General features: G+C 41.4%; 2 protein-coding genes and 1 pseudogene across 2 annotated transcripts in view; all 3 read right to left on the bottom strand.

Annotated features, from left to right (window-relative positions):
- Positions 1 to 27873: 27873 nt before the first annotated feature.
- CDH17 (cadherin 17) lies at positions 27874 to 87913 on the bottom strand. Its single transcript, XM_039216510.1, has 17 exons — positions 87848 to 87913; positions 82601 to 82699; positions 70000 to 70134; positions 68930 to 69068; positions 66583 to 66741; positions 66276 to 66475; positions 63431 to 63562; positions 62998 to 63148; positions 58585 to 58800; positions 54527 to 54603; positions 52383 to 52574; positions 42876 to 43120; positions 39534 to 39664; positions 36488 to 36727; positions 30997 to 31113; positions 30746 to 30859; positions 27874 to 28091 (listed from the first exon to the last, which is right to left on the bottom strand). The coding sequence occupies exons 1-17, from the start codon at positions 87890 to 87892 to the stop codon at positions 27991 to 27993; spliced, it is 2493 nt and encodes an 830-aa protein (XP_039072441.1). The 5' UTR covers positions 87893 to 87913; the 3' UTR covers positions 27874 to 27990.
- LOC120219672 lies at positions 77919 to 78019 on the bottom strand (annotated as a pseudogene).
- A 54394-nt stretch (positions 87914 to 142307) lies between the features above and the next one.
- The window catches only part of GEM (GTP binding protein overexpressed in skeletal muscle), a 12409-nt gene continuing 10537 nt past the window's right edge, over positions 142308 to 144179 (bottom strand). The window contains exon 5 of the mRNA XM_039216498.1: positions 142308 to 143663. Within this exon, the coding sequence (XP_039072429.1) occupies positions 143386 to 143663 (278 nt within the window). The 3' untranslated portion in view covers positions 142308 to 143385. The remainder of the gene's footprint in view (positions 143664 to 144179) is intronic.

A 144179-nucleotide genomic window follows, 5' to 3' on the forward strand; every position in this document is an offset into this window, starting at 1 on the left:
TTTCACAAGATAAAGAATTAGGAACAAGAAAGAGAAAAATAGAACATAAAGCAACAAGGAAATGAGAATAGAGCCAGCCCAGAACTGGCTTGGCGCTTAGGGATTGGCTGACCAGATATATATGCTGAGTTTCTGGTCAAGCAGAGCATTTACAGGGACATGGAAATTATCTGAGTTTTGGTTTGCTGATGTGTCCCCCGGGGGCAGCAGAAGTGGCTCCACCTCGAGCCTAGAAATTTATCTCAACACTGCTAATAATGTCTAACTCAATTGTTTCTTTTTTAAAAACATACAACACAAATTTGCTTATATTCTAAATCCTGCTTATATTGAAGAGTTAAAATGGTAGTCTGATTACTTCTTGTCCCATGGAAACAGAGAGAAAGAAAATGCTCAATCATCAAAGAGATGATGATTAAGCATCTCAGTCATGGCTTAATTTGATTCGCCAGGCATGGATTCCTTTGTGTTTCAAACTGATGGCTCTAGCTGATTTCATCCAGGGCTCAGAAGTTTGGAGAGTCCTTGCAAGGCTATGTTGGCTCTGCCAATCTTAAAATGGGTCTTTGAGTGCTAGGAATGAATGAGGTTCAATCTTAATGCTTTATTTCTTTTAACTTCCATTGATGTCTTTCTACCTTTTGAGATCCTGCTTTTGTATCCTACTTGGATTTTGGATGGGATGGCCCGGGGAAGTTTGCTCCAGAAAAAGGCTGTCTTTGATGGCCTGCTTTCTCCTGCCTGCTGAGTGATATAGGAATGAAACTTCTAGAGACACCAGGGAAGTCTATAAATAAGGCTGAGCAATTATCAGCAATGGCATTCCATTCCAAAGATGACTCCAAATGACAGCTTAGGCAAGGTGATGGATATGTTTTTTGTTTGCAGAGGTCTCTTGGGAGAAACAACCCTCCCCATTCTTGATCCTTGTGGTTCGGCCACCCGTGACCTGGACCTTTCCAGAGTTCTCCACTCCCCTGGTCATAGTCAGTTACCCAAGCAGGATAAGTCAGAGCACCCTGGACTTTTTCTGGAACTGGTAACAAAGGAAGCTCCTTTCTTTTTTCATTAAGATCATTAACTGTGAGAATCATGTAAGCCTAGAACTGTTGGTGGCTCTCTTTGCCTTAACAAAGAGAGATGAGGGTAAGTCAACCAAGAATGACACTAACATAAAACTGAGAAATGGAAAGAGGACCTTATAAGCCCCCAGATCTAGCCCTACAGAAACAAATGTCCCAGTCTTCATAGTTATATGAGCCTATAAAAGTAAGTCTGAGTTAGTTTCTGTCACTTCACAACTGCAAGAAACCTAATTACTACAGTCTACTGAGTAATGTTTATTGATACCCATCTTTGCCAGGCATTGTGCTGTGCTCTGTTTTGAGAAAATTTCATTCTACTTTGAGGCAAATGAAATGGAAAGTCTTCAACAGCAATGAGTCAACCTCTAAGAGCCCATGGAATGCAGAAATATTGCTTGACTGAATTCGTGGATAGTCAGTGAATCTTGACATATCAAGCACATACTTCCCATGATGCACCATCATATTGTTTGATTTTACCAAAAAAGAAAATCGCATATGAAGCATTGCTGCTTCTATATCAGTGCACCACACTGAGGTACTTTTAAGAATTCTCAGCTGAACTGCTCCATCATCGTGAATAAGTAATTCTCCATAAAGCCATCTGTATTAGCTTCCTAGGGCTGCCATAACAAATTACCACAAACCAGGCAATTTAGGAGAACAGAAATTGAATCTCTCACAGTTCTGAAGGCTGTAAGTCTGAAATCAAGATGTCTGCAGGGCCATGTTCCCTCTGAAAGCTCTAGGAAATATCCCTCCTAGCCACTTCCTAGCTTCTGGTGGCTCTGGAATCCTTGGTGTTTCTTGGCCTGCTGACACATCACTCCATTCTTTGCTCTATGGTCTTCTTTCCCCTCTGTGTGTTTCTGTGTCTTCACATGGCATTCTTATGTACACAACATCATTGGATTTAGGGCCCATCCTTAAATCAGTGTAAACTCATCTGAACTAATTATATCTTCAAAGGCTCCATTTCCAAATAAAATTACATTCTAAGGTTCCAGGTGGGCATGAACTTTAAGAGGAAACTATTCAACCCAGTACACCATCCTACAAAACCTCTCTGTGGAACCAAACTTTCAGATACAATGGCACAAGGAAAATCCCATCTGGTAAGATTATTTCTCTGCATGTCACAGAAATTAAAGGTAAAGCTTCTAATAGAAACTCTATGCTATCAGAGTAGACAAAAAACTCTTATGAACCAGGCCAGCAGAACCTAAGAAGTATAAACTCCATTATAGCTACATTTATATTTAGTCAGAGTAGTTTCTGCTCAACCAACAGATAGTTCTGTTTACAGATTGTGGGAGAGAAAGTATAATCCTGAGAGAGATGTTCATTCAACATAATTACTCATCAGGGAAGTGCAAACTGGAACCCTGATGAGGTACCACTGTACACCAGACAGAATAGCTAAAACCAAAAAGAATGACAACACCAATGCTGACAAGGATGTGAAGCAATTAGAACTCTCAGCTGCGATTGGGGAAGTGTGTAATGGTACCGCTATGTTGGAAAACTCCTTAGCAGTGTATACAAAGTTAAACATACTCTTACCCAGCATGTCTACCCTTGGCATATACCTCAGAGAAATGAATGTGTACATCACAAAAGACTTCTCCAAGTGCTGATGCATAGAGGCGCATGTACCCCAGTGTTTCTAGCAGCACTTTCAACAGTAACCAAATTATGGAAAGAGCCTAAGTGTCTATCAACTGATGAATGGATCAAGAAGATGTAGTTTCTGTATCTGACGGAATACTACTTGGCAATGAGAAAGAATGAAATCTGGCCATTTGCAGCAACATGGAGGGAACTGGAGGGTGTTATGCTAAGTAAAATAAGTCAGTCAGAAAAAGACAGATACCATATGTTTCACTCATGTGTGGATCTTGAGAAACTTAACAGAAGAACATGGGGGAGTGGGAGGGGAGAAGTTACAGAGAAGGAGGGAGGCAAATCATAAGAGACTCTTAAATACTGAGAACAAACTGAGGACTGATGGAGGGGTGAGGGAGAAGGGAAAGTGGGTGATGGGCACTTGGAATGAGCACTGGGTGTTGCATGGAAACCAAGATGACAATAAATTATATTTTTTTAAAAAAGACTTCTCCAAGAATTTTCATAGCAGCTTCATTCATTGTGGCTAAAACGAGAAATGACCCCCAAGTTTATCAACAGGAGAATGGTATGTAAATTGTGATATATAGTGGAATGGAATATTATATACTAGAAGGGAGAAAAAGCTAAAGACACAGAAAAATATGGATGAACCTTAAAACATATTAAATTTTAAAATGCCAGATGTAAGAGAATAAAATACTATATAGTTCCATTTACATGAAATTCAAGAACAGACAAAATCAACCTACAGTGATACAAAATAGAAATATTGACTGGGAGGTGACATAAAAGAACTTTGTGGAGTGGTGAAAATGGTCTATATATTAACATGGGTAGTAGATGTATGAGTGTATATGCACATGCAAATTTCCATCGACCTATGTACTTAAGATTTGTGTATGTTTATAGAGATAAGTAATACCTTAATAATAATAATAATAATAATAGTGAAGGATACAGTTCCTATCCTCTTGGAGCTTCGTGATGGGTAGGGGAGATGACCATTAACAAATTAAAGACTCAAACATGTAATTAAAATTATTATAAATGCTATATATGATAGAAAAGATAGTGTACTTTGAGACAGAATAACAGAATACAACTTGGATTGGGGAATTATTTTCCAAATAATCTCAAATCTCTCTCTTGCAATCTCAGATAGCGTCAGTTATTTGCAGACATACTAGGTAGTTGTTGAAATTCACCTGACCCCTACCTGTTTATTGGACCCTGGATCAAAACACATGGTCATTTCTTTTCTTTTCTTTTTTTAAATATTTTATTTATTTTTGAGAGAGAGACAGAGACAGCATGAGCAGGGGAGGGTCAGAGAGAGAGGGAGACACAGAATCTGAAGCAGGCTCCAGGCTCTGAGCTGTCAGCACAGAGCCCGACGCGGGGCTCGAACCCACGAACCATGAGATCATGACCTGAGCTGAAGTCGGATGTCCAACCGACTGAGCCACACAAGCGCCCCCACATGGTCATTTCTAATGGTGAGTCAGCATTTCATTCCAGAAAGTTTAGGAAACTTGCAAATCAGAATCTTATATCATTTGTCACTGGCACATCTCCTTTCCTTGAGCGAAGGTGAGACTAGAGAGAAAGGCCACGTGACTGAGAGCTGCTATGTGGACCTTTGGAGAGAACTGGATGAAACGATGTGCGTTATTCTCTTATTAAACATGCTCATCTACCTACATTCAACAAAAGGGTACATTTTCACTGAATTATTCATGGAGCAATATCTTAAGACTTAACTACTTACAAGAGCATTTGGAGGGGATGCAATAGTCACTGACTTACCTAATAAGCAGTTGCTGGTTATTAATTACATTAAATGCTTAGATAAAGAAATGAAAAGCATTACAGTATTGAAATTAAAAAAAAAAATACCTCCTTATAAAAGGTATACAAAACAAGAAACTCAAATGCTGAACCTTGAGAAGGCCATATTCCTGTAAAGCATTTGGTTAAAAGAAAAGGAAACTTAAAATATTAGATAGAAAGTCCCAGCAGATGGGAGAGAGTTTGGAAAATCCTGTAGGCAGGATAGACGAAGTCTGTCTAGAAGAAAGGACCCAGTCCAAAAATGCTAGTCTGATTACTAATGTCTGGGGTGGAAGCCGTATTGAACCTTAATCAAAAGCCTATTTGTCCAGATAACTTCAGTTATCTCATAATCTCAGCTGTTCTAACGTGCCCCTCTGCCTCTTTGGATTTGATGAGTAAATCCTGTGAATTAGTCAGTTCAGCACAGTATATATTTAGTGTTTGCTTTAGACATGGGTGGTGTCTTGTTTTAATTTTGTGGAATCTCTGTATAATTTTGAGCATGTTGAAAAGATTGGAGGAGCTCCTGGGTGGGTCAGTCAAGTGTCTGACTTTGGCTCCAGTCATGATCTTCCCAGTTTGTGAATTTGAATCCTGCATTGGGGTCTGTGCTGACCCCTCAAAGCCTGGAGCCTGTTTCAAATTCTGTGTCTCCCTCTCTGTCTGGCCCTCCCCTGCTCATGCTCTCTCTCTCTCTGTCTTGTTCTCAAAAACAAATAAACATTAAAATTTTTTAAAAGGATTGGATAATTGGAATGTACATACTTATGTACATATATATACATATATGTATAGTTATATTTATTGGTTTAAAAATGTTCATTAGCTACATCTAAGCAGACATCCCAAAGGGAAGCTAATGAATCTGTGACAAGGACGTTCGGAGTCAAGTAAGATGAGTTCTGGGTGCTACCTTGCCTATAATATACTGTTTCTCTGTTTGTTTTCCTACCCATGCAAGGGCTTGTTCTTAATAATAGAGTTAGATAAGAAAGAATCTGGATTCTCGCCTCTACAACCCATACTCCTGGCTAGTGTTGTACAAGGTCAGAACACTGATGACAATGGTGATCACCATTGTCATCGACTTCAAAGGCCACAAGAAACCCTATGGAAGCAACTGCTGGAATTTCTCTTGCTTGGCCGGTTGGTAGGTTTTACTACATTTCAAAAGGAAGCACCAAATTTCTGACCACCTCTGTCTCTGTCACCTGACATTTCTGTCCTCACTAGAATACCATCTATGTGATTAGAATGAAACGTCCAATTAACAAGGTTGGTTGCACCCCCATTTTTTTCTACTCACCACATGTACTATTACTATAGCATTGTCTTGGGAGTAGATACATATGGCAGAAGGAAACAACGGCACATCAAACATCTTTCAGACCTCCCTTGAGCTCACCGGCTCTCACATCTCGAGGGTGTACTTCCATTTCAGTAAACTTCCCTCCTTGCTCCATTCACCCGTGGTGTCTGGTCTGTCCTCCAATTCTTTCTTAAGATGGGAGCAGGAGCCTCTAGAGACATCATCCGTGGGCTGGGCAGAGGTCTCAGCGTCCGGGGTCTCTGCAGTCTATCCGACAGCAAAATGACCTGTATAATCCAAGGCTGTTCAAGAAAGATTTCCTTAAGATGAGTTTTGAGCTGTGTCTTGAAGGAAGGGCGAAAAAAATGGTAGGCAAGGAGAAAGCAAAGACAGGTGGAGGGATAGTACAATGAAAGCAATGAGACCAGAAAAAAAAAAGAGTGAAGGAATCTGCTTTGGGTGTGTAAGAGGACCCTCATCAGGGAGTTATTATGGGATGTTGTTTTCCTTTACCCCCAACTGGGAAACGCCAGGAATGTGTCTTAAGAGTAGGCATTTGAGCCAGATGGCCTTGTAAAAAATAATCCATTCTATGCTTTGGAATGTTCTAAACTGGAAACCCATACCCAAGAATGGACTATGAGAAACAGAATTTTGCTATTTTTAGAAGAAAACGCCCTGTTTCTCTGAGTAATAAGCTTAATGCTCAGACTTATGACTCAAGAACTACAGGCAAATGAAAACTATATCAGATTAATATTTTCAAAATATTGTTCCTATTGCAGTCACAGTTTTGCTCAGGATAACTCTGCCAAAAGGGATGTTGTGAATCATAAGCACACGGTTTCATTTGCTGGATTTAGTAAAGAAAGAGGAGTGAGGGCCTTGAGGCTGGTGATAAAGGCAGAGAGCTCATCATCTGCTGGGCCAAGCTCTTGCTGCCATAGAACAATCTTGCCAGGTGCTCTGCTCCCCGAACGCAGCAAGCACAGCGAGAGGCTTGCAGGGCTGCTTCAAGGACACCTGTGACTAATGAAGGTCATAAGGAGAATTCTGTATGGTTATGAGTGAGGGGGTTTTGTCCCCTCTGTTTAAAGGTCCCCACAGTTCTGGAGCACCTGGGTCGCTCAGTCGGTTGAGTATCTAACTCTTGATTTCGGCTCAGGTCATGATCTCACAGTTCATGGGATCAAGTCCCATGATGAGCTCTGCACTGACAGTGTGTGGATCCTGCTTGGGATTCTCTCTCTCTCTCTCTCTCTCTTTCTCTCTCTGCCCCTCCCCTGCTTGCGTGCATAGGTGCACTCTGTCTTTCTCTGTCTCAAAATAAATAAACTTTTTAAAAAAACAGTCCCCACAGATCTGTTTGATACCAGAAATTGCCACATTTTAAGAATGTCCGTATGACCACACATCTGGATCTTGAGGTAGCTAGATCCAGGATAAAGAGTCTGATGAGAGAAGGAAAAAAGAGAGCAAGAATACTAATGAGTACCATTTATTAAGCACTCACTAGCTGTGATATAAAAGAAAATACATATTTGGCCTTTCTTCTGTTCCTGGCAAAGAGCTCTTAAAACCCTTATAATTTGCTAGGTGATAAGAGCTATAAAGGCTAGAGGGGAATCTTTTGTTATACACAAGCCCCTTTCAACCACCTCTGAGTTTGTGTTAATGAAGTGATTTTTGGAAAGCCCAGAGGATGGGGGCTGGTTGCTAAGGAAACCAACCATATGATTAGAGGGTTAGAACTTTTAGCCCCACACTACCCACACTACCCACACTACCCCCATTTCCCAGGAGGGGAGAGGGACTGGAGATGGAGTTTAATCACCAATGGCCAATGACTTCATTAATCATGCCTATGTAACGAAGTCTCTGTTAAAATCCCTAAAGTGCAGGGTTCAGACAGCTTCCAGCTTGCTGAACATGGAGGCGCTGGGAGGGTGGTACGCCCTGAGAGGACCTGGAACCACACTCCTTTCCCCATATCTTACCTGTCCATCTCTCCCATTCAGCTGTTCCTGAGTTGTATTCTTTTACAATAAGCTAATAATCCAGTCAGGAAACTTTTTCTGAGCTCACTGAGCCACTCTAGCAAATTATCAAACTCGAGGAGGGGGTCATGAGCACCTCAGATTTACAGCCAGAGGCACAGGTGGTAATCTGCTCTGGTGATTGGCATTCAAAATGGGAACTGGGGACAGTCTGGGGGGACTGCACCCCTAACCCGTGAGATCTGACACTGTCTCCAGGTAGAGAGTGCCAACAGAATGAAATTGAGTTACATTTGTAGGACACCTAGTTGGTGTCCACTAAGAATTAGAGACTTGCTTGGGATGAAGAAAACAAATCACCCCACACACCTGGAGTACAGAAGTATTCAGTGGGTAGTGAATAAAGGGAACAAGTGTTTTCCTTACCATTACCATATTTCTTATAACCCTGATGGGCTGATGGAATCCTGGCAGAGGAAACTCTTGGTCGACCACTCAACATCTGTTTTCCTCTTTATTTTATCAGTGTCAGTTTTGTTTTTCCCAAATGCAGTCTCAGGAGAACCAAATGCATTCCTGCTCCAATGATGGGCCCGATCTCAGGGTAAGCCGATCCCCTTTCCGGTGGTTGGTTCAGGAATGGCCACTGTAGAGGCCACTTTTAGGTAACAGGCTTGAACAATGGAAACCTGGGTAAGGTAGAAGAATCCACAGTGACCCCCTCGCTGAATACAGTCAGGCCCATTGGGCAGCCCACCTCAAAATATCCATAAGCCGTAGCTGACCAATGGCCTACTTACAAACAGGCACAGTTAACAAAAATGGGAGAATTCCATATGTCCCCATACCCCTCACCTTCCTCCTCTAAAAACGGCCCCCACCCACCGCCTCATTGCAGATGCTCTCACCTTTGCTGTCTTACCGGCCGCTCCCTTTGGTGTATTCGATACACATCTATCGCCTTTGTTCTGCCTCAGGTGAATTATTTCACCACCTACCACACACCACTGGATTCCACCCGATCATCATCGCCCCACCTTTTGGGGCCCCTATCCAGTCAAGAAAGACCCCACAGCCATGTGTACCACTCATCTAGAAAATGAGTTGAGAGGAGAATGCTCCTGGGAAACTTCTTAGAAAAGTTCCCTTCATCTTTGATGCTGAGATCAGCTGCAACCATATAGCTAACAGAGCAGAGCCGGCATGAGGGTGGAAGGGCCAGGAGAGGGAAAGAAGCTAGCACAGGTGAGCCGTTGAGTCACGGAGCCCTGAAACCTGCATTGTTTGGACATCCTGTTATGTAAGGCAATCAATGTCCTTACTGCTTAAGCCAATATGAGTTGCATTGTTTTGCTACTTGCAGCCAAAACCATCCTAACTGATACACTGCTGTGTTTTCCCACTTGGAAATCTTGACACAGACTGCTAAATAACTCTCTCAAGAACTGCAAAGCAGACTTCTAAGTGAGGTCTCTCTGATGCTAATGCCAAGCTCTAATCTTCTGACTAACCCGAGGATGGGCTATTTGTGGCTGTGGAGGAGAGCCACAGAAGCAGTGAGCCAGACGTGGGGGCTGCAATATCAGAAGGGAGTGGGTGAATACAATTCTTCTTCAAAGGTTCCTTCCCACACAGTGTGAGGGATCCAAGGCACAGCCTCCTCATCAGTCAAAGCAACGTAACATACTAGACTTAAAAATAACATTATCACAGTTTTTCTATGTACAAGGTGCTCTTTGGATACACGATTTTAGCTGATCTCATTCATTTAAGGATCCTGTTGAGGTATGCACCCAACTTTAGAGATGAGGAAACTGAGGCTCTGTAAAACTATAGGACTTGCCCTAATCTCCTATCTATGTGGTAGAGCGGCAGCCTGATACAAAGTCTGAATCTGGGGTGCCTGGGTGGCTCAGTCAGTTAAGTATCTGAGTCTTCACTTTGTCTCAGGTCATGATCTCACGGTTCCTGGTTCTGAACCCTGTGTTGGGCTCTGCACTGACAATATGGAGCCTGCTTGGGACTCTCTCTCCCAGTCTCTCTGCCCCTCCTCCACTCTCTCTCTTCCTCAAAATAAATAAATAAACTTAGAAAAAAAGTCTTATTCTAAATCCATGCTCTTTCCATGTTACTGTGTTTGTCAATATGACTCTTGTTCTTACAGAAGACATGCTTGAAACCATGTACTTTAAAAAAAAAAATTCTTGGCAACACTTTGGGGAATGGTGGCCTGAACAGTTAATGCAAGGACTGAATGCGAGAGATCTGTACACTCACCCTTTGAAAGGCCCCACGCCTCAGCCCTGGGGCCAGGAATCCTTATTGTCTAGAAACAAGCCCTTCAAGGAAGCCTGGAAAACTTTGAGCAATGAGCCTTTTAGCCAAACCTCCTGTAGGATTAGAATCCTGCAGTGCATGGACCTTTAATTGAAAAGCTTTGGGGCACCTGAGTGGCTCAGTTGGTTAAGCGGCCGACTTCGGCTCAGGTCATGATCTCACGGTTCGTGGGTTTGAGCCCCGCTTCAGGCTCTGTGCTGACAGCTAGCTCAGAGCCTGGAGCCTGTTTCAGATTCTGTATCTCCCTCTCTCTCTGACCCTCCCCTGCTCACGCTGTGTGTGTCTCTCTCTCTCAGAAATAAATAAAAACCATAAAAAGAAAGAAAAGCTTTATGCTCTCCACTAGTAGCCTGAGGCCATGGAAGACAACACTCGTGGGGTCTATCTCTTGGTAACTGGCAAAGAAGCCATGCTGAGGAAACCCGTGTCATAAATCAGTGGAGAAATGCTAGCTGTTGGTTTCCTAGTATTACTGGCTGAGGTTTCTCTTTGGTTGTTTATAAAGATGATTATAAATTGGGTTTCCTCAAAGTCACCTGGGTGGCTCGGCCAGTCAAGTGTCTAACTTTAGCTCAGGTCACGATCTCATGGTTCCTGATTTTGAGCCCCACATAGTGCTGTGTGCTGAAAGCTTGGAGTCTGGAGCCTGCTTCGGATTCTGTGTCTCCCTCTTTCTGTCTCTCCTCTGCTCTGTCTCTCTCTCAAAAATAAACATTTAAAATAAATAAATAAATAAATAAATAAATAGGGTTTCTTCAAGCAAACACCCACCCACCCAGAACGTTTCTGTTGCCTTCGTTAGCAGCTGTGTGCACTGGGGGGCTCCGTGTCGAGTCCCTCCCTGACATTGCCATGTCTAGCCTATATGACAAAGTTTGCAAGAGCTCTTTGCAAAGGCCAGAAGGGGTTCTTTTACAATTCTGGCCACTCTGTGTCTCCTGGCACATCTGGGCAGCTCTACCCAGAGCCCCTCCGGACACTTGTGTTAGCTTTGGATTCTCCCTCTTCACCAAAGGGCACCCTCCATCCATAAGGCCAGCCTAGGGGAAGAGATCTCACATCATCCCTTTCAAACTCCCCCTCCTCTTTTTTCCTGTCACCAGCAAGGCTCTTCCTTCTCCATTGCTCACCAACCAAAAGCTCACAAGCATATGCATAAAGGGAAATAGACCTCAAGATGCAATGGAAGTGTGTGGAGAGGAAACACTGACAACAGACAGCTGAAGTTAAGCCATATATATATACAGCTAAAGACTGGTGTGTGTGTGTGGGTGTGTGTGTGTGTGTGTTGGGGTTGAGGATTCTGTATCAGCAGGAGTAGCCATGGAAGACTTCATGAACGAAGCATTATCTCCAGATCCAGGCCAGTTATATGGAGCCGAGAGACCCTTCTGACTTCCCACCCACTCCAAATTCTTAATAGATAACCAAATAACAGAGTGAATAGGAAAGCTGACAGACAAACTGAGGAGTCTGTTTTTCCTTAATCCAGTCGTTTTGGTTCATTTATCAAGAGTTCATAATACAAAAGTGCCTAGAGAGACCATAAAGAAAATGTCAATGAGTGAAAAACTGGGACACAGGTGTCCCGCCCAAGGCAACAGTGGATGCTCAGATCCTGCTAACTGTTGCCATGCAGGAACAGGGACCCAGACCAGATTAAATATGACTTGCCAAAGAAAATGAGCAAGATATCCTAGTTTTTTATGTGAAATATCCCAATTCTTATTTTTTAAACATTTTTTTGGAAATATCCCAATTTTTAAATGCTGATCACTAACGCAGATCTTTTTAAATCACTTAAGTGGGCCAAATTAAATTAATGTTTGGACCACATTCAGCCTGTATCCTAAATTTTAAGACCATGTTTTTATCTGTACTTAATATTTGCTGAATACTTGCTATGAGCAGGCCATTGTATTAGCTCCAGCTTGAATGTGTGTATATGTGTATGGAGACAGTTATAAAACAAGGTCACTGCTCTCCAGGAATTTATAATCTATAAGGACAGATATGAAGATGTGACACAGACACATACAATTGCAGAGAGGAGGAAGCCACATCTTATTTTGGGAAATCAGAGATAGCTGCCTGGAGGAAGCACCACTTCCAGAAAGAGAAGCCAGAAGAAAGAGATGAAACTTAGGAAGAGTGGGGTGGGTCAATAACACCAAGTGGTACCCAGAGATTAAGGAAGATGAAATCAGGGATGGTTATTGACATTGACAATCAGGAGGCCATTGATCATGGAGGAGAGGGTATTTTTGAGGGTAACAGGACCAAGGAAGTAAAACGACAAGTGATACCACTTGTTGGAGAGACTTGACCACTGCAGGAAGGAAAGAGGAAGAGAGCGAAGGGACTCAGAAGACTAGAAGAGACAGGAAGCCAGTGAGATTGTGGGGCGGGGAGGGGGACACATAGGAGAGGGAGACATGGGTGATGGTGGGGCAGAAGACAAAGTGTAGATTCAAGGGGGGAAGAAGGAGAAGATGGAGCCAACGGTATGGGTAGAGGGTTCACCTTGGTCAGAGAAGGAAAGCCTCTGTGAAAGGAAGGGGTCATCACTCTGAGGATATCACAAATAACAAGACAGTCTCTAGAGGTCCCATTTCTGAAAAACATCAGAACAGAAATCTGTGCTGAAGAGTTGTAAAGAAGGGGTGGGGGGAACACTTAAAATTATTCCATGGAAGTCCAATTAAATAATGAATATTTGTGATTGCAGGAAACGTCTTTGAGAAAATAGGAATTCAGTGACAAGTTTTAAACAGGGTTGGAGGCAACACAAGTGAAGATGCATAAAAGTCAGTTTGGCTGAAGATGAAATCAAGAGCAGGGTTAGTGTAAGTGCATCTTGCGGAATGGAAAAAATGTTTTAAGAATCCATATTAATAGAGTGGGGTTATTTGTGGGGAAGAAAGAAAGCCAATGACTCTCCAGTTATGAAGCAGAAAAACAGAAGGATTAGACCACTGTAGATTATCTTAGAAAGGAGTGGGGTCTGTTGCAGTCTCCCCTTTTTCACTCTCTTAGACCTCTTCCAGCCATTGTGAGAACTCAGCACTCGTTCTTCCCCGGAGCTTGCCTTCAGTTGTCCGTCCACACTGGCTCCATGCCTGGCTTCCGCTGGCTGCTTCTCCTCAATGGCTTCCTAGAAAACCCATAACTCCCTCCTCTGGCATGTCACTATCCCACTAACTTGGTTTTAATAACAAGATTCAGTGCTTTAACTTGTGCTACTTACCTCGCTCATGACGTCCAACAGATTTCTGTAATTGTTCCTGAGGCAATATCGTGGGCAGAAGGTGACCTGGAAATAACACCTAGCACTTGTCATGGCACATACTTACTGTGTGTCAAGCTAGGCTTCACGTACAACCATTACGATGTCTGTCATGACAGTAAGTCTCTATCCCATCTCTGCCTCTTACCACCTCAGGAAAGCTTCTTACCCTTTCTTCAATTTCTTTATCATAAAATGCAATAATAATAACAAAGTCTATGTGAAGAGTTGTGAAGATTAAATGAATTTAACATACTTAGTGTGCTTAAGTAGTGTTTGGTATGCAGTAAGCTCCCAATAAATGTTCACTGTTATTATTAAGGAGGGGTCATTATTATCTTTATTTTGCTTGTGAGGAAACTGAGGCAAAGCTTGTTTAACTTATTTCCCCAATGTTAACACAGCCAGCTGGTAAGAAGTGGAACTGAATGATGCCGGAGTCTGTCTTTTTATGCAGGAAACCAGTTAGAATAGTGAGCAGACTGACTCCATGCTTCGAGAAAGAACGCTAAGTCAGTCAGTGATTTAGGGAGGATGTCTTCTGTGTCCCATCCTCAAGTCCCTAGGGCCACCACTCTTTCCTGTTAGGAGAAAGAATGGCTGCAAAGTGATCTTCACCAATAATGTCATGGTACTCTCAAGGTAAATGAAACAAATCTATGTCCAGTAATACATATTCCTAACATAGTAAATGATTGCAGGAATGCGCTTGGGTACACATGGCTGCTGGCCAGCCTCAGGTCCACACTGGCTGTTGGCCAGAAACATCAGGCTGTTTTTTTGGGGGGGGGGGGGTATTTTGGTCAGGTGACTCTCCCTTCAGGGCGGCTCACAAGGCAGCTTCCTCCAGAAGAAGCAAATGAGAGAAAGAAAGTCAGAGGACAGCCTGAGAGAAGAGCCACAGTCTCTCTGTTGCCCAATATCAGAAGTGACATTCATCCCCTCTGCCAGGATTGTGGCACTAACTCCAGCCCATCCTCCTGGTTGGGGCACACAGGCGCATGGATGCCAGGAGATGGGGGCAACTGTAGAGGTTGCCTCCTGAATGAGTCTTGGATGCAAACTGTAACTATTATCATCCAGATCGCCACCCTATTGTTAAATACACTTGACACTTACCAGTCTGGGTTCCAAGGCGTATGACTACATTTGACCTTATCAACCACTCACTCCTTTTTACAATGTTCTTCTCCAATTTTTGTCAACACCTCAGTTTGCAAGTTTTTGTCTTACCTTTATTTGGCTGTTGTTTTTATCTTCTGTCACAGGCCCTTGTTACTCTGCCAAACTTCAAGTTTTCACCTTATTCTCTTCATCAAATGTCGCTTATCCCTGGATTTATGTATCACTGAAATGAACATTTTCTGAGCATCTACTATGTGTTAGATGTCCTGACATTAACCATTCTAATTGGCAGAATCATTTACAGATTAAATGCCTTTGAATCAGTGACCCAGGGTTTCTATAGTCATATTATTGGCTCTGAGGACAAACACACCAGAGATTTCTTTTGACACCACTTTTGTATTACATCTGAAATTACCTGCATAAGCAGGTGGGGTAAGAACAGACCATTCTGCTTTATTGTTTTCCATTTTGCTTTTGGAACATATGATGTAGTTTAAAAAGTTGGTAATGTTTGTCCTGAATTTGCTCATCTGAAAATGATTTCAGTTGAGTAATTTAATGATTGGAACATTTAAGAGCTTTTTCCAGGGCACCAAAACTCTTAACATGGTTTATGAATTCTGCAGCACTCTCTGGCTGACTGTTCCCAGCTGCTACAGAGCCTTTCCTGAGTCTCTCTGTAACTCCACATATCTGGCCTCACAAAGGGCTTTTCATACCTTTTCTTTTCTTAAAATGTTTTCCACTTGGTCTTAGGATCAGGCTCTGATTATGGTAAAAAAATTGGAGACAGAAACGATCCTAGGTGGGTAAATATTACTGTAAACATTACTTACTAATCATTTGGTGGAAGAGCGAGCCCATGAACCTGGAGTCTGGAAGCATCCAAAATTCCTCCTGAAGATCCGACAGGATTCTGTTGAGCAAGATGATTAATGGAAAGGAAGCTGCATGAATAATGGCTGTAGTGGATGTTACCACCGCTTTCTGCCTGCTTATTAGGAATAATAAAATAATAAATAGTAATTTGTGGATTACGTGAATAAATTTGAAGATGATTCTTGGCTAAATTCAGAGTGTCCTGATTCTGGGAGTAAATATCATGTCAGTCGCCATGATGAGTTTTTCGGTGAGGCTCTCATTAACAGAACAGCCTTCACCACACACTATCAGGGTAAATGCTCCCTCACCCTCAAGAAATGCTTCCTTCCTTGTTTTTCTCTCCCTCACTTTGAGCATTCTCCCTACTTCTTTTGTATTCTAGACAGGATTTTATTTCAAAAGCTATGAGCCTTACTAACATTAAGCTGTTTTAGAGAGCTGGACATATGTCAAGAATAAAACTATTCAGGGCAGGGTTCCAGAAAATACATACCCAAATGATTTCATTCCTAGCTCCATCACATGGTGTTGTCCTTGGCTGAAATGTGGCGATTAATATTCCCTTCAAATTCTGAAATAGCTAGAAGCTTCTTAAAGGGTAAAGGCTTGTCACAAAGAGTTTTGCTTAGATTTTTAAATTGTTGTTCCATTATAGCAGAAGGTTATTTTTAGCTCATTCTTCTGTATTCTTGTTCCATAGTGTCTAATCTTGATCAAGGAGAGGCTCCCCAAATTAAGTCACAGATCAGTTAACGCTAAAATGAGATTTCTGCTCTTCAATAGTCTTTGACAAGGAAGACATTAATTTTGGTTTATATCATTAAAAGGAGACATCTTTGGGCTCAGATAAATTAAGGCAACGTGGTCTGCTAAAAAGAGCAGAGAACCAAAATTCTAGAAGGTCTTGGAACGCTTCAATTTAATTCAACATTTACCAAGAAGTTGTTTTACTGAGGATTCTTTGCTGTCCGCAGAATTACGATGATAATAAGACCTGTCTCTTGCCCTAAAGGAGCTCTGAAGGTGTGTTTGATGGGGATGGGGTTAGGAGGCAAACACATGAATAAATAATAAAAACAAGACGCAATACTGTATAGAGAGACATCCTTCTAGAAAGTAAGATAAATAAATGTCTGTTGAACATCAGGCAGAACATGTATAACATGGTGGTGAGTCTTTTTTAACTATACTTTTTATGTTTCCCTTTATTTTCACACATGATATCATAATAATTCTTATTTCCATCTTATTTTTTCTATTGTTCCTTCCAACTTCCATTAATTCTACCTATACACTTTTTTTCTTAAGTTTTTATTTTAACTCCAGTTATATAACATACAGTGTTATGTTAATTTCAGGTGTACAATGTAGTAACATAACTTCCATACATCATCCTGTGCTTATCACAAGTGCACTCCGTAACCCCAATCACCTATTTCACCCACCTCCCCTCTGGTAACCATCAGTGTGTTCTCTCTAGTTAAGAATCGGTTTCTTGGTTTCCCTTTCTCTCTCTTTTTTGCCCTTTTGCTCATTTGTTTTGTTTCTTAAATTCCACAGATGAGTGAAAGCATATGGTCTTTGTCTTTCTCAGACTGATTTATTTCACTTAGGATAAAACACTCTAGCTCCATCCACATCATTGTTAATGGCAAAATTTCATTCTTTTTTTATGCCTGAGTAATATTAAATTATATATATGTACATATATATATATGCCACATTTTCTTTATCCATTTATCAGTCGATGGACACTTGAGCTATTTCCATAGTTTGGCTATTGAAGATAATGCTGCTATAAGCATCAGGGCACATGTAGGGTAGTTCTATTTTTAATGTTTTGAGGACTCTCCATATAGTTTTCCAGAGTGGCTGCACCAGTTTGCATTCCCACCAACATTACAAGAGGGTTCCCTTTTCTCTGCATCTTCCCCAACACCTGTTGTTTCTTGTGTTGATTTTCGGCATTTTGACAGGTGTGAGGTGATATCTCATTGTAGTTTTGATACATGTTTCCCTGATGATCAGTGCTGTTGAATATCATTTCATGTATCTGTTGGCCATCTGTGTGTCTTCTTTGGAAAAAAATGTTTATACATGTCTTCTCTCTTTTTTTAAGTTGGATTATTTGGTTTTGGGGTATTGAGTTTTATACATTCTTTATATATCTTGGATACTAATCCTTCATCAGATACGTCATTTGCAAATATATTCTTGCATTCTATAGGTTGTCTTTTAGCTTTGTTGTTTTCCTCACTGTGCAAAAGCTTTTTATTTTGATAAAGTCCCAATAGTTTATTTTTGCTTTTGTTTCCCTTGCCTCAGGAGACATATCTAGAAAGACGTTGCTATGGCCGATGTCAAAGAGGTTACTTACTGCCTGTGTTCTCCTCTAGTATTTTCATGGTTTCAAGGCTCACACTGAGGTCTTTATTTATTTTTGAAAGTGGGGGGGGGGGAGAAAGAGCACACAAGCAGAGGAGGGACAGAGGGAGAGAGGGAGAGAGAGAATCCCAAGCAGGCTTTATGCTGTCAGCACAGAGCCCCACATGGGGCTGGAAACCACAAACTGTGAGATCATGATCTGAGCTGAAATCAAGAGTTAGACACTCAACTGATTGAACACCCTGTGTCCCTCACATTTAGGTCTTGGATCCATAAAATGATAACATGTCTTGACCTTCAAAGTATGTGGTATGGAAATCAATGAAATTTAAACTCTTCAAGTACATAATTCAGTGAGTGAATCAAATTTTGTACTCTATTTTATCTTTGCACAGTGAAAAAAACAACCAGGAATAACTGACTAAAGATATGGCAATTGGTTGAGACCTATCTCTACTACTAAAATCTTCAAAGGAATTCTAAAATATGGGCATTTGAGGTCCTTTCTGGATATTGAGAGTCATTTGGTCCATGATGCACAGTAAAAATGAGGATACATCCGTGATGGTTTTCTCCAAAATGACCCCATTCCTAGGCTGAGAAGCCATGAGAGTTCAGTCCCAACATTGTGTTCAGTCTCCCAAGGGAGCTCACAAAGCACTCCAGGGACAGAAGCCTGGACAGCTAGCCACTGGGGCCTTAGCCCATGTTCCAACAAGTAGAAGGAGAGCCCAGGGGTTAAGGAAAGCTAGGATGATTCCAGATATTGAAAATGAAGGTGCTTCAAACCTGTGGGGGGAGAGAAAACTATTTTTTGTCCTCCCACAGACTGGATTTGGCTCCGACCCACCTCCACTGGTTTTTCCTCCTTAGCCATCCCTAAGTCTCTGAATTCTGCCCTTCCTGTTCAATGCACACACCAATCTCTCCATTCTTTGAGCAGTCGAGCAGCTAACTCTTTTCTGTGTCCTAGACATAGATCTTGGTTCCTCACTCAGTTCTAAGCTAAGACACTCATCCATCCAAAACTGGAGCACCTACTATATGCCAGGCATCATGCCTGGTGCTGGGACACAACGGTGAACAAGGTCTCTGCCCCTAAAGATGCAGACTCATAAAGGACACAATTATACACTATGAAAAGTGTGAGGGAGGAAATTAAAAGGTGTTATGATAGAAAATAATAGGCAGGACATCTCAGAGGAGGCAACTTTGACAATAAGACCTAAAGCAAGAGCAAAGGCCAGCCCAAGGGGCAGAAGTTAGAGAGCATTCCAGGCAGAAGCACTGTAAAGGAACAGAAGTGGAAGGACTTTGGCCTCCTCAAGGAAGTGCACATGGCCAGTGTGACTAAAGCGAGCAAGCAGAAGAAAGCAGGAGATGAGGCTAGAGGCAGGCAGGGCTGGAGCTGGACCCCAATGTTACATTTCTATTCATTCAACATTTGGTGCCCAGTCCATGCCTCTCTTCAGTGATCCCCTTAACGCCCAGCACAGACCTTTGCCCGGGGTAAACTTTCAGCAAATACTAGACAGTTCAAATGATTGAGAGACGCCGGTGCTCTTCCAGCAGCCCCCACCCATCAGTCACTCTCTGACCAACTTCAGAGTCACGACTCAGAACAGCCTCTCCTCAATCCTTGTGTTTGATCATGTCCAGCCTTCATCCACATTTCTCCCAGGAAATGGGGAGCTCAGTGGGTGAGATTGACTTTGGTGAGCACATCTGATCACTGATTGGCTTTCTATTTCTTCAGCTTCACTGAGGTGTAATTGACAAATAAAATGGCAAGAAAGTCAAAGTGTACAACATGATGATTTGACATAAGTATGCATTGTGAAGGGATTCCCCCATCACATTAATTAGCACATCCATCACCTCATAGATTTACCTATTTATTTATTTACTTACTTATTAAGTGAGAACATTTCAGTTCTTCTCTCTTAGCAAATTTCAGTTATACCGTACAGTGTTATCAAACTAGTTTGCTTTTCAGAGGTCATCCAGCAGTGCGGTGAAAGTTTGAGACTTGGGAGCCAGGCTTCTGGAAATTCTTACCCTGGTTCATTCTCCTCCAAGCTGTGCACTGTGGGATAAATCAGTTTACCTCCTGAGCCTCAGATTCCTTTCTGATAAAATGAGCCTACTAAGAGAGCTTTCCCCTAGGGTTTCTGTGAGGATTAAATGGTATGATGCATGAAGGGCCCTTCACACAGAGCCTGGCACATCATGAGCCCTTAATAAATGATTAGCTATTGTTTTATTATTAGCATTATCAACTATGGCCCTTAAAATACCCCAAATTTCCCAATTCCACCCTTCCCTCTTCTATTTGGAGAAACCCTGGGAGGCAACTGGATGCCTCTTCCCCTGTGATGGCTTCTCAGACACCACGGGGGACAAAGCACTGACTCACTCCTCTCTCGGCCACTGAAGTGATCTGTGTGCTCCGCTTTGGTGACATTTGATACTCACCGCGGTGCGTGGCATGGCCTGTCTCCCCTGTGTGACCGTGGAGTCCATGAGAACAAAGGCAGTGACTCTGTGTAATAACTGTCACATTTTTTCACATTTTAACATCTCTGAACTTGAGGACGCATCTTACTAACAATGGCATGGTGCAGTTAACTGACAGTTCTCTTCTCTTTCTTAGCATCACATAAAATAATAATGTGTCTTACAATAGATGGCATCTTACATTAGATAAATACACTAGCTTTGGGGACAGGCTTCAGAGAAAGACTGCTGGGGTCTTCTGTTTGGTATGTGACCTTGTGTGAGTTACCTACTTAACCTGTCTCTACCACGGCTTCTGATCTGTACAGTAGACATAACGATTTTATCTCCCTCAGCCAGTAGTTGTAAGGAGTCACTGACTTAATATATTGTAAGGCATTTGGAATAGTGTCTGGCACACTAGAACGTTGTAGAATTATTACCTACTGTTCTTTGTGTTCTCGGTGGCTAGCTTGGTAATTGGCCAGACTGGGGGCTCAGTAAATATGTGACAAATAAGTAAAAGAGCAAAAGAACTAACTAACCTTGACAGTCACGGGAGCAGAGGCTCCACTCTTCTTTTGAGAGGCTCCTGAGACCCAGCTGCTTACTTCCACCTCCACCTTCTGAATCACACCCCTAGTCAGCCACCCGGGCAACAGGTGTTCCAAAAACAGGTGGTTTCAGTCCAATATGGGCTCCAACAGACAATCTTTGCTTTGGGGCTTGACATCTACCCCAACCAGACTCGCAGAGCCGGACCACGCAGAGGCCCGAGCTTTTTCCTATCCATCTTCCTTCCTTCCTTCTCTTCTTCGAAAACTATCACACTTCCATGTGGTCTGGGGCTCCCCCGCCTTCTCCTGTTCCTCCCTAAATCACTCACAGACCTTTCCTTCCATCGGCCTCTTCTTTGTCTAATTCCACCTTGGCCTCTGCTTCTCAGCGGGCCCCTCCTGAAGGACGCGCTAGTGCCTACCTAGATCCAAGCAATGCTTCTGCATTTCCTGCCTCATCAAGCATGGTGCTGCAGGAGCAAGAGCAGCAGAGCTAAGAAGATGTGGAACAGCCCAGGAAGAACTCAAACCCACTGGAAGCCTCACCCCAGTGCCACTGGGCACAACTATGTCGGGATTTCAGCAAGCGTGCACAGAGCCACATGGCTTACTGTGGAAAAATCCCTTCTTCTGTGGAGGCCCCAGAAAGGCTGTCTGAGACCCCTCTGTAAAAGGCAAACCTTAGTGGGGGAACCTGATCCACAGTCTCTCCCCTCCTGCCCTATGGTGGACCTGGAAACCTCCAGAACACTTCCCTGGTTCTTTGTGTCCTCCGCCAACCAGACCATGCCTCACTTCGGTCGTGTAGGAGCAGAGCCACCAGAAATTCTGTCATTGGCATCTTTTCTTGGCCAGGAGCCAAAGAGGCCCAGTTTTATACTCTGTTACCAAGAATAGATTCTGTTTCCTCCCAATCCTGTGCTTAATTCAAGAGTAGCTAAAAATGCTAGGTCAACCCACATGCTATTTTTATTCCCACCTCCCATGTGCACACCCTTCTCCACTTCTAAACGGTAGCCTTTCAAATCCTGGACTTACACATCAGCCCAGTTGTTGCCAAGGAAAAAATGAAAACAATGCTTCCTCTCGATCAGATGAGCACTTGTTTCTAGGGCGTGCCCCTTCCCCACCTGCCCTTCCTGTCTCACAGCCTCTCTCAGGACAAGGACCACATGAAAAAGGAGGCTTTGGTGTCTACAGAGAAACCAGTGACTGCTGGAGACGACTCAAGAGACCTCAAGGATGGCGTATGCTTTTGCCACCACCGTCACTAGACTTGAACTGCATGACAGCCCCTTACCCATTAGAAGTATCTACCATCTCAGGAGGCCTCGCTGCCGTAAAGGCCCAGATAGTTTACAAATGACTAACACATAGCACGTACTAGGGAAAACATTTTGAAATGCCAAATGGATCCTGTATCATGTTAGCATGTAAAACTGGAAAACCAATAAAATGGAAGGTAACTATTTGTATTATATTTTTTTTAAAAAAAAGTTCTTGGGGCCCCTGGGTGGCTCAGTCGGTTGAGCATCTGGCTTTGGCTCAGGTCATGATCTCGCGGTTCATGGGTTTGAGCCCCGCATCAGGCTCTGTGCTGACAGCTAGCTAAGAGCCTAGAGCCTGTCTTTGGATTCTGTGTCTCCCTCTTTCTCTGACCCTCCCCTGCTCATGCTGTCTCTCTGTCTCAAAAAATAAATAAAACGTTTTTTAAAAATGTTCTTTGTTTTTTACACCATCGAAAATATATTTCTTTAAATAGCCAACTCTGGGTGGCTCAGTCAGTTAAGCATCCGACTTCAGCTCAGGTCATGATCTCACAGTTTGAGTCTGAGCTGTCAGCACAGAGCCGGGAGCCTGCTTCAGATTCTGTGTCTCCCTCTCTCTCTCTGCCCCTCCCTTGCTTGTGCTCTCTCTCTCTCTTTCTCTTTCTCTCAAAAATAAACAAAGACATTTAATAAATAAATAGCCAACTCTCCAAGCACAGACACAGTAGGGTCACTTTACAGAGATGCACATTTTTAGAGTAATTTTTGTGAGGCTTATGTATGGTGAAAAGTTAGGCACTGACGCTCATCACCCAGCTCTGGCCCTCCGAGAGGGCCGCTCCCCTGCAGCAGCAAAGGCTTCTTTCTTCTCAGCTTCTGGGTTGGAGTTCACAGACTCCCGTGTGGTGCCAGAGTGATGGGAGCCTGGACACACCAGGCTGCTGTTAGTTGAAGGATCTCTGTGGGTCAAGGCATGGCTCTCCTGCCAGCCCCCACCCCACCCCAACCCCCCTTCCCTGAGCATTGGGTCAGGGTCTGTGTTTGCACTTGGAAGGGCTCTGGGCAGGTGCCTAGAAATTCGAGAGGACTGGGGAACCAAGATTCCAAAGAGGCATGCTGATTCAGACCCTAAAAGGGATCACATTCCACACCACCTGGGTGCTAACTATGTCCTCCAGGGTTGTCTGGAGTAAGTTCTCAGTTGGGGATACACACTAGATTCACACTGGAGAGATGTTTTTTTAATGCTAAAGCTACGACTTTCTGCCCAGAGATTCATCTGGAGATGAGGCCCTGGAATGAGTATTTTTGAAAAACTCCCCCAAGTGATTTTAACATGCAGCCACTGAGAACCCCTGTGGTCACCCACCACCTGACCACACTTCCTGGGACCCAGTCAGAATGAGACAGGCTTTGGTGACGAGAAGTTTAGGAGCAACGCCAGCATCTGTGGTGTCTGGGGAACAAACATATCCATTGTATGGATATCTTCATGTGTGTGTAAAATGTATACTTAAGTGTATAGAATGTGTGTGACATGGATACAGGCAAAACCCAAAATAGCATTTGTTTCGAGACAATCTCCTCATGAGACAAATTCTAGGTTTGAATTCTATTTTTTTTCCTGCTACTATTTTAAATCATTGATATTATGGACAAACATGGTAGGATTCCATTTATATGAGGTACAAAGAATAATCAAATTCGGAGACAGAAAGTTAGAATAGTGGTTCCCAGAGGCTTGGGGGAGGAAGGGAATGGTGAGTTAATGTTTAATGGGTAGAATTTCATCTGGGAAGATGAAAGATGAAAGTGTTCTAGGGATGCCTGAGTGGCTCAGTCAGTTGAGCATCTGACTTCAGCCCAGCTCATGATCTTGCTGTTTACAAGATCGAGCCCCACATTGGGCTCTGGGCTGATGGCTCAGAGCCTGGAGCCTGCTTCGGATTCTGTGTCTTCCTCTCTCTCTGCCCTTCCCCCGCTGCTGCACTGTCTCTCTATCTCTCAAAAATAAATAAAAAATTTTTAAAAAGTGTTCTAAGATGGATGTTGAATGGTTGCACAACCATACGGACTTACCTAATGCAAAATAAGTGTATTCTTAAAAGTAGTTAAACTGAGGGTGCCTGGGTGGCTCAGTCAGTTAAGCGTCTGACTTCTGATTTTGGCTCAGGTCATGACCTCATGGTTCTTGAGTTTGAGCCCAACATTGGACTCCGTGCTGATGGTGCAGGACCCTGTTTGGGATTGCCTCTCTCTCTCTCTCTCAAAATAAATTTTTAAAAATAGATAAACTGATTTTTTAAGTTGAATTATAAGATATCATATCTCTTTGGATGACTTTTAAGGGTCCAAGTTTAACAAACTCCCATGATGCATATAGCATTGTACCGAATTTGGAAATGAATTGATTCCTTCATGCCTTAGATACTTCAAATGTAATCTCTGCTTCCTGCCTGTGGGTTGTTTAGACTATGGACCGATACTCAGAGATCTCCACTCTAAATGTATTGTTCCCCAGATGCCTTGGAGACTTTCTACAGAGCTGCTCACAGAAGTTGCCACCTATTCCTCCCGCCTCCACCACTAGACTCTCATCTCACAGCTATTCTTAACCATCCAGAAATTCTCAGGGGCTTTTTAATTCATAGACCTCATGCACCACCACAGCCAGACCTGAGGATGTTTGAATGGAGCATCAGGGTTTGTATGGAGGGAAAGGGGCAGTAAAGTGGAAGATCAGATGTCTTTGAGGATAGGGTAAGTGAACACAAAGAGCGAGTTAGTTCCAATTTTGTTGAATGGCACTTAAATGACGGTAACATAAGTGGCCAAAATGACTCTCTCATTTACGCGTTCTTTAAAAAACTATGGAGGAGCCACGATGAGCCAAGACCTGTCATAGTGGCATTGCAAGGATTATGAAAAGTCCCCAACCAGTTGCAGAGATCAAATGGGATGTAACTGTAGAACATGAGAAGGGCCAGAAGCAAGATTTAAATACCACTCTTTTTCCTGCAAGGGCCAGAAATACATCGAGGCTTAAGTTAAAAAGGAATGTACCAGCTCACAGGATAAAAATGTGCAGGGGAAGCTTGCCTTCAAACAAGGCTGGATCCTGGTACTCAATATCTTTTGAATTCCCTCCCATCTCTTGACTCTCTATTGTCCTTGTTCAGGAACAAGCTCACCTTATTGGTGATCAGAATGCTCTAAGCTAACTTCCTACTCATTTAGCAAATTCCACTTGAAGAGAGCTATTTTCTAAGAGTCTCAACCAGTATTCTAGAAGTCTTGGTGAGATGGAGTACCTATCTCTAAAACTGGAAGGATAAGGAAACACAGGGGCTTGGCTCTACCCAAACTATATAGGTTATGTGAGGGGTGGAGGAAATGTTTCCTAGTGGAAATAGAGCTACCCTAACCAGAAGAGGGAATGGACCCTGGCCAAACAATTTTTCTCACTACAGTGTGGAAGTTTACGTGAGGTAATGGCCTGGTCTCCTGTAGGAAATCAGAGAAGGCCTCCCAAAGGAACCAGTGTTTAAATCTATCTTTAAGACCTCAAGAATGGGTAGGATCTGGTCATGGAAGGAAGAGAAGGTTGAGAGAAAGGGCCCACCCTGGGAGGGGGCGGGGAAACAGCAAGAAAAGTATGAACACTGATCAATGATTTTAGATGGGAAGATTCTATGTGATCAGTCCATTGTTAGGTGGCACAAGTTGGTCCATAGAGAACAACACTGAATTGAGGCAGGTTAGACCCTGAACCCAATTTAGCAAACCTGTGTTGGGACTATTTTGGCCTTTCAATAATGATAACAGGATTTCTTGAAAATAAGCAGGACAAGAAATGATGCAATTTTATGTGGCCTACATGTCACATCATAGTCACTCTTTTTTTCTTTTTTTATGTCTTTATTTTGAGAGACAGAGAGCGAGCAGGGGAGGAGCAGAATTCGAGGCAGGCTCCAGGCTCTGAGCTGTCAGCACAGAGCCTGACGTGGGGCTCGAACCCACAGACTGTGAGATCATGACCTGAGCCAAAGTCGGACACTAAACTGACTGAGCCACCTAGGTGCCTCACATCATAGTCACTCTTGATCAAAACACACAATATACCTACAGAAGCTGCTGAGGAAGACTATTCTTTGGGGTATAACTTGTGAAGCAAATTTTCTTTTGGTATTCTTGGATTTTGGTTTTGTTTTTTAATGTACAATGAAACAACGGAGAACTTTACCCATTACAAGACTTTCAATGAGCCTCATGTACAAAAACAGGTAAGAGTTTGAAGCACAAGATATTATACAAAAAAGCAAAATGAGGTCTTAGAGTTTGGATATTTTTTGTTTTACTTTTTTTAATGTTTTTTTATTTATTTCTGAGAGAGAGGGGAGGGTCAGAGGGAGAGGGAGGTACAGAATCTGAGACAGGCTCCAGGCTCTGAGCTGTCAGCACAGAGCCTGATGTGGGGCTCAAACCCACAAACCGTGAGATCATGACCTGAGCCGAAGTCAGACGCTTAACTGACCGAGCCACCCAGGTGCCCCTTGTTTTACTTTTTTGCCTATAAAAAATACAATAGAAGGCCACAAAAAGGATTGTGTAGGAAAAACAGAACTCCATGGCCTGCTTCACTGCCATTATAAGAGCACCTTTTCAGATACAAGATCTTTTCCAAAAAATTCTTGGAAATTCTGAGATTTTATAATGTTGTTTTGTAATTTCAAGGCTCAAAGCATGAGCAAGACAATCGCTCCAGACCTAAAGATGCTTCCAAATGTCTAAGATTCTCTTATTTAAAGATATTAAATTCCAGCAATATCTGCTTGAACCCAATCCATGGTCCTGAAAGCAGTGAACTTTTATTTCACTGTAGATTCCTCCTTACAGACCCACTCTACATGGGAGGCAGTTCTGATCAACAGTAAGTGACCATGGCTATCCAGGTCTTCCCTCAACAAATGCAAAGAACCAGGAAGCAGAGCCAAAGAGGTCAAGAAACAAAACCAGAGCCAACATTTATCCTTGGTTTTTGTCACTACTTCTTTCACATGTTCTTATTTTCTTTTACCATTAAATATACAGTAACCAAAACTTTATTAATATACACATAAAGGAAAATATGTGCATCATGTAAGCCTGGTAGGTAGTAAGTCTAATCAGTGGTTGGTTTCTGCATGAAAATTTATGAGAGGGGCCTGTGTGGATTGTGTCATTCCCAAGTGGAAGAACCTCAAATGAGAAGCAGTATGAGCCCCAGTGAGGCTAAGAAGGCTACTAACACAAGAGAGTGTCTCTTCACACTAAGGGATGGGTCTCCTATTTTATTTTTATCCTGAGACCTCACTTTGTTCTTTTCTCCAACAAATGTCTTAAAATTAGTATAATACCAAATGAGACATGAGGAAGGAGACATAGGATAGAACTGGAGAAAGTATGAATGGAATCCAGGAAGTTCTGTGGTAGATGACTGATAAATCTTGATAAGGAGAAAATGAGCAGAATAGTTCATCAGTCCATCTTTCCCTAAAGGGAAAAAACCACATACATTTTTGGTTTTGGATAAATAGAGAAGGCTTTTGCAGAGGGGAAAGTGTCATGGGAAAATGGAAAATGTCTCTAATGCCTATAACACATGAAATATCAAAGAGTAATAAAATATTAAAGGGCAAGAGTGTATATCTGTAAAAAATTACAGAGCACATGTTGGATAAAAAGTAAAACTATGGGATTAAATGGTTGTGTGACTGAAATAGTACTTGGTGCATAAACTCAAACATTCCTGTTCAAATTCAGTTTCTCAGAGGTTGGGCTTCGGATGCCTGAGCACTTTGGACATTATCTTTGCCTTCATTCTTCTTTATTCGGATAAACACAACTGCTAAAATTACACCTAAAAGAGAAAACTCAAGGTCAAAGAGATGGAATCTGAAAATGTACTATCACATTTGTTTATAAAGTAGTACCCTGGTAGGAAAAAGTGACTCATGTAACTTCATTTCTTTTTGTGGTTCAACAACGTTTCATTGTCCTGGTGAATAAGGGATTCTAGGCATTGGTTTTCTTGGACTCATAAGCTTATCATTTATCTTGTTCAGTAAGTATGTATCAACTCCCAAATCATATCTATGCTGGGGGCTATTGCTGGGTTTTTACCAAGGAATATAGGAACTAATGTATGTAACACTTACAACTAAGTGTATAAGCATCTGACAGAGTTACTGAACTTTGGATGTACTCAGTGAATGTTGATTCCAGTCCTTCATCCTCTTCTCTAAAGGAAATAGTCCAGTCAGAACAACCAGAAAGCTGTTCTCTGACCTGTTTACCTACCCAAAGCTTAGGTGTGTCCACACCAGTTATCACGCTTTCTTTGGTGCCTTCTCATAGCTCCAGCTTGAGTAGACTCCCTAACCTTCCTAGCTTCTCCTATCTCTGAATGCCTACAAAATTACATTGTGCATTTTAGCACTAAGTGTATACTATAAACCAGAAACAAAAATGGAAAAGGGGACTTGTTTTAAGGAAATAAGCCTGCAGTAAATTTACAGAAGGAACCATGGCAGAAAACAGAGGATGCCCAGAGACCCGTTAAGAATTCTGCACTAATTCCAGGGTGCCTGGGTGGCTCACTCAGTTAAGTGTCTGGTCATAATCAGGTCATGATCTCATGATTTGTGGTTTCAAGCCTTGCATTAAGCTGTCAGTGCAGAGCCTGTTTTGGATTCTCTATCTCCCTCTCTCTCTGCCCCTTCCCTATTTGTGTTCTATTAAAGATTAAAAAATAAACATTAAAAAAATTCTTGCACTAATTCAAACCCTACTTTTAAAAATGTAAGGATATGAAACTGTAAGATCTTATTACTTCTACTTTTAGATATTCCCAAACTCACCCAGTCTAACCTGTGGCAAAATTATTAAATGGTCATCTGAGAAAACTGCTATTTGGTGTATAAACTCAAAAATCCTTTCAAGATGGGAGGGAGGATAGAATAAGAAAATGCATGAAGGTAGAAGGAAGCTTAAGTTAGTGAAAACTCAAAAGTCTAGATCAATTAGGGTGGAAGGGTATGCACCAGACTGTGAACAGGGTGAAAAGATGATCCCCATGCACATGTTAGGATAAGTAGTGGCTATGTCACAAAGGCCCTTCCATGTCATGATCATGAGGAATCTGGATGGAATGGTATAAGGAAATGAGGCCTCTTTTAGAGCTGTGATTCAGAGTCTAATGTGATAGATTGGATAGTAGCAGAAAAGACCAAATGCCAAGAGAACAATTAAGAATTCTTAGAATAGGGGTGCCTGGGTGGCTTAGTCGGTTAAGCGTCCGACTTTCGCTTAGGTCATGATCTCGCGGTTCGTGGGTTCGAGCCCTGCGTCGGGCTCTGTGCTGACTGCCGGCTCAGAGCCTGGAGCCTGTTTCAGTCTGTGACTCCCTCTCTCTCTGACCCTCCCCTGCTCACGCTGTCTCTCTCTCTCTCTCTCCTAGAAATAAATAAAAATATTAAAAAAAAAAAAGAATTCTTAGAATAATCTCAGCCTTCCTTTTCAAAGAGAAAGGATGTGAAATGGCATAAACCCTTTCAGTCAAATGGACATGACTTGGTAAGGTATCTATTTCTAATACTTAACTTATGATGAGGACAACAATTGAAAGAGGACCTCTTTGAGCATTGAGCTTTTCACAAAAAAAGAAGATGGCTATAAATGGGGACTCTACTGTCTAGTATGGCCATGGGCCAAAGCAGAATAAGGCCCATGATAAACTAGACTTGTTCTTGGGGTAATAAAGAATTAGTCTACCATCATGAAAATCCTCAAAGAGAAGTTCTGCAACATTTTAAGTATGTAAGCATCTGCACTGGAAAGCTAGTTCTCCTGGTTCCAACAATGGTAGACTAGACTGTAAGCTCTGTGGGTGTAGATTCTGTGTAGATTTTGCCCATCACCTATTCCCCAAAGCAAACATAGTGCCTGGAACAAAGCAAGGCCACAGCAACTGCATTTCTTTCTCCTTCATCTCAAAAGCTTGGAAACTAGGCACAAAATATAACAATTTATGCTTTAAAGCCTCTTGTGTTATATTTTCCAACTAACCAATGATAGGTAACAGGTGGTATTAAGGCTCTCAACTAGTCTCTCAAATAGGCTCTCAACTAGAAAAGTCTGATGGTTTGCTGGTAATGTATATTCCTGGTTATTCCCTAGAATGCCAGTGAGCAGCCACCAGACCAGCCCCAAAGATAGACCCTGAGGTAAGTGGTTTTTTTTTTTTAATTTTTTTAATGTTTTATTTATTTCTAGGAGAGAGAGAGAGAGCGTGAGCAGGGGAGGGTCAGAGAGAGAGGGAGTCACAGACTCTGAAACAGGCTCCAGGCTCTGAGCTGGCAGTCAGCACAGAGCCCGACGCGGGGCTCGAACCCACGAACCGCGAGATCAGGACCTAAGTGAAAGTTGGATGCTTAACCGACTGAGCCACCCAGGTGCCCCAGGTGTTTCTAAGGCCCAGAACAGGAATCCTTGAATCTGAGAAATTATACTCACCAATAACCAAAAATGTGGTCAGGAGTATACCAACTGCCATGCCCACAGTGGGCATCCCAGACTGGTGACCTGCTGGCCGAAAACAACTTCCTTCCACACACCTGCAGAAAGTAACTGAAAAGCAAAACGGTATTTGGTAAAATACATTTCAAGCAAACAGTTGCGAAATCCTATATCAAAGCCAAGAATTCTCTCAAACTATACCCGTAGTGACAGACATTATCCCAAGCTGCCTGTGGCAAAATACCTACCTGGTAAATAGACCAGCCCTTCCAAGGGTGGCCTACCACCGTCACGGACGCGGATTGGGACATTGTAAACTCGCTCTTCAAAGTTCGTGCCCTTGGTCGAAAGTTTGCCATGAGTGTCTGTCAGAATAGGGGGGAAAAATGAATGACATGAAAACACAACTTCATACCCATATATCAACAGGAATAAAGCTCACCTTTGCAGTATACACTAAGGTTGGCCAGGAAATTATTCGATGTAAGTATGAGTTAAATTACCCAAAGTATCACCACTCAACATGTGCCTTCCATAACGTCAAATAGGATGCCAAAGTACCCTTTAATTTCTCAATTCATGATTTCTCTGTAGAATAAATAGTTGGCTATCATAGCACTGTAGCTTTGTTCTATAACATTAGACTGAATGAAACACTGAATTAGAAAGAGAAAAGATTTTTGAAGAAATAATTGCTAAATAATTTTTCAAATTAGGTGAAAACTCTAGGTCCTCAGATCCAAGAAGATTCATAAATCCCAGGAAAAAGGAAAACAAACAAAGTGACGCTAAAGCACATAGTAATCAAACTGCTTAAAACTAGTGAGAAAGGTCATCTTGTGTGTGTGTGTGCGTGCGTGCTTGTGTGTGTGTGTGTGCGCGCGCGAGTGCACATGTATGGGTGTGTGAAAAGGAAAATCTTAAAAGTATCCAGAGTAAAAAGGATATGTTACATTTAAGGGAACAAAGAAGAAATGGTGAAATCCAAAACACCGTGGAAAAAACATCTTTAAAGTACTGAAGACAAAATTCTCAATAAATTTGAAAGTATTCTAGTCAATTGTTCCCTGGTTGCTAAAGTTAAGTTAGAAATCCATAATCAAAGATATGGGAAATCCCCATATATTTGGAAACTATAGAACACACTTCTAAACAAGCCATGGGTCACATTAGAAATCTAAAGGGAAATTGGAAAGTATTTTGAACTGAATGAAAATGGAAACACAACACATCAAACTTTGTGGAATACAGCTAACATGACATTAAGAGATAAATTTATTGCACCAAATGCCCACATTAACAAAGAAAAACTTTCCAAATTAATTGCCTCAGCTTCCACCTTAATAAAAATAAAACAAGAACAAATTAAACACAACATAAGAAGAATAAAGGAAATAATAAAAATCTGAGCACTGAAATACAAAACAAAAAAAGTCAGAAAAAAAATCTATGAAATCAAAAGCTGGTTCTTTGAGAATATCAGTAAAATTAATAACCTCTGGCCAGATTGATTAGGAAAAAAGAGACAATTTCCCAATCTCAGAATGAGGTGATGATATCACTATATATTCTGCGATTTTGAGAATAAAACAATATGACAAGTAACTTTGTGCCAATAAATTAGACAAACTGAATGAAATAGACAAATTACTTAAAAGATACAAACTAGTAAGTTCAACCAAGAAAAAAATCTATAACTTAAATAGCCCTGTATCTATTTATGAAATTGAATTTTTTAAGCTTATTTATTTTGGAGGAGAGAGAGCATGAGCAGGGAAGCAGCAGAGAGAGAGGAAGAGAGAGAGAATCCCAAGCAGGCTAGATACTATCAGCGCTGAACCCAACATAGGGCTCAATCTCAGGAAACATGAGATCATGACCTGAGCCAAAATCAACAGTTGGTTGCTCAACTGACTGAGCCACTCAGGTGCCCCCAAGAAATTGAATTTTTACTTAAAACTTTTTATAAAGACAACTCTGAGTCCACAATGGCTTCATGGTAGATTCTACCAAACATTAAGAGAGAAATAAAAAAAAAATTTTTTACACAAACTTTTCCAGATAATTGAAGAAGTAGAATACTTCTTAACTCATTCTATGAAGCAGAATTACTCTGACATCAAAATCTGATGAAGACATTACAAGGAAAGAAAAATACAGACCAATATCCCTCATGAATACAGATGGAGAAATCCTTAAAATTTTTGCAAATCAAATCCAGCAATACATAAAAATGCTGTATTTCACCACCAAGTAGCATTATACCAAGAAGAGATTGGTTTAAGATCTAGAAGGTGATTCCAAAAGTTGATTGATTTAATTCACCAATCAATAGACCAAAAAAAATCAATCATTTCAATAGATGCAAAACAGGCAGATGAAAATTTTAGCATCCATTCCTAGTTAAAACAAGCAAACAAACAATTAAACAACTCTGTGCAAGTTAGGAACACATGATAAACTCCTCAATCTGATACAAAAAAACTACAGCAAACTTTATACTCAATGGTCAAAGACTAAAAGCTTTCTCCCAAGATTGGTTTACTTCTACTCTCACTACTTTCATTCAACATTCTACTGATGGTTTTAGCCAGTAATAAAACAAAATAAAAAGGGGCGCCTGGGTGGCTTAGTCGGTTGAGCGTCCGACTTTCGCTTAGGTCATGATCTCGTGGTTCGTGGGTTCGAGCCCCGCGTCGGGCTCTGTGCTGACTGCCAGCTCAGAGCCTGGAGCCTGTTTCGGAGTCTGTGACTCCCTCTCTCTCTGACCCTCCCCTGCTCACACTGTCTCTCTCTCCCTCCTAGAAATAGATAAAAATATTAAAAATAAATAAACAAATAAAACAAAATAAAAAAATAAAAGTCATCTGGTTTGGAAAGGAAATTAAAATGTTATTATTTTCAGACAACATGATTGTCCATGTAGAAAATCTTGGGAGGGGCGCCTGTGTGGCTCAGTCAGTTAAGCATCTGACATCAGCTCAGGTCATGATCTCATGGTTAATGATTTTGAGCCCCATGTCAGGCTCTGCACTGACAGCTCAGAGACTGGAGCCTGCTTCAGATTCTGTGTCTTCCTCTCTCTTTCTGCCACTCCTCTGCCTGTGAGCTAGCTCTCTTGCTCTCTCTCTCAAAAATAAATAAATAAACTTAAAAAAAGAAAACCCATGGAGTTGTAAAGGAAAAAAGAGAGCTAAGAGTGAGGTCAGCAGTGTTATAGGATATAAGATTAATATACAAAAATCATCTATTATTTTCTCATATCTTGCTATTACTTAAAAATAAAATTTTTAAATACCATTTAAAATAATATAAAAAATAAGAAATGCTGGGGGCACCAGTTAAGCATCCAACTTGATTCTGACTCAGGTCATGATCTCATGGTTCATGAGATCGAGCCCTGCATCAGGCTCTGCACTGACAGCAAGAGGCCTGCTTGGGATTCATTCTCTCTGTCTCTCTTTCTCTCTTTCAAAATAAATAAATAAAAACATTTTAAAATAATTTTTAAAAATATGAGATGCTTAGGTGAAATTTTGCCAAAAATGTACACTGAAAATTGAAACACTTAGCTCTGAGAAATTAAAGAGGAACTAAGTAAACGAAGATATATATCATGTCCATGGCTTGCAAGATTCAGTTTTGTTAAAATGTCAATTATCTCCCAAATTCAGCTATAGATTCACACGATCCCAAATCACAATTTCCATACGCTTTTTTGGTAGAAATGGACAAGCTAAATTCTAAAACGCATATGGAATGCAAAAGACCTAGAATAGATGAAAAAATATCTTGAAAAAGAACACAGTTGGAAAAATTACACTACTTGATTTCAAGTTTTACTATAGAGTAATAGTAATCAAAACAGGGTAGTATTAGTACAAATGTTGGCAAAAAGATCAGTGAAACAGAAAAGTCCAGAGAAGGATCCATATATATGTGGTCACTTGATTTTTGGCAAAGCTGTCAAAGCAATTCAATGTGAAAAGGAGATTTTCAATAAATAGTGTCAGAACAATTAGATGGCCTTATTAAATACAATGAAACTTGACCTTCACCACACACCACATGCAAAAATTAACTTGAAATAAATCATGTAAAAGTTGAAACTATAAAGCCTTTGGGGAAAAACTGGGGGCACCTGTTTGGTTCAGTTGGCTAAGCATCTGACTTCAGCTCACAATTCGTGAGTTTGAGCCCCACATCAGGCTCTGTGCTGATAGCTCAGAGCCTGGAGCCGGCTTTGGATTCTGTGTCTCCCTCTCTCTCGGCCTCTCCCCTGCATTCTCTCTCTCACTCTCTCTCTCTTTCTCTCTCTCTCTCTCTCAAAATAAATAAACATTTTTTTTAAACTTTAGGGGAAAAATTAGAAAATTTTAGTAACCTTAGGTTTGGCAAAAATTTCTTAAATATCACACAAAAAGTTACAAATTATATAAAATCTAAAAATCAATAAATCAGGTGACATCAAACATTGTAAATGTGCTCTTCAAAAGATATGCAAGTCATAGCCCGGGAGAAAATATTTGTAAACACATATCTGACAAAAAACTTGTACCTAAACTATAAAAAGAATGATAGGTGTCAACAATAGAAGGCAAACAGCCAAATTTTTCAAATGGGCACAAAATTTGACCAGACCTTCCACCTGTGAAAATAAATGGGTGGCAAATAAGCACAAGAAAAGATGCTCAACACTGTTAGTCTTTAGGGAAACATAAAACCACAATGAAATGCTACTACACTCCCAATGGCTACAATTAAAAATACTAAGCAGAGCAAGGATTGGGAAGAATACTGAGCAACTAGAACTCTCATACACTGCTAGGGATGTAAAACATTACAAACTGGAAAGCAATTTGTCACTTTCTTGAAACTTTAAACCATACAGCTACCATATGCCCCCGCCATTCCACTTCTAGATATTTAACCAAGAAACATGAGAGCATATACTCCTACAAAATTCCTGTTCACAATGCTCATAGCAGCTTTATTCGAAATAGCAGCAATTAGAAGCAAACCAAATGACAATCAAGAAGTGAATAGCTAACAAAATGAGAGTGCCATACAATGGAATACTCCTCCGCAATCTGAAAGTATGAGTATTGATACACAGAACAACACAAATAAAATCCAGAATAAGTACGCTAAGGGAAACTAGCCAGCCAAAAAGAGTACATACTGTATTACCTTCTTTCGATAAAATTCTTGAAAATCCAAACTCATCTAGAGTGACAGAAAGCAGATCTGTGGCTCCCCAGGGATGAGAGGAAAATGGGGAATTGCAGCTAGAGCTAGAGCATGAAAAATCTTGGGGGGGAGAGTGAAAATGTTCTTATCCTTTTGGTGCTGAGGGCTTCAATGGGGTCTACATGTATCAATTTCTATAAAACTGTACACTTTAAATATGTGCCACTTATTGTGTGACAATTATTTTTCTATTAAGCTATTTTTGAAAACCATTATGAAATCTGTTCTGCAGCCACCACTGGAAATTTTGCAAATGCCCTCAGATTGTCCGACTGCCCATAGACACTAAGGGGGGGTGCCATGTGTTAATCTCTCCTCCCCCCAAAGCCCAGGCCTTTCCTTCCCCCTGGAGAGCACCCCTCTCCAAGTTCCCAAAGCTTGAGCTTCCTACCTGCATCGTGGGAGGAAACTCAGCGCTGAGTGCACCACTAACACACCAAGGCAAATAAAAACTAATTTTATCATCGATCAGTGTTTGGTTCAACTCACCATTGATTCTCAAAACATTCCAGTCATGTTGGAAGCTTTCACTGCCAATGGAAAATGAAACGTGTTGATGCAGCAATGACTGCCGATCATCATCAGTGACCTCAAAAATGAGAGTCCCCTCCTGCTGGAGGGGATGACACAGAAACAAGCCTGTGTACTCCTTGGCTAGCCGAGGGGGGTTGTCATTGATGTCCCAGAGGGTCAGGTGGAAACTGGCGGTGGAGCTCTGGGAGGAGCCGCCTAAGGAAGTAAGGGATTGAAACATGGTATCAGCTTTTTCATTTTCCTCATAACATATCAAGATATTTCCTTTTCTTAAAAAAAAAAAAAACAATTAAAGGAGTTGGGTATACTGAGGTAGTAGAAAGATAACAAGCTTTTAGAATCAGATCTAGTTTTGTTTCCTGGTTAAAAACTCTTAGTGATAATAATAATAAGATTTATACACTAATGTTTTATATGCATTACTTCAAAACAACTCTGATGTGCATTTACTGATGACAACACTGAGGTTCAGAGAAGTTGTGTGACTTGCTCAAGGTCACACAGCAGGAGAGAGGCTTCCATCCCAGGAAGTCTCACTCTACAGCCCACAACCGCTCCTTGGCACTGACTCAGGCATGGTTGTGAAGTTTTCTACGCCTCGTTTCTGCAGCTGTAAAAGATGTGACTTTGTGAGGATCCCACATGTTGCATTTGTTGAAAAAAGCAAAGGGCTACATGGACGTTATTTTCTATGGTGTAGAGATGAAAGATTTAGACTCTATAGCCTTAACGGTTGGTAGCCATGTGATTGCGGTCAAGTTACTTAACTTCTCAGGGCCCTGATTTCCTCATCCATAAAACATGGTCAATAATAGTAGCTACCCAAAGTGTTGTATGAAGATTAAGTTATCACACTGAGTACCTGAAACAAGGCTGCCAGGGCAACGTAAACACTGACTCTCCTCTTCCCTGACATCCATCACACATACCAGTTCCACAATTTCTGACCCTGTCCTGCTTCAATTCCAGTGAACCCTGTCTTCTTGCTTTGCTTTTCAATCATCTTCTACGGCTCTGACCACATTTAACCAAAGGAGGAAGACACTGTGCTCTTGAGGTCATTTCATCTATCGGCATCATTTCAGAGCCAACAAGGAGTACAGGGCATTGAATCCATATTTTGATTCGTGGAACTTCTAAGATGTGAAAGGACTCTAGGACCCATCCAAAGTGAAGCGCTAATCCCCCTGGTATGTTGTAGCGGAACATGTGGCGCAAAGACTCAGCCAGAAACTTCCTGATTAATCGGGAGCTTTTAAATCAAGAGTTAAAGGTATACACTATGATAATGGAATGTGCTTCTTTGGAAACAAGCAAGGGAGACAGCACCCCCCCCCCCCCGCCCCCGGCCCTGCTTCAGCAAGGCACGTCCGCTTGTACACAACTGTTCCAAATTTGGCAGACACTTCTGAATTTCCACCCTCATTGGCTCAATTTGACTATGGTGCTTTTGTTTTTGTTAATCTTTTCACAGGCAGGGGCCATTTTTATGATTCCCATCCACTGGAATGTTCCCCCATTCCACCTCCCAACCCCGGACCTCACATTTTGAAAGTTGTTTGTTTTTTTTTTTTACAAATAAAGCTGTATTTATTTAGTTCCAATTTGTTCAATTCTCATTTTTTGGTAAACCAGGCAGATATATTTACTATTTAATTAGAAGCTTCAACCAGCATAAGATCAATAGAATTTCTCCTCTAAGTTAGAAAATTCCATTTAAATGCAAAGAAACCTAATGTATTCATCACCAGCCTTATCACTGGGAAGCATACTATTCCTTTGGGTTTATGCTTATTTTAATTTTTTAAATTCCCTGGAACTCTACATTCAAAATCAGTGCGGGATATATATCACCACAATGGGATCCAATGGAATGTGAAGATTATGCAGGATGATTCAAACATTCTGGGCTCATCTATATATACACGTCTTTTCTTTCAAATGCTCACCCGATCTCATCAAAACAGAGATACCCAGGGCCAGCCAAACCTAGTGAATCAGAATCTCCAGGGATGCACTCCTCCCGCCTTATCGAACAGGCCCCCAGGCAGTTCTGGCACATATCCAAGTTGAAAACATGACAAAAAACATTTTTTTGTGTGAAACCCACATGTTTCAGGGGCACCTGGTTGGTGCAGTCGCTTAAGTATCCAACTCTTGATCTCTGCTCAGATCACAATCTCAGTTTGTGAGTTTGAGCCCCACATCAGGCTCTGCACTGATGGCACTGAGCCTGCCTGGAATTTTGTCTCTCCTTCTCTCTGCCCCTCCCCTGCTTGTACTCTCTCAAAAATTTTTTCAAATATTTTCTGTTTCAAAAACATTTTTTTTTGTTTTATTTATTTCTGAGAGAGAGAGAGAGAGAGACAGCGTGAGCAGGGGAGGGTCAGAGAGAGAAGGAGATACAGAATTGGAAGCAGGCTCTAGGCTCTGAGCTAGCTGTCAGCACAGAGCCCGACGCGGGGCTTGAACCCACGAACCATGTGATCATGACCTGAGCCGGAGTCGGACGCTTAACCAACTGAGCCACCAGAGCACCCCAAATATTTTCTGTTTCAGAAAGGATCAGACCTGAACCGCTGCGCTTGCAGGCTGAAGGAGCAAGTAACGGTCTAGGTCAGCAGGGCAGTTTAGTCCTGCTCTCAGCAGAAACCCACAAGCACTTTGGAGGAAGGAGAGGCAGTGCAGGGGGACGCAGACCCCCTGCCCGGAGGCTGTAGCCCCTCCAGGAGACAGGAGAGAACAGCAGCAGCTCCCCTGCTGCCTCCCAGCCTGCAGGTGCGTCCCCGCCTGAAGGAGCCCAGTTCAGGGCCACTCGTGGGCCTCACCTTGCACAAAACCAGGAAGGTGTGAGCACTTCACTCCACTTTTGTACCCTTACCATCCTTCCACTCTAAGATAGTCAGACAATTTGACCCAGTTAAGTTTCCCACCCGCATCATCTTCCCTCCCATTTCTATTAAGGTATCAGCTAATAATTTGCTCTTTTTTTTTTCCTCACCTACTTCAGTTGCCACCACTTGTACCCGATACAGACTTTCAGCTTCCCTGTCCAGCAGAGCCGCGGTAAATATCTCACCAGTGACGGGGTCAATTTTAAGCCAGTCTCTCCTGTTGCCTCTCAGAGAATAACTTCATAAAGTGAAAAGAATGAAAGAAAACCCACATTACTCTGGGTGGAAATGTGAAGATAGTCTATGGATTATTATACCATTATATCAGCCTTATACCTTGCATATCACTTATAAAATATTTAAAGGATAATTCATTGACATTATTAATGCTTTATTTGTATCTCATCCATCTTCAAAAGGAGGATTTCTTCATCCTTACAGATTTGCAGTTAGATTCATTATATTAGAAATTCTGGAGGACAAAAGTTAAGCTTTTCTGGAAGTCAAAGGTTTCCAATTAAGACAGCCTAAAAGTATCTTTTAAAACTTATTAGCAAACCACTCCCATTAAGAAAACTTGAGTCCCCAGGGGTGGAGATGCCAGGGAATGGGTGGATACTCAGAGGCTGGTGACACAGTGAATTGTTCATTCTACAAACATCTATTGAGTGCTTAGCAAACATCAGGCTGTAGAACAAGAGAGGAGATTATCCAAAAAAAAAAAAAAAAAAAAAAAAAAAAAAAAGTAGGGGGGTGCTCTTGGGCCAATGGAGGAGACAGACACAGAAATAGATAATTCCAATAAAATGTGGTAAATACAATGAAAGGGGCCCTGTGGTACCCCAGAGAAGGCTTTCTGAAGCAGGAGATGTTAGCTAAGCAAGACAGGATGCTTCAAGCAGAAGCTAATGCAGAGAGGCCAAGGAGTAGCCTGGTGGTATGGGAGAGTCAGACATTCCAGCTGTGTTGGGGTAAAGATGGAAAGCAGCGGACAGCAAAAGATGAAACCAAAGAGAGGTGGAAAGAGCCAGATCATGAGAAGCAATAGGCAGCCACAGAATGCTGTTAAGCAGGAAGGTGATCTAGTCATATTTGTGTTTTCAATGGAACTCGTTGGTAGGTGTGTGAGAGATGAATCTAGAACAAGACGAGAACCACAAGAAAACCAATTGGTGTTGCCCTTTGGGAGGCAACACAACATAACCATAAGGATGTCCATATTTTTAGACCAAAGAATACCACCACCAGAAATTTTCTCCAAATAAAAAACAATTTAATCAAGGTTAAAAAAAGAATTATATTCATACATATATTCAAAATATTTCATATAATAAAAAAAATATTGGTAACAACCTACATGTCCAGAAGCAAGAGAATGATTAAAAATCCAGGGTGTATTAGTTCATCAAATTAATATTTTTTTGTAATATTAGTATTAGTTCTATATGCCAAGCATTGTTAGGCTGTGTGTATAGCTGATGAAGAAGAAATCCTATGTACTTGGGATGTCATTCTGAATAAGATGGCAACTCTTTGGAAGGTTTTCAGAGAAGTCCTTTGAGCTGATCCACTTTTTTAAAAGACCACAGTGACTGTGTCATGGGGACTTGGGGTGGGCTGGAAGAGTAGCAGGGACAAGGATGGACCCAGGAAAGAGAAGATTGTGGTCTGGACCGTGGTGGAAATGGTGAGAAGCATTTTCATTCTGGATATATTTCAAGGAAAGAATCTCTAATTTTTGCTGGTGGGTTGGACTAGGACCCAATGCATGCTGATGGATTATAAATTTGTGGGGCCAAGAAAAAGAATGAACACAGGCCAAAAACTTTGGAGCCATCCTTAATTCTCAATTGACCTATTACTAGCATCAGAAGTATTGATTATTCTTCGTTCTTGAAATACTTTTCTTCATTTTCATTTTCACTCCCCTTCTGGGTTTTCTTCCTCATCTTCCCGATCTCCATTTAATAGTATTTATGTTATATCTTTTCCTTGATCCAAGAAATTTTCTTAAATGACTTTGTTTTCCTCACTCATAAACTCAAATTTTTAATCACTTATCTTTGACTAGTAATCTTTATAGCATTTTCATGAAGGCAGAAGCATTTGTTAAACAATAACGGGCTTTAAAATATAAACATTTTGTGCCCCATCATAATTTGTCACTCTGATTTATACAGTAGTATCTACACTAAACTACACAGTACAGCCCCCACTGTTCTTTCTTTTTTATGTTTGTCTTTTTTTTAATGTTTATTTATTTTTGAGACAGAGAAACAAAGCACAAGCAGGGGAGGAGCAGAGAGAGGAGATACAGAATCCAAAGCAGGCGCCAGGCTCCAAGCTGTCAGTACAGAGCACAGAACCGTGAGATCATCACCTGAACTGAAGTCGGACGCCTAACTGACTGAGCCACCCAGGCTCCCCTTATGTTTGTTTTTAGGGAACCAGAGAAGGTTGTAGAGAGTGAAATAGTAGATGGGAACTTTACACCTTGATAGACAACCAGAAAAGGGTCTTGAAAGTGATCCCAAGTGCCTAAATGACAGCTCACTGGGAGGCAAGACTCTCCTTGAATGTTTCAAGAAATTCAGGGAATTGTCATTATAACCACATGCAATGGTTAAGGCATGCTGAAGTATTTGTCATGCCACAGAAGCAAAAGATTTGGGCTCAAGTCCTATCTATGTGCTTGTTAACTATACAATCTTAAAGAAGTTATAGATACTGCTGCAGATATGGATACATACACAAATACACACACAAATACACACACACACACACACACACACACACATATATGGGGCAAATTATCATTGTACACTTTTAGGGCATATCTGTGTATGTCCTATGGGACTGGGGAATAAATGACTAAGAATGGAAAGGTTTACTCATTTTATCTAACTGCCTCAGCCTTGGCACCAGCCTCTCCAGAGGTGGGCTCTGGAATGAGTCTTGTCACCCCAGTGCTATTGTCCAGAGATCCAAGGAGCATAGGCACTCTACATCCAGAAGATTCCCTTATATCAGGTGGCTGAGTCTGTCCAGTTGGCCTTTTGTTTCATTCTCTCTATCTAGAGCTTCAGTCCACCTTAGGGACTGGGCTGGAACTCTCTCCCAAACCCTGGCCCCATGGCTGGTACAAACACAGAGACTGGCTTTGGGTCACCCAATTTCTGGACCCCATCTCCTGAACTCATCAGCTCTCAGCCACAATTTGCAGTTAGTGGGCTGGGATGGAAGCTGACATGTTTCCCACTTGCCTGAGCCTGGATTCTCGTTGATGTCCACAGGGTACTGACTACTGTTAGAACCAAGATCAAGTTCACCATGGGCCCTGGGATAGAGCTTCAGATCACTGGCAGCTTTCTTAGAAGAGAGCCCCAGAGTCAGGCCAGCTTCTCTGACCCTCCCGGCCCTTCTTCCTCCCCACTGGCCATGGTCTCTACCTTATGTCCAGATTTTCCGGATCCTTGGCAGTCACGTTGCCCACTCTAGTGCCTATGGCCACATCTTCCACAACTATTGCTTGGTACACACGCTGGGAAAATTGGGGGGCTTCGTTCACATCTTTCACAATAAGCTTGAACGTGGCAGAAGAGCTGGTGTTATAATTTACACCAGGCACCAGAGGCTCAGGATTCTCCGCTTGGAACACAATGTTGTAAATGGCTACTGTTTCAAAATCAAGAGGCTGTGTAGGGGGAAAAAAGAGGAAAAATTAATTTAGGGGATGATTAGCTCCCTTAAAAGATTTGTTCCCAAAAATCCTTTATTGGGAGCCTGGGCGGCTCAGTCCGTTAAGCGTACAACTTCGGTTCAGGTCATGCTCTCACAGTTTGTGGGTTCGAGCCCCGCGTCGGGGCTCTGTCCGTTAAGCGTCCAACTTCGGTTCAGGTCATGCTCTCACAGTTTGTGGGTTCGAGCCCCGCGTCGGGCTCTGTGCTGACAGCTCAGAGCCTGGAGCCTGTTTCAGATTCTGTGTCTCCCTCTCATTCTGCCCCTCCCCTGTTTGTTCTCTGTCTCTGTCTCTCAAAATAAAATAAAGACATAAAAAAATTTTTTTTGAACAAAAGTCCTTTAAAAACTTTCTTATAGACCAGCAGTTTCCAATTTGGTGTCAACAAAAACCTACTTCTCAGAATGATAACAGAACCATATAAAAGACTTTGCTGAAGGACTTATCAGAGCTTTTAATACCCTATATGCATTATGACTCTCCTAAAAGAGGAAATCAATATAGCATTCCTCAAATTTACTTAACCCTGGGACACTCCATTCAGCAGAAACATATTAGTTTTATCAAGAGAATTCTCGGAAGACAGATGGGAAAAGGCTTATATAGAGATGTTCACATTGCATGGAGAATGATTTCCTAGAGATCTTGGGATCCAAACCCCAAAATAAAGGACTTAACCTCATAGAGGGTGGGAGATGTTAGCAGAGAAAACCTAAAGATAGAGGATCTGCTCTTGTTCCAGACCATGCTAGACAGAGCCAGGAATCAAGAATCAAGAAACTAATTTGAGTGTAATATGAGAAAGAATGTAATGGGGCTGCTCAAGACAAGGAGTTGCTTCATAAACCAGTAAATTCCCAACTCTGATAGCTCTCAAGGATAGGGTTCAACAAGATATAACAGGCTAGCCTAGAAAAGACATATCATTTAAGTAACTGGTTCTATGTGACTTTTAAGGTCTCTCTCAAGGCATGGAGTCCATGGTTCTGGGGGATGGGAGAGAAATTCTAACCTTAAAGGCCTGCTGAAGAGGAACAGCCCCTAAAGTTGGGCTTCTCACCTGGGATTAAAAGGCTTCTAGGAATCTGTGATGCCTTGGAAATCAAAATTGAAATATTTATATTTGCGTACATGTGAATTTTTTTCGAGGGAGAGGATATAGTCACAGTCTTAGTGGTGCCCAGGACTTCAAAAACAAAGGAACCAAAGCAAAGTCCAAAAGGTACATTATGGATTATGGAAACCGCACTGTTTTGTTCACTCTCCCAGGCCTGTAGGACCCAGAACCTCTTGGGGAGCTGTCAGTCTTTTAACTTTGGTTTATATCAGTTACTCATCGGTTAAACAGAAATGATAATATCCATTCAGGAAGAGAAAAACTCATGGAGGATTTGACACACCATTGCATTAGCTTGGCCTGCCCTTCCCTAACATCTGAAAAAGTTCTCCACTTCAGTCAGGACTTGGCTCAATGTCGATGTTGTCTTCCCCACATCAGCTTCCCCAATCCCCACCCACTGTCCCCAGATGGAGGCTCCACATTGTCTGTAATCTCAAAGTACCTGACTCAGGATTCTCATTGTTTGGTTATCTATTTCAGATCCTTACTGAGCATAAGCTCTCTGAGAGGAGGGATTGTGTTATATTCATCTTTGCTTCTCCTCTCTTCCTTGGCATGTAGTATCCATTGTGTTATCAGTCAAGAAATATAAAGACGAGGGGCACCTGGGTGGCTCAGTTGGTTGAGTGTGCGACTTCAGCTCAGGTCATGATCTCGCAGTTTGTGAGTTCAAGCCCCACATTGAGCTCCTTGCTGTCAGCCTGTCAGCCCAGAGCCTGCTTTGGATCCTCTGTCCCTCTCTCTCTGCCCCTCCTTCACTTGCGCTCTCCCAAAAATAAAAAATAAAAAAGATGAGAAGGAATTGGTCCTTCTTGGGCTCTTGAGAGCCCCAGTGGAAAAGAGACTCTGGGAGAAATTCCAGACTCCAGAAACTCGTCTCCTCCATGCACACACAAACACATCCAACATCACAACACAATTTCTAGTTCAATAGAAAGGATGATAGATTGTTAATATGGAAGAGAAAGGATTATTTCTGAAGATTCAAGGTCATTTGAGATAGAAAATAAGAAGCAATGGACAGGACATAACATAAGAGCCATAAAATTTTGTAAGCTAGACAAGATATAAAAGAGAGGATGTTTACAGAGATAAACGCTCCCTGACTGCAGGCCATGGCCCCATAATGACCTTTTGATCACCTCCAAGTGATCTGATAGAGCTCTCCACCTGGGGGTAGGGTGCAAGATGGAGCTTCTGACTCCCAGGGACTCATTCTTCATCTCAGAAAATGAAGGCTGGGGCATCAAACAGAGAAATCCTGGCAGATGGAACAGCCCCAGAGCAAGCCTGCAATGTGGACAAAGGATGTACTCTGTTCCTTGCTGGTCCAGCCATGTCCAAGCTCAGGCTGAGTAGGGGCACCCTATCCTCACACTAAATGAGTCCTACATGGCCTCCCTGGATTTCCCGTCCCATCGCTGCAGCCCTCAGAGGCAGGAGATAAAAAAATGAGACACTATGTCTGCAAATGGGAAGTAGCCTGTGTTATCAAGACAGAACGTGTGAGACTGAGAGTAGAAACTGATGACAGAGGAGACTGTGTGTCCAGCAAAAGAGCTGGAACTTTATCCTTCAAGAGCAGAGAGAAGCATTACACACAAGACTGACAAGGTCAGATTTGTGTTTTAGGAAAATTACTGCAGAAGCAGCCATGTGAGGATACCCACACCTGACAGGGAGACCAGTAACGAGAGGATGTCAGTGCTCCTTAAACACTTACTGAATGGAGACCAAATGAGAAAGGAACAGCCTGCTATTGATCAGTGTGCTTAACTTTCACATCAGGAAAAACACTGACCCAGATCTTCCAGGGAAAAAATTAGAAATGAAAGATGCTGAATTAGCCAATGACAATCAGCAGAACTTAATCAAGGACAAGCCTTATCAAACCCTGTGTGTCGTCTTTCATAACACAGGGAGGTGCCTGCAAAGCCACGTCAAGAGACCCACTGTGGCCTTCTGGGGTGGTCTTGGGTCCCTCTAACAAGACATATTCAACACAGAAGCTGAAAAAACATGTTCAGGCCACAATTCCTCTTCCCACAACTACATGAAAGATCAAACTCAGTGATTTAGATTCAACCTGGGGGCAGAGATAAAAGTGCTGAGAGAGAGGAGTTGAGACAGAGGATATTTCACATTTTCACCAATGACTGGTGATGAGAAAAGTGTGCATGATTTTTAAAAATGATGCTTGAGCTGGTTAAAAATAGGCCACACATCAATAATTCAAAAAGCCTAACCACAACAGAGAAGTGACAAATTTGCATTGAAAAAAAAATTAAAGCTGAGGGCACCTGGGTGCTCAGTTGGTTAAAGGTCCCACTCTTGGTTTTGGCTCAGGTCATGATCTCATAGTTTGTGAGTTCAAGCCCCGCATCAGGGCTCTGCACTAACAGTGTTGAGTCTGCTTGGGATTCTCTCTCTGCCCCTTCCCCACTCTCTCTCTCTCTCTGCACTAACAGTGTGGAGCCTGCTTAGGATTCTCTCTCTGCCCCTTCCCTACTCTCTCTCTCTCTCTCAAAATAAATAAACTAAAAAACAAAAAGATGCCTTGAAAATTGTAAAGCTAAAACAAAACCCTGAATTTTAAAAAGGGGGTCCAGAGAAGTTATTTATAAGCCGGGCAGGACTCAAAGGATTGGATTTCCTGTTCCTGATACCCATCCACTTGGCCCTGTGACTGTCATGTTCTACCACATGATAGGCCAGCACTCTGGGTGGCAGTAAATATTGAGTAGGACAGCATTCCTAAAACTTGATTATCCTAAGCATCACTTTGACATGTGAAATAATAGAAAAAAATATATAATAGAAATATATATTATATCATATGTATTATATATAAGTATGTATTATAATATATATAATAGAAAAATATATATTGTTCTCTGCCTCTGGCTCCTGACACTGAACTCCTAATAAGCCCCTTGGAATTTCCTGAGTGAGGAGAGTGCCTTTTGCTCTAATGAAGCAATTCTTGGTGGGCTCCTGGATTGCTTCAGGATGGGGGCTGCTCACCAGAAGGACCAAGCCATAATTAGAAGCTTAGCACTTGTGGCCCCACCCCCCAGGAAGGGGAGAGAAAGTTCGGGGCTGAGTTACTGATCAGTCCTGTCTGCAGGACCTTGCCCCATGGATCTTTCCATCTGGCTGCCCACCAGTACCCTCTATCATATCCATGATAAAATTAGTAAATGTAAATGTTTCTCTGAGTTCTGTGAGCTATTCTAGCAAGTAGTGGAACCTGAGAAGGGAGTCAGATAGCCAACTTACAGCCAGTCTCTCTGAAGTATAGGTGACAACTTGGGGTTTGAAAATGGTGCCTTATGGAAGTAGGGGTGGTCTTATGGAACTGAGCCCTCAACCTGTGGAGTCAGTGCTATCTCCAGGTAGGTCGTGTCGGAATTTGGTTAAATCGTAGGACTTCAGGCTGGTGTCAAAGAATTGCTTGGTGTGGAAGACCCACACATGTAGTGTCAGAGTGAAATGTGATATTAGTCGGAGAGTAAAGGAAAAAGATCGGAGGGGTTCTCTTCTTTGCATGGCCCTTATTAAAATGAGGTGCTCTGCTGGAGAGGCTGAGTCAGCAGGTCCCTGGTTCATACTACTGCACTCTTAGATCAGGCAGGTATGGCCCCCTCAGCAAGAGGGGAAACACATCACCCACAGACAGAATCCTGGCTTCTGCCATAGCTTGAATTAATCAGAATTAAAATAATGCTGGACATGTATTAAGTTTCCTATGTGCTAAGTGCTGTATTAAGAGCTATAAATGTATTTTCTCATTTAATCCTCCAACAATAAGAAGGTACCTCCATTTTACCAATCTCTACAGATTAGAAAACCAAGACTTGGGGAGCTGACAGCAGTTGGTTAAAGTCACAGAGTTAGTAAGTGGCAATACCAGGTCTCAACAGAAACCATTTCGTTAGAGGAGCCCGAGGTTGGGGGTCGAGTTCCCAGCTCCACCATCCCTGGGGGGCCTGAACCTCATCCATACAGTGGAGCTGAGTTCTGTGTCCGCTGGAGTCTCAGTGTGAGACACTGAGGAGAAGGTATACAGAAGTGCTTCAGTAAGAGAAATTGACCACAGTTGGGCAGTGTGGGCTCCTCGGTGAATTCTGTCTGCAGTTAGCACATTTGCCATTCAGACGAACAGTTGCTGATAGAAATGTGATTAAGAAACTTAGTTTCCTGATATGACACCAAAAGCACAGGCAGTAAAAGCAAAAATACACCAGTGGGACTACATCAAACTGAACAGCTTCTGCAGAGCAAAGGAAATCAGCAGCAGCAAGAAAAGGCAACCCACAGAATACAAGAAAAGACTTTACAAATTGTATATCTGATGAGACGTTATATGCATCATGTAAGAAGAAACTTCTGCAGTTCAATAGCAAAAAAAATTTTTAATAAAAATAACCTGATTTAGAAACAGCCAAAGAACTTAAAATATATACATTTCTCCAAAGAAAATATATAGCTGCCAACAGGTATAATTAAAGAATGGTCAACATCACGAATCATCAAGGAAATGCAAATCAAAACCACATCTGTTAGTATGGGTATTGTAAAATTTAAGAAAAGAAAATAACAAGGGGCGCCAGGGTGGCTCAGTCAGTTAAGTGTCCGACTTTGGCTCAGATCGTGATCTCATGGTTCGTGAGTTCAAGCCCCGTGTCAGGCTCTGGGCTGACAGCTCAGAGCCTGAAGCCTGCTTTGAATTCTGTGTCTCCCTCTCTCTCTGCCTCTCCCTTGTTGTACTCTGTCTCTCTGTCTCTCAAAACTAAATAAGACGTTTAAACACTTTAAAAAAAAAGAATGTAACAAGTGTTGGTGAGGATGTGGAGAAATTAGAACCCTCATACACTGTTGGTGGGAATTAAAATGGTACAACTGCTATGGAAAATAGCATGGAGGTTCCTCAAAAACTTAAAACTAGAATAGCTATATAATACAGCAATTCAGTTCTGGACATTTACCCAAAAGAACTGAAACCAGGAGGGGTGCCTGAGTGGCTCAGTCGGTTAAGGGTCAAACTTCAGCTCAGGTCATGCTCTCACGATTCGTGGGTTCGAGCCCCTCATCAGGTTCTGTACAGGCAGCTCAGAGCCTGGAGTCTGTTTCAGATTCTGTGTCTCCCTCTCTCTCTGCCCCTCCCCTGCTCATGCTCTGTCTCTCTCTGTCTCCAAAATAAATAAAAACTAGAAAAGAAAAAGAACTGAAAACAGGAAATTTGCACTCCCATGATCATGGCAGCATCAGTCACACTACCTAAGTTGTAGACACAACCAAAATGTTGACTGGTGAATGGATAAAGAAAATGTGGTATATACATATAATGGAAAATTATGCAACCTTTCAAAAAAGAAGAAAATCCTGTCATATGCTTCAGCATGGAAGAACCTTGAGGACATTAAGCTAAGGGAAGTAAGCCAGTAACAGAAGGACAAATACTATATAATTTCACTTAAAGGAGCTACCTGGAATAGTCAAACTTACAGAAATGGAAAGTAAAATGGTGGTTTCCAGGAGCTGGAGGGTTGGGGAGATGGGGAGCTCCTGTTCAAGGAATGCAGAGTTTCATTTATGTTAGATGAAAGAGATCTAGAGATATGTTATATATACAACAGTGTGCATACAGGTAAGGTACACTATAAAATTTTAAAGGATAGACTTCATGCTATGTATTCTTTACCATAACTTTTTAACTAGTTTTAAACATTAAAAAATGATTGACACAATGGTTTAAAAGCAATGGTACTCCCCTAGCAGCTTAATGGATACAGAATTAGAAGCCTAAGACATATACAAGCAGCCACAATACTGAGTATAATTTATTTAAAACACTAAGAACAGTATATCTGTCATAGTGAATACATATATCCTAAGGGCTATTGGCTAACATTTGGTGTATCCTAATCAAGAATCTACACCTTAGGGTGAGTTGTTGCTTAGCATTTAAAAGATCTTAGAGATCCACACTCCAACTACTGCAGGCCTTGAGCCACAACTATCTCAAGCAGCACTAGAAAGTTCATTAATTGGCAGCATGATCTTACAAAGAGATGTGGTGATATTAGTGGTAATACACACAGGTTGGTTTAAGATATGGTATAATCTCTCAGCCATCACATGAACAAGAGTGTGAGCATCTAGCTAATCTAGCAGGCTATACCCTTCAGAGTTCTAGAACTCCAGTTCTGTTTAGGATCTCCTTTCTTTGAACAGTCAGAGAATACAGTCATTGCAGTGCCTGAGGGACTGAGAGCTGGGACTTCACAGGACTAAAGCTCAAGTTGGATGATTCTTTTTGTGCCTGCTTGTTAATAATTGTATATGGTGCAGAATTCAGCTATTTATCTAGTCAACCAATATTAATCAAACTCTACTACACACCATGTAACATTCCAGACACGTGGAATACAACCACAAACACAATAAGGATGTGAAAAAGATTTGGGTCAGAGGCCTGCTCACTTGTAACATATCTCCTCACGCCAAGGCTGTGAGGATACTCACAGCTCGCACCCACGGTCACCAACATCTGAAGGTGCCCAGCTACTCATCATCCACGGTCACCAATATCTAAAGGTGCGCAATAGCCACAAGTGGTCAAATTAGCTTAAACTGGTTCACAACAAGCCATCACAAAGATATGTTGACATGTGGAAATCATTGGTACTGAGATGAACAGGCCTCTAGCTTCTCATAGATCCCTAGAGAGCTCTGGTCCTGGACAAACCGGGAGCTGTTTGTCCCTGTCAGCGTGCTTCCTGAAGCACTCACTGCTAACTCTAAAAACCGTCCTTTCATTTACCTGCTCCTTCTGTAGTTCTTCTCCACAAAGACAGCCATGAAGAAGTGGGGGAGTTATAACATCACCTTTTCCGAATGTCAGACTGACACAGGATGCTAATGGCTTGAGTTGGTCCAAACACAAACCTTGAGCTCGAGCCCAATGAGGCCCTTTGTCAGAACTGAAGTACATGGTAATCATAGGATCAGAATCCTGACACTCTGCCCCAAGGCTCCCTTCAACGCTAGCACCTTCCTCCCTGTGCTTCTATCCATTTTCTGTGACATTATTCTATTTTGTCTTCCTCTTCAGCTTTCCTTTATGCTACCCCAAAACTTTCCTCTAGCATCGTTTTTTGCAGCCTCGAGCACACTACACTGCAAATTTTCAACACTCAACCACACCTACAGAGTCACTATTGCTGTAACTCTGATCCCTTTTCATTCCAATTATACTGGATGACACTGAGTACTGCTTCCTATTGAGTCATCTGGTAAACCATTTACATGCTCTAAAGCATAGATGAGTCAGCCATGGAGAAAATGGTCAGGTGCGGGATGGGAGTAGAATGAGCAAGGGATGGGAAGATCCTGTACAAAGAAGCAGGTACCATACTAATCTAGACTTTGGCACTAGACTTCCCTGTCCTTATAGAAGGTAAGATAAAGTGAAAGCCAGTGAGGTTAGCAATACCATAAAAGATGAAAATAGGGGGTTGGCAGGAAGGATAGGAGGAAGGGATAAACTTGTCTATTAAACCTTGAAAGAAGATCTACCAATTTCCAGTCATTATAAAAGAGGAATCTATGGCTGACATATTAGAATAGAGGGTCTACAGCCTAAAGGGCTCATAGGGCTCATCCAGTCTAATACCCCACACTTGCAAAGTAAAGCCCTAAGCAAAACCTCCCACTCCCAAGATTTAACAAATAAACATATAGAATACCTAGTTAAATTCAAATATCAGGTAAACAACAAACTTTTTTTTTTTAGTATGACCATGTCCCAAATATTGCATGGAAAATCCTTACTCTAAAATATTGTTTCACCTGTGTTTTATATGGCAACCCTACCTCCCTCCACAAAGGTTACTTGCAGAGTTAGTGACAGACGCAGAACTAGAATCTTGGCCTTCTGTCTTTCAGGTGGATGAGAATGACTTAGCGCTCTAGGAGTCCCTCACTACACCTGCAAGGTCACTGCTGACCCATTACCTCTGCTCATAGATCTTTGCACCCTCCTAAGTAACTTGATTTCTCAAAAAGAAAAATTCAGTTAAAGGGGCTATTTACCTTTTTAATTATGACATATCCAACATTGGTTTGGGGATCTGTATCAATCCCCAGTCGCCTCTCATTGTCTCCCTGTGTGATACGATACAGGATTTTAGAACTCCCAGTAAATGGCTCATCAGCGTCTGTGGCCCGGATGGTTAAGATGGTGGACCCAACGGCTGTGTCTTCAGCAAGAGTCAGGTTTCCATACTAACAAAAAAAGAAAAAAAGGAAAAAGAAAAAAAACCAGGAGAAGGAAGTGAGAATGTCCACTGTCATCAAGCAGAATTGCCAAAGGGCAATTTTGTCTCTTTGGTTTCACAATGAACACGTATCATAGTTCGTATCAATACTTACCAAGCATGTTTTCCTACTGATAAACATGGTGCAGTTGATTCTGCCTTCAGTCATACTTGTAGACTGATACACATGGCACCAAGAAACAAGTCTCGAGCTACTAGTAGGACTCTAAAATACACTGCTCTTCCTACATGCAATATATTTACTAACTGCAATTATTATACTAGTGATCATATAAATAAGTAGCTACTTCTATGTATTAAGTACCTAAATTGTGGCAGGCACTGTACATATATTATTTTAGTTAATATGTTAATATATTATGTATATGTATAATATATCCACCAATGGATAGAGGTTAAGAGCCTGAACTTTGGAGTCAAACAGCCTGGGGATGAATCCTAGGCTTGTCACTTAGTAGCCAGGTGACTGGAAGCAGGTCACCTAATTTCCTTAAGTCTCAGTTGATCATCTGTTTAATGGAAATAATAGTAATAGAACCTACTTCCTGTTTGCTGTGGGGATTGAGAGAGATAAAGCATGTAACCCCCCTGAATGCCTGGCACATGGTAAGTACTCAATAAAGATAAGCAATAAAACACATTACTGAGTAGCTATATCATCATGTCCATGTGACAGAAAAACAAAGGATTAGAAGGGTAAACCCTACCCAAGAGCACACAGCTAGTGAGTCACAGAATTAGGACTCAAGCCCATGTGTGTCCAGTTCCAAAGTCTGTGTTCTTACTCACTAGCTTAGACCATCTCCACTGAATATCCCCCGATCTTCTCTCTCGGTGTCATGATCTTAAAGACGGTAATAGGCAGGGCCCAGGGGGAGGCCTGGGGCAATGACAGAAGCCCACTCACTCTCTTGAGAGCCCAGTTTGCATTTCTAACTCTCAAAGCAGGGTGTTATTATCCTCAGTGTGAAACCACTGTCTAGATGGACCAGAAGGAAACCACAACACAAGGAAGGGCTCTTGGAGACTGAGAAGGAATGGGCTCTTTCCCTCATGTTTGTGTAGCCCCAGTGCCCGCTACATGTTATATTCAGCCACACCTCTTGCGGCCCCAAACCCTCTCATAAATCAATTCCTTTTCTTTGTCACAGCTTTGTCCCTATTTTGATTTATGATCATCATCACAGGGCTCTGGGCTATCCCATAACTGACTTCAACCATGACCTAACAATCTAGTCAAATGGGTTTCCCTCTGCTCTAGAAGCAAGAGAGATATCCCTTTTGTGGAAAGCAGTGGTAAAACCACCCCCAAGTTTAAAGCCCATGTCAAAACACATGAAATATTTTTCTTGATGCTCTCCAGTGATCCTTTTAGTCATGCTCTTTTTGCCCAATTTTCCTAATTCTTGGAAATGTCTTAAGCACGTCCTTCTTGGGCTTAACCGAGAGGTTAGTTTTTCTTCTCCTTTCTCTTACCTAATCATTGCAAAAGGAGTGGAAGGTGTCAATATTCCAAACATCAAATTTTTGACTAAAATGCTGGTTTGAGCATTTTATTTGTCCATTTATTGTCACAAATATATAATGACAAACTTCAAGTAGCCATTCAACTCCATTCCATTTGACAAAGATTGCAGTTGCAGCTTTTAAGCAAGCCCTTGGAATAAATGAGCCATTGGTAGAAGTTTATAAACAGATGTTCCCAGATACTATAACAGTGAATGCTATTGTTCCCTGAAGATTTCCACTGAAGATGGTGTCTGGTTTGTTACCAGTGTACTGACTAAAGCTGCCTTTAAAGGTTGGAATTTTTCCCAAGTATTTACAGTGCCTTTATCGCAGAAGTAAGGGTCAAGTAATATGAACCAAGTAAAGAAAAAACAGATGAAAAATACTCACATCTGATTTTTCAAAGATGGGGATCTGATCATTGATATCAATAACATTGATCTCTACATGACAGAGGGTTTTGAAATCTGAAAGGCAAAGTCATATGACAAAAAAATTTTTTTTCATTAGAAACCATCCATTAAAATTAGAAATCTGCAAGAAAAACATTGTCAAGTGAAGTGACAGCCACAGCCAGAATTCTGCTACTGACATGCAGTTTTTAGGGAAACAGGATTCTCTGATCCCCACCTGTACCCACCAGGAGGAGGCTGGAGAAAGCCCTGGAAAAAGGTCCTCTGGGCTTCGCCCTGACCCAAAATGCCCCCTTCTGGGTAAGGCTTGTCCTGATGAAGACAGGTTGGGTTTTTTTCCTGTGAAGCAACCTCTCTTTTTTAACTAGTGAAATGTATGTAGACTTCAAAGCCTAGTGCAAAGCTATCTTTCTGGAAAGCCTTCCCTGAGTAGCCCAGCCAGCTAGCTGTATTTCCTTCATTGAACACTTCCAGTACTTACCATCCTGCTTCTCCTCTGTCCTCTATGGTGGGAGAGTTGGGTGCCTGTTCCTTTTCCTCCAAATGAGGGAGGAAATAGTACAGTTAGCCCTCTTCAAACAGCCTGACTACCCAGCCTGTAGGAGGCAAGAGGGGGTCAGAGGTAGCTCATGAAACCCTGGGGAAACTACACAGGCTTTGAGGGGTGGGCTTGACTATTCAAAGATCTGGTCAGAGGGAGCAGGTTTAACCTAGGTCCAAGATGAGCACAGAATACAGATGAGGATGGGGTGCCGAGGGAAATGTCCAGAATGAGAAACAATGTGACAGGTTCTTTGCTGGGGTCACCATGGCTCTAAGCCATGACGTACCATGTTGTATGATAGTTAAGACTCAGGGCTCTGGAGTTCCACTGTTAAAATCTGACTCTGTCACTTATCAAATGTGTAAGAGTTTGGGGTGTGTCGCTCAAGGTCTCTGTGCCTCAGTTTCTCTATAAAATGTTGATAACTGGGCACCTGGATGGCTCAGTCAGTTGAACATCCAACTCTTGACTTTGGATCAAGTCGTGATCCCAGGGTCATGGGATCGAGCCACGTGTCAGGCTCTGCACTGAGTGTGGAGCCTGCTTGGGGTTCTTTCTCTCTCTCTGCCCCTCTACCCAACTTGCATTCTCTTCTCTCTCTCTCTAAAATATAAGTGAATGGATGAATGAATAAGTGAATGAATGAATGAATAAATAAATAGTCAATGACAACAGAACCGAGGTTCTTATCGTAACACAAATCGTCAGCACCTTCTGTGTACCAGGCACTGTTTCAGTGCTTTACCAGCATTACTCATTTCATCTTCAGACTAATTTTGTGACGTAGGTACTATCACCATTCTCATTTAGTTCATGAATGAGGATGCCACAGGATACAGAAGTTAGATAAGCTGACCAAGGTCACACGCTAACTAGTGGCTGAGCCAGAATTCAACTCCACATGCTCCCTTTGCCCTCTCTGTCTGCTCTCCACCTTTCACCCTGCTCTGTGCCCCGGGAGGCTGACCTCGGGAACTAACTACGTGGTGGACACCCTGGTTCTGCCAATGGCAGCACTGATAGGAGTTGGGAGGAGGGGCAGGAGAAATCTGGGGCAGTTCCCCTTTGCCAGCAGCCTCTTCTATAGGCACAGGTACAGGACTTTTCCCTTCCAGGAATGCTCCCTCCTCTCACCCTTTCCCACCCCATCATCTTGGAAGGCATGCTATCTATTGTGCTTCACACCTCCCACTGGTTTCCCTTAACCTTGCTTTCAACCTTTACAAATAACCCCTTCTTCAAACTCTTCTGGATTATTCCTTTTGAGGAGCTGTTTGCTGCTAGGGTCCTGACAAATACACTCAGGAATAAACGGTGTTCAAAGCACCAGATATGAGGCCAGGCTTGTGACGTAATAACAATCGAATTACAGTAATGGATGCTGATGAAAGCTGGGGTCAGTCCCAAATTATTTGCAGACAACAAGAATGGCTAACATTGGGCGGGGGGGGGGCAGGTAGGATGGGGGGAGGGGTGGTCTCAGGACCTGAACTCGTTGGCTCCTTGCTCTGCACAAGCCTTACTTGGGCCAGCAGTGGGGTTCCTGGCCCTGGGTTTTATGTAAAACTATGTTAATTAAACCTAGTCTCTAGGCTATAATAGTGTACAATTGAATGTTTCATTCCAACAACACACATACACACACACATATATTTATGTATAAATATTTTATGATCTGGCCCATATTTTCTATAGGTGTACTCATGAACATAGACAATTTATAATCTGATTTCCACCTTATGCTCTTAATGCCTCAAATTGCTTCAGGTCTCAACGCATTTGCAGATGGAATTTCATCTCCTCTATAAGCCTTGCACTATCTTATAACTTGTCATATCCATCCTTCAAAACTCAGCTCCATGAGACCTCTTCCAGAAAGCCTTACCTGCCCTCTCCCTCCACTGAGTCACTCATTTCCTTCATGGGCTACCTTGTACACGATTCTTGTAATTTATTTATCCACATGTCCAGCTCCTTTATCATGAAATGCCCCTTGAAGACAGACTCTGTGTCTTATTCACCTGTGTATCTTCAATACCTTGAATGGTATCTTATGCAAGGTGAGTGTTCAATAACTGTTTGCTGAAAGACTGGATGGCTAATGGTGTGACACTGTTAATTCATCATAGGAAGGGATGATTTATTATACTCACTTCTGTTGTACCTCTTAACATAATGCTAGATATATATCAGGCCATCAATATTTGCCAGATTACTAACTTCCAAAAAAGTCCGTATTAGGGGTCTGTTAAACCCTAATTGTTTTCATATTCGACATCCATATAAAGGGGGAAAGGTGAATATTGGTGTGAAATGATGCCCTCTTCTTCTCTGTACCTATATAATCTATGACTCATAGCATAACAGTTACTGAACTATTTGGTCATGTGAGATTCGGTGCTCATTGACTCAAAGAAAGATTCTTAACCTAGGAGTGTGTGTGCCCCTGAAATAAATCTGGCTCTGAATACATGTGTTTTGTATGTATGTGCACACTTGTCTGAAAATGTGTGCATTTCTGAGAGTGCACAGTTTTCATCAGAGTTTCAAAGAGTCTTGGAGCCACCAAAGATTAAGAACCACTTGCTTTGAAATTGTATGGGAGTAAGGAACAGTGTCTCCTGATGATATCAAATAGCTAACTGGAAGCTGATAGAAGATAGAATTTCCCCAAAAATGCATTTCTCCCCAACTTTCATACAGTAGAGCCCTTGGAGTATGAAAGGGAGAAGCGGAAAATACAATTAATAGGCTGGTTCGTGACCACAGCAGCCAGGAGAACATGCCTGGCTGACTTCCAACAACAGAGAACTTAACTGACTACGGCCCTCTGGCTGTGCTCTGAAATCCATCAGCACGGTGGCAGTGGGGCCTCCCTTCCCATAGGCTGCCCCAGCCAGAGACTGAGCAAGGCAGGCAGGCCAAGGCAGGCATGTTCAAGGAGATCATACACTCCTTTGATGGCTAACCTTGGATTTCCCAATGACCTTGGCCAACTGTTCTTTCTTTCTTTCCCTTTCTTTCTTTCTTTCTTTCTTTCTTTCTTTCTTTCTTTCTTTGACCTTGGCCAACTTTTCTTTCTTTCTTTCCCTTTCTTTCTTTCTTTCTTTCTTTCTTTCTTTCTTTCTTTCTTTCTTCCTCTTTTTTTTTCTTTCTCTCTCTCTCTCTTTCTCTCTCTCTCTCTTTCTTTCTGTCTGTCTGTCTTTCTTTTTTTCTCTTAATGATCTATGGTACTCCCACCAGCCTTCTTTCCTTCTCTCCTTCATTCAGTGTTAGGTTTGTATTGTGATCTGATGGTTCTGATGCCTGAACTGTAACTCTGGCCTTTATCATGTTGGACCAACTGCCTTTATGCTCTATGTGTGCTTTACAAAGGAAGGAAGAACTCTCAAATGGCATCCTGTAATACACGCAGGCATTAGAGCAGGCTAACAAATCATAACTAGAAGGAAAACAATATTTTCACTCTTGGCAGTGAACATGATACTAACCTTTGTCAGACACCTCTATTGTCAAGTTGTATTGTGGAGTATCTTGCTTCTTCAAGAACTGCCCAGCTAACTGGACCACTCCCAAGTAGGAATCCATCAGGAAGAGTTCTCCCATGGAAATTTTGGGAATTTGATCCGCAATTCTGTACCTTAAAACACTGTTGGGAGTATTTTCTTCATCCATGTCATGGGCAATAAAAGTCCCAATATTGCTACCTGTGGAAAAGGAATAAAGGGAATCCATCCATTACAGACTCTATTTAATCTACTATGTTAAAAATGGTTTCACTGGATAAATAGGTTCCTAGAAAGTGCTATAAATAACTTGAGTAGCAGACTAAAGTTCTTAGGTTTATTTGGTTCTTCTCACTCTTTCCATAGTGTAGGATGTTGAGCAGTATATTAGTCTGGCAGGGCCGGCATAACAAAGTACCACAGACTGGGTAGATTTAGCAACAGAACTTTATTTTCTCACAGCTTCTGAAGGCTAAAGGTCTAATATCAAAGTGTTGGCAGGGTTGGTTTCTTCTAAGACTTCTCTCCTTGGTTTCTAGATGGCCATCTTCCAATGTCTTCACATGGCCATTCCTCTGTACATGTCTAAGTCCAGATTTTCTCTTCTTAGAAGGATACCAGTTGTGTTACATTAAGGCCCACACTAATGGCAGCAGTTTAACTTAATTACCTCCTTAAAGAACCTAGTTCTAAATAATAGTTCCCCTTTGAGATACTGAGGATTTCACCATATGCATTTTAGGGGGGACACAATTCAGCCCGGAACAAATAGTGTCCTACAAAAATTCATGTCCATCTGAAACCTCAAATGTGGCCTTATTTGGAAATAGAGTCTTTACAGATGTAATTAGTTAAGGATCTTGAGATGAAGTCATCCTGAATTTAGAGTAGGCTAAATCTAGTGATTGCGGTTCTTACTAGAAGACAAGACACAAGACACACACGGAGGAGGTGGTCACGTGAAGGAGGATGCAGAGACTAGAGTTATGCCATAAGCCACCAAGGAGTGCCAAGAGCCACCAGAAGCTAGAAGAGGCAAGGAAGAATGCTCTCTTAGCTGGCATCTTGATTTTAGACTTCTGGTCCCCAGAACTATGAGAGAATACATTTCTGTTGTTCGAAGGCACCAACTTTGTGGTCATTTGTTACAGACCTCCTTGGACACTAATAGACAAGAATAATGCTATAACCAAGCAGGGATAAGCCAACAGTGGCTTGCTTCTAAGCAACTTTATGCAATGGTTGCAGAGACTGACCCCACCCCAGAGATAACACAGGGCAAAGAACAGGCACACATCCCCCACCTTGCTGCAGTTTATAGCCCCATGTATTTTATTCTGGTGAGTGTTTCGGTCCAGGGAGTTCCAGAAGTCAGAGACTATGACTCACTGCTCCCTCTAGTTCTGAGTGAGTTCTAATAGCATCTGGATCATCTTGCTCTGTGAAATGAGGACTGGGGTTTCTCAACATGCAGTAAAAGTTCTACTTTGGGGCTAAAATTTGAATATATCCAACTTGTGGAGTTAAGTTTCACCCCTTCCCCAATCAATTTGCATTGACTGACTGACATGGAAATTTGGAGATTGTTTTTGACAGGGAGGGTAGATAAGTATGCATGTTATGTCTACAATGGAGCCAGACCCATGAAGACATGTCTTGTGGGCTGGGGAGGGGGTCTTGTGATCAACAGGGCACTGGCAAATATTTTAGTAGCTGCTATTTCTGAATCCATTAAAACAAAGTCACCTTTGTGGCATACATCTGGCCTTTAAAATATGCATGTTGGAATGAAAGATATCTTACTAAATTCTGTGATTCTCTGTGGTCTGAGCAGCCCTGACTTGGACTTTTCCTCTTAGCAAGTAAGTGTAACACAGAGGACACTGTTCTTCTCCCACCTCACAGGAAAATTCCAGCTGTCAGAGGCACCATGAGGACTCTTGACATCAGTGACTGGGGAAATCCCAGTAGAGGGTGCTACTCAGTGGGAGCAGAGAGCGTTTCAGGTGAGCCAGAAGTAAAAGGAGAGCCATGTCTCTGAGTGACAAAAGCTAGGAACAAGTGGTGGCAAATTGATTCAGAGGTGTATACAGCATCTCTTGGGGGCACTCAGAAATGCTTTAGGGAGGTGGGGCTTTTACGAGAAGTGAAAATTCCTGTATGAGCACACAGAACTTGGTAACAAGTGGGATTTCAGAATTAATATTGGCATTGCTAAAACTTGGGGACATGAGTGCTACAAGATTTTGGCTAATAGAAGACACAAAAGATATTAAATCTTTATTTAGGATAAATAGAAAGAATAGACTCAATCTATGTTGATTTATAAGAATTTCTGGTCCATTGTATCTACCATTTGACCCTTCATTAAATATAACTATAAAATAAATTCTCACCTTTAGAGAAGCAGATAGCCTCCTGGGCCCCTGAACAATTTATTCTACCAACAATGAGTTCCTCACCAGTGTCAGAAAACTAGTGCTATCCTCTTCCCAAAGGTAGGCAGATTTTAAAACTGGATTCCCAAGGATCCCTGCCATATTGATGCCCTGGTGTAACCCCCACCTCTTGAGTGTGGGCTGGGCCTGGTGACTCATTTCTAATGAATGGAATATGGTAAAGTGATGGAATTCACTTCAGAGATTAGATTATAAAAGTACTGACTTTCATCTGGCTCACCATTTATCAAGCTCTCCTGGCCCCTCACTCCCAAGCTTTCCCTCTGAATCAAAGGTGCCCAACTGAGCTACACTCTGATCCTTGACTAACAGAAACTGTGATATAATAAATATTTGTTTGAAACTGAAGTTTGGGGGCCATTTGTTATGTAGCAATAGACAACTAATACACTAAATATTGGGCCCTAAACAAAGAGATTTGAGTGATCATCTGGAAAGTGCTTCATTCAGCATCACAGACCAGAAATTTGGGAGGTTTTCAAAAAGGGTGATGCCATAGTATTTCTTGACTATTGTCATATATTTCATTCTTACACAGCTGTCACTGTTGGAAGATTCTTCCATATAATAAACTAAAATCCTTTGAGCTGTCACTTAACCCTTCCTGCTACAGCAAGAATTAGAATAAATGAAAAAGAAAGGACCTGGGCAGAACACAGGGACAATAGGTAACCTATTTAGAACTCCTGACAGCAAGGGAAAAAAAAAACACCCATGAGTATTGAACAAATAAGCCACAGAAGCAATGCCCATCAAGCTGCCAGTACGGCACTCATTGTGTCAAAAATGTGTAGCAAGAAGAGTAGAGAGATCAAAAGAAAATGATGAGGAGGTCCACAAGGTATGGGAGGATCTGCCTACAAGGACAGCAAAGCCCTAGGAGTAGCAGTCATAAGAGACTGCTAATCTTGCACGAAACAACAGATAAAAATATTTCAAGAAATGCCAGCCTGTTCAATCAATGGGCTCGTTATCATGGGGTAGCAGACAAGAGTTGTCCCAAATCCAGGGAAGTTCTAAAACTCCCAGAAATCAGGAGTACCTGGGGAGCTCAGTAGGTTAAGCATCCAACTCTTGGTTTCAGCTCAGATCATGATCTTGTGGTTTGTGAGTTCGAACCCCAAATCAGGCTCCATGCTGACAGTGGGGAGCCTGCTTGAGATTCTCTCTCCTCTCTCTCTGCACTTCCCGTGCATGTGCTCTCTCTATTTCTCTCTCAAAATAAATAAACTTTAAAAAAAAAAAGCTCCTAGAAATCATAATGTTCTTATAGTGGTTGTCCCCTGTACAAAACTAAAGCTCTCATTCAACACAGTGAAAAGAAACAAAGCAAATCAAGAACAAAAGGAAAAAACAGGAAGGACTTGAACTTCATCTACCAGCATCCTGAACTATTATTTGATTCCTAGAAAGGGAGAATCAAGGGTCAAAAGTCAACTTCCATTTGTAGTGCTTACTTATTGTAGGGTATCTAACATCAGATGTAAATGATTATTTAAATTATTTAGCAAATCTGATGAGATTTTCTCTGCTTGTTAGAAGGACAAATAAGAACGTATGGAAAAACCTTGTAAATGAGATAACCTAACGTATGTATACAGGATACTGGTATACATAGTGGTCATCATAATAGTGGTAGTGGTAACAATGTAGTAATAGTAGTAGTAGTAGCAGCAGCAGTGGTAGTAATAGTGGTAGTAGTGGTGGTAGTAGTTACAAAAGCTCCAATATAAGAACACCACCCACATATTGTTTGAGCCAAAATACTGCACCTACGTGAGTCCAAAGTGCATTCAATATCTATGCTGTGCTAGACATGGGCAACAGACCCGCGACCAGGCATACCTGCCCACCCATCACCTGGTAGAAAGGAGAAAAGGATAACAGAGGTAACATATGGTGGACAGTTACACAGCTTGGAACAGCTCTCATTTCTTACCCATATTTTCATTCTCCTGGACCTCAAACACAGTCACCGCAGATGGACATGTAGGTGGATTATCATTAATGTCTTTAACTTTCACATGAATTTGCAGTGAGCGGGCAAGTGGTGTTCCAGTCTCATCCTTTGCCAGGGCATGAAAAACATACTACAACAGGAAGATCAGTGTTAAGACAGGACTCCTCCATCATCCCCTTTAAAAGGCAGAGAAAACAGCTATTTAATTTCCCCCTTTATTTTCAGTTTACTTAGAACTGGGAAACAAGAAAAAGTGAAATGAGTTGGTGTGGCCATGCTCTCGTGTCTTTGAGAGAAATAATATACTGGAGTTCAGAACACAGTTTGGGGGTGATGTTGTTGTGGTTGTTTTTAGGTAAAACAGATCCTGCACTTAGTTGTCCGGAGGCACAGAAACTCCTCCCAGACTCACCGAATCCTTTTCTTCACGGTCCAAGGGCCGAGTCACATAAATACTTCCTTCTTGGTCAATTGAAAATGGAAAACTTGGCATCTTTTCCTTTTCAACTAAGAGGTAGTGTGCACCTGGCTCATTCCACTGCACCTACAGGACCCAAAGTGAATGGAGAGGAATGATATATCAGGACCAAGAGAATTAGAAATGGATAAACAATTTTCTGGTATTCAGTTTGAAATCTCTTACTATCTTGTTTTTATGTCTGTGAACTATTTCATATTCAACCAAAATTAAGCATGTTTTTTCTTTTTTTACCAAGTTATATTGCTCAGCATAAGCATATAGGGGTGTTTTTCTTCTCTAAAGCAGTTCTTTGTGAATCTTTAAAGAATTTGTGGGTTTTTCTTTTGAGACTGACCACGTAGACTTCAAATCCATGAAACATCAGTTTAAGAAACAAAATGTAGTTTGCAGCTGGTACCATCTGAGAACAAATCCGTGACATATGACAAGCTTCTAAAACTCAACAATGGAGATGGTGATAACAATAGGAGACACTCTAAACCCTTCTCCATGCCATTATCTAAGCAAGACAAATAGTACATAAATAAAGTGCCTTCCTCCCCTAAATATTTAGTCTTAAAGACTCCAAAGATAAGAATAATTGCTAACTCCTAGAGTTGTTCATAAACAACTTGGCAAAAAAAATTAACTCAATGGTAAGATCAGTCAGCTGGCTAGAGACAGAACCTCGTTTCTCTGACATTCTAATACCAATAACAACACCCACTGAGGGTTTGCCACATGCTAGACACAATTCTAAACACTCTTATGTACTATTTCATTAAATTCTCAAAGAGCTCAAGGAGGTGGAGAGGTAGAAACTATTGTTATACCCATTTTATAAATAAGGAAACTAGGGCACGAGGTTTAAGTGACTTGCCCATGCTCCTACGGTTATATGAAACTTCCAGACTAAACTATTCTCTCAGACCAGCTTGGGAAGGGTATCAAGGAACCACCCTAGCCCCTTGTTTGCTATTTAAACACTACCATCTTGTCAAGCCAAAGACCATGTTCTTGGTTCTAAGAGAGGTCCCCTTGTGTCCTAAAAATTCAGTTGACTTCTTTTCTCTTGAGCTGTTCCCTCTCCTCTTCCTCCTGGGTCTCAAGATACACAAAGCACTTTCCCCAGGCCTGAATTTCAGGTATAGCACCTCTAATTTCTTTACTTTGACAGCCCTGAGAACAAATTAGCATGGATGCTCTTTTCAGCATTTCTAAGTCCTTATAGGGATAACCTAAATAATAAATAAGACTTTAGTAAAGACCTCAAGTCTGAAATTTGCATGGCTGTGAATCCTGACACATTTTCTTAGCTAGTAAAGCAGAATTATCTCTTGCTTTCATTCTTTTTTTTTCCCTAAAGGTGAAGTTCATTAATTCAATATTTCAATAAATAAAAATCCTTTTAAGATTGACAATAGATATAGGGCACCTGGGTGGCTCAGTCAGTTAAGCATCCGACTTCAGCTCAGGTCATGATCTCATGGTTCGTGGGTTCGAGATCCATGTCTGGCTCTGTGCTGACACCCAGCTCAGAGCCTGGAGCCTGTTTCAGATTCTTTGTCTCCCTCTCTCTCTGACCCTCCCCTGTTCACTCTCTCTCTCTCTCTCAGAAATAAATAAAACATTTAAAAAATAAATTGACAATAGATATGATGGGATGGGCCATTCCAGGACCCCTTAACAACATCATTCAGAAAAAAATCTTAGGGGAACTACAGACTGAGACGCATAACATTAATACCTTTTATTCACGTTCACAAATACTAACACTGAGTTACTCTTCACAACAACAAGAGAGGTATTGTTATCCCCATTTTATTGAAGAGAAGCTGTGGCTCAGAAGAGTTAAATGGGTTATTCATGATCAATCATTAAAATAATGGAGCAAGTATGTCAGTTTTCATCATCTGCTTCTAAATCCAGTGCTCTTTCACTAACCCACAGTTTTCATGTCAAGGAACCCCCTGATCTTCCAGTAAAGATCATATCTGGGTGGCCCTAGGGGTGGATTTCCCATATCTAAGGTAGGAGGGGATCAAGGGTAAGAGCACCAGCCACAGAGGAGGGAAGAGGGGGGACATTTGAATGAAGAGTAGAGGTACATATAGGAGATGAAGTTGTAGGAGGGTGATCTCCAAAGGCGCAGGTTGCCTACTCAACTCTTCCTCTTAGCCAGTCCTATGTCTGTCCCTAAGTCTATGATGGGATGAGTCTATTGGATAGAGATTTTCTCACAAGAAATAAGCAGCAGTCTTTCAAACATATTTGCAACTCCTATTCAAATCATGTACATATACATTAGTGGTATCTACTTGGAAGGTGAAGGTGACTACAATTCTCTTTTAAAGCTTGTATGTGTGTGTGTATCAGAATCCAAGTTGGTAAAGTCCAGAGTTTACACGTGATAATAAACTAATAAACTCCAGAGACTCAGGGCCAGAGACTTTGTCTATTTAGTTTGTTTTATAATTATGCTATGTAAAAATGTACCCAATAAGTATATCAGTGAAGACCGTGAGGGAGGGCCTCTACAAAGTGAGGCCATTTATCTCATTGTCTTGAAGGGCACATGGGTGGTTCAGTTGGTTGAGCATCCAACTTCGGCTCAGGTCATGATCTTGCAATTTATGGGTTTGAGCCCTGGTGTCAGGCTCTTCACTGGTTCTCTCTCTCTTTCTCTCTCTCTCTCTGCCTGTCCCTGGCTGTGCTCACTCACTCTCTCTCTCTCAAAAATAAGTAAATGAATTTTTTAAAAAGTTATTGTAGTCTAGAGACATTCCTTGGACACTACCTGAGTGATTTTGATGGGATGAGGATCAGTTGAGTTTTCTACAATCTCCACAGGCTCTGGTGCTTTCCAAATATTCTCCTTCACCACAATATTCACAGATGTGCTGTCACTGAAGGAATGATCACTCTGGCCTCCCATGTCCTTCACTGAGACCACCAGACTGTAGAAAGCATTCTTAACGGGATCCAATTCCTGAGATCCTGTGGGAAATAGGAAAGAAGAGAAAAAGAAATGTCTCCAAGGGTAACACGGACTTGGATCCCTTTTCCTGACTCAGACAGTCTTTTGAGGGCATCACTTGACCTACCTTGTTGGGTAAGTGAAATTGCCCCTGTTTTGTTGTTGATCTGAAAGTACATCACATTGTTGATCTTGGGAAGCTGGATGATAATTTCATAAAAAAGCTGACCATTTGGAGTAGTTGGGTCATCCAGGTCTGTAGCATTGACATACATGAAGGGCTTTCCTGTTTAACAAAACATATTCAGAGAGTAAAAATATGTTAATTGAAATCCAAACCAACCATAGCCACTTTTAGCTTGTAAGAGACAGAGATAGGATGGGGGAAGGTACCATAATGTATTCCAGTGGGGAAATAAATCTTTACTCTGCTTCCTTCCCCTGGGGTGAGGTTTCTTGAAGTATGGTCCAGGGACTTGTAGGGGTCTTTGAGATTATTTTAGGTTTGATGGAGTCATGCACATGTAAAAGATCCAGTCAAACACAAGATAATTTGATGGATTTTAGCATAAAGGAGTATCAAAAAAAGGGCTCTTGTATAGTTTCATATTTCACATTGTCACCAGCCTTGAAAAAACCAGCACTTGTTGAGTTCTGGTATAGTATCAAAGAATATCCAGTTATCTGAAAATGCAGTTACAATACCCCTCCCTTTTCCAATTGCATATCTGTGTGAGGCCAGTTTTTCTTCATAAACTTAAACTAAAACAGCATATGGCAACAGAATGGATGGAAAAAGACATGATAATCTAATTGTTTTCAGTTAATTGATCCAGTCATTGAAGAGATGTGCAAAGATTAAAGCAAAGCTATTCTTATCTTAATCATTCCTTTTGAAAATAGTTATTTTCATTAAAATATGTTTATGATTACTTATGAAGAATTAATTTTTTTAAAATTTCTAATATGGTAAATATTGATAATCAGTGATGTACTAGAGCCAGCTCTTGAAAGCCAATGGTTGAATTTCCAGAAACTTTGTAATCCAATTATTAACACCATTGGTAGCTTAAAATAAGCCATGGTGGGAGTATTTATACCACAGAAATTGGAAAACGCTATAGATCAGGGCTCTCCCCTCAGAGAGAAAACTATTAAACATTTATTAGCACATCACTGGATACAACCCACATATTCAAAAGACTTTTGGAGTTATTAATAATTCTTAAAAGAACACAGGAGCCATGAGATCAAGAAGTTTGGGAACCACTGACCTAGAAGACCCCATTGGTGAAGAGAGAAACAGTAAGACTTGGAAGATTCTTATTTAGCAGAATTCATAAATGAGTCTTTGGTTGTGATCTCAGGGACAGAGAGTGAAATTGCTCCACATAATAAAGTGTACGGAATATTCTTCCTGAGTTACCGGAAGTGAGCATTGAAGAAAGAGAGACAAGATTAAGTAACATCAAGGGAAATTTGACATTGAGCTGGTGGAAATGGACAAGAGTCTTTATGAAAAATCAGAAGTCTAATATTCACATTTATTTTCTTCATATTCATATTATGATATAATGCTCCTCCATCTCCCCAAATCTCCAATAAAGCCTGCAGCACACACCTATACCTTGATGGGGGGCTTTAATGTAAATGAAGGGTAGAAACATAGTGAAGGGATGGACTGTAAGTAGAAGTTGCAAGTAAGAGAAGAAAAGACCTGGGAGCCAGCAGTGACCATAAGCAAGTAGATTTCTGGGAGAATGTAAAAGAGTAAGCTCACTTTAGTATTCTTGAGTGTCCCAGAGCTCTAAGGTATTCTTTTTTTTATATAGTTTTTATATAGTTTGTTTATTTATTTTGAGAGAGACAGACAGACAGACAGACAGCAAATGGGCAAGGGGCACACAGAAAGGGGGAGGGAGAGAATCCCAAGTAGGCTCCTGCACTGGCCAGTGCAGAATCCAACATGGGGCTTGAACCCGCAAACCATGAGCTCGTTACCCAAGCCAAAACCAAGGTCAGATGCTCAACCAACTGAGCCACCCAGGTGCCCCAGCTCTAAAGTGTTCTAAAGCTCATTGTAGAATCATAGTTCTCAGCTGGAGTGATTTTGCCCCCCAGGTGACATTTGGCAATGTCTGAAGGCATTTTTATTGTCACAGCTTAGGGAGAGGGGTTACTAACGGCATCTGTGAGTAGATGGCAGGGATGCTGCTACACATCCTAACGTGCACAGACAGTCCCTGACAAAAAGACAAAGAGCAGGTCCAAGATGTCAATAGTGCCAAAGCTGAGATACTGTGTCTGAGAGCAATGGAGATAATAAAGTAACTGCTAGAGGACTGTTGTGAGATTTAAATATGACAGGAAGTGCTTAATGAGTGATAGCTGCAGCGGTTAGCCATACAAATCTGCCCCTTCTGCCTGATATTCTTCTACCTTTCCATATATATCTCCAGACTCCTGCCTTTTACCTGGGCGAGAATTCTGTCTTACTGAGCCTTCATACTTTAGCTGGAGAAATGTGGGCCGGTTGTCATTGATGTCCTTCACTTCTATGGTGATGGGAACTGGACCCTCCACTATAGCTCCAGAAGCATCCAGGGCTGAGACCTGGTGTAGAAAGGAAAAGAAAACCACCTTGATGAGTCTGAACTTCATATCACACATTCAAAAGTCAGTTGAAGGAAACTGGAGCTCAAAGATCCAATAGCCTTGTGACTGTAGGGGTGAAAAACACCCATAAAAGCCCATGTTGGGAGCTACTAAAACAGGGACCCTATCAGTTAAATCCAGCTAATCATGACTTTGTTCTTCTAGCAGTAAGGTATAATGGACACTGGACATGCTTCTTTTCTAAATAGTTGGAGTTAGTTAAGTAACAACACTTTGACTCTTAAGGCTATGGAAGTGCCATGTCCTCTTACAGAGTATTTTAGTGGTCAACTTGCAAAGCCAATAGAACTTACCAGACAGGGAACTTTTGCTTATTATTATTATTTTTTTCTACAATTAGCTCTCTGCCATTCCCATGTATTCAGATATAAACCATGAAAAAGTAAGGAGGACAAAGAGGGAGAAGTTCTCTTTATTCAGATCCCCTGACCATTGGTTGCTTCTGCTTCTTACAAGGCCCACAGGAGCCCATCCTACCACTGATGCTGCCTTCTCTGTGGATCCAAAGCCCACACAACAACCACAGGAAGATATCAGTGAAATCACAGAGAAGTTTTGGCTTGGTTTTGATCCAGGTGCTTGAGCATGGCCATACTTGGGCAAGTAATGTCTTCTGAGGGGCTTGGTAATTTAAATTGGGTTACTCTGGTTAAAAAGCCTGAGGAAGAGGGTCTCTTTGCCATACCCAAAGGTGTATCTCTTTGTAGTTGGTAAAAAAATTGACAAATGAGGTTTGCAAAGCATGACATTAATGTCAAGGGAGGCATAACAGGATCCTGTGAAAGACATGCCGGTGCCAGTGATACTTCCAGGACAAAGGATGCTCAGAGAAGTAGGAGTTAGATTCCTTTGTCTGGTTTCAATTCACCTGGAGTTTGTGAACAGCTCTTGTTTCTCTGTCCAGGGCTTTGTTATGATACAAAAGTCCATCTTGCTGTATCTGAAATATGCCATCTGTCTCTCCAGTTAGTTTGAAATTCACAGCAGGAGGATTGGCCTTAAACTGGAGAAAAAAAGCAAAAATCAGATTAGGTTGTAAGGAAAAAACAATGTTGTAGAATTTGTAGAAAAGGTAACATTTTCATTTGCACAATCATTAAATAATATCTGAGGGGCACCTGGATGGCTCAGTTGGCTAGGCATCCAGCTTCAGCTCAGGTCATGATCTCATGGTTCACGGGTTCAAGCCGCATGTCAGACTCTGTGCTGACAGCTCAGAGCCTGGAGCCTGCTTCTGATTCTGTGTCTCTCTCGCTCTCTGCCCCTCCCCCACTTGCGCTCTGTTTCTCTTTCTCTCTCAAAAATAAACATTAAAATAAATAAATAAATAAAAGTTTGCTTGAACATTAACTATTTAACCTTTAAAATACATTTCCCTCAAGAAACAATGTATAATTTAACACACTGATAAAAGCAGATTTGTGCATTTTTAAATTTTTTTAACGTTTTTATTCATTTTTTGAGAGACAGAGACTCTGAACAGAAGGAGGGACAGAGAGAGAGGGAGACACAGACTCTGAAGCAGGCTCCAGGCTCTGAGCTGTCAGCACAGAGCCTGACATGGGGCTCAAGGGCTCAAACCCATGAGCCATGAGATCATGACCTGAGCTGAAGTCAGACGCTTAACCGACTAAGCTACCCAGGAGCCCCACAAATTGATGCTTTAAATTGTGGCTGTAGTTAGATGAGATTTTTCTGAGAATATCTGAAAGCTATTAACATTACCAGCTTCTTTTTTTTAAGTTTATTTATTTATTTTGGGAGAGACAGAGTGAGCACAAGTGGGTAAATGGCAGAGAGAGGGAGAAAGAAAAAATCCCAAGCAGACTCTGTACCACCAGTGCAGAGCCTGACATGGGGTTTGAACCCACAAACTGTGAGATCATGACCTGAGCTGAAGTTGGACACTTAACCAACTGAGCCGTCCAGGTGCCCTAATTACTAGCTTCTGCATGGGTGATGGGCACTGAGGAGGGCACTTGTTGGGATGAGTACTGGGTGTTGGATGTAAGTGATGAACCACAAGAATCTATCCCTGAAACCAAGAGCACACTGTACACACTGTATGTTAGCCAATTTGGGAATAAATTATATTAGGGAAAAAAAAGAAAAGAAACATTAAAAGGGATAACTTTATTGCTAAGATAAAAAAAGATGTCATTTGGTTCTTCTAAACATTATGACAAAGGTTAAGAGACACTTTAATATTAAGAAAAACAATTTAAAAGTGGCTTCAACTTGATAAAATTCTATAACTGACAATCTTTTAATTACTTTTTCAGAAGTGAAGAAAATATCAATAATTATTCATGGAATAGTTATAGCACTTTTAAAACCACAAGAATAGAAATTTCACAGGATCCCTGGGTGGCTCAGTCAGTTAGGAGTCTGACTTCAGCTCAGGTTATGATCTTGCAGTTCATTGGTTGGAGCCCCACATCAGGCTCTGTGCTGACTGCTGAGAGCCTGAAGCCTGCTTTTGATTCTGTGTCACCCTCTCTCTCTCTGCCCCTCCCCACCCTTGCACTCTGTCTCTGTCTCTCTTTCTCTCTCAAAAATATATAAACATTTAAAAATTTTTTTAATTTTAAAAAGAGAAAATTTACATAATGGACATCAAAACAAAGCTGGAGTAGGCATATTTCATCAGACAAACTAGATTTTAAAACAAATCCTGTAACAAGAGATAAAGAAGGGCATTACATCATAATTAAGAGGTCTATAAATTGTAAATATTTATGACCCCAACATGAAACATGCAAATATATAAATTAATTTCCCCAAACATAAAGAAACTCATTGATAATAATACTATAATAGTATGGGACTTTAACACCCCACTTATAGCAATGTGCAGATCATCTAAGCAGAAAATCAGCAAGAAAACAATGGCTTTGAATGACACACTGGACCAGATGGATTTAATAGATATATTCAGAACATTTCATACTAAAGTAGAATACACATTCTTCCCAAGTGCACATGGAACATTCTCCACAACAGATCAGAACAGAGCACATAGTAGGTCACAAATCAGCCCTCGACAAGTACAGAAAGATCTATAGCATATTTTCAGACCACAACACTATGAAACTTGAAATCAACCACAAGAAAAAATTTGAAAAGACCACAAATACTTAGAAGTTAAAGAACATCCTACTAAAGAATGAGTGTGTTAGGGGCGCCTGGGTGGCTCAGTCGGTTAAGCCTCTGACTCTGGCTCAGGTCATGAGCTCATGGTTTGTGAGTTAGAGCCCCGCATCAGGCTCTGTGCTGACAGCTCAGAGCCTGGAGCCTGCTTCTGCTTCTGTGTCTCCCTCTCTCTCTGCCCCTCCCCTGCTCTCTCTCTCTCTCTCAAAAATAAATAAACATTTAAAACATTTTTAAAAAAAGAATGAATGGGTTAACGAAGAAATTAAAGATGACATGAAAAAGTAGATGGAAGCCGATGAAAATGAAAACATGACAGCCCAAAATCTCTGGAAGTCTGAGGCAAGTAGACAGCAATCCAGGCCTTTCTAAAGAAGGAAGAAAGGTCTCAAATACACAACCTAACCCTACACCTGAAAGAACTAGAAAAACAACAACAAATAAATCCCAAAACCAACAGAAGGGAAATAATGAGGATTAGAGCACAAATCAATGATATCAAAATAGAAAAAAAAAAACATTAGAACAGATCGACAAAACCAGGAGCTGGTTCTTTGAAAAAATTAACAGAATTGATAAACCTCTAGACAGATTTATCAAAAAGGAAAAGGACCCAAATGATGAATAAAAGAACAAGGATTACAGTCAACACTGCAGAAATACAAATAATAATAAAAGAATAGTATGAGCAATTAATATGCCAACAAATTGTCAATCTGAAAGAAATGGACATATTCCTAGAAACATAAACTACCAAAACTGAAACAGGAAGAAGTAGAAAATTTGAGGCTCAGTCAGTTAAGCATCTGACTTTGGCACAGATCATGATCTCACAATTTGTGAGTTGGAGCCCAGCATCAGGCTGTCTGCTGTCAGCACAGAGCCTGTTTCAGATCCTCTGCCTCCCTTTCTCTCTCTTTCTCTCAAAATAAATAAACATTAAAAAAAGAAAAGAAAATTTGAACAGAACTATAATCTGTAAGGAAATTGAATTAGTAATTAAAACTCTCAAGAAACAAGGGTCCAGGGCCAGATGACTTCCCAAGGGAATTCAACCAAACATTTAAAGAAGCGTTAATACCTATTTTTTGAAGCTATTCAAAAAAATAGAAATAGAAGGAAAACTTCCAAACTCATTCTATGAGGACAGCATTAACTTGATATTCCAAAACCAGACAAAGACCCCACTAAAAAGAAGAACTACAGACCCATCTCCCTGATTAATATGGATGCAAAAATTGTCAACAAGATACTAGCAAACCAAATCCAACAATACATTAAAAGAATTATTCACTATGATCAAGTGGGATTTATTCCTGGGCTGTAGAGTAGTTCAATATCCACAAATCAATCAACATGATACATCACATTAATAAAAGAAAGGGTAAGAAACTCATTATCCTCTCAATAGATACAGAAAAAGCATTTGACAAAATATGGTATCCTTTCTTGATAAAAACCCTCAAGAAAGTCAGGGTAGAAGGAACATACCTCAAGATCATAAAGGCCATATATGTCCACTATTACCTCTGTTATTCAACATAGTGTTGGAAGGTCTAGCCTCAGCAATCAGACAACCAAAAGAAATAAAAGACATCCAAATTGGCAAGGAAGAAGTCAAACTTTCACTCTTCACAGATGATATGATGATACACTATATGGAAAACCTGGAAGACTCTGCCAAAAAACTGCTAGAACTGATAATATGAATGCAGCAAAGCTACAGGATATAAAATCAATGTACAGAAATTGGTTGCATTTTTATACACCAATAATGAAGCAGCAGAAGGAGAAATCAAGGGATCCATCCCATTTACAATTACACCTAAAACCATAAAATACTCAGGAATAAGCCTAACCAAAGAGGTAAAAGATCTATACACTGAAAACTATAGAAAGCTTCTGAAATAAACTGAAGAAGACACAAAGAAATGGAAAAACATTCCATGCTCATGGATCAGAAGAACAAATATTGTTAAAATGTTGATACTACCCAAAGCAATCTACCCATTCAATGCAATCCCTATCAAAATAACACTAACATTCCTCACAGAGCTAGAAAAACCAATTCTAAAATTTGTATGGAACCAGAAAAGACTCCAAATAGCAAAATTAATGTTGAAAAAGAAAACCAAAGCTGGAAGCATCACAATTCTAGTCTTCAAATTGTATTACAAAGCTGTAATCATCAAGACAGTGTGGTACCGGCACAAAAACAGACACAGATCAATGGAATAGAATAGAGATCCCATAAAAGGATCCAGAAATGTATAGCCAGCTATTATTTGACAAAGCAGGGAAGAATATCCAATGGAAAAAAAAGACAATCTCTCCAGCAAATGGTGTTGGGAGAACTGGATGTCAACACACAGAAAAATGAACCTAACCTGGACCACTTTTTTACACCATACACAAAAATAAACTCAAAATGGATAAAAGACCTAAATTCAAGACATAAAGCCATCAAAATCCTAGAGGACAAAACAGGCATCAACCTCTTTGACCTTGGCCACAGAACCTTCTTACTAGACATGTCTTCTGAAGCAAGGGAAACAAAAGCAAAAATAAACTACTGAGACATCAAGATAAAAAGCTTCTACAAGGTGAAGGAAACCAATCAACAAAACTAAAAGGCAACCTACAGAATGGGAGAAGATATTTGTAAATGACATATCAGATAAAGGGTTAGTATCCAAAATCTATAAAGAACTCATCAAACTTAACACCCAAAAAACAAATAATCCAGTGAAGACATGGGCAAAAGACATGAACAGACAGTTTTCCAAAGAAGACATCCAGATGACTAACAGACACATGAAAAGATGCTCAATGTCACTCATCATCAGGGAAATACAAATCAAAACTACAATGAGATACCATCTAACACCTGTCAGAATGACCAAAAATAACAATTCAGGAAACAACAGATACTGGTGAGGATGCAGAGAAAGGGGAACACTTTTGCACTGTTGGTGGGAATGCAAACAGGTACAACCACTCTGGAAAACAGTATGGAGATTCCTCAAAAAGTTAAAAATGGATCTACCCTACAACCCAGCAATCACACTACTAGGTATTTATCCAAAGAATACAAAAATGCTGATTCAAAAGGGCACAAGCACCCCAGTGTTTATAGCAGTGCTATCAACAATAGCCAAATTACAGAAAGAGCCCAAATGTCTATTGACTGATATGTGGATAAAGATGTGATGTATATATATTTACAATGAAATATTACTCAGTGATCAAAAAGAATGAAATCTTGCCATTTTCAACAATGTGGATGGAACTAGAATGTATTATGCTAAGCGAAATGAGTCAATCAGAGAAAGATATATATCATATGATTTCACTCATGTATAAAATTTAAGAAACAAAACAGATGAACATAGTGTAAGGAAAGGAAAAATAAAGTAAAAACAGAGAGGGAGGCAAACCATAAAAGACTTAGATACAGAGAACAAACTGAGGGTTGCTGAAGGGATGTTGGGTTGAGGCATGGGCTAAATGGGTGACAGGCATTAAGGAAGGCACTTGATGGGATGAGCACAGGGTGCCATACGTTAATGATAAATCACTAAATTCTACTCCTGAAACCATTATTATACTGTATATTAACTAACTTGGATTTAAATAAAATTTTAAAGAAAGAAAATTCACATAAAATAAGGCAGCCATAAAAGTTTGTTCAACCTCAATAATTTTAATACGTTTTTATATTTTTATTAACAGTAAAAATCAATAACAGCCAATGTTGTAAAGTATGTAAAGAAACACATATATTAATGATGAAAATGTAAATTAGCACAATATTTTTAAAAATAACTTGAGGCATAAAATGTAGCCTTTGATAGAAAACATCACCAAACAGAATTTACCCTAAAAAAATCTTTTATAAACAGTAAATTACATGTTTATAGTATAAGTAGCCTTATTTACAATATTGGAAAGTTGAAAGCTCCTAAATGATCAAAAACTAAAGATGATAAAATTATTACTGTACATAAAGTTGATAGACTGTTAATCATTAAAATGTTCAGTATATAAAGTATGAAGCAGCACAAGAAAACAAAGTGGATTTATGAAAAATAACAAAAGGAGAATGTAAGAGTAAATCTAGACTATGGTTGTAACAATACCAAAAGCATTCATGTCAGTGGGCAAGAAATGGAGAAAATATATATTTGATGTGGATAGATGATGTGGGTATATGATGACAGTGGGTAGAACTGTGGTTGAACACATTTTTGTGAGTCTTTGCTTGTTGATATTATGTTATTTATCTAATAAATGAAAGTGTTACTATTTTGTGTTTAAAGGAAAAGTCCTAGATGTCATTGGGAAAGGTAGAGTAAGGATCTGGAAAAAACTTTCCTTTCATAAAAGCAATGAGAAACTGGAAAAAAAAATGTAAATAAATATCAACTTTATCAGAACCTTGGAAATTAAGCAAAAGCTTGCAAAATCCCCAAGGAGTGTTTATTTAAGAATATTACTATTGATAAGAACCAAGTTTTGTGATTACATTGAATTGCCCAAATTCCATTGTCTTTTATCAAGATAGACAGCAGTCTTGAAGTGAAACAGCCTCACAACCACAGTACTATGGAGAGGGCAGAAAGGGTTTGGAGTTTCCCAAAGCCCCGCTCCCAGAGAACTGACGTTATCTGACCTATCTGGAAGTTTCCTGGAAACAGTGTGACCTCAGAGTTCATTCACTGCAAACAATTTTTCTCTTGGGGAATTTCTCAAAAATGATTATCAGCAATCACTTAACACTGCAGCTACCTGAGGCAGTGATAACACTTAATGTAAACAAGAGGCTGACCAAAATACTTAAAAGGTTAATCTGGGAAATAAGATGACCCTAGGGGGCATTGAAAATCTTCCATATATTCCTGGGAGTCTAGAAAGCCACGTTCACAAGTAGGGCTGTGCACATACTCAGGAAAGACCTAAGAAGACCCTAATATCTCACCTCTGGCTGACCTTGAGACTTTGTGCAAGCAAAAAGTGAAGGCTAAGGTAGAGTTGTAAACTGTTTGCCACATCCTTGAAGGTGTGTCCAACATGCACACAGAACTCCCCGGTAAAGGAAATCTCAGTTCAATCATTTGCTGATTTCAATGGCCACACATGACAAAGAATATACACTTCACAGAATTAATTAAGGAAAGTAATTAAACAAACAGCAACAAACACTGGGAAGAAGAAGATATACAATTTCTAGAATTTCCATATCATATTCTTTAAAATGTCTAATTTTCAACAAATTATTATGAGGCATGTAAATAAAAAGTAAACCTGCCAACTAAAAATTGTATATCCAACAAAACTATACTTCAAAATGAGGGTGAAATTAAGCCAGACTACTCTTAGAAAAAAATGGACTTTAAAACACAAATTATTATTAGAGACAAAAGAGGACATTCTGTAAAGGGCCAATCCATTAAGAAACTATAATCATTACAGACACAGATCACCTACCAACAGACCCCAAAATACATTCAAAATACACTCCATCCAACAAAACCCTAATACACATTCTTCGCTCAAATGCACATGGAAATTCTCCAGGAATAGATCATATGTGAGGCCATAAAACAAGTCTCAATACATTTTTATTTATTTATTTTTTAAAATATGGAACACTTCACAAATTTGTGTGTCATCCTTGCACAGGGCTAATCTTCTCTGTATCATTCCAATTTTAGTATATGTGCTGCTGAAGCAGGCACATTCTCAATACATTTTTAAGCAATGAAATCATACAAAATATATTCTCTGACCACAACAAAATCAAATAGAAACCAATAACAGTAGGAAATTTGGGGAAATCACAAATAGTGGAAATAACACACCCTATAACCAACAGGTCAAAGAGGAAATCAAAAAGAAAATTATAAAATACTTTTAGATGAAATAAAATGAAGACACAGCAGACCAAACCTCATGGGATGCAGATTAAGCAGTACTTAGAGCTAAATCTTTAGTTGTAAATGCTTATAAAAAAAAAAAGAAAGGTCTCAAGTCAATCATCTTTTACTTTGAGAAACTAGGAAAAGCTGAATAAAGGGAAACTAGGAAAAGCTGAATAAACTAACCCCAAAATAAGTAGAAGAAAATAAGGATTAGAAAGGAAATTAATGAAGGATGCCTGGGTGGCTCAGTCAGTGGACATCCCACTTTAGCTCAGGTCATGACCTCATGGTTCATGGGTTTGAGCCTGCATTGAGCTCTGTGCTGACAGCTCAGAGACTGGAGCCAGCTTCAGATTCTGTGTCTCCCTCTCTTTCTGCACCTCCCCTGCTTGTCCTATGTCTATTTCTCTCTACAAAATAAATAAACATTAAAAAATATTTTTAGAATGGAAATTAACGAAATGCAGAATACCAAAGCAAAGGAGAAAAAAATCAGCAAAACTGGAATTTGGGTTTTTTAAAAGATCAACAAAATTGGAAAATTTTTAGCTGGGCTTACCAAGAAAAAAAATAAGATTCAAATAACTGAAATCAGGAATGTAAAAGGGGGTCTACGGCCATACCACCCTGAACACACCCGATCTCATCTGATCTCAGAAGCTAAGCAGGGTTGGGCCTGGTTAGTACTTGGAAGGGAGGAATGTTAAAGGGGACATGGGTACCAACCTTACAGAGATAACAAGAATTAATGAGAATATGGTAAGTAACTATTTACCCATCAGTTAGACAACCCTGGTGAAATGGATGAATTCTTAGATGAAAACTATCAAAACTGATATAAAAATAAAAAGAAAATCTGCATAAAACTATAACAAGTAAAGAGGTTGAATTAGTAATCAAAAAAATTTCCCACAAAGGAAACCCCAGGACCAGTTGACTTCACTGGTAAATTCTACCTAACACATAAAGAAAAGATAAAACCAAATCTTCATAAATGCTGCCCAAAAGTAAAGGAATACCTGCCTACTCATCCTAAGAGGACAGTATCATCCTGACATGCAAATCAGAAGAGACAAGCCAATAAAACTACAGACCAATATCTCTTATGAACATAGATGCAAAAATCTTCAACAAAATACTAGCAAACTGAATCTAGCCACATATAAAAATGATTATATACCATGATCAAGTGGAACTGATACCAGAATATAAGGCTAGTTCATTTGAAAATCAATTAATTTAATACCCCATGTTCATAAAACAAAGGGCAAATCCAAATTAATATCTCCACAGAGGCAGAAAATCATTGACAAAACCCAGCGTTCTTTCATGAGAAAAAGAATACTCAATAAACTAAGTCTAGAAGGTAATTTCTTCAACCAGATAAAGGCCATCTAAGAAAATCCCATAGCTAACCGTATAACTAACGATGAAAGACTAAAAGCTTTCCCCAAAAGATTAGAAATAAGAAAAAAATGCCCAATCTTGCCACTTCGATGTAAGACTTTACTCAAGATCCTAGGCAAGAAAAAAAAAATCCAGATTGGAAAGAAAGAAATAAAACCATCTCTAGTCACGGATCGTGTGGTCTTATATATGGAAAATCTTACAGAATCTAAATATTTTATTACAGCTAATAAACAAGTCCAATTATTTTATTGCAGAAATAAAATAGCAGTATAAAAAATCAATTGTATATCTACATGCTAGCAAAGCATAACCTGAAAATGATATTAAGAAAATAATTACATCTACAATAGGACCAAAAAGAATAACATATTTCAGGATAAATTTAACAAAAGAAATACAGTATTTATAAAGTGAAAACTATAAAATGTTGTTGAAAGAAATTAAAGATCTGAATAAATGGAAAAACATCCCATCAAATTAAAAGCTTTTGTGCTTCAAATGACACTATCAAAAAGTGAGACAATAACCCACAGAATGTGAGAAAATATTTGCAAATCATATACCTGATAAGGGGCTTGTAATGCAGAATATGTGAAGAGCTCTTAGAATGATAAAAAATAACCCAGTTAAAAAATAGGCAAAATATTTCTCCAAGGAAGATATACAGGGGCGCATGGGTGGTTCAGTCAGTTAAGCATCCAACTTTGGCTCAAGTTATGATCTCATGGCTTGTGAGTTTGAGCCCTGCGTCCGGCTCTGTGCTGACAGCTTAGAGCCTGGAGCCTGTTTTGGATTCTGTCTCCCTCTCTTTCTGCCTCTCCGCCACTTGTGCTCTCTTTCTCTCTCTCTCTCTCTCTCTGTCTGTCTCTCTCTGTCTCTCTCTCTCAAAAGTAAACATTAAAAAGAAAAAGAAGGTATACAAACAGCCAGTAAGCACATGAGAAGATACTCAACACCATTAGTCATTAGGGAAATGCAAACCCAAACCACAAAAAACCATTCCACCCCCCTTAGGATAGCTATAATAGAAAACACAGATAAATACATGCATTGGCAAGGACATGGAGAAATTGGAACCTATAAACAATGCTGGTAGGAATGTAAAATAGTTCAGTTGGTTTGAAGAACAGCTCTTCAGAAGTTAAACATTGAATAAACTATGATCCAGCAATTCTACTACTAGGTATATATCCAAGAAAACTGAAAACATATGTCCTCACAAAAAATTGTATATGACCGTCCATAACAGCATTATTCATAATAGGCATAAATGTCCATCAATTGATAAATGGACATTCAAAACGTGGTGTATATCCATACAGTAGAATATTATCCAGTTATAAAAAGGAAATGAAGGAGGCACCTGGGTGGCTCAGTCGGTTAAGTGTCTGTCTTCAGCCTAGGTCATGATTGCACTCTTCCCGAGTTAGAGCCCCGCATCAGGCTCTGTACTGACAGCTCAGAGCCTGGAGCTTGTTTCAGGTTCTCTCTCTCTCTCTCTCTCTCTCTCTCTCTCCTTCTCTGCCCCTCCCCTACTCACATTCTGTCTCTCAAAAATAAATAAACATTTAAAAAAGGGAATGAAGCATTAATATCTGCTAGAATATGGATAAACTTGGAAAGCATGCTAAGTAAAAGAAACCATACACAAAAGGCCACATGTATGATTCTATTTATATTAAATGTCTAGATAGGCAAATACAGAGAGACCGCAAGTAGATTTGTGTTTGCCAGGAACTGGGAAGAGAGGAGAAGGAGGACTACTAATGAGTACAGGGTTTCTTTTGAGGCTGATGAAAATGTTCTCAAATAAGATAGTGGTGATGATCGCACATCTCTGTGATATATTAAAAATCAATGATTTGCACATTTTAAATGGTAGGTTTTATGGTGCGTAAGCTAAATCTCATTACAAAGGAAAAAATGACCTATCTTCGATTTGTATTATACTATCTTATGATCTATAAGCCCCTAGAGTACTGAACTGGAGCTAATTGAAAATCCTCAGTGAAAGAAGTCTGAAGTCTCCAAGGTCTTTTCTAACACAAAGATTCTGAGATCCTAGGAAGGAAATCCCCTTCCTCTCCTACTCGTCTCTTCCAACACACTCACCCATTAATAAGAAACATTCAGCCATGACAGCTGGGCTATCCTTTCTGGACAAGAAGAGATGGGCTTTGTAGGGTGGCTGGCTAATGGAAAAAGAACAGAAAAAGAAGTGGACCAACCCGAGAAATGATTGTACTGACTGGAATCCTCAGAGACTGGAATCATCTTACCAAGCCAGTTTCCAAGTCTGTGAGGTTTGTGAGTGGGGGATTGCCTCTACGTGGTCCTGATTCTGTCCAATAGAAAGTTCAATAGATGTGCACGGAACACCTACTCTATACTTCCAGTCCTTGGTACATGCTTTTTCCTCTGGCAGCACAGGACTGGTGTCCATACTGCTGCCTTTTTTCAGTCCCCTTTAAAGCTGGAGTCTCTTACTCCCATCTACAGGCCACCCCTCAATCTGATGCTTTTCTCAGCTATCTAACTACATGAGATGACCACCTCCCAACATGGCCACCCCACCGGCAAGGGTCCAGGGATGGGTTCAGAGAAGATAGTAAGGAAAAGCACACCATGCCAGTGCTACTCCAGAGAATCTGCATCTTCAAATGCTTCAAGCAGCATGCTCATTGGATGGATAGTCAGATGACCATCCCACTCCAGAGACAGCACCCATAGGCACCAAGCTCTACACCCCCGGGACGGGAGCATTTCCCCCCAGACATGGTTGCAGAAGTCTGACTGAGAATATCATGTACAACCCCTTACAATACGGAGGCCACCCATCTCTCTGTTTAACTTAGCTTCTGAAATCATTCTTGATAATGAGATCTGCCAAACCTCTATTTTATTTCCTGCTGTACAGTAGATTAAGGAGTAAAGTCCACTGTGAGAGCCTGTAAAATGAAGGTGACTATGATCAAGAGTAGCCATTACCTGGAATATGACTTGACTTGGTTCTTGGCCTTCAAAAATAGAAAATGTCATGGGTTGCAGGGGTCCACTAAACTTCCTTTCTTGGCCATATCCAGTTGTCTGTTAGAAAAGGAAACAAAAAAAGAAAATTGGCATACCCATCATTATGAATATATATGTGCCACTTGCTAATTTTATTATGGCTTCTAGGACTGATATCCTAGCTCAGAACAATGCAAAGTATAATCAAAACAGAAAGAGATCTGATATTGTTGAGTTTCTACTATATCAAGATGGCTCACCGTGAGTATTGCACTATTTTTCTCCTTCAACCATTCAAGCAATCTCCCTGTGGAGAGAATATTAACACTCCCATATTACAATTGAGGCTCACAGAGGTGACACTACTTGCCCACAGTAAATTCCCTAAGTGGTTGACAGGGAACACACACTAGGCTCTAACTGAACAAAAGCTTCTATCTGCCCACAATGCCACTCTGCCTTCTAAATACAACATAGTGTTAAATCAGCTTCTTAAAACACCTCTCCTCCACTCCTATTAATTTAGAAGGACATTTATGGCAGATTCCCAACACCCTAGAGTTCATGGTCACTTCAAGGACAACTAAATTTATAAGGGAAAAAAATACATAGATGTGTTGAGTACAGTGCTTGCTTGGTACATAGGTACATGGTAAGTAGTCAAATTTGAATCTGAATTTGAACTGTAACTTCAAGAAAAGCTTATTTTAACATTTGATTAGCAATTCATGCTCATATAGGGGAAAAAAGAACAAAATGTTTACTTCAAGTAGTAGCCCTAAGATGTTTCTAAAACCCAAAGACCCTGAACTTAACAGACAAGCAGCCTCTGCAGACACCCAAATGCAGGCTGGAAGAGCAGTCGGTGGTGGCGGGATAGTCAGAAGAGAAATTAGTTATTGGCCAAGCTCAGTCCTAAGAACAGTTAATCCTGACAACCACCTGGGGACAAATTATTACTGTTAGCTCCGTTCTACAGGTAATGAGACTAAGAAGCTGAGAGGGTAAGCAGTTTGCCCAGGTGCTGACAGGAAGCAGGATTCGAACCCACTGCAACTCTGCAATGGCTGCCCTCAGCTGCTATGCCCTACTTCCCACCAGAGGGAACAAAAAAGGGCCGAGAAGACCTGATGGAAAACAGGCGACATCAAAGATGTACAGGGCGTGTGACTCCCACCATTCCCAACCCAGAAGGATGGGGGGCATCCAGCACCAAGCCGTGCCATCCCTCCCTCTCCCACCACACTGTCCCTCTAAAGCAAGACAGAGCATGACAGGTGACACACAGAGGGATAGCCGGCCATCAACCCACCCACAGAGGGCGCCCTCTGGAGTGAGGGATTTAGCACCCATACCCGATGCTTCTTGTGTGGTTCTTCAGGTCTACTTGTGCAGAAATCAGGGGCGGGATCGGTTAGGATGAGAAGTATAATATGAGGAGTTGATGGTTTGAGGAGCTGGAGAGGTAAAGCCAAGAAAGTAAGAAGAGCCCGGGGGAAGAGAATTGTTCACCACTTCTTCAGGGAGAGCAAGTACAGTCTTGGGATGGACACACTGAGAATAAACCAAGAACAATCAGTATGATAGTTTGAGGGAAGGCCTTCCACTAGAGCCCTTGGTTCACTGACTCTTAATTAACTTGATACACGGTTGTCTGACAAATGAAAACAGAAGGCTTTGGAATTTGGTCTCCACTCCCTCAGAGTTGTGGCAGGCCCATGGAGTAGCTGCCCCCAGCCATTACCAACCTCTCTCCCTTGGGAAGCCAAGAGGTCGCTTTCCCAGACTCCCCTGCAGCCAGCAGGTCAGCCGAGTGACCCAGTCCTGGCTCCTGAAACAAAAGGTGAAGTCTGCTGGAGGACTTCTGGTCAAGCTTTTATTTTCCCAATGAAAAAGGACAGATATAGCTGGCATTGTCACCCCCCGCCCCATTGTTCATGCTCAGACAATGGGCCGCATGTCTATGGCTGTGGTGGCCAACATGAAACCATAAGGGGACACATCAGCTCAAATAATGGTGGGGCAAAGAGAAAGAAGCCCAAGTCTCTGACAACATCACAGAAATGCAAAAGCCTGCCTTGGGCCGTCCACTTCAGGCTTCTCCTTCTCTAAGGAAAATAAACCTCCACTTCCTAGAGCCACTCCAAAGTTGAACTTTCTATTGCCTGTGCTAAAAGCATCCTTAACTGACACCACGACATTATAGACTTCTAGCTCATCAGTTCCTTTAAAGGAATATCTCCCTTTGGGGTTCTTTCTCCCCTGCATTCCTTTCCCACATATCCTCCAGAGGGCAGGACCCAAGAACTGTGCGCAGATGTCCACGCACCGCCATGGTTGGTGCAAGATGAGAGCAGTGGTTTCTGCGGAATCATGACTTAACAGCAAACTGCCTTCATCAACTTTCTGCTCGTGTCAGCAAGCAGCCAGTCTTTCAGCAGCTCACACCAGCGATGGCATCCGGAGGAAACTCCCACTAGTCAGGCACACCTGGCAAATAAGCCTGTGTTCTTCCTACCAGGACAAGCTGGCTCACCTATCAGGACAGGAGGGTATATCTCAGTTGCAAGGTTCAAAGTTGGGTTCTCATAACAAGGCAGGAAGTCTCCCTTCGTGCCCATTAACACGGCTATTTGGGCTATAAAGATTTCAAAATGCATGTGCATGTTCTGAGTCATCAAGCCACACTGCCGGAACTGGGAAAGGTGGTACGGGGGAAACACGAAAGAAGAGGGTTCATGCAGGGGTGGGAGAGATTACAGCTACCATCCTGCACAGAGAGGTAAAAAGAAGGGAAGAGAATAGAACTGACAGCTTTTAATGTTTCCTGTACAGCAGCTGTGGGACTAGACCCTCCACACAGATCATTTCTTCTGCTCCTGAATAAGATGAGGAAAGTATGTCCAGAAAAGTCCCACAGCAGAGACACAGATAATGTGGAATGAAGCAAGCTCTGTGGCACCAGCAAGCCCCAACTCTGAGCTACGTTGCCACACCCTTTCAAAGGACACATGGGACTTCCAGGTTCCCCTGCCTGGTAGCCACCCTCGCTGTATTTCCAGCAAGAGTTCTCTGCAGTAATTATATAGTATTTATGCCAAATTCTCCTTCCTTCTAGAAAAAGTACAGTCCCAGTCAAGACTCTAAAATAGGTGGCTTCTCCTTGATTTCCCTACCGAACTATTCAGCATCCCTTCCCAAACCCTGGTCACTTACTTGCTTTCTCTTCAGTGCCCTTGCCATATATTCATGCAGTATTTCTTACCCCTTACGGAAACCAGTGCTCAGGAGAGAACATGAGAACCACTTGCAGTATGGAATAAAGGTGAGGGGCGCCTGGTGGCCCAGTCAGTTAAGCGTCTGATTCTTAATTTGGGCACAGGTCATGATCTCACCATTGTGAGATCAAGCCCTACATCAGGCTGAGCATGAAGCCTGCTTGGGATTCTCTCTCTCTCTCTCTCTCTCTCTCTCAAAATAAAATAAATAAACATTAAAAATATTTTTTTAAATGACTGGGGGTGGTGGGGTGGATGGTAGCAACTCCCTGTCCTTCACCTGACACAGCTGTGCATGTGGCTATCTCCTGGGCGAGGCTCTTGCTACCAGCAATGGTTTGGGCACTATTTCTAACTCTAGGTAGAGGTCCCCCCTGGGCTGAGAGTAGAGAGAAGGAAAACTTACAGCCAACCTTTTATCCAGGAAAAAAAATGCATGTCTCCTTCTCAGACAAGATAAGCCCGCTAATCTCAAATTATCGTGATAGAATCTTCTCTTAGATCTTGTTGTCTCCTAATATAAGTCCATAATTATGTACTTAATTTGTACCCTATTCCTGGCATAGTGCTACGTGCTGAGGCTGCAAAGATGCCTAAAAGATAGTCCTCCTTATGGAAGTCAAGGTCCATAAGAATGTAGACATTGAATACTTAAAATGCTGTAGTAATAATAATAGCTAATATTTATCCAGTACTTAGACTGTGCCCATCACTGACCAAAGGGCTTTGTATAAACGCACTGGCTCATTTAATTGCCACAACAACCAATAAGGCAAGTACTTTTATAAGACCCATTTCATGGGGCAGAAAACTGAGGTTCAGAGCTTAAATATCTCACCCAAGCTCCTATCACTAGGGAGGGGCAGTACCAATTTTGTACCTAGGTATGACTTCACTACCACCTTGTGATAAGACAGATAGCAAAGGGAATCGAACAGGGTAAAAAGAGGAGAGATGTCAAGAGGGGATGTTTGACCTAATCCAAGCAGTCCTAGTGTCTAGCTTTGAGCTTCCAGTCTGTGAGGAGGCACATTGCTCATAAAGTTTGAACTGCAACTTCCTCCCTCTCCCAGGAGGAAGGCTCTGGTAGGTTTACAAGTTCCGAACGTTGAGGACTCTAGGAGGCTCTCGGGAACTTAGAATTTGATGTTATTTTGGGGTCCCAGAAGAAAAGAACCAAGATTTGAGATGTGAGGGTCTAGTAATTTCCTTCTAAAGAGAAAGCAAATGCTTCCCCATAATCTTGCTTCATAATACAACAGATTGTTGGACAAGTGTATGACCTTTATGAGACTCATGAATAAAACAAAGATGGCACCCCACTGTCTAGCCAAGACTAAGGGCTGGATCTTTCCAGGTTTGATCCAGCTCCAACTTCTAGAAGTCTGTCAGTCCATAGGGTTGGCTCAACCAATGGCTAAAGACAACTTTGACCAGAAAACTCCAAACCATATGTAGGGGGGAAAAGTACAGAATAGAGCAGGGTTGAAAAAAGAGAAAATGCTTTTCTTAATATTTCCATGGTAATTTTTCATGGTCAAAGTTAAAAAAAAGTCAAGATTAAGGGGCACAGACTAATGTGTACATATATACATATGCTACACACATATAAATATATTTAATATATATACATTAATATATGTACTGTATACTTTTCTTTCCAGATTCCCTGAGCTATACATGAAGGTCTAAACATGCGTAGAAAGATTTGCTTTAAACCTTGCCCATGAAGTGGTATTGGTTTTTAAGAGCTGAGGAGAAATTACCTCCCTGGTTGAAGAGTAGACGTATGGCTTGTAACTATTTCATCGAAAATATCACATTGGGGCAAACTGTGCGTCCTTTGTATACAACTTAATTTTGATGGATTTTTTTTTAGGTGATGATAAAGAAAATATGAGGTAGAAAATATGCTAGCAAATAAATAAAGAACATCCTCTTCTCTTACCAAATAAAGTGCAAGGAGACACAAGCAATGGAGTTGGGCTTGCATCTTTGTGGTTTTCTGTATTGAAACTCCTGTGAATAAACCAGAGATAAAAATGATTAGTTACCAGTCGGTTAAAAACCACATATTTCCCACCAGAAAGGATCATGGGACAATATCGAGTCATAAACCTAGGAGAATGGGATTTCTAAAGGCCAGCTTCTTCTCTTTATGGAACAACCCAGTCTTCCAGAAGCTTTATGATACCTCATCCATAGCAACACACAAGTCAAAATCCCAAAAGCAGCTCATAGTAATTCCATTTCTTTAACTGTTTCACTTTATTATAATCTTCTCCATTTAAGGGTCTTTTTTTTTTTAATTTTTTTTAATGTTTTATTTATTTCTAGGAGAGAGAGAGAGAGAGACAGCATGAGCAGGGGAGGGTCAGAGAGAGAGGGAGTCACAGATTGAAACAGGCTCCAGGCTCTGAGCCGGCAGTCAGCACAGAGCCCGACGCGGGGCTCGAACCCACGAACCGCGAGATCATGACCTAAGCGAAAGTCGGACACTTAACCGACTAAGCCACCCAGGCGCCCCTCCATTTAAGGGTCTTAAATGGTAGAAAATAAGTATAGTTGTCACTTTTATTGTATCCATGGGAAAGATACATTTTGGCAAATTCCAGGATAACTAGATACTAAAATTTTAGTGGTTCTGATTCAAAGTTGCAAAGACATGAGATTCCTCAAGCAGAAAGAGCCCAAGAATGTTGACAGTCCTTCATTCAGAGACTTCACCAGCCACACTTTGGTCTTCTAACCATTGTTGCTAACTAGACAATATGCCTAAGGGAAAAGCATATTTCTTATTATTCCAAAAGCAACCAAATAAGATTCCAAACTCTGCCCTTACTCTCTTCTGTTCAGTATTATCATTCCTTTCTTGTGGCTTCACATTTTTTTATAATTATAACTTGCACCCTGAGACCCATCATGACTAACTGACTTTAAGATCTGATATGAATTTTCCACATGGACTTTAAAGCAGGGCTGTTGCCTATCATAATACTGGGCTGCTCAAACAAAACCAAAAAACTCGACGAAATGGAACATGTATCCATTTCACCAAAATTCCAGTGAATATACTCGCTAATATAGTCACCATGAAAACATGGTTACTGAAATTCTAACCACTCTAAAAATGTGGTCCCTGAAATTTTTAAATTTCTTACATTTGGATAGCTTATTTTGAACTTTAAAAAGGTAAATGTACTACCCATTTTAGCCTCACGAATGTCCTAGGAGATAAAGATGGAAATAAGCTTTATTAAGCATCATTCAGGAGGTAGATGGGGGGCGGGGCTTTACAAACAGTGTAACAGTGGTGTAGACAGTGGATTCCGAGTCAGAAAGCCTGTGAATTTCTCACAGACATAATGAGTTAGGAAATGTTCTACTTATTTTATAAATGAGGAAATGGAAGTTCAGAGTTAAGCAATTTGCCTAATACCTAGCTAGAAAGGGACATTGCATTGCTTCCAACCAGATCTGTCAGATCCCAAAGACCTAAGCCTATTCCAACTCTTTCTACTGTACCATATACAATGTGGGAGCTGCAGAGATACAGAGGTAGGCATAGAGATATGGAGACATACAAAATGTATACATTGTTTCTACATGTTAAATCAGTGAAGCAACTTTTCCCAAGATTCTACAGCTATTTTAAGGAACTGCTAGAATCAAAACGCTTCAGGACAGTCAGATTCATAAATTCTGTGAATGTTTAGAAATGAGCTTTTGCAACAGAATTAATTGGGTCGTTGTGTTCAAACATCATTTTAGAACTGGCTCATTATCTTAAACACAAACAAGACATTTTTCTACTGCTTTAGACTGCTTCTGTGGTTTGGAAACACATGGAAATAAATAACAACGCCAGGCTGTAGCATGTTGCAATATTAAATATATATATATAAATGAATCAATCGTTAAGTCTAACTAGGTTTGTTTTTTACATTGGAAAAATGCACATGTTCAGCTTTCACCAATATCTGTAAGAGCCTGGGTGTCTCATTTGGTTGGGTGTCCAACTCTTGGTTTCAGCTCAGGTCATGATCTCATGGTTTGTCAGTTCGAGCCCCACGTTGTGCTCCATGCTGACGGTGTGGAGACTGCTTGAGATTCTCTCTCTCTTCCTTTCTCTCTGCTCCTCCCCAACTTATGCGCGCTCTCTCTCTCGCTCTCTCGCTCTTGCTCTCGCTCTCTCAAAAAAAAGCAATAACAATTATTATTATAAAAAATATTTGTAAGAGAAGTGAAAATATACATGATAATGGCACACTTGGGGGTCATTCTCCACCAGCTCCTCAGCATTCAAGAGCTTTCAAATACTGGACCCACCTTACTCTTCTGGCCTTATCTCTCCCTCCCTTCCCACCCTCGGTGAAGCTGTCCACCACCGGGATGGACTCTGCACCCGAGATTCCCTGCCCCCACACTTCTGTGCTTACTGCCCTCCCCACCTGGCACAAGACCAGCTGCAATAAAGGGACAGACAATATTAGTGTCAGGAAGTTGGATTAAGATTCTCCTTCCTCACCTCTACTTGTACTACTTGTCATACCTTACCTCTAGTTCCAACTTTCATTTATTTTAAAAGTACTGGATTATTATAAAAAGCTTCTCACATGCCAGATACCATGCTAAGAACAGGATACCCAAATAAGGGGTACAGGGTCTGCCTTCACGGAGCTAGAAGCAAAATCCTAATTCCTTCATAAAATCTTCAGTGATTCCCAGCCAGAAGTATCTTCCTCTTGAAACCCCTCCTGCATTTTATTTACCATTAATTTATATATCTATGTTATTGCTTCTACTAGAAAGCACAATCCTTCAAGACAGAGGCCTAATTTTACTTTTTTAATTTTTTTATTAAAAAAATTTTTTAAATTATGTTTGTTTATTTTGAGAGAGAGAGAGAAACACACACACACACACAGAGTACCAGCAGGGGAGGGGCAGAGGGGCAGAAACAGAGGGAGACACAGAATCCGAAGCAGGCTCCAGGCTCGGAGCCATCAGCACAGAGCCGGAAGTGAGTCTCGAACTCACAAGCCGTGAGACAGTCAGTGACCCGACCCGAAGTCAGACGCTCAACCAGGCACCCTGAGGCCTAATAAAAAAAAAAAAAAAAATTATTTTACCTGTCACACCTTTTCATACTATGCCTTGCATATATTAAGCCCTCAACAGATTTTTGCTAAATTCTAAAACATTTTAATTGTCTTGTTACAGAACCTCGTCTGGATCACCCGGTGAAGAATCTAGCGGCACTCGGAGTTCTTGGAAGTCAGGAGGTTTATTCTACACTGGCGGGGCCCAGAGGAGATCGCTCTCTAGAGATCTGAGCCCCAGAACGTAAGCAGAGGGAATAATTTATAGGCTGTTACTTCCGCATTCCGCATTAGCGTCAAGCGTCAAGCGTCAAGCGTCAAGCGTCAAGCGGGGCAGGAAGAGGAACCCGGAAGGGGACTCTTCCCTCAGGGACTGGAATTTCCCTATCAGTCCTGTCGGCCATCTTATAACAGGTTTTTCCTCTCAGTCTAACACCGATATCGTATGAATTTGTCCAATCTATAAGAGCTTTCAGAATAAACATAAATTGTTAAAGAAAATTAACTTGAGATTTAAAGATTTGTTTTGATGCAAAGCAGTACGTTTTTATGGTTGATGAAAAGGATTGCTTCCCTTTTAAATATACTAACAGATGTCTGCTCAGTAAATAGGTTAAGGACTGGCTGAGACATATCACCTCTTCCTTGAACTGATTTTTTTTAGTGCTTTTAATCTTCCAAAGGCATATAAATTGAATGAAAGAAAAGCCAATGAAAATGAAATAAATTCTTTATTTTAGTCAGGTGCTCAGACAGGCCACCATCTGGGATGCTTTAAGGAATCTAAAATGTAAAAGTAGCAACGCACTTATCATTTACTTTGTCAGTCACAGTTAGTCTTATCCCTCACAGAAAGGTTTCCGGTGGGAACCGGAAGTAATTGCTCTCCACCACCATGCCTAGGCTTCCACGATTTATTTGCAGACAAACCTGCCCCACAGTGCTGTTGTTGGGAACATGGGCCCTAGAGTTAGGCTGGTTGGCGTGGGTCCTGGCTCCTCCGCCGACTTGTCTGTATTCTTCTGTAAAGCAGGGATGATCATAGTACCTACCTTTGAGATTTATAGGGTTCAATTTATAGAGTTAATATTTGTCACATAAAAATTCCTTCTGTCACCCTGTTCTCTTAGAGTGTTAAACATCGTACTACAGAACGCCTCCTTTCATTGTCCCTGGCTTTGGGTGCCCCCCGTAATACTCAAGAAGCAGCCTTCACGACCAAGCGAAGCACTGAGGCAAAGCCTTTATCTGAATGCATCAAAGCAAATGGCACTAATGCCAGGGTTGTGCCAGAGGAGGACTTTAGCCTCTCAAACAAATCTTGCCTCTATATTTTCTCTGTGCGTGGACCTAATTCCACTAATGAATATCACATCCGGGATCATAATATTGCTGGAGGGAAACCATAGTTTATCACTGCAAGTGCCTAAAACCACCAGCCACGCACACTTGATAGATTTCCTCACAAACACTGCTTAGAAAAGGATTGGAGTAGGGGCTCTTGGGTGGCTCAGTCGGTGAAGCGTCCTAGTTCGGCTCAGGTCATGATATCATGGTTTGTGGGTTTGAGCCCGGTGTCAGGCTCTGTGCTGACAGCTAGCTCAGAGCCTGGAGCCTGCTTCAGATTCTGTATCTCCCTCTCTCTCTGACCCTCCCCTGCTCATGCGGTCTCTGTCTCTCAGAAATTAAAAACAAAAACAAAAACAAAAAAACTCAAAAAAAAAAAAAGGAAAAAAGAAAAGGATTGGAGTATATTTCTAGATAATTCAGTGACATTTTTTTCTGCACTACCTGAAATGGTGGATCCAACCACCTGCCTAGAATTTTTGCTACTTGGGGTCCCCTCAGGCACAAAGACTAAATTCAGACAGTTTCTATGGCAACTATCTGGGAAGCCAAGCACATCCTTAGCAACACAGGTCAAAGGTTTTGTGTGAGAGGGGGAGTTTGAAAAGCCACCACCACTTGCTTTAACCATGGACTCTTGACAAATACAGAATCAAGGCCGCTGGCCCTGCTGTTTACAGCTAATGCCTTGATTCACCACAGCCTACAAAACACAAATCCCTCTGTATTCTGATGTGTCCAGCCGGGAGAATAAGGCAAAGGCAGCGAACACTACTGAAAACCATTTGCCATGCACATGCTAAGACTTCTGTTTGTATTACCTTATTGATTTCTCCTAAGAACCCTCTGAAGCAGGTACTATTACAATCTGCTTCTTAATAATAAAAAATCAAAAGGTGAGGGTTAAAGAAGTTAAGAGACTAGCCCAAGATCATACTGCCTGACTAATTCTACACCTCTGCTCTCACTCATAAACATAATAAGACATCTAGTATCACTTAGTCCATTACACGTCTTCCCAAAAATTCAGAAAAGTTTCCCCTTTTCCTTTTTTTTAAAAACCTGATGCTCTTCCCCTTCAGAAGCTGACATGATGCCCTCTCCTCAGAGGAACATTAGCCTAGAAGATTTAGTTCCTAAAGAACATTATTTCTGTGTTGTACCATCTCTCCTTCTCATTTCCCTGCTGACCTTCATCTTAGCAGTCTTTTTTTTTTTTTTTTAAGGATTTATTTTGGAGAGACAGAGCGTGAGCAGGGGAGGGGCAGAGAGAGGCTCCAGACTCTGAAGCAGGCTCCAGGCTCCGAGCTGTCATCACAGAGCCAGACACAGGGCTCAAACCCACAAACCATGAGATCATGACCTGAGCCAAAGTTGGCACTTAATTGACTGAGCCACCCAGGCGCCCCTGCAGTCTCCCATATTTTAATCAAGCCAGGTGTTATGTGTTGGATAGTGCTCACACCCAGTTCATATGGTGGAGTCCCATCTCCCAAGTACCTCAGAATGTGATGTTATTTGGAGACAAGGTCTTTACAGAGGTCATGAGGTTAAAATGAGGTCATTAGGGTAAGCCAGTCCTCATAGAAAGGGGAATTTGGACACACAGACACACAGAGAGGGAAGACCATGTGAAGAGACATAGGGGAAAGATGGCCATCTACAAGCAGAAAGGAGGGGGCCAAAAACAGGCCCTCGTGGCCATCAGGAGCGCTGCCCCCTGCTGACACCTTGACTTTGGATGTTCAGACTCCAGAAGGGTGAGATAATAAATGTCTGTTGTTTCAGCCACCCCATCTGTGGTGCTTTGTTTTGGCAGCCCTAGCCAAACTAATATACCAAGGAACTCTGACTAAGAAAGGCACTGCCATTCCAGGACAGAAGTGGCCTCAGAAAGGGCTGTCTTCAGTTATTACACACACAGTGCCCATGGCAAGCCTCTCGGGGCTCCATTCGAAGCTTGACTGCTTCTCCTGCTGGGCTCCAATTCCTCCAAGAGGCATTTTTAGACAGTCTTGTCATTTCCCCATTTATCTGAGTAAGGACATGGAATTTCTAGGTCCCAAGTCTCCAAACCTTCAAGTAACTCAACACACAAGCGTTGATTTTCTCTCCCCTTGCAAAAAGCTAGAAACGCAAACCTTAAATAGAGTTAGTCATCACTCATCCTTTAAAAAAAAAAAAAAAGAAAAAAGAACCATTAAGGGCTTTTAATTCAAACAATTTACCCTGCTCAAAGGTTGAACTATGCATTTCCAAAGAACAAAGGAGGCACATGAAGAAAGGACTAGAAAATTTGTTTTCATACATGATGTGGGCAGGAAAGGATGTGACTGGACTTCATAACATTGCCGGGCCGCAACAGCACCACATATCCTGTGCACCATTTATTTCACTCCTGCACTGAATATTGCTAAGAGCCCCATAAATTAAAAAGCAAGGCCAGATATGAATAAAGATCAGATTAAAAGCCCGCTCACACCATTGTTCATCAAGTAATGTTCAGATCAATCATACCCATCTTTTTGGTCTTGCTCGCAAATCTCTGGCACCAATTACATCGCTAAAGGTTCAGAAAAATCACAGGAAGATCTGACCAATTTGCACTCTTGACAAATTAGGGACTCAATTAAAGCAGCCATAATAAGCTAGAAATAAACAGGCAGGCATAAAAGCAGGGCTGCTGCCTCGTACTTCGGACTGACTTAGGAGGAAGGAAAGAAGAAAATGAGGGATGGACACCTCCCCCTACCCCCCTGCCAGCACACAAATATAAGCACTCTGTTCTCTCACTAAGCATTGTAACATAGATATGCCAGTCTTTTAGTATATGAAAATCTGGATTTACACATATAACAAAACTGAGGGTGATTACTCATTGTATCAATAGGTTCATGGTCATGGTGCCTGGGTGGCTCAGTCAGTTAAGTGTCTGACTTCGGCTCGGGTCATGATCTCACATCCATGGGTTCCAGCCCCACGTTGGGCTCTGTGTTGACAGCTTAGAGCCTGGAGCCTGCTTCAGATTCTGTGTCTCCCTCTCTCTCTGCCCCTCCCCCACTAGCTTTCTGTCTCTGTCTCTCAAAATAAAATAAAGACATAAAAAAAATTTTTTTAAATAGGTTCATGGTCAAGATAAATGGGCTCATGAAAGATAGATGCCCTCCCCCAGGATTTAAAATGTTTTAAACTTATATGATCGATTTAAATACAAATGACTACTGGAATTATTTGTATTAAAGAAGAAATGAGCTCTAAGAAACATTTTGAGACGTGTGCTCATGCTGATTCCTGCCTAGCTTTCATTCCACCCAACACTCCCAGGACAGAGTAAGGGAAGGGCAGCTGGAGTGAGGAGCCCCCACCTCAGAGCCTCACAGGATGCCCCAGCCCTGAATGGGAGGGTGGTCAGGGGAGGTCAGAGGGAAGGGAGAGCCCTCATGGGGCTGGATGGACGCCTAGTCGCGGTACTTCCCTGACATCTCAAGCAGGTTAGCAGTAAGACGTCAGTGCTGAGTTCCCTGTGGTGTGCAGGTTTACACCTCGGAAACTCCAAGAGGCGGTGAGGGGAGGATGTGCTTTCCGCCGTATCTGTCAGAACATCATAAGGGTCCTCCCTGGCCTACAGAGGAGGCTAGGAATCACTATTTCTCAGAAAAGATGGCTAAATTATTTTTGACAAAGTGTTTTCTCATATATTATACAACAGTTACTTGTGTATTATAAAGGACACAGACAACCATTTCGCCAAGATAATAACATCACAGATTCTGGCCTTAGAAATTCCTTGTGAGGTAAATCTAAATTAGATTCCATCCCATTGGGTTTGGACGCGGAGATTAAAACCAAGCCAAACCAAACCAAAATCCCTAAAACACTTGGCTGTGATACTAGCTCGTTTATTAAGTAGCTCTGAGGCAAGTGTTCTCATGACAAAAATGTACAGTCATGCTCAAGTATGGTAGGTTCACCTTCCAATCCCTGAATTAAATCATAATTGACAACTGGGATGGGCCAGAGAGTAAAAGAAAAATGAATTTAATTCTATCTTAATAAAGAGTGCTATGCCACTATGAAATCTCACTCATGAGTTAGTTTTTCATAGCTGAGAAAAAGATTTTTTTAATCAGCTAGCATTTTATGAGCATTTGCTAAGTTAAACACTCTAGGTAATTTAGTTCAATTAAATAGCACAACAATCTGGGGCAACAGTCAGTTAAGCACTGGACTTCAGCTCAGGTCCTGATCTCATAATTCATGGGTTCAAGCCCCACGTTGGGCTCCATGCTGACAGCTCAGAGCCTGGAGCCTGCTTCAGATTCTGTGTCTCCCTCTTTCTCTGCACCCCCACCCCACTCTGTCTCTCTGTCTCTCAAAAATATAAAAATATTAAACACTAATAATAAATTTTAAAAACAGCACAACAATCCTATAAGGTAGGTCCTGTTGTCATCCTATGGGGAAGAAAACTAAGCTCAGAGAGGTTGAGGAAGGGCCACCAATCTGACTGCACAGACCAATCACAGAACCCTCCCTAGGGTAAACAGAAGAGGTGTTTATCCTTAGTTTAAACATTCTTTAAGACCACAAATCTACCATTTTGACTTCTCTTTATCTCTTTCTTTGTCAAGAACACAAATCTTAATGTTTAAAAATAATTAAAATATGGTAAAAATTATTGATTCAGAGAGAATTCAATATGTTAGTCTTAGAGAATTCTTAATTTTTAAGAAAAATTAAGGTTTCTTTGTGCTGCATACACAATAACCGAGCATAGCTTGGGCTGTTATATATGCTTAAGTGAAAAATCAACTTTTTTTTATTATTTCAATCACTGAGTAAATATCTGTTTTTATTACATTTATATTTACTATACCTCAGTAAACATTGCTATCTGTTGTCATAAGTAACAAATAGGTAGATGGATATTCCCATAACAGACTAAGGTACTTTTTCTTGTTGAATCATTGAGTAGACCACAGAATGAGCCCCAGTCTAGGCTCAAGACCAAGGATTTCTGAATGAATGCAATTTTATGCCAACGATTAAATCTATATTTTTCTATCCATGTAAACTAAGACCCATAAAAGCACTTATTCGTGGGCCTTTGGAAAAAGAAGCAGGATGATTCACACTCAGCTTTCCTTCTCAGAATCATCCCTCTTAACATGGAAGAAAAGTGGGTGCATTTTCCTTTCCAGGGAGTTCTTTCGACAAGGAAACAGGAAGTTGAGTTCCTGCCAGCAAAAATTTTGCTTTTTATAATGGAAAGAAGGAAGCACAGGAAAGGTAACCTTCACCTTGAACAACAGTGACTTTTCCCAGGGGTCATTGAGGCAAGTTTCAAAGGATGCCACACCCACACCTCACTGGAAGACTTACACAGGTCACAGGTGACCCTTAAACAACTCAGGGGTTCGGGGCACTAAACCCCCGTGCAGCCAAAAATCTGCATACAACTTCTGACCCCCCCCCCGCCGCAAACCTTAACTATTAATAGCCTTCTGTTGGCTGGAAGCCTTATGATAACATAAACAGCCAATTAGTACATATTTTCTATGTCTTATGTATTAGATACTGTATTCTTATAACAAAGTAACCTAGAGAAAAGAAAATAAAAAGAAAATCATAAGGAAGAGAAAATATATTTATAGGACTATGCTGTATTTATTGAAAATATTTGCTTATAAGAGGACCCACACAGTTCAAATCCATGTTGTTCAAGTGTCAACTATATATGAAACACCAGAGGGCCTTTTAAATGACTCTCATAAATACATACAAACAAAAAAACAAAGCCCATTGTTTCATCATTCAATCTTTGGATTCCATGTCCTTAGCATAGATGCTGTTATTGTAACATTACTGTTGTTTTTCCCTAGAAAATGAAACAACTTCTCAGTTTGACCTGAGTCATCTACTTGAACTTTCTAATGGAGAGAAGAGCTAACGTTCATTGAACAGCCACCACATGGCAAGCAATGTACCAACTTCTTTACAAGTTTATCTAATTTACTCTCATAACTGCTTGGTTAGGCAAGTATCTCCATTTTATAGATGAGAAAATTAAGGTTCATGGAGCTTAAGCAATCTGCTCAGTGCCCACTGGCTGGTAAATGATGAAACTGGCCTAACCCATCTGCCCAACCCTGAAGACTCATAAACTATACACCCCGCAATCTGTGATAAACCCTTACTTAGTAAAAGACTCTTTTTTTTTTTTCCTGGTGAGAGCTGAATGTCATCCATTTTCCTTGTCACCTAAACGTGTGCTTCCTTTTTCTTTGAAACTATTTTTCACTTGCTTTGTACATTTTTGAAGAAAAATTAAAACAAGATAATAACAGAGAATGCATTGCCCTTCTAGTCTCCTGTTTAGCATCCCCCATCAGAGACGGCATCTGTCCCCCAAAAATCACCCATAATAAAGAAAAAACCAAAACAGAGGCAAAGACTGGACCTTTGAAGACACAATATGCTGTACACAACTTGACATCTCAAAATAATCACTTGTTCACAGATGGTACATCTACCAATGAGTGGAAAGAAGCGCCAAAAGCTGACCAACACACACATCAAGTCTTGCTTTCCCAAGACTTGCTTGCAGGTCTGTCTTTCTGTTTCCAATTCTTTGTTTGTTTTGTTTTGTCTTTTGTTTGTTTTCAATTCTTATATCCAATGCTTTTAAGAAAAGGGTTTCATTTCTCCTATGCATTTCCCCTCCCCCACTGTATCCTAGACAGTCTTAAGAATTCTAAGTTGAATTTCATTCTCTGAGTAGATAGAATGCTCATTTTTTTTGAAGACAACATCTGAGAGATAACACTTTGTAAAGATGAGATTCCAATTCTAATTTCTGAAATACAAGAGCTGCAGAGCACCTTAGGGCTAGGCACTTTAGTATTTTAATCAGAAAGAATGGGTATAATACCATTTAAACACCCCCAAACTCCATATTTTCTTTGTTTCCACCGCCAAGCTTGATTCAACCAAAGCCGTTTCACTAAATTTATAAAATAGAGACTAGTGAAAAGAAACGGAGAAATTATGCTCCATAAGCAACACTGTCACACCAGGAATAAACTTAACTTCCCTTCCCTTCCCAGCTACATAGGACTCCTCAAGGAATAAATTTGTCCAGCAACTTCTTAAGTGCTCTCCCTCCTCCATCTATTTTGTCATTCTTGAAGAAGTACATTATCAACATAGTTAAGACATGTCAACCCTTACCTTTCCGTAAGTAAATAACAAAATGGTTGTTAAAAGTTATTTTCTTCCATTCAGCTGTTGAAACTCTTGCTGGGGCTTGAGAATCTCCCTGGAGAACACTCCCTCCGCACTGTTCTGTTTCCCCAGCCTCTCCCTTCAACCTTCAGTCAAACATTAACCATCCTATAAGGTAAGTTTTATTGCTGCAGAAGCCCTCAGATGTCATAAAAGGTATCATTGTATTCCCTCCAGAGAAGACGTGAGCTTGTACCAAAAGAAATTAATTCACATTCAATACATCTCTGAACAGGCATCTGAACCTCTGAATGTACAGAAGTAAATTAGAAGACAAACAGAAGTTAAAATGGGGAAACTTTCTGTGTATTCAACTGCTTCTTGAGTGTGGGCTCGATGACATCAAGATAGTTCGTCCATATTTTGTACACCCAGAATTTAGCATAGTGTCTGTACAGAAGACTCAACTGACAAATATTTGTCAATTTCATCGCAGACACAGACAGAGCACGGGGCTCCACGTCTGAGCAATGACACAGTTCACACTAATAACCAGCCTCGGGAGACATTAAGAAATAATTCAGAAGGTGTGACCAAAGATGCAATCTGGCGATACCTGCTTCTGCAGTTCAAGGGTCCTCTTCAAAGCCTGCATGAAACAACCAGTAATAGCCTTCCCCCCAAACACAAACAAGTCCTTATTTTTTTTCTTCACAACTGAATAGGTTTACCTCAAAACCAAATTTCTACTTCCACTTAAAACGAGTTTTCCAATTAAATAATAAAAGCCAATAGCCCCAGATTTCTTAAGTCAAGGCATCTTTTAGACTGATTTCTGATTCTCATTCTTCAGTCATTCTGGGAATCCACACCAAAGAGGACAATCAGGGGTGCCTGGGTGGCTTAGTCGGTTAAGCGTCCGACTTTCGCTTAGGTCATGATCTCGCGGTTCGTGGGTTCGAGCCCCGTGTCGGGCTCTGTGCTGCCTGCCAGCTCAGAGCCTGGAGCCTATTTCAGAGTCCGTGTCTCCCTCTCTCTCTGACCCTCCCCTGCTCACGCTGTCTCTCTCTCTCTCTCCTAGAAATAAAAAAAAAAAAAAAAAAAAAACCATCGAAGAGGACAATCAATGTCACTTTTGTGCCAAATGTGTCACACTTGATCCTGTTTCTGTTGACCTTCTGATATTCATGTCTAGGCTTCCCCTGAGCTGTGTTATGCTTTCCACTTGTCTCTAGCTGTGCTTCCAGCACAGTGAAAGAACAAGAGTGCGGCCCACTGTCTAGATGGACTTCCTCCTTCCTCAGATCCCTTAAAAAGCCCATGATTGCTCCAAGCCTTATTCACCTTGAGGACCCTGAAAGTGAAACCATCTTGTCACGTGCCAATGGTTGGCATACTTGGTGGATCAGCAGGTCTAGGAAAAATCCTTCTCCTTTGTCTCACAGCCAACATAACAATGTTTAAGGAAATGAGGTCAGTGAGGCTGAGCAAAATTCTTAACACCTCTGCCCTCCCATTAGTTAAATAAAATGACCTTGCTCTACCAAATCAAATAGCTCCGACCTGTATGTTTTACTTCCTGAAATCAATGACCAGATTCCACTGGCAATGCTCTAAAAGGAGTTCACGTCTCTAGAAACTTTTAAACAAGGCATGTAAAAAATACTTTTAAATCTATAAAGGGTTTTTAAAAGTATATATGTATCATTTTTAGTCATTCTTTCTCAGCAATATTAGACAACTATGTTCATGACATATCAGCTTATCAGTTTAAAACTGTTTCCTCACTTAATCTTTACAACATGTCTACAAAGTAGTTTCCATTTTATAGGTAGAAAACAGAAGTCTTACCTTTTACCCAAGTCACACAGCTTGTGATTACAGAATTAGGACTCCAAACCTGGTCTGATTCAAAGCCCAACCTACTCACCACAACTATAGAATCTGCCAGATTATTTCCTTCTAGTTCCAGGTGAGTAATAAGAAAATCCATCGGAAGAAAGCCCCTGGTGTGACACAGGTCCTGATGGAAGATAGCCAAGTTCCTAAACTGGGCTTCCCTGTGCATGTTAGGCTACATCCTGCCTCTAGCTTCCAAGTCAGAGAATCAGACTGACTGAACTCTAAAAGGCCAAAGCCACCCATCAGAAAAATCGGGGACACCTGGGTGGGTCAGTCAGTTAAGCGTCCAACTCTTTTGTTTTAATGTTTTTCTGTTTTATTAATTTTTTTGAGAGACAGAGTGCAAGCGGGGTAGGGCAGAGAGCAAGAGAGATACAGAATGGGAAACAGTCTCCAGGCTCCAAACTGTCAGCACAGAGCCCAATGTGGGGCTTGAACTCACGAGCCGTGAGATCAAGACCTGAGCCGAAGTCAGATGCTTAACCAACTGAGCCACTCAGGTGCCTTTAAGGGTCCAACTCTTGATTTCGTCTCAGGTCACGATCTCATGTTTCATGTGGGGCTCAAGCCCCACATCGGGCTCCTCACTGTGACAGTGTGGAGCCTGGTTGGGATTCATTCACCCTAGGGAATTCATTTTCATGCAAACATGAAACATTGCTAATTCAATAGTTTAATACTGACTCAATAATGAGGGGAATAAAGAAAATTTAATTGGTAAATTACTGATTCCCTTTATCAGAGCAAAGAAGACATAAATGATTTATATGATGGAAGCATGTGAACAATTGAAAAAATTGGGGCAGATATTTCTAACTAATAGATTGATGGTGTTAAAAACACTTTAGCACTTTTGTCTATAATAATGTTTTAACCATTCCTTCAACATTAGCCCCAGAAAATGTACAAGTAGTGTTTTAATTTATAGACAATGTTAGTTAACAAGACTAAAGTTAGGATAGCCTCCTGTGAGAAGTAAGAGAGATGATTCATGTGCTGTCAAGTTAACAGTAGGTTTACAACCTACTGGAAATATGCACAACACCCCCCCTCCCCACACACATACACACATACACAGACAGTGGAGTCCCAAACATTTAGACACTTCACTTCCTGATTCTTCTTCTTCCCCTCTCCATTTTGTGGGCTTCCGTTCACAGAATTTGCAATGAGCATGCGCTATAGAATAAAGGGAGGAGGGACTGAATGTCTATAAGTCGCCTCGGGGAATGCATGTTTGTTCCTGTCAGACTACTTTTTCCTTACACGGGCATAGGTGATGTCTGGGTAAGGCTGTAACATCTGTAGTGCTCAGCCAATGAGGAATCAGGGGAGGGACTTGCACTCTAGGAGATAAATTGCCTACTGTGACTGCCCCAATGTGCCTGTCCATCAAATACCAGCTCTTGCAAGAACATGGATTAAAGCCTTGTTTCACTGCGCTCCCAGTCTCTGTGTCCCTCCTTTGATTGGGTCAGTGGGCTTATTACTCATACTTCCTAGATAAAACTCCATGAAAATTTGGAATTATTCTTAAAATTCAAAGTATGTCACATTTCTAATATTTTTATTCTTGAAATTTCAAAGTAAGTGAAATCTCTGAATGCTAAGTTTTCCCACTTACTATGCACTTGCATTTTAACATCTACTTTATCTGTGTGTTACATAGCAGATATTTTGAGAACATTTATCTATCACGTGTTTATCAACACACAAGCCTCACTGAACAGAAGCATATAAAAATATTTTTGAATTACTTATTTAGTAACTGTCTTGCTCTTGTTACTTAATGATGACACGAACTGTCTTCCATAGGCACTCAGAAAAATACTTTTTAGAATCAAACTCATTTCTGTTATTAATTCAAATGTACAGGATTACATTCAGACTCAACCAAGGCTCATGGGAACCTTGATTTTTCATCTCTTCAAACCACTATTTTACACCTTTTGTTTCACATGTATTTACTGAAACAAGGTGAAACTGATTTTTCCTGGTAGTGAATGTTTTAGGTTGAAGCAAAATTTTCCCTAGTTAATTTCACTGGCCAGGACAGTGTCCATTTTCTGATAAATTTAAACGACACGGCTCTCCTTTATGCAGCTCTTATACTTGTCTCTGGGCTTGTTTGAGTCTGGGGTTTTGTGCTATTGCTGTTGTTTATAGTGGCAGGGAAGGGGGGGGGGAGCAATTTTCCAAAGCAGAACACTTTAAGGAACCATAAATGATTTAAGACTCAGCTCAAATAAACTGCCGATTCCAAGTAAGAAACACTAAACCATACATAACTCTGTTGCAAAATCTTAGCTGACAGCCACATGTGCTCGTCCTAAAAATATTCAAAAATAGTCAAAAAATAGTCAAAAAAGACAGTTTGAGGCTAACATAGGTTTGGGATCTTTCCCCTCACTACTTTGACAGAATTGGCCCCAGTCTGCAGCTGTTTATTCCAGGAATATTTTAACTCCGTCTATAGATGTTTGCTCCAGGCAACTGCCCAGTAGACAAGGTTCTTAATCTGGCTCTAGTTACCTGTGTCATAAAACTGCTAAAGAATCCTATGAATGGAACAGCTAGTAAATATCCCCATCATCAGCCGTACAGTGGACAAATGTCTTCTAGAGCTTTCTAAACCTAGAGAGTTTATTAAAACCTGGCTTTACACCATGAGATCCCAGTTCAGTAGGTCCAGAATACATCCCAGGGATGGACACTTTTAAAGCACTCTGGATTTCTGATGTAAGTGATCATGTGGACCCTTCTGTGAGAAACACAAGCTTAGGGATTTGTGCTTTATATATCAAACATATTCTTTAGCAAAGCCTGCACTTGAGATTAATTTCCCCCTCCTATTTAGGATCCATTTCTGCAGGATCTGTCTCAAACAATGATACAGTTGGTTTGATATTTTGCACACAGCCTGGATCGAGCAGACACAAATATGTGCATCTTTCCTTAGACAGTTTTTCTCAATCTACAGATCTTTTTATTTGACCTCAGATTTTTTTTCAGATTTTATTTAAATTCCAAGAAGAATTTAAATACATTACAAGAATTTAAATAAATTACAATAATCTTGTTGGTTTTCTGAGACTTATTTCTATTTCTCTTATCAGATTTCACCAACATATTCTAATAAAAATATTAGAAATGTGACATACTTTGAATTTTAAGAATAATTCCAAATTTTCATGGAGTTTTATCTAGAACATGAGTCTTTGCTCACATTCAGCTCACCATTCAGACCATAGCATCTGGTTTCCACCTTCCCTATCCCACTGAAACTGCACTCACCAAGATGACGAAAAACTTGTTCATAGTGGCTCCTGGGTGGCTCAGTCAGTTAAGCATCCAACTCTTGATTTCAGCTCGGGTCATGATCTCACAACTCATGGGATCGAGCCCTGTATCGGGCTCTGCACTGCCAGCATGGAGCCTGCTTGAAATTCTCTCACACTCCCTCTCTCTCTCCTTTCCCTTGTTCTCTCTCTCTCAAAATAAATAAATAACGTTTCAAAAAATAATAAAAACTTTATAATAATGAGGGGCGCCTGGGTGGCTCAGTCGGTTAAGTGTCCGACTTCAGCTCAGGTCATGATCTCACGGTTTGTGGGTTTGAGCCCCACATCGGGCTCTGTGCTGGTAACTAGCTCAGAGCCTGGAGCCTGCTTCAGATTCTGTGTCTCCCTCTCTTCTCTCTGACCCTCCCCTGCTCACGCGGTCTTTCTCTCTCCCAGAAATAAATAAAACATTAAAAAAAAAAACCACTTTATAATAATGAGACACTCTCCAGTCTGCACTTTACCATACTTCTCCCAACATTTTATGCTACCAATAGTTTCCCCTAAATCGCCCTTTCTCTGTGGTTTCATCACCAGTACTCTCTCCTGGTGTTTCTTCTACCTCTCAGCCAGTCTTCTGATTCTATTTGTGGGCTCATCAAGACAAGGTATCTTGCCTTGTCACTCACTCTAAGAGGTTGGATCTGCTCCCATCTACATGCAAAAGACTCAAGTATCTCTCTCTGCCCAGACCTCTCCGTTGGCCTGGGCTTCAGTCTTTTATATCCATCCACCTATTACCACCCATATGCACAACACACTCAACATAGCCCAAATTAATCTCACTGTATTAATTCCTCCCAAACTGATCTTCCTGGGGAACCACTCCTTCATGTCAGCCCTGGCAGTCATCAAGGCTCAGCCAGACAGTGCTGTGATAGATTAGTAATCTCTGTCCTAGGTATAAATAAGAGACTGGCATGGATATGCTTGGGATTCACCAATCTTACTAGGAGGACTGTGTAGCCTGGATACTAGGGGCTCAGTAAGTATCACTTTCCATTCTCTGTGTGTGGGTCTCTCATTAGACATCAAAACACTGGGATTGCCTTTGAAAATTTTGTCCTTAAGTATTTCCTTGGGGAAAAATAATCTTTTCAACAAATGGTAATGAAACAACTGGATATCTACCTGCAAAAGAATGAAGTCAGACCCTACCTCATACAAGTCAGAAAAACTAACTCAAAATGGATTAAAGAATTAAATGTAGGAGCTAAAATTATAATTATAAAAGTCTTAGAAGAAAACAGTGGTAAATCCTCATGACCTTGGCTTCATCAATGGCTTCTTAGCTAGAACATCAAAAACACAAGCAACAATAGAAAAAAGCAAATTAGACTTATTCAAAATTAAGAATTTTACTTCAAAGAACAGTATTAAGAAAGTGAAAAGAACTCAAAGAATGGGAGAAAATATTGTAAATCTCATATTTAAGAAAGGAATTGTATCTAGAATACACTAAAAAAAACCTTATAATAATAAAAATCCAATTAAAAATAGACAAAGGATTTGAACAGAAATTTTTTTAAAGAAGGTACACAAATAGGCAACATGAAGCTTGACATCATTATGCATAAGCAAAATGTAAATCAAAACCACAAGATACTACTTCACAGCCATTAAGACAGCTGTACTAAAAAAGGCAGGGGTAGGCGCCTGGTTGGCTCGGTGGGTTAAGCATTTGACTCTTGGTTTCTGCTCAAGTCATGAGCTCAAGGTTCGTGAGTTTGAGCCACACATTAGACTCCACGCTGACAGTGTGGGGCCTGCTTGAGAGTCTCTCTCTCCCTCTCTCTCTTTCTCTCAGAAGAAACTTAAAAAAATTAAAAGACAGATATTAACAAGTATTGGAAAGGATGGAGAGGAGTCAGAATCTTCCACTTCTGGTGGGAATATAAAATGATACAGCAACTTTGGAAAACAATGATGAAAGTTTCCTCAAAAACGTAAACATAGAGCTACCATTTGACTCAGCAATTTCACTCCTATGTATCTATCCAAGAGAGATGAAAACATATGCAAACACAAAAACTGGTACATGAATCTCCACCGCAGTATTTTTAATAATAGTCAAAAGTGAAAACAGCCCAAATGTCCATTGGCTGAATAAACAAAGTGCGGTACATCCAGATAATAGAGTATTATTCATCCCTAAAATGGAATGAAGTACTGACATATGCTATAACATGGATGAACACTGAAAACATTGTGCTATGTAAAAGAAGCCAGACTTTCAAGACCAGGTACAAACCTATCCATGTGAAATGTCCAGAATAGGCAAATTCATAAAGGTAAAAAGTACATTATGGTTGCCTGGGGCCAGGGCATGGGCCAGGAGGCTGGAGAGTTGTACCTAAAGGGGATGGGGTTTCTTTTACTGGTGATAAAAATGTTCTAAAATTCATTGCAATGTAGCACCAGAATTCTTCTCAGAGCTAGAACAAATGATACTAAAATATGTATGGAACCACAGAAGACCCCAATTAGCCACAGTAATGTTGAAAAAGAAAACCAAAGGTGGAGGTATCACAATCCCGGACTTTAGCCTGTACTACAAAGCTACAAAATCATCAAGACAGCATGGTATTGCCACAAAAACAGATCAATGGAATAGAATAGAGAACACAGAACTGGACCCACAAATGTATGGCCAACTAATCTTTGACCAAGCAGGCAAGAGTAACCAATGGAAAAAAGACCGCCTCTTTAACAGATGGTGCTGGGAGAACTGGACAGCAACATGCAGAAGAATGAAACTAGACCATTTTCTTACACCACACACAAAAATTAACTCAAAAGGAGTTTGAGACAGGAAACCATCAAAACCCTAGAGGAGAAAATAGGCAACAACCTCTTTGACCTCAACTGCAGCAACTTCTTACTCAACACATCTCCAAAGACAAGGGAAATAAAAGCAAAAATGAACTATTGAGACCTCATCAAGATATAAGTCTCTGCACAACAAACAATCAACAAAACTAAAAAGCAAGCAAAGGAATGGGAGAAGATATTTGCAAATGACATATCAGATAAAGGGTTAGTATTCAAAATCTGTAAAGAACTTACCAAACTCAAAACCCGAAAAACAAATAAGCCAGCAAAGAAATGGGCAGAAGACATGAATAGACACTTTTCCAAAGAAGACATCCAGATGGCCAACAGACATATGAAATACAAATCAAAACCACATTGAGATACCACCTCACACCAGTCAGAATGGCTAAAATTAACAACACAGGAAACAGCAGATATTGGCAAGTATGTGGAGAAACGGGAACTCTCTGGCACTGTCGGTGGGAATGCAAACTGGTGCAGCCACTGTGGAAAACAGTACGGAGGTTCCTTAAGAAGTTAAAAATAGAATTACCCTATAACCCAGCAATTGAACTATTAGGTATTTATCCAAAGGATACAGGAGTGTTGCTTCATAGTAGCACATATGCCCCCAATGTTTATCGCAGCTCTATCGACAACAGCCAAATTATGAAAAGAACTCAAATGTCCATAAACTGATAAAATGGATAAAGAGGAGGTGGTTTATATATACAATGGAATACTACTTGGCAGTGAGAAAGAATGAAATCTTGCCATTTGCAACAATGTGGATTGAACTGGAGGGTTTATGCTGAGTGAAACAAGTCAGTCAGAGAAAGACAGATATCATATGTTTTCACTCATATGTGGAATTTGAGAAGCTTAACAGAAGACTATCGGGGAAGGGAAAGGGAAAAAATAGTTATAAACAGAGACGGAGGCTAACCATAAGAGACTCTTAAATACAGAGAACAGACTGAGGGTTGATGGGGGGGAGGGGAAATGGATGATGGGCAGTGAGGAGGGCACTTGTTGGGATGAGCACTGGGTGTTGTATGTAAGCAATGAATCACGGGAATCTACTCCCGAAGCCAAGAGCACACTGGATACACTGTATGTTGGTTAACTTGACAATAAATTATACTTTTTTAAAAAAGAAAGACATTTAAAATAAAAAAATAAAACAAAATTCATTGCAATGATGGCTTCACAACTCTGTAAATATACTAGAAACTGTTGAACTCTATGGTAAATTTTATGGCATATGAATTTTATCTCAATAAACATGTTACCAAAAAAAAGGAAGTTTTCCCTGCAACCAATCCCACACTGATATAAATATTCAAGACTTAGGCTAAATGTTTTCAGTCACCTCAATCCAGTCCCTTTGAAACAGATCATTTGTGGTCTGTTGTCACAGGGATTTTGGGATTTTTTAATCATTTTATTTTCGTTAAAATATATTTGTTTTACTTATTAGTTTATTGCTTCTTATAGGTTTTCCTTTTTAAAATGTGAATAAAAGCATTTCCCTACTTGAAGATTATCTTTGCCCTAAGCAAAGAAGAAAGTAGAAAACAACCATGTGACCACAGGGCCCTTGGGTCTCCTAGCCTTTCAGCTCAGCCAGCTCAACACTAGATAAACCGCCTGCCTTTCTAGATGCCTAAACCTAGTCACTCAAGAAACAAAAAGGAGAAAATTTTCCTCTCTTTGGTATTCATGTTCAGGATAATATTGAGCCTAGACTCAGTAACAACCCAGGAGAACTTCCGGAAAAGTCCTGTTATCTTAAGTCTGGAATTTTCCAGGTGCTATATGAGAAAATACAGGATATACACATCTATGAGAAATACAGGAACTGACATTAATCTTCACTTACTTCCCCTGCTGAAGCCCAGTCAGTCGGCAGGAGCAGCCCACAGTGCAGAGGGAGGTGGTGGAGGGAAGGAGATAAAGATGGAATCAACTAGAGACAGAGTCTCTGGCCTCGTCAGCAAGTGCTCAGGGCACCAGATTCCCCTTCTAGCAAAGCACGGGGTAGGCCCAGCAGAGCGTCCTTAACTCAATGGCTGGAGTCCCCCTTACTCACCAGCAACTCTTTTAAATCCGATTGGCTTGACCAGCATCTCACAAAGGCGGTTCCAAGCGGTGCGGATCTCCCCAGTGCTGCTCCCTAATCATGAAAACAGAGGACAGTGCCTGAAATCAGGCTGTTTCCAAGCAGATTTACGAGACTGAAATGAGGATATCTCCCCTAAGTTACCCCTTTATACAAAAGAAAACCAGTAAGAGTTAACAACACAGGGCTTGATAGAAAGTTAACCAAAACCCACCACTCCTTTTTATCCCCTTATTTGTATTTCTAAATACAAATAATAAATTTCTAGTGCAGGAGTTCTCAAACCTGGCCGCATTGAGTCACAGGGATTCTGATTTGTTGGTCTCTGGTGAAACCTGACAGCAATCGTTTTTAAGGTTCTTCCCAGTGCCCAGGCACAGCTGAGGCAGAGAACCACCCGGTTCACATCTAGGCCAGGCCCTTTTCTAATTGCACTCTATATTATCTCATTTAATCTTCGCAGCCACCCTGTGAGGTGGCTCTTTTTATTACTTTACAAAACAAACAAACAAAAAAAAGAGGAACAAAGAAGGTTAAAAAAAAAAATGCTCCACGGTTTGAATTCAGGTGGAGGGGGGGGAATGAATGGGGGGCGGGAATATCCAAGCACTTAATAGCTTGCCATCGCTGAGCTCAGGCCTGCAGACCCCTACTTAGCCATGAGGAACACCAGTCAGGCAATGCGGCTCCCGTTCACCAAGCAGCTTGATCAGCTCACAGATTTACAGCCAAAATAGCAATGCTTTCACGCCAGTACCATTCCCACCGGCTGTCCCTCCCACGCCACCTTTCCTGAGAGTTACTTCGCTGGGAATCCTATCCGAGCTCAGCCCAGGTATGGTCTCCAGTAATAGCAACACCAACCACTTTATCCCATCCAGCATATTCCACCCAAATCTTCTCCCTGCTGATAGGCTCCCAGGATTCCTCTTGACCTCCCTTGTCACAGAGCAAAAGCATCACCTGGCTGGTTCGGGTTCAGTTGCTGTCTTTCAGTTGCTCTGGAGGAAGGTCATCCTCTCCCAGAGCTAATTAGGAAGTGGTTAGCTTTACTGTGGCTCAGCTCAGACAAGCCAGGCCTAGTGACAAGTATTGCTCAAGGAGTTATACATAAACACTAGGCACACGTTGCCCCTAGCAATAACTGAATTATCCCTGACGTGGGGGGCTTTCTAAAACGTATCCTGCCCTCAAAATACACATCAAAACCACAATGACATACCAACTTACACCTGTTAGAATGGCTAAAATTAACAACTCAGGCAATAACAGATGTTGGCAAGGATGCAGAGAAAGGGGAACCCTTTTGCACTGCTGGTAGGAATGCAATCTGGGGCAGCTACTCTGGAAAACAGTATAGAGATTCCTCAAAAAATTAAAAATAGAACTATCTTGTAACCCAGCAATTGCACTACTGAGTATTTGCCCAAAGGAAATAAAAATGCTGCTTCGAAGGGGCGCATGCACCCCAATGTTTATAGCAGCACTATCAACAACAGCCAAATTATGGAAAGAGCCCAAATATCCATCGAGTTATCAACGGATAAAGAAGACATGGTATGTATACACAATGGAATACCACTCAGCGATCAAAAAGAATGAAATCTTGCCATTTCCAACAACATGGATGGAACTAGAATGTTATGCTAAGTGAAGTAAGTCAGTCAGAGAAAGACAAATACATGATTTCATTCATATTCAGAATTCAAGAAACACAAAAGATAACCATAGGGTAGGGAAGGAAAAATAAGATAAAAACTCTTATGGTTATAAGAGACTCTTAAATACAGAGAACAAACTGAGGGTTGCTGAAGGGGATGTGGGCGGGGAATGAGCTAAATGGGCGATGGGCCTTAAGGAGGGCACTTGTTGGGATGAGCACTGGATATTGTATGAAAGTGATGAATCACTCGGTTCTACTTCTGAAACCAATACTATACTGTATGTTAACTTGAATTTAAATAAAAAATAACAAATGAATACAATAAAATAAAATGTACTCTGCCCTCAATGACTGAATATCCTCTCCATTACTGGGCTATCATGTGGCTCCCCATACAACAATGCTGACTCACGGACCTTTGTTCTAGAATTTAACATTACTCTACAGGGACCTTGGACTTTGAAAATTAATTTTCTTTGATCTTTGGCATACAAAGTTCTTTGGTCCTTTTCTTTTTGAGTCATGAAGCAAAAGAATGTGCGGAGAATTACCAGGGAGCTGGTCTGGGGGTCACAGTGCCAGTGGCACATTCTCGCAAGCCTGACACAGGCAGTGGGAACTTATTTCTCCCTGTCTTTATCCAGCTCCATGATAAATTAGTGTACTATTCTTTTTTTTTTTCCAGTGTACTATTCTTTAAGCAGAGTGTTTAAGACCACAGACTTTAAATACTGACAAATTGAGATCTGAATCCCAATTCTAATGCTATTCTTTGACCTCTATATGTATCACCAGCATGGATTTGGAAATCTTAGACTAGACCCTCAATAATACACCCTCCACTCTGTGCTCATTACTGCACTGGCCCAGTCAAGGGGGTAAAAACCTAAGATGCATTAGGGGTTTTTGTAGAGAGCTCCGAACTCTGTCTAAAAATGGTACCAAGATATTTAAACATGTATTGAAGGCAGAATGAGGAGATTCCTAACATTTTCCATTAATTACTTTTCTAAAGAGGCTTTCAACTCTACTCCACCTGCCATAAGCATATTTTTCCCATCTGCTCCTCCCAGCCACACTCAGACCAGAAGCCCACAGCAACCAGCCTCATCTGTCACAAGCCTAGGTAACGAGCAACATAGACACCCTATCTCATGGTATTACAAAGACTGCTAGAAAACTAAAATTAAAACCTAGTGTCTTTACCACACCAGACCAGAGACACAGGAAGCCACAGAAAGTTAAGTTCAAATCCTCATGTAACTTTGTATTTTAAAAGCTAAACTAAAAAAGCAAACAAACAACTAAGCTACATCAGTGAGAAAGCTTGAGGTGAATCATTAGAACCTGTAGTGGACACAATTTGGACATAGCATTTCTCATCAAATGACTCCTGGAAGTATGGTGGAAACCCTGATTTCTTTTGGTAGCTGGATGCACTGACCCTAGAGCCCTGCAGCAATCTTTTGTGGAGGCTACAATACTCCCCACCAGAAACTTTGAACAATTTTCAAACGTAACTCATCTGATTACTTCAAAAGTTAGTTTGCCACCTGAGTGTTCATCTACTGGGTTTAAGGATGAGTCCTGATTCTCATCTAACTATTTACTCTGAGAAATAAAGAGTTTCTTTGAGTATTGCTATTTAGCGAATATCTGTTCTGTGCTAGGCATTGGGTAGTGCTTGGCTGACGTTATCTCTAGTGTGCACAAGTCTGAAGAGTAGATCACAATCTCCAAGTCCATTTGCAACCTGAAGCTTGGAGAAGTCAAACTATCTTGCTCAAAGGCACATTCCTGAGCAAGGATTTGAACTCAGATCCAGTGACTCAAGATCTTTGCCACTCTGTACACTGCTCCTGATTTATAGGGATGTCCTAGTTACAGCTCCTACTCAGGACACCACGACCATTCCCTTTCTGTTATCACTTGGCCTTGCCATAGCTTCACTCCCCTCAATCAGAAGGGGCCTTAGTGTACAACCAACTCGTGTGTGTGTGTGTGTGTGTGTGTGTGTATGACAAATGATAACTAAATTTATTGTGGTGATCATTTTGCAATATATACAAACATCAAATCATTTATGTTTCACAACTGAAACAAACATAATGCTTTATGTTATTTATACCTCAATTTAAAAGTTTTTTTAAGGCCAACTCTGTTTTATAACAATTTAAAAAATAGCTCTGAAGAATTTATGTCAAAACTAGAATTGTTGCCTTGGGCAAAGTTTCTAATGTTTAAGGAGGCAATGTTAACCAGTCCTATGTATTCACGTGTTCCTATATTCCCTCCAGGACATACTTATATAAAGTTATCCAGAGTGCTCTGTCCAAATTCCAAGCCCTCCATTCCCAAAGGCTCCCAGGCTAACTAAGATTTTCCTGAGGTGGTAGCAACTGGTGGTTGCTTCCCTTAGCATTTTCCAAGCTGAAGTCATGTCTGCCATGCTCAATGGGAAAGAGCTCTAGGGTCACAAGGAAAAGTTTCTCTTAAAGATGGCTTTCAATAAATAAATGAAGTGAGAATGATACAATTTGAATGTTACCAGTTTTCAAACACTACTAAAATAGTAAGTCTAGGCAAAGACCAGCAATGGCTGCCACATCTCAAATAGACAAACCAGTCACCATATGCCTCTTAATGAAAGCATGTAATGCTGTATATTCAGGACTAATGTTGAAAATAAAAAGTACATGAATCAGATCATACCTCCAGCTTTAGAGAATAGATACAACAGTGTAAGATCTCTCTGCATTGAGTGTATAAAAGATGCAGAAACATTCTCTAGAAGGACATTTTTTATATCCACCATTGATAAAAGCAAAGGATATAACATTAAGGTGTAACTTAATAAAGGCTTTTCTACAGGGGTTTAAATTAAGGAAATCCATCTAAGATAATCTTTCTGCTAGTGATGAATTTGATTCACAGATAGGCAGAAGGCCCACAGAAGTATCTGTAGTCTATAGTCATACAAAATGCTTCATCCAGGCTGTGTGTGTGTGTGTGTGTGTGTGTGTGTGTGTGTGTGACTTGAATTTTCTCATTTTAACATTTTGTAATAGAAAATTTCAAACATAAACAAAAGTAGAGAGAATAATGTAATTAATCCACGTACCATCACCCAGCTTCAGCAGTTATCAGCTCATGTCCAATCTTGTGTCATTTATGCCTCCCTTGAACCACACCATCCCCTATGCCAGAGCATCCAAATTGGCTTCTTAGAAAAAGACAATGTGGCTTTACTCTGGAAGCAGCCCTCTAGTCAACTCTGATAGGGTAGAATGGTCTTCCCTCACCTGGAATACAGGCCAGCCTTATCAATTCATAAAATCATGTCAACGTTGCTCTCTGCCTGACTGGTATCTGAAGTATAGAAGCTCTTCTACTTATGGACAGATCAGATTCTTAGAGGCTTTTACCAACTCTATTTGTGCTTGAGTCTGAAGAGATACCATACAGATGACTTTTAACACTTTTTGTTTGTGGTAGAAAATTTTGAGGAACTTTTGCTCTCTTAACTGCAGATGTTAGTGAATTTTGACTCTTAACCACAAGAATTCATGAGTTCTGACTCTGAACCACAGAATTTCGTGATTGAAAAGACTGTATCTTTCAGGCAACCACCTTCCAGGCCCTAACAAACAGTTGAGTCTGCCTGGCTGTTGCTACCCAGTTCTGGTCAAAAACTGGCACAAATGTGGGGAAGATCCATTCCTCACACCACACACCAGAATACATTCCAAGTAGATGAGAAATTAAATAAATAAATAAATAAATAAATAAATAAAAGTTAAGAAAACCATACAAGTACTAGAAGGTGAATTCCTCTACAACCAGGAAATGGAAAAACCTTCCTAACTCAAAACCTTAAAAAATATGAAAACTTTGATAAACCTAATAAAATTAATGTTTTTAAAAACTTTGCATGGACACAAACACCAAGAACAAAGTAAAAAGAAATGATAAACTAAGGAAAAACACATGCAATGTATAACAGAGAGAGGGTTGATATATTTAATATATAAGAGCTGCTAAAAATAGAAACAGAAAGACTCCCCCCAAAAAAGTACATGAATGGACAAGTAATATGAACAATAGTTCATAAGAAAGGAATGCAAATGGCCCTAAAACGTATGAAGAAAAAAACATTGTACCTCACTAAAAATGAGAAAAATGTAAATTAAAAACAATTATTTATCAGATTAACAAAAACCCAAATACAAGTCCTGTTGAAGAGGCTATGGGGAAACAGCTACTCTCACACATTCCTACTGGGAATACAAAATGATATGACCCCAGATGGGAATTTGGCAATATTAATAAAATTACATTTACCTTTTGTCTTAGAAATCTCACTTCTAGGAAAATATCCCGTTGAGACACTGGAAAAAATTTTCCTAAGATATATGTGTAAGGGTATTCATTGCAGCATTAGTTATTACTAAAAGCTGAAAGCAACCAAAAGGTTGACCAGTAAGGTTCTGTTGAATAAAATGTGGTATATCCATTCAACAGTTTGCAGCTGTTAAAAGAATTGGCAAGGGGCGCCTGGGTGACTTAGTCGGTTAAGCGTCTGACTTTCGCTTAGGTCATGATCTCGCGGTTCGTGGGTTCGAGCCCCGCGTCGAACTATGAAAAAAAAAAAAACAAAGAAAAAAGAAAATATAAAAGTCTGTGACTCCCTCTCTCTCTGACCCTCCCCTGCTCACGCTGTCGCGCGCTCTCTCTCTCTCCTAGAAATAAATAAAAAACATTAAAAAAAATTTTTTTAAAATAAAATAAAAGGAACTGGCTAATTTCTCTATACAATTATGGGTCAAGCTCTGGGATATACTAAGCAAAAGAAACAACATTTTTAAAAAGTGTATATAGTATGTTACCATTATCTACTATCTAAGAAGGGGAAGATACAAATATATATATTTGTATTTATGTGAAACCATATACACATATAAAAACACACTTGCAGGCATTTGCTTATTCAGATCTTCCTTGATTTATGAAATTGTTATGTTCTGATAAACCCATCATAAGTTGAAAGCATCTTAAGTGGAAAATACATTTAATACACATAACCCACCAAATATCAAACCTTAACCCAGCTGACCTTAAACTTGCTCAGAATGCTTACATTAGCCTAGAGTTGGGCAAAATCATCTCACACAGGTCTGTTTTATAACAAAGTGTTAATATCTCATATAACTTATTGAATATTGTGCTGAAAATGAAACCAGAATGGTTGTATGGGTGCAGAATGGTTGTGAGTGTATCAGTTGTTGACTCTCATGGTTGTTTTTTTTTTTTAATATTTTTTATTTATTTCTGAGAGAGAGAGAGAGAGACAGCATGAGCAGGGGAGGGTCAGAGAGAGAGGGAGACACAGAATCTGAAACAGGCTCCAGGCTCTGAGCTGGCTGTCAGCACAGAGCCCGACGCGGGGCTCAAAACCACAAACTGTGAGATCATGACCTGAGCTGAAGTCAGACGCTTAACCGACTGAGCCACCCAAGCGCCCCGGTTATTGACTCTCATGACCTCCTGGCTGACTGGGATCTGCGGCTGTCCCTGCCCAGCATCGCGAGAGAGGATCTCCCGGCATATCATTACCCCAGGGAAAAGATCCAAATTCCAAACTTGAAATACGGTGTCTACTGAATGTGTATCACTTGTGCACTATCATAAAGCTGAAAAAGCATTAAGTTGAACCTGGAGCCTGGAGCTCATAAGCCTGGAGACATCTGTACTTTAGAAAATAGAAGAATGAACCACATTTGTTTCATAGTTACCGTAAGGGAGAAAGGGACCAAAGTGGAGAGAAGAAGAGAAGCTAGAACTTCTATCGATATAACTTAGTGTATAGATTTGACATTGGAACCACATAAATTCTTTACGTAGTTATAAAACAATCTTCAATCAAGATGAAAGGAGAGCAATTCCGAAAAGTTGAAAGCAAATAAAACAAGTGAACTTCACTAAGTTACTGAGTTGGCAGCGTGACTACTGAGAGGAATTAATCCAAGTAATTTTAAAACACTAATTTGACTGTGTATCCCTAGTGAGAGAGATCCTAAGGACAAAGATAACTGTAAAGAATCTTACACTGTTTTCAAATATCATACTGTTAGTAATGATATTAATATCATTATTCTGAAATATCTTAAAGCAGGAAGTAATTATGTTAATATCGTTTGGAACCAGAATTTTAGGCAGAAGAGTGAAAACACACAAATACAAAATCAAAGAAGTTAAATTAAAAAAAAAACCTTGCATTACCAAATCCAAATTCAAAATATTAGCAGAAACTCAAGATATATTTTCTGCGAAATATATTTTTTTTACTCATTCTGTCCTCCCACACAACCTAGAAACGATGACCAACTTGTAAACAACTGGCAGGCCTAAAGCCAGTTCATGATCTTTAAATACCATTTTTCACAAAAGGAACTAAGCCTCCTTGAAGAAATTGCTGATTTCAGGTCTGCAGCAGGAAAGCCACAGGATGTGCCTAGAACATTTGTCATACTGGACAGCACAGAAGTTCTCAAAAACTACTGGGGTTGTATCAAACATTCAGAGGCCAACAGGAAAGAGGCTCTTACAGGCAAAAGATGGACAATTTTGAGAACCAGTAAGAATAATGACTTCATCAGTTCTCAGTTTTTGTCAGCATTCAAGATGGATGTAGGGGGGAGGGGGGATGGGCATGGAGGAGGGCACTCATGGGGATGAGCACTGGGTGTTGTGTGGAAACTAATTTGACAATATACTATTTGTAAAAAAAAAAAAAAACCAATAAAATAAAACATTAAAAATATCAAAAAAACAAAAAAAGAATAATGACTCCAATACGAAACATATGAACCATGTAGGATCCAGGTGGTTGTGATTATACTGCACTTATTATACTGGAGGGCACTAAAGAACCAATTTACTATTCTGGAAACATGTAAATCCAGGGCAAGAATCAAGGATTTAACCTGCCCTTCCTATACAAGCTGAATCTCAGGGGAATCAAATAATTTTCAAGGAGAAGTTTCTCTTTCTAAAAGTCTTCCAGCTAATAAATGAAGGAATGATGGAATTTGAATATTATCATTTGGCAACCCCTACTTGAAATAATGGATCTACACAGAGATGATGAACTAGAACAGACAACTGGTCACTATGTGCCTCCTGAGAGATGTTAGTACCACCTATGAGGAATTCTCGATGAAAACTTGTACCTGCATCAGATCAAGTCTCCAGTTCTAGAACGTGCATCTAACTAGTTTACAGGAAATGCTGGTCAGGGGAACAGGTTATGGAAAAAATGACAAAACATTGCAAAACACAAAATATTAAAAACTACAGGACAAATGACCCTGTTTCTTTCATATGTAAATTGAAAAAGGGCAGGGAAGAGGGAGAAGAAACCTATAGAGGAAAACAAATTTAAGAGGATTTTTGGACCTGCTTGAAACAACCAGTTCTTTCTAAAGAGTGAGGGTGGAGATGATACAATTAGGAAAGTTCCAAAGTTGTCCATTTTTAGGTGTGATAACAGTTATGTGGTTTCAGTTCTTAAAGAGTCCTTATCAGGTAGAGATATATATGGAAAGTTATATGTGGTTTGCTGTCTTGGACTTGCTTCAGAAGAATCCATTTGGGTTTGAGGGTGGGTTGTGAGGTGCAGGAAACAGTGGTGAAACAAGATCGGACCTCAGCTGGTAACAGCCGGAGCTAGGTGATGGTACATGGGAGTTCATTAAGTTGTTCTCTACTTCTGTCTGCATTTGAAATCTATTTAAAAATGTTCACATGAGAAAATTCAAATCATACACAAGCACATACAAACATCCTGATCTTCCCTAACCTCTTGTTCTTGAGTAAGGATCAGAGCCAATAATGGCTAAGTGGTGGGGTTTTGTTTGTTTGTTTGTTTGTTTAAATAATCAAGACTTTAAAGACAGTCATGAACCTGGGTGGCTCAGTCAATTAAGCATCCAACTTCAACTCAGGTCATGATCTCACGGTTCAAGAGTTCAAGTCCTGCATTGGGCTCTGTGCTGACAACTCAGAGCCTGGAAGCTGTTTCAAATTCTGTGCCTTCCTCTCTCTCCCTGCCTCTACCCTATCTGTGCTCCATGTCTCTCTCTCTCTCTCTCTCTCTTTCTCAAAAAAGTAAACATAAAAAAAAAAAAGAAAGAAAAAGACAGTCGAGAGTACGTTCTAATTGGAAAGCTGTCTGAGAAGAGGCTATTTGACCATAACACCGAATCCTTTTGGTTCACATTCTGGGTCTGGCCTTTCAGAAAATTTACATGAAGGCGCCTGAATTAAAAGGTAAATTTGGAGGTCAAAGTCCTAAAATATTAGTATTGAAACACAAAAACTGTTCTCCTTTGTCAGCATCGAAATGTAAAGCCTCTCACGGGGCTAGAATTCGTGGCCAAGTGGCTGCAGAGTGAAACAGCACATGCAGACACAGTAGCCAGTGACTTGGGAGTGAGGGGGTGTAGGGGGCGAAGGGGCAGATTGTCCACTTGCGACTAACCCTCATGAATTTTCAGCCATTGTGGGGGATGTCTTTAGCCTTTCACAGCATGACTTTCTAGCAGTCAGGGAAACCAGAGCTAATGCCGGAGAGGTCCAGAGAGGTTGAATAATTTTCTCAGGGTCACAGAGCTGGGAAGTGACTTAGTTTGTCTTCTAACCTAGGGAAGTCTGCCTGCAAAACCCTTTCTCCACTGTCTGAGTTTGGCAGGCCCCAGAGCAGCACTTTGTGGACTGTGACAATCGATGTCACTGCAAGGGTGATTCACAGAGCATTTCCTGGGTGAAAGTCCAAATCCCTGAAGTAAAGGCAACAGCACCATGATGGACAGAATGAATACCTTGTTCCAGAAGGCGAGAGAGTTCAGAAGACAGCCCACGCCTTGGTCATTTATCTGGGCAGCAAATCCAGGACAAAAGCTTTCAGAGAGCCTGGCAGGTGCTGGTGGGCAATGGAGGCGTATTTCACATCTCCACTTTCCCATCACCTTATATCACTTTTAAATAGATCGTGAATGATATTTTTATAGACAAATCCAGCCCCTTTTCCCCTGTGGCAAGTAATGCGATAAGAGCTCGTTTATTTAGCATCCTATTGATTAGAAAGTAGTGATACAATACAATGAATATTGATGGCCGTAAAGATGACCCAGAGGCAGCGAAATATCCTAAAAAGGTTTATGACTCATCAAACTGCAATTATACTCCAGAGAGGCAGAGCTCTAAATGTCTCCTGTTGAATTAAATCTATCTGATAAATGTTCAGCTGCATATGGCTTTGCAAAATCTATATAACCAGATACCTTACCCAGAATAACACATTCTCTGACCATACTGGCTTTTCTGCCATTGGATCTAGATAAATATAACCTCTGCCAAAATACTCCATCACTTGAAGATTTTGGAGACAATAGCCTTACAACTGAGTTATAAAGCATATGGTAGAAAACAATAACTCAGTACATTTGGGGAGGCCTCCCAAATCTGCTACCATGTTTAAGGAAGTAATATACATAAAGTCTTATATATGCCCACAATCGGTAAGGGATCCTAAGTGGCCACTATTGTTTTATTGTCATATTATAATTATTAACATCATAATCCTTGCCTTGTAGGTCCTTAAAATAGAACTACATTGGGAGGAACAGGTTTGTGTCCTCAGAAGAGGAGTGAATGTGTGACTTTGGTCTTAGCTTGAGCTAAGGTTCACTTGAACACAGTGCAATCTAATAACCACCAAGCTGTTCCTCATTTACTGCTTTTAATTTATCCCAAATAAGCAAATATTTAAAAAGCAGACGCAAGACAAAAAGACTATTCCTAATATGCAAAATCTTCAATGAAACATACTGTGAGCTGGGTTTTCAAGTGAAGTCCTTCAGCTGATATAAAACAACAGAGAACACGGATGCTTTCATTTTCTCACCACTCCTGTATTAGTCTGGGTTCTCTAGAGAAGCAGACCCAATAAAATGTATATCTATATAGAAAGAGATGAAAGAAGGAAGGAAGGAAGGAAGGAAGGAAGGAAGGAAGGAAGGAAGGAAGGAAGGAAGGAAGGAGGAAAGAAGAGAAAAGAAAAGAAAATGGGTGCCTAGATGGCTGAGTGGGTTGAGTGTCCAGCTTTGTGGCTCAGGTCATGATCTCATAGTTCATGGGTTTGAGCCCCATGTTGGGCTCTGGGCTGTCAGCACAGAGCCCGGAGTCTGCTTCAGAGTCTGTGTGTGCATCTCTCTCTGCCCCTCCCCTGCTCATACTCTGTCTCTCTCTCAAAAATAAATAAACATTAGCCTTTTTAACAGATGGTGTTGGGAGAACTGGACAGCAACATGCAGAAGAATGAAACTAGATCATTTTCTCACACCGTGCACAAAAATCAACTCAAAATGGATAAAGGACCTGAACGTGAGACAGGAAACTATCAACACCCTAGAGGAGAAAGCAGGAAACAACCTCCTTGACCTCCACCGCAGCAACTTCTTACTTGACACATCCCCAAAAGCAAGGGAATCAAGAGCAAAAATAAACTGTTGGGACCTCATCAAGATTAAAAGCTTCTGCACAGCCAAGGAAACAACCCAGAAAATTAATAGGCAACCAACGGAATGGGAAAAGATAGTTGCAAATGACATATCAGATAAAGGGTTAATATCCAGAATCTATAAGGAACTCACCAAACTACACGCCCGAAAAACAAACAACCCAGTGAAGAAATGGGCAGAAGACATGAACAGACACTTCTCCAAAGAGGACATCCAGATGGCCAACAGACACATGAAACGATGCTCAGCATCCCTCCTCATCAGGGAAATACAAATCAAAACCACACTGAGATACCACCTCACGCCAGTCAGAGTGGCTAAAATGAGCAAATCAGAGAACTCTAGATGCTGGCGAGGATGTGGAGAAACGGGCACCCTCCTGCACTGTTGGTGGGAATGTAAACTGGTACAGCCCCTCTGGAAAACAGTGTGGAGGTTCCTCAGGAAACTAACAATAGAACTCCCCTATGACCCAGCAATAGCACTGCTAGGAATTTACCCAAGGGATACAGAAATGCTGAGGCATAGGAGCACATGTACCCCAATGTTCATAGCAGCACTCTCCACAATAGCTAAAACATGGAAAGAGCCTAAGTGTCCATCAACAGATGAATGGATCAAGAAGATGTGGTTTATCTATACCATGGAATACTACATGGCAATGAGAAACAATGAAATCTGGCCATGTGTAGCAACATGGATGGACCTTGAGGGGGTTATGCTGAGCGAAATAAGTCAGGCAGAGAAGGACAAATATCCTATGGTTGCACGTATAGGAGGATTAGGAGGAACTTGACGGAGGAACAAGGGGGAGAAGAAGGGCGGAAATGGTGGGGGAAAGGGAGAGAGGCAAACCATGAGAGACTCTTGAATGCTGACAAAAACTGAGGACTGATGGGTGTGGGGGGGAGGGGGGGATGGGCATGGAGGAGGGCACTTTGGGGATGAGCACTGAGTGTTATGTAGAAACTAATTTGACAATAAACTATTTGTAAAAAAAATAAATAAATAAATAAATAAACATTTAAAAAAAAACTTTTTAAAAAAAGAAAAGAAAGAGTTGTTTTTTTTTTAAAGAATTGGCTCATGCAATTATGGAGGCTGGCATATCCAAAATCTGCAGAGTAGGCCAACAGGCTGAAAATGAGAAAGAGCCATTGTTGAAGTTCAAGTCCAAAGACCATTTGCTAACAGAATTTACTCTTGCTCAGGGGGAAGAGGAATAAGGGGGAATCAGTCTTTTGTTCTATCCAGGCCTTCAACTGACTGAGCAAGGTCCATCCATGTTAGGGAAAGCAGTCTGCTTTGTTCAAGTCCACCAATCTAAATGTTCATTTTACCCAAAAACATCCCCACAGAAATATCCAGAATATTGTTTAAACATATATCTGAGCATCATGCCCAGCCAAGTTGATACATAAAATTAACCTTCACAATCTCTCTCTCTCTCTCTCTCCCTCTCTCTCTCTCTCTCTCTCTCTTTCTTTCTCTCTTTCTCTCTTTCTCGTACACATACACACTTGAGCAAGCATCATCACAAAGTGAGGAAGGAAGCATCTAGGTTGTGATGCCAAGCACCAGAATTATTGTGGAACCTTCCCAAGAGGCCACATGCCTGATGAGAGCATCACTGCACTGATTCCAAGGTATGATTTTATCTCTTCTTCTCTAATGAGAAAAACAATCCATTGATTGAGAAAATAGGCATTATGTATCTAAGATGCTATTTTTAAAACCCGTGAGCTGAATATTGTTGTATTCTCACTTACAGATGGAGAAACTCTTTTCAGTTAAATGATTTGCCGTAGCATCTATCAAGTAATGGAAAAATCTAAATCTGAACACAGGTCTTCAAATTCCATATTACTTGTGATTTCTCTTTATGCTGTTTCAGAACTAAGGAAAACATGAAGTCCAGACAAAATGCCTATAACAGAATAAACCTGTGATGGTGTGTAATATTACAAGTTGTATTTCATGTAACATATTAACAATTTCATGATTTCATCTGTGAAATGATTATTTCATCCGTGATTAGGGTAACCATGGGGAGCAATCTTCACACAGATGTACATCCAAGCCAATGGACTGCAAACCATACCTTCTTTTTGGAAGAGATTTGGGTGAAACTGTTGGTAGCAGTTCATGTACATATGTCCCAATCCGTCATACCCTCTTGACAATCATCACTTGTTGCAGATTCTTGCCAAGGTCCTGGAAAGGCTCTTACCAGGCCATCTGCCAGGTGTCTTATCTCCACCAACCCCAAACTTAGACTAACGGTGGCCCATAGTTCATGGCAAAACTATTCCAAAGAGCCGTTGAAAGGCAGACAGCCAGTGGCAAGGCTGTGCTTTGATCTCTAGCTGACCCTTCTAGCACCCCGGGTGACCCGCTCCAAGGTTCCCCTTAGGAAGCCATGTCTGTAGTTTATGCTCAGATCTCCTCTTGTTTGTGGCTGGTGTTTCAAGGGTGGAAATACTGAGTTGGAGAAACATAAGAGGAAGATTGTAATAGAATCTTTGTGCTATTTGCTTTTAAGGTTTGTGTTGGTATTTGGGCCAGGGAACCAGTCTATCGCTTCTTCTTCCCATGTCCCCCAGATAACCCTACTATTGTTTTAGTTAAGTGCCTGATCTCAAGTAGGACCAGGGGCCTGGGGAGTGGGCAAGAGGCTGAGTGCTCAGCAGAGCCACACACACACCTGCCAGGTGCAGACATGAAAATAACACACTAATCTATGGGGTATCACTCAACGGGCACATGTGGGGCAAGCCACACCTGCATGGCCAGCTTCTGGTGAGAACCACCGCATTGCCTCTTGCCTCTTGCAGCAAGCAGTGAGCCAGTCCGTGCACATTTGCCAAAGCTCTGAAAGTCATGGCTAAGCTGGAAAACGATGCAAGAACAATTAGTCCAAGCCAGGGCAGCCATGGGCAAGTAGTAAATTACAGAAGAGACGTAATGTCAGACTGTCCTATGCAAAGACAATGACCAGAAACCAGGAAAGTGGTTGCCTTAATCCAAAAGACATATACTTGCAATAAGGCAATACTAGGGGAGAATTTCTGTAAGGAGAAGAAAATAATACGTTCACACATTCAGATCTCAAAATGACGTTGTAAGGCACCTACATACGCATTGTGACTATTCTTCTAGATAAGGAAATAGGCCCAGAGAAATTAGGTAAACTTGCACAAAGTAACACAACTGGTAAAGTGGTCCCACCAGGATTTGAAACCAGAAAGTTTGGCTCCCAAGTTGAAAAACCACATTCTAGCTTCGTAATTGCTTTATGCTTATGAAACGGTTATCAGGGCAGTTGAGATTTACGAGTTTTTAATTCTCACATCATATTTTGCATAATAATATCACATATGTTGGTTTATAAAAGAGACCATAATAAAATTGTGTATTTTTGAAATATTTCATAATTTGGACTTTTTTCCCCACCAAAATAAGATTTTGTTTGTGCCATTCTTCCGGCATTTTCCATATATGTGACTTGTACTGGCTGGACCAATTTTTAACCCAAATTGGTTATTTAAAATATGAAATCATTCCAATATACTGTATGGTTTCCTTCAAGTCACATTAAATTTTAGATTCTTTCAAGAATGATTCTATTTTATCAGAAATTAAAACCTTAAATTGAGCCCTAATTTCTTTTCACATATCCATGACTAAGATGATAGGAAACTGAAGTGAGATTTAGGTTTTCTGATTTTCATCTTTTGGAAAGGATTTGGGGTTTTTTTGTCTTGTTTTGTCTTTCACTTATGATTTCTTAAAACCTTACCATGGAGATAATCTCATTTGACATCTGGAGACAGGTGAGCAATCTGTTTCAAAATGAATAAAAATTGTATAGGAGTCGTTTTTAATGTCATTCTAATGCCTTAAACATTTCTTGTGGTGTCACAGGCTGTGCTGTGACCTAGTTTCTTAGTCTCTGTGACATCATACCTTCTTGAAGCTGACATTGTCTCAACTGCAGGAAGGAACCAATGATCCTAACTTCTTGGAGTTATGAGATATAATGAAGCCATCACCATAAAGACCCAACACAAACTTGGCACAAGGAGGGACACAGTGACAGTTAAAATCTCCATGCCTCTCCCTGGTCTGAGCTCCACCAGTCACATCATGTGACTTTGGATACGCTTACTTCTTCCAGAGTTCTATTTCCTTATATGTGGGTCTAGATATCAAAGGGCCCCACTGACTCTGTGACTCTGAAGTGTCCTCTGTCCCGCCCACACCCTTCATTGTGCTGTCTGTCCCCCTCCACACCCATGCTGGCGCTCAGCCCGGGCCAGGGCTCCTGCCAGACCTTTGCATCCCTGCTTACATCTATTATCTCCAGGGCATCCAAATGGAGCTAAATGTGCCAATTAGGCTCTACTCAAGTAATTGCACAAGTTTGAGGCTGCCTCCGTTGAAATAAATGTTTGGGCTGAAGAAAACTCAACTTGGAAAAGAAGAAAGATACCCAAGTTTGCCAGAGAATTTTCTTAATGCTTTTCATAATCTGGAGCTGGCAGGGCTGAGGGCTCCCCCGAGCAATGGAAATGTCTCTCTTCTGCCTTCTTCCAACACGAGTTTGCTCTATATGTTATTGATACCTCTCTCTGTCCATTGTCATCACATTTGATTTGGAAACTGGATCAAAAAGAAAGCAAACTAAGCTTAATAAACCATGGAGTACTGAATGAGTACACCAATAATTACATACTACCTGCCATCAAGTGAACACTTACTTTGTGTCTAAGTTCAATCATTAAGGCATGTGAAATAATACCCACACTAATACTATTATATTATTTATCATAGTATTCATTTATGAAGTATTTATTTATAAAGTAGGAATTTTAATTACCTCATTTCACAGATGAGAAAACTGAGGCAGAGAGGCACAGCCATCTGACTGACTGCCCCCGTTCCTTACCGACACACTATGTTCCCAAGACAGCAACATAGTGATGATAGCTTATATTTAGTGAGTATGTGCAATACACAGGACACGTAACAAACATAATACAAAGATGGAATTCACTCATTAAAAAAGAAAGAAAAAAAACAGCTTCTAAAATGTCCGCATTTTAAGGAAGGAGCAAAATTTATCTCTGAGATACATGGTATTTTTTTTTATTCCAGTGGTTTTCTACCCTACTCACATATTAGAGCCACCTGGTAGCTTTTAAAAAATACCAACATCCAGAGGCACCTGGCTGGTTCAGTCAGTAAAGTATATGACTCTTGACCTCAGGGTTGTGAGTTCAAGTCCCACAATGGGCATGGAGCCTAGTTAAAATTAAAAAAAAAAAAAAAAAGATACCACTATTCAAAACGTAACCTGGTCCTAGGGGTTGATCCCAGGCATTTGTCTTTTTTTTTTTTTTTTTAAAGAAAGGTAGGCTGCATATAAATACCTCATTTGGTTGTGTCCAGAGTCTTGGAGGCTTGACTACCCTCTGTTCTACAAATGGACCGTGAGAGCTTATTTGGAGTTAAGAGCAAGTGAGTGCAACTACTCGTATGCCCTTGACCTAAGAATGATCCTCTGTTGGGGAAGGCCGTCCTCTTGGACCAAGCACACACCTTTGGGAGGGACACACAAGGAGCAGTGAGGGAGGAAAAGTACATCTACCTAGCCAGCCAGAACAACCAAATCAACCATGGTGACCAATGGAGTGACAGAGGTCATGGCCAGTTCACCCTCACATTCTAGCATCAGTCATTTTAAGAGCTTTGCCAGTGACTCTGATGCCCAGCCACGTTGAAAATCACTGGTTTACTTTTAATCAACACACTTCGGACCATATTGTGTGTGAACATGATTGGGAAGAAAAAAAGATGTCAACAAAGTAAAAAACATTCTGCATCATAAAGTTAGGAGACTTTGGAGTCTTCTTCAAGTAGGAAGAAGAGTTGGGAACCCTAGAACAGGGAGAAGAGAATATTTGGAAAGAGATCTAGACAGTCCAGGAGGAAAGATCCAGCAGCAGGACGGAAGGAGAGACCCTGACGGAAAAGATGGTGTGCTGGGTTACAAAACCCGGATATAACACTTCGCTCTTCCCGGAACGCACGCCCTTTGCAATATGATTTGCACCTCCCCTCATCCAACACTAGAGTCCTCTTCCCCTACTCTTGAATCTGGGCTAGTCCTGTGGCTTGCACTGACCAGCGAATGCAGCAGGAGTGACACAATGTCTGTTCTAAGCCTAGATCTCAGAGGCCTCGCATGCTTCCACTCACCACCAGGTGTGTGAGCCTGGGCTAATCTGCTATAAGGTGAGAGACCACGTGAAACAGAGCCTACGCATCCCAGCCCAGCTACTGGCCATGTGAGAGTTCAGCCAAGATCAGCAGAGTGACCCACAACTAACTCAAGATCCACGTGAGCGTCCAGCTGAAACCAGAAGAACGACATTGGTGATCCTCAACTGCTAATGTACAGAATTATGACCACTATGTTTTGGGATGATCTGTTATAGAGCAATAGCTAACCGATACAGATGACTAGGGGGATGGCCTGTGGAACAATGGAGAGCCACAAGAAGGTTGATACCTAATCCTGATTTAGGTTGTCTGGTCTGTGCTGTAAACCCTCTTGAACCACTCACAAAGAGGCCCAAATCTGTAGTAGACACAACCACCTTGGTAAATGACACTTCCCCAGTGAATAAAGGGGACGGGAGAGGGTGAGTGACAGGAGGACAGTCACAGAGCAGGAGAGTGCAGAGGGATTTGAAAATCCTGTAGAAGCAGGAGATCGGAGTGGGAGCCGTTAGGAAGAAAACAGATCCCCCCAAGTACTCAGAGGACGATGTGGGACAGGTCCAAGTGAGCCTTCCAGGACATCAAAGGAAAAGGTAAGTCTGTTAGGCTGGAGGGCTCAGGAGCACACCTGCAGCAGATCCAAAGGTCTCTTGGTATTATTCTATCACATCGGCCCTAACTGGGAGATGTTTACGACCTTCATATTGTAAGGGTAAGGATTACAAGGTTAAATAACCTTCCCAGGATGACTCAACAGAGAGGAGGGGGAACCAGGTGCCTCTGCCTTGAGAACTCTCTGGATAAATCTAATTAGGTAGTGAGAGCTCCTAACACCTATTCTTGAAACTCCAAACCCCCAGGCCTTCCGGGATGTGGTGATTCATAGCATGCTGGCCTTATTTGAAGGCTGGGTAAAGTGACCCCCCAACCCCCAGATTTAAATTGTCCCATCCCACTCAAATGGGGATCCACTCAGTGGATGGTTCCTTTGGCCTCCCTCATCCCATCTACCCTGTTTTCAGCAAGAGCCAATGCTTTGGGGTCCCTGTGACCCCCCCTGCCCTCCCCCACGTGGTGGGACCGGGCCCTCAGGACAGGAGCTGGGACCAGTCTGGGGTCTCATTAGCATCCCCCCCCCAATCCAGTGACTCAATTGCATCCAAGATGGGGCATTTTTTTCCCCAGAGCCTACGCTTGGCTGTGACACTGAGAGCAAGCTCAAGAGCTCCAGAATGTTCACTGATGCTCTGCATTGTACGGGAGGAGAGACCACGACATGGGCATGCTAAAGACGAGGGTCACAGGAAACATCAGGCACCCAGAAGGAGCCCCATTCATGTCTTGTGTTTCTTTCTCTCTGCCAGAGCAGGGTCGAAATCATCTGTGTACACTTGAAATTTCTCCCTTTAAGGACTACACTTTCTTCATTAAAACACACACACACACACACACACACACACACACACACGTGTGTACACCTGGGGCACCTGGGTGGTTCAGTTGGTTAAGCATCCAAGTTCGGCTCACGGTTCGTGGGTTCCAGCCAGCCCCGCGTCGGGCTCTGTGCTGACAGCTCAGAGCCTGGAGCCTGCTTCGGATTCTGTGTCTCCCTCTCTCTCTCTGCCCCACCCCCTCTTGTGCTCTGTCTCTTTCTCTCTCAAAGGTAAATAAACATTTATATATAATAAATATGTTATATAAAGAAAAAACTGTGCCATCTGATTTCTCTTTCAGGTTCCAAAAGTACAGGCTTGATTTTACCTCCCTGGACCTCCCCAGATCTCCAGAGGGTGGGAAAGAGGACACTTAAGCTTATTAGACACCAATCTGCTAGGTCTGCCCATCTCACAAATACACTCTGCAGCCTGGAAAGACCCAGAGCTGCAATTCCCCTTAGGCCCTGGCAGAGAATGTAATCCTTACAGCACAAGCAGAGCCTTGCCTTAGGGGATCAGACAGGTCAGATAAAAATTAATTGAATGTGAGGCACCTTCCCTCATGCTAATTGCAAAACCAGTTTCAAGCCTCGCGTTTGTAAGGAGGTCTTATTATAATTAATCATATATTTAATGGGAGGCCAGCTGTGGAGACAGCTTCGTTCGGGTCCCTGGGTTTCAGAACATGCCTGTGAGTCCCTCCTGCGGTGACTCACACCTGCATGCCTCACACCCATCTCTAGGAAGGCCATGACCTTCCTCTATTAGCATCTGTCACCCGAGGGTGACTTCACCCGCCTTCGGAGCCTCCTTTCCTGGGGCCCTCCAGCTTGTGGATTCATCTCCGGACTGCTCTGCCTACTCAGCCCATAACTGTTCCCGAGCTGCCGGCTACCTTAAAAAGCCCCTTTGGAGCCTCTGCACCTCCCACACACTTCCTGTTGCTAACAAGTGAGTCTAGGCTGATCACAGCAGCTTGCAAGATAATTAAAATCCAGGGCCTGGAGGGTCAGCTACTGATGGGCAATTAGGACCCCAATTACCAGGCACCCACCATAAAGGACAATCTGTGCTTCACTCTATCCGGTGAACTCGACCTTACTTTGAACCCTACAAGTGTAGAAGGTTACAGGAAGGTACAGCGGGACCCTATGGAGGGAATGAGAAGCCCTGAGTTTGAATCCTGTCCTGTGGCCCTCTGGCCCAGTGGCCTTGGGCAAGTTATTTAACCCCCGGCAAGCGTGAGGCTCTTCGTAGAATGGAGACACTACTTCCTGCCTCACAGGGTTGTTGTCAGTGAGATAAAGTGCCTAGCAGCAAACCACAGGTGTGAGTGATGCTTACCTCGGTCAGCTTCGCATCCTGCCCTCGGAAACTAAGATCAGGCCTTGAGACCTGGCTCCCTCTATCACTGATTAGTGAGGTGACCAAGATCTGGCCCCTTTAAACCTACACTCCCCATCTGCATATTAGGGGTACACCCCACTATTTTTCAGCCTTCCCACAATGGCATGAGGCTAAGCAGAAGCCCCAAGGCAGGGGCACTCCCCAGCCAGAGGTTAATTTGTTCTCAGAGCTTTCAAGTGCTGATCAAAGGGAGCACCATAGGCAGGCTTTAGGAAGAGGAAGGTCCTCCTGGTTGGCCTGAGTGTGGGAGCAGGGAGCCCAGGATGGCAGGCATGGCAGGGGGGGGGGTCTCCACCCCCCAGAAGCAGCTTCCCCAGCTAGTACATGTCATCTCTTCTGGAAAATGACTGGATGCTCCTGCCTTTCGGCTGACTCCGATTGGGACACCTGGGTCTATGGGACCTGGGATGCCTTGGGAGCCTTGGATGTCTGACATGTTTCCCCCGTGAAGACTCCAGTCTCAGGACCTTCAACCCAAAAGCAGGGCCAGGCCACGGCCTCTTCACAATCAATTCCCAGGAGTCCTCTGGCTCTCTCCCCATCCTCCAGAGGGAGCCCAGGAAGGACCACGCCAACCTTCAGCTCTGCAGGACAGAACAGAGTCCAGTCATCTCTCTCAATGATTCCAGAAGACAGTAGAGCATAGCAGCCCCAGAGCAAGCCTAGCATCAAATGCCACTGACAAGCTGCATGACCCTGTCGTAAGGCCCTCAACCTCCCTGAGCCCCAGTTTCCTCCACTGTGAGATGACAACGATAATAGTAGTTAATAAGGTCCCTGTGAGATTTCCGTGAGAATGCATGTAGCAGGACCCAAAGTAAGTGCTTGGCAAATGATAGCTATTTTTCCATGGGGTGGAAAAATCTGGAAGAAGCGAGCATCACAGACACTAAGGAGGAGAGTCATAGACAGCAAGCTACAGAGCAGAGAGCACAGGACTGAGAATTAGAAAATCTGGATTCAAATCCAGTTCTGCTGCTTAGTGGCCATGTGGCCTTAGACAAGTCACCTGACGCCCACACGGTGTGAAGGACAACACGTCTCCCAGTGAAGTCATGATAATGCACGTGAAAGAGCAGCGTTCAAGGACCACAGTAGGGGAAGCGTTATTTTATAGACTCAGACAAGAGACCTTGGAAATCATCTTTACAAGGGCACGTATCTTGCTTTATTTAATGTCACATCCCTCTAGCTCAGAGCCTGGTGCCTAACCAACGCTCGGTAAATGTTTATTTTTGAACGAATAGATTTATCCCAACACTCTTCACTGTACCAAAGAAAACACCCTGAAGCACAGAGGTGACCAGACAGTCGTGGAAGAGTGTCCGATTTCCTGCCTGCTGGTTCACATTCTAGAAAACACCATCCTGAGCACCAGGAATATTCCCAGTGCTCGTTCTTATTGGTCCTAGCTTATTATACTCAGCATGAGGGTCCTTCATCCCAATCCCGACCCTCGGAGCTGTAAGAGGCTCCTACCAAAGCCTCAGTTGCTCCCTTCCAAAACCTGTCTTCAGAGAGCCCCAAATCGCCCTGCCAACTGGCCTTAAGTTTTGGAATTAAAAACCAGTCATTTCCACCTCACCTGGAGCTGATGCGGTTGCTGTAGTCCTGATGGGCAGCCACTCATTCCTCAAACGCCAGGATTTGTGAAAAAAGAGAAACATGGATGCCTACACATAAAAGTTAAGACTATAAAACCCTAGAAGAAAACACTTTAATTAAAAACATTGGATTCAGCAATGATTTCTTAGCCATAACACCAAAATCGCAAGCAACACAGAAACAAATTAGACTCATCAAAATTTAAAATATGTGTTCAGTAGAGAACACATATATCAGCAAAGTGAAAGCCCACAGAATGGGAGAAAACATTTGCAAATCATAAGTCTAATGAGGGATTAATATCCAGAATATATAAAGAACTCCTAATATTCAACAACAACAGAAAACACATAACCCAATTTAAAAATGGGCAAAGGACTTTACTAGATATTTCTCCAAAAATAGTATGTAAATGACCAATAAGCACATGAAAAGATGCTTAATGTTACTAACCATTAGGGAAATGCAAATCGAAACCACAATGAGGCACTACTTCACACTCAGTAGGATGGCTATCATAAAAAAGGAAAAAAATAAGAAGTGTTGGCAAGAATGTGGGGAAACTGAAGGCCTGTACTTCACAGGTGGGCCTATTAAATAGTACAGTCACTGTGGAAAATGGCATGGAGATTTCTCACAAAATTAAAAATCGAATTAACCAAATGATCCAGCAATTCTGCTTCAGGGCATATTCTCAAAAGAATTGAGGGGCACCTGGGTGGCTCAGTCCATTAAGCATCAGACTCTTGGTTTCAGCTCAGGTCATAATCTCTCTTTCTGTCCTTCCCCCACTCAGGCATGCTCTCTCTTCTTCCCTTTCTCTCTCTCTTTCAAAAAAAAAAAAAAAAGAACAATAAAAAAAAAAGGTAGAAGCAACCCAGGTGTCCATTGATGGTAGAATCAATATATATAACGTACCTGCAATAGTCAAATTCACAGGGACAGAAAGTAGAGGGTGGCTGTCAGGGCTCAGGAGAAGAGGCATGGAATGTTATTGCTTAATGCGTACAGAGCTTCAGTTGGGGTAAACGAAAAAGTTCCGGAGAGGGGTGGTGGCGATGGCTGCACAACAATGTGAACGGACTTAATGCCACTGAACTGTACACTTAAAGATGGTTAGAATGGTAAATTTCATCTGATGCACATTTTATCACAATAAAATAAGAAGCCTAGTTCACTTTCTACAACCGAAATGTTCCTGGATGTCTTGGACCACGGACTTCTCCCTTTGACCAGAACTCCACATGAATACCACACAAAGCAGGGATCCCAGAGAACATACTTTGGGAAAGGCAAGCATGTCATATTGTGGCTGGACCTTCAAGGATAAAACCCCGTAGTGGAACAGAGCAAGGATCTCACCTAACGCAGGAAGACACACAGGGCCAGTCATTTAGGAAAGAAAGATGTTTTTGTGTCAGTCAGTAAACCGGGGTTCAGAAGGAAAGCCATCGATAGCAGAGAGCAGAGGAGGGATCTGCTTCTCTGGGTCTTGATATTAAGACATCAATGAGGTAGCTCCAAAGTGGGAGAACTTAGAGGATCCCTCTTTTGCAAGCAGGCGTGGAAGGTTGGAAACAAGAGAGCCACTCAAGAGGCCTGAGACAGTGCACCCCAACATGCATCCCCAGAGACTGGGGGACTAATTACCTCCACCATTATAGACTGTACTGTTTACATGCAGAACAGAAGTAGCTCAGCAATCTCAAACTTACAAAAGGCTTTTTGAAATGTTTAGCCTACTCTTAGGCACTGAGTGGAACTCCTTTGGCAGGGAGTTTGGTCCACCCCTCGGCCAGGGCATTCGGGCTGAATTACCCACCAGAATGGCATTGAGATTGCCCAAGGGAAAGATGACAATTTAGGAGAATAGTGTAGAAGGGTGTCTTGTTAAGTAGCCCCTCCCTCGTTCCTGAAGGCTCTTGGTTCTTGTTTGTATAAAGTAATAAAACAAAATTAAAAGCCTTGAGCTTCTCCTCACATGCCAGCGATTGGCTTTGTATCACTTTCCCATTTCCTGTAAAGACCTAAGAAGTAGATAACTTTTTGATTCATTTCCTCGATATCTTCATTCACGTGAAAAACCTGAGCCTAAGAAAGATGAAGTCACTTGTCCAGGTTTCCCAGCTGGGATCCAGGATCAAACCCAGGCAACTGGACCCCAAAACCAACCCTTTTCTCAGCCATTTCATTCCACCTTTGCAGCCACCCGTGTACAAGGCCACGCGGTCTGCATCTTGCCTCTTAGTCACCAAGGAAGTGGATTCTTTATGTCCACTTCCGCCTTTGTTCTCATAGGCACAATTACAACCGGAAGCACCCGTGAAACCCTCAAGCCCCATTTACGTGTTGCAGGGAGCACTTGTCCGCATAAAAGCAAGAGATGGACAAGGTCACTATCAGCCTGATTTTTTATCAGTCCAACATCCTCATCTTCAACACCTAAAATAGCATTTCTCATTGCCCATTGTCTGTACAGAGACTCTCGAAGATACAATTAAGGAAGTCAGATTAAGAGTTCCCTGCTTCTGCTGCCACAAGAGATAGCATTGGCATTCTCCCAGCTGCTAGTGTTTTTCAGCTGGCTTCATACATTCCAAGAGACAGTGATCAGGGCTAGTCCACTATATCAGCAAAGGAGGCGAGAGACTGCGTGCTGGAATCCAAGGGGTAAGCTGGGGGAGGGCCCTGAGACACCCACCTATTTCAAAAAGTCTTTCCCACACTCCAGTCACACTCTTACTTGTAATTCTCCCCCAAACACTGTGAAGCAATGGATGTGCCAACATGCCTTCATACCACCTCGTATGTGTATAATGCTTTAATAGCCCTGTAGAGATTTGAGTATTCTGAGGTTACAAAACAAAACGTCACATTTTGTCATCTTAAAAATGCTGTGAGGTTCGTATCGCACTTCCTATTTCATATGAGGATTTTAAAGCTCACTAGTAACTAGCAAAGCTAGGTCTAGTATCTAAGGCTTTTAACTCCAAGACCAGAAGCCTAAGCCTAGGACAGGTGAGTTTCAATAGCTGTACTAAGAGCCGAGTCTGGTTTGAATTGACCAATCCAGCCTTCGCCTGGGAATCCCAAAGCACAAACTTTAATAAAGGCACATGCCCGGGGGGCCTGCCTCTCCTTCTGTCTGCACCCTATCTTGACCTCCCCATGTGGCCCCAAGAGGCGTGCCTGGTTTGTACTTTGTCTGGGACTTGTGCAAAGCTCAATTTCAATTTCTCTTGTGGTCCAGTTTTGAACGGTGGCTCCCTATCTGGCACCTTGTACTTCACCTGAGAAATGTTAATACAGAAGGTTGTAACAATTAACTCTACCATCCCTACCATCTTGATCAACAATAATCTTGGCTGAGACTCGGAGAATTTACAGTTAATAGTGACCATTCAAATGTGCCCTTCACCTGGTGCTAAGAGAAGGCATACACAGGGCCACCAGCCTGCTGGCCCGGGTTGCTTATTCATGGCCTTGCACTTCTTACCCAAAGGACCCCTGGAGGGCCCGGTTTCACTTTTTTCCGACCTCGGCTCAGAATTACTTTTGGCCAACCGTTCCTCAGCTAGCCTGAGCCATCATGCTGCTGTTTCCAAAGAGCGCAACGCATCGTGGCAGGCCCATCTTATAATCAAATAGATGAATCGCAAGACAATTTCCTTTGGATTTTTTTAAATAGGATTTCCATTCCTACCTCGTGGCCTGGTCCAGCCTGACATTTACAAAAAGAAGAAATTACTGCTTTCAAGGGCATCTGATGGCGTTTGTTGTTGTTATTGCTGTTGTTTTTAGTCAAATAAAAGCTGACTGACTGCTTGAGATGCCGTCCTCACCACCTTGTGCCTTGCCCATTTTCTGATATTTGTACACTGCTCTTGCTTCGTGTCTTGGGGTGCTCCTGGTAAGGCACCCTTTGCCAGCACTCATCTGAAGCTGTAATCCCCTCATCAGATATTTACTTCAGAGAATCTCCCACCAGCCAGAGGCACAATTCCCTGCCTCTAAACAAGGCTGCTGTAAACATGGATGTGTGTGCGTGAACACATACATACGCACATGTAGGTATGTTTGTATATGTATATATACGTGTGTGTGTGTATGCATATGCATGTAAAATTGCACATACTTTTCAAGAAAGCGCCTTCCAAAACTTTCAAATTCCTCACAAGGCAGCCAGATTTCTCCAAGTCAAACAGGTGTGCCAAGGCCTCTGGCGATACCAGGAAGAGCACTTCTCAGTCTCTCTACATTTCCATTTTTCTAAAAGCCTGACAATAAAGGGGAGCTTCTTTACTTCTATTCAAGTAGTTAAAAACTCCAGCACAACCGAAGATACAGGCACATTTTTGTTGTGACATACTTGACCACAATCCCAGCAAACTTAAATTACAACTCGTCTTGGGGCATCCGGGGTGGCTCAGTCGGTTATGTGTCCAACCTCAGCTCAGGTCATGATTGCACGGTTCGCGAGTTCAAGCCCTGCTCTGTGCTGACAGCTCAGAGCCTGGAGCCCGCTTCAGATTCTATGTCTCCCTCTCTCTCTCTGCCCCTCCCTCCACTGTGCTCTCTCTCTCTAAAAAATAAACATCAAAAAAAAAGTTTTTAATTACAACTTGTCTGGAGTTTTAGAAAAGACATGCACCTCTTGAATACCCCATTTCCTTGGAAGGCGCTGAATTAACAAGACCACTGACTGCAGCCCCATTTGGGGCATTTACTGAAGAGTGGGCAAGATGAGAGTCCGGTTGATGTTTGAAGTTACTCTACTTTCCCTTTAACTGTGAGGCATCTCTTTCCCACCTGTACCCCTTCCCAACACACACACATACAGACACATTCGTATGCACACGTGCAAGCTCACATGTGCACACCCATGCAGAGTCACTGGTGCATCCAACAGCAATGTTTTGCTAAAAGCCTCACGTCCCTGTTCGCATGCAGGTTTTCCTAGCCATATCACAGGAAAAGCAGCTGTGCTATATCCACTTCCTCATCTCCCCAGAAGTTAGGCTGAACAAGGACCACAGTTTAGGGTCTCTCATTTTGTGACTGTTTTTCCAGGAAATCAAAGTCAGAATCCCCGACCTCACTGCAGCGCGATCTTGTAACTGGGGCCTTGACCAACCCTTGGGGCTGCCCTGCTCACTGCCTTTGCACTGCTTCTCTTTGCATTAGCCCTGCTGTCTGCTGTTGTGAGGCATCAGGCCTCACTGCTTTGAGAGCGCTCCTTGCACAAAACCTGAAGCTGGCCAGATACAGATACACTCTCTGTAAGCCCACCCTTAGACTCTCTGAGGGGCTGCTCTTCCCAAGGAACAACTCCCTCCCTCCACCTGCAGCCCATGAACTGGGCACACCAGGCCAGGTGTTCTGGTGGCTTCCTCACTGATCTCCTCACAGTGGCTCCCACCAGTCAGCCCTCCTGAGCCATGTCCTGAAGCAACGCCACTTGGTCTGTCACATCCTTATTTGGAAACATTCAAGTGCCTGCTTTGCCTTCTGAACCAGGTGGAAACTTCTCAGGCTGGAGATCGACACATTCTATAACCGCTATCCATTTTCTCTTGCAGACTGCTCACTTTCCACCTTCTGGACAGACAATAAATTAAGCACTTTTCATTTAATGCTCACAATAATCCTTCATCCTTGCTTTTCCAGTGAAGAAATTGAGACTTACAGATGCTAAGTAAGTTGCCCTAAGTAACCCAAAGTATTTCACTTCCTAGGGCTGTGAGCCTACCATAAACGTGGTGGCTTAAAATAACAGAAATGTAGTCTTTGCAGTTCGGGAGACTAAAAATCTAAAATCCTGATGTCAGCAGGGCCACAATCCCCAGGAAGACATTAGGGGAGATTCTTTCTTTCCCTTTGCAGCTACTGGTGGTTCCGGATGCTCCTTGGCATTCATTGGCTTATAGCTGTATCACTCCAGTCTCTGTCCCCATCTTCACATGGTCACATGGCCTTCCTCCCGTGTCTCTTCTGTGTCCAGATTCTCTCTCTCTCCTTCCTTTGTCTTTTGAAGGCACCATTCATCAGATTTAGGATCTGCCCTAATGATTTCATCTTGAGATCCTTAGCTAATTACATCTACAAGGACCCTATTTCCAAATAAGGTCACAATTTGAGGTGGATACAAATTTGGAGAGAAGACAGTTCAACCCACTACACCAAGCAAGTGAGAATTTGAAACTACTTCTGTCTGACTCCAAGCCTTAGACACTTCACTTAAACATCTTCTAGATGCTCCCGGCCACCTTGAATTTCTCTCTTTTTTCCTAAACGGATTTTTCTCTCTCCTGTCTCTTTGCCCTTGTTCACGCTATATGCTGTTTTCTTTACATAAACCAACCTCTCCTTTTTTCTTTTCTTCAGCAAATCTTACCTGTGAAAATCTTGAATAGCCTTCATGATCAAGATCAATGTCACTTCCTCCAAGAAGACATTCATGATTGCACCAACCAGGCAAGGAATTCTCTCTCCCACCCAAGCTCCAACTGCCTTACTTCACATGTCTCCACTGCCCATCTGCTCTTCTACAGCATTCTAGGTTTTTGTGCCATTGTCCTCATTCACCACGGCGCCCACTTCCCACCAACATATCACAGAAGGCACAACTACCTTCTCACACTCTGTCTTCTCCACAGCCCCTTGCACAACAGGAGCCCCTTACACTTTGCTCACATTCATCAAGTGAACGCAGAACCATCTGTCTCTCCCTGTATTGAATAGTCGACGTGTTAGTGAGCAATGCTTAAAAACCAAATTTCCCCAATGTTCCCACTTCCCCAAAATGGAATCTTTAAAAATAGCCCAATTTACTTTTCCACATCGAATCCAATCATTTAAGTAACTTTTGTCCATTTGAATTTTGTCTAATGGCAGTAAATCCAGCCCCTTCCCCATGGTTTTTTCAGTTTCTTCCTATCTCCAATGCCACCTTTTCTGGCTTCTCGGGACAGGCAAATATACTATTCTCAGGGGCCCTGAAGGCCAGGCTAATGTCTTAGTCATTACACCCCCAGCACCCAGCAGTGCCTGGGTGCCCAACAACGTCTGAAGGATGCGTGTGGGAATGAAGCCCTACGTGCTGCATTAGAGAAGTCCTCGGGGTCCTCCTGCGATGATCACGTGTGCAGCCTCACACCATCCTCACGGCAACCCTAAAAGTAGGTGTCTTGGTTATTCTCATGTCACAGATGGGAAAACTGAGGCTGAGAGAAGGAAGTTCCTCCTGGTCACACACCCAGAGTGAAACCCAGGTCTGTCGACTCCAGAGCTGTCGCCCTTAACCAAAAAGCCTCTCAGACTGGAATGCGCCTGTGTTGTCTTGCCCTGGCTCGAAGGGAGCCCCAGTGTGAGGATCCAAAAACACCCTCTTAAGCTTGAGAGTCTTGGCAGCTGTTGGCCATTTGGCTGGGAAGTTCTGAAATAAGTGAGCAGAATGGTTAAATCTATAAGACAACAGACGATCGTGTAAATAAAGAATGTGTGTGTATAGGGTGTGTGAGTGCATGTGTGGTGTTATATGTGGGGATGCGGTGTGTGCAGTGTGGGATTTATGTGCTGTGTTTGCTTTATGCATATGTTTAGGTGTGTTCTGTGTGGAGGGGTGTGTGGTGTGGAGTGTGTGGTGTGTATGTGGTATACTAGGTGGTATGGGGTGTGTGGGCTGGGGCACGGGGTGCGTGGGATGTGCTTACGGTGTGGTATGTGTGTGGTGGGCGGGTGTGAGGTGTTGTGTGGAGTGTGTACAGTACGTGTGGGATGTATATGGTGGAGGGGGGTGTATACGTGAGGTGGGGGTGTCATGAGTATGGTGGTTCCCGGGAATGAAAAGAGCTGTGTCTATAGCAAACAGTTGGGGATACAAAAAGATGCGAATGACTCCGGGTCACATCTGGACTCTACTTCTAGTCCAGATATTTAACATCTGAACAAACTGGAACAAGTCACTTATCCCTTTGAACTTGTTTGCTGCAAAATGGCCTTTCAACTTCATGGGGCCACTGGGAAGATCTGTTCAAGAGGAAACATTATAGGGGAGTCTGGGTGGCTTAGTCAGTTAAACGTCCAACTCTTGATCTCAGCTCAGGTCTTGATCTCATGGTTGTGAGTTCAAGTCCCACACTGGGCTCTGCACCAGGCCTACATAAAAAGAAGAGGAAGAGGAAGAAGTAGGAGAAGGAGAAGAAGAAACAACATTATAAAAGGCACAAATATAGGGGCTTCTGGGTGGCTCAGTCAGTTAAGCGTCGGACTTCGGCTCAGGTCATGATCTCATGGTTCGTGAGTTTGAGACCCCTGTCAGGCTCAGAGCCTGGAACCTGCTTTGGATTCTGCATCTCCCTCTCTCTGACCCTTGCCCACTTGCACTCTGTCTCTCTCTCTCTCTCAAAAATAAACATTTTTTAAAAAGTCCAATATACACAAGGCACTGTACTGAAGAGTATAGGAGGCATAAAAAGGAAAAGTAGTCGTCCCTGATTTTACAGTGTTTCCATTCCATTTGGGGGAAGGCAGATGTATAAAACTGATTTATGCAGAATGCAGGGGGTGGGTATGACAATAAAGACTGACATCTCTTGAGCTCTTCATGTGGGGCAGATTAAAAGACGTTCATCTCACAACCTTACAAGGTAGGTATTATTAGCAACCCCATCTTACACATGGGAAAACTGATGGTTGTAAAAGTTTCGCCTTCACTCCAAAGACACGCGGATATTAAAAGGCACCAATGTTAAAAGCCCTGTGAAACCAGAATCTTCTCTCTTATCACCTCCCTGTACTGTTTCCTCGAACAATTCAGAGGCAAAGCACACAGAGACAGGACCCTTTGTGCTGGATTTGGAAACAGGAGAGCGCACCAACAGAACTGAGTTGTAAGGCTGTCGCTTTAGGCAATATTTGAGGTACCATTATTGTTGCTCTTAGTGTGTGTCTGATTACAAACTCAGAAAACACAGGGAGGGGGAGCAGAGGAGGGTACTCACAGGGGCCAGAGGTGTGAAAGCAGGACACCAAGTGGTTCCATCCCAGCCAGGGGTCACACACCGCCCCTGGACAGAAGCCACGTGAGGAAGGTCAAACCATATTAATGTCCAAGAGGAGAATTTGGTTAAAGCCCTGCCTGGCTGGATCTCAGGCTGAAAATCACCAGTTTCTTTTCTTTTTTTTCGCCCTGTAATCCTTTATAATTTCCTCTAATGCTTTAGTCTTAGTACCACGAGCCTTCAGGGAGCAAGAGCACATCTGTTTAGTCAGGAATTTGCTAAAGTAAAAAATCAATCTGGCTTTTCCTAGAATTTAGCATCTAGAGGACCCCAAATACTTCTCAACTGTATTAGCCAAAACTAACTTTGCATTCTTATGACTCATGATTCCAAAGGAGAGATGTCAAGGATATTCTGAAACAAATAACAGCTGGGCTATCACCAAAGAAAAGAAGAAACAGAATAACAGGTATGTTTCTTTAGAGTGTGCTTGCTCTATACGTTATATGGAAAGAATCATAATTGTCTTATTTGGGGAGGAAAAACATTTAAGAATACCTTTTTGTCCCAAAGATTTTATTTATTTTATTATAAGACATATAGGTAAAAACTTGCATATTCTGAAAAAGATAGAAAATGGTAATAAAATGGACATTTTTCCTATTAAGAAATATGTTCATAAATATGCTTTATCAAATGTTAAAATGGTTATTATTTTGCAAAATAACAATAAATACAGCAGAACTGTGGCATACAAGGGTCAACCCAAAGTACTAGAAGTATTTATGTTTTGTGTTTCATAAAAATTCAGACCTTTGATCATATTTCAAAATTTGGCATTTGCACTCCAGGTTGTATCAATAATTCAGATTTTTAAAATACTTTCATGATGGCCCCATGACTTTAAAAACAATGAACGATAAAAGGTGGTTTGACTAAGCAGAATTTGATTAAAATAATTTTCCTCTAAACAAAAAATTACAAGACACAGAAGCAAAGATATGATTTTTGATCTCGTAAGTAGTATCTGGATCAGTTCCCACTTTTATAAATTTCTGGATCCCTAACTGTGGGCACTGAACAAAAACTGTTCACTAAGCTTTAGTTTCCAGCAAGGTCCACCATTTCTTTTCACAGCTTGATGGAGCAATCATGGTCATGATTATGATGAGCCTGGTTCTATAATCCTAGCTCCATGAAGATAAGGTACAGAGAGAGGTTCTCCCTCCTTTGAATAAAAACTTTGAAGGCTTTCCTATATTTCTTTATGACCTAATGGCCTCAAATTCACGTATCAGAACACTGGCTGAAATTTTAACAATGAAAAGTTCTCATTCTGAGCATTCATTTGTAGGCTTCAATTCTCTACTATCCAAAGGAGAGAGGAACACAAGTGAACACCAACCACGTCCTCTAAGGAGTCCTAGGTGCTCAAGTGGCCAGGTCAGGCTTTTCCTGTAAATAAATACTGATTTTACAAAGACCTTTCATTTCCCATGCATTACGTTGCCCTTAAGGCTAACACATTAATTCCCAGCTACAATGGGGGAAGCCATATATAATAATACTTAAGGATGATCCAATCTAATATAGATTATCAGTCCCAATGGTGTTCAGTGATGTCCGTCAGGCGGACATCTGGGTGACTCTGGGTGCCTAGAGCACAGAGAGGTCGTGGCAGGATTTGGACTTGAGCTTGAAGGCCATATTCTTGTTGTTTTTGGCCACGATCTTGCCCCAGAAGCGCCTGGCTTTCCTAGGGATGCTCTCCCTCCTTTTCTGGTAAGCCAGCCGCCGCTCATTCTTCTCCTTGCTGTCCCGCCGAAGGCGCACCTGCCGCACGATGCCCTCAAACAGCTCCTTCACGTTGTGCTGGACGGCCGCAGAGGTCTCAATGAACTTGCAGTCGAACACCACAGCGCACGCTCTCCCTTCTGGGAAGGAAAGGAGAGGAGAAGAAAGTCAGAGGAGCGACACAGCACACAGCCCAGCTGATGATTCCCGACCTTGGCTTGTCTCGAGGTACCGCTAAGTCAGTCACACATGTGACGGCTACAGGAGGCCACTGTATCCAGGGCACAGAGAGACGCAGAGTCACAGGGAGACTCCTGGAAGCGGGAGAGACGGACTTCGGATCTGGCCCATCATAAATTCACTGTGCGAAGGTCCAATTTCATCAAATACAGTCATATTAATTATAACGATAAGAACCACAGCCCTAGTTTATGCCAGGAACTGAGTTAAATACCTTTTTATAAGCATTATTTTAATGCTCAAAACTATCTTGAAAAATACATGATCCCTTTCAAATGGATGAAGAAACTGAAGTGGGGGGTAGTCTCTTAAGAACGTGAGGGCATTCACATAGCCTGTAAGCGGCAGGGATGAAGCCAAGCCTCCTTCTTCCTCAAGCTCAGATTCTTTTTTTTTTTTTTCAATTTTTTTTTTTC

Source organism: Hyaena hyaena, unplaced genomic scaffold (genome assembly GCF_003009895.1).
Source record: "Hyaena hyaena isolate Hyena2069 unplaced genomic scaffold, ASM300989v1 scaffold_635, whole genome shotgun sequence".
Classification (NCBI taxonomy): Eukaryota; Metazoa; Chordata; class Mammalia; order Carnivora; family Hyaenidae; genus Hyaena; species Hyaena hyaena.

Excerpts from the sequence above, each read along its gene's own strand:
- CDH17 (XM_039216510.1), bottom strand. The coding sequence starts at position 87,892 with ATGCAAGCCCAACTCCATTGCTTGTGTCTCCTTGCACTTTATTTG. Across the intron at positions 69,069-69,999 it reads GAGCTGTTCACAAACTCCAG|GTCTCAGCCCTGGATGCTTC; the intron begins GTGAATTGAAAC and ends TTTCTACACCAG. Across the intron at positions 43,121-52,382 it reads GATATGTCATAATTAAAAAG|CCTCTTGATTTTGAAACAGT; the intron begins GTAAATAGCCCC and ends CCCCCTACACAG.